At 37.6% G+C, this 144,179-nt stretch overlaps 5 protein-coding genes and 1 long non-coding RNA gene across 6 annotated transcripts in view; 1 reads left to right on the forward strand and 5 right to left on the reverse strand.

Moving 5' to 3' along the window:
* Positions 1 to 5,176: 5,176 nt before the first annotated feature.
* On the reverse strand, positions 5,177 to 7,206 carry LOC116538514 (olfactory receptor 10X1). The gene has a single exon (XM_032260957.1). The coding sequence runs from the start codon at positions 6,518 to 6,520 to the stop codon at positions 5,537 to 5,539; it is 984 nt and encodes a 327-aa protein (XP_032116848.1). The 5' UTR covers positions 6,521 to 7,206; the 3' UTR covers positions 5,177 to 5,536.
* Positions 7,207 to 17,946: 10,740 nt separating this feature from the next.
* Positions 17,947 to 18,900, forward strand: LOC116538427 (olfactory receptor 10Z1). Its single transcript, XM_032260815.1, has one exon. The coding sequence runs from the start codon at positions 17,947 to 17,949 to the stop codon at positions 18,898 to 18,900; it is 954 nt and encodes a 317-aa protein (XP_032116706.1).
* A 2,183-nt stretch (positions 18,901 to 21,083) lies between these two features.
* SPTA1 (spectrin alpha, erythrocytic 1) lies at positions 21,084 to 118,759 on the reverse strand. Its single transcript, XM_032260753.1, has 52 exons — positions 117,770 to 118,759; positions 116,368 to 116,607; positions 114,644 to 114,769; positions 112,819 to 112,959; positions 111,886 to 112,032; positions 109,543 to 109,676; positions 108,831 to 108,975; positions 107,295 to 107,449; positions 105,707 to 105,842; positions 105,503 to 105,604; positions 103,224 to 103,361; positions 102,503 to 102,613; positions 96,747 to 96,824; positions 96,445 to 96,600; positions 94,870 to 95,074; positions 93,316 to 93,497; positions 89,786 to 90,029; positions 88,385 to 88,507; positions 79,787 to 80,004; positions 78,569 to 78,661; positions 76,643 to 76,780; positions 75,327 to 75,478; positions 74,495 to 74,681; positions 73,298 to 73,399; positions 71,786 to 71,877; positions 70,461 to 70,605; positions 69,507 to 69,688; positions 67,466 to 67,565; positions 67,159 to 67,356; positions 66,227 to 66,370; positions 65,274 to 65,377; positions 64,774 to 64,936; positions 64,376 to 64,507; positions 63,723 to 63,860; positions 63,454 to 63,558; positions 62,166 to 62,374; positions 60,903 to 61,023; positions 60,213 to 60,334; positions 58,814 to 58,946; positions 46,830 to 46,928; positions 45,956 to 46,124; positions 45,265 to 45,341; positions 40,456 to 40,665; positions 38,327 to 38,623; positions 37,385 to 37,497; positions 36,212 to 36,229; positions 35,713 to 35,764; positions 33,226 to 33,413; positions 32,221 to 32,274; positions 24,748 to 24,894; positions 23,834 to 23,978; positions 21,084 to 23,309 (listed from the first exon to the last, which is right to left on the reverse strand). Exons 1-52 carry the CDS (start codon positions 117,791 to 117,793, stop codon positions 23,184 to 23,186), a joined length of 7,260 nt encoding a protein of 2,419 aa, XP_032116644.1. The 5' UTR covers positions 117,794 to 118,759; the 3' UTR covers positions 21,084 to 23,183.
* LOC116538382 lies at positions 77,996 to 78,562 on the reverse strand. Its single transcript, XR_004263627.1, has 2 exons — positions 78,113 to 78,562; positions 77,996 to 78,081 (listed from the first exon to the last, which is right to left on the reverse strand). It is a non-coding gene; the product is annotated as an uncharacterized LOC116538382 (long non-coding RNA).
* Positions 118,760 to 125,103: 6,344 nt separating the features above from the next.
* LOC116538384 (olfactory receptor 6K2) lies at positions 125,104 to 130,910 on the reverse strand. The gene has a single exon (XM_032260754.1). The coding sequence runs from the start codon at positions 128,887 to 128,889 to the stop codon at positions 127,939 to 127,941; it is 951 nt and encodes a 316-aa protein (XP_032116645.1). The 5' UTR covers positions 128,890 to 130,910; the 3' UTR covers positions 125,104 to 127,938.
* A 12,234-nt stretch (positions 130,911 to 143,144) lies between these two features.
* LOC116538385 (olfactory receptor 6K3) overlaps positions 143,145 to 144,179 on the reverse strand; it is a 1,319-nt gene continuing 284 nt past the window's right edge. Inside the window, exon 1 of the mRNA XM_032260755.1 lies at positions 143,145 to 144,179. This exon is cut by the window's right edge and continues 284 nt beyond it. Coding sequence (XP_032116646.1) covers positions 143,193 to 144,179 — 987 coding nt within the window. The 3' untranslated portion in view covers positions 143,145 to 143,192.

Here is a 144,179-nt window from a genome sequence, read left to right on the forward strand (position 1 = left end):
ATTATTACAGTGAAGGTACAGAACATGTCAATCACAAGTCCATACTGTGACTCTTCTATAGGGACATTCACTTTTCTCATACCCACATTCCATTCTTAACCCTTGGCAGCCTGGCAACCACTAATCTATTCTCAATTTTGATAATTGCTTCATTTGAAGAATACTATACACACACACACACACGTGTGTGTGTGTATACATATATGACAGAATCACAAACCTAGTATGTGACAAAGACTAAAATTAAGCTTAGATGTATATATTTATAAAAGTAGTATCTATTTATAAAAATCTATGTATACATATACATGTATATATTTATAAATATACATGTATACATTTATAAAGGTACATACATATATTGTTCAGTGCTCTTGTGAATTTTTCTCTTCAGCGATTATACTTTCAAATCCAGAGTTTTCATTTGGTTCTTATTTGTATTTATTTGTAGTATGTACCTTTAGTGATGTTTTTCATTTAGCATAATTTTCAAGAGATTGATTTAGAGTGTATGTTTCTATCAATGGTTTGTCCCTTTTCATTGTTGAGTAGTATTTCAAGTTATAGATATACTACAGTTTAAGTAGTCCCTTCTTGAAGGAAATTTTGGTGGTTTTGTGTTTGTGTATGTGTGTGTGACAAAGTTTCACTCCTGTTGCCCAGGCTGGAGTACACTGGTGTGATCCCAGCTCACTGCAACCTCTGTCTCCCAGGTTCAAGTGATTATCCTTCCTCGGCCTCCCGAGTAGCTGGGATTACAGATGTGTGCCACCATGCATGGCTAATTTTGTATTTTTAGTAGAGATGGGGTTTCATCATGTCAGGCTGGTCTTGAATACCTGACCTCTGGCGATCTGCCTGCCTCGGCCTCCCAAAGTGCTGCAATTACAGGCTTGAGCCACCATGCCTAGCCTCTAGTTTTTGATTATTTTAAATGAAGACAATTTAAAAATCTTTGAGATTGAATTCTTAGTTGACAAGATTTGTTTTGTTTTTTGAGCACTGGATGTGTTATCCCACCGCTTTTTAGTCTTCATTGTTTCCTTGAAAAGTCAGCTGTTAAACTTATTGGGGCTGACTTGTAAATAATGAGCCATTTTTTTCTTTTGATGCTTTCAAAATTTCTTCATTGTGTTTGACTTTCAGCATTTTTAGTATGTTGTGTCTTTTTATGCATCTCTTTGCATTTTTCCTACGTGAAATTCGTTGAGCTTCCTAGATATGTAGCTTTATGTTTTTCAGTAAATTTGGAAAGTATTCTGCCAGTATTTCCTCAAATATTTTTTGTTTGTTTATTTCCTTTCTCTTTGTTCTTTCTTCCTGGTACTCCCATTACACCAGTTTTGGCATGTTTAATTGTGCCTCACATTGCTCTGAGGCTCTATTTCTTTTCATTGTTTTTTCTTTTTTTCCTTTGAATTGCATAATCTTTATCACTCTAACTTCAAGTTCATTAGTTTTTTAATTCCTGTTATTTCAAATTTATTGTTGAGTGCTCTTGTAAATTTTTCTCATCAGTGATTATACTTTCAACTCCAAAGTTTTCATTTGGTTTTTATTTATCATTTTTCTCTCTCTGTTAGTATTCTGTATTTGATGTGATATTGTTATATATCTTCTTTTATTTCTTTAATGGTGATTTTCTTTAGATCTTCAAATATATTTACAATGGTTACTTTGAAGTCTGTATTTTAGATATGGCATTTAGTCACATTCTCACAGACAGTTTTTGTTGTCTTTTTTTTTTTTAATATGGGTCATAGTTTTCTGTTTCTTTGCATAATTTATATTTTACATTGGAAACTGAAATTTTGTATACTATATTGTAGAAACTCTGGTCACTGGTCTTTCTCCCCTCTCTCTTCATTAAGTCTTGTTTTAATTATTTGCTTGTTTACTTGTTCAGTGACTGGCTGGATTGTTTCAGTAAAGTCTATCCTCTCGTATACTTCCGCAGTATTAAGCCTTTAATGTTGCTTTTCAGAAGACACACATAGTGACAATAATTTTGGCAGAGCTTATGTTGTCCCCTTTCCTAAATACATCCAGCTTTTCATCTAATAATTGCCAGCTGATTGCTCCATTGTTTAAAAAATGTCCTAGAACATAAATTTCTCTACCGAATAATTCAATAAAATTCAGACTTCTTTGAAGGAATAGTTACTGACATCAGTGTTTGTGATTTGTTATTACCCCAAGAGGGCTACTCCTGGCTCGCTCTTTTTCCTGTTTAGAGGACATATTAAATGATCTTCAGGTAGAACAGTCTATTCTGAGGATGCCAGCCAAGAATATGGGTAAATCCTATAGTGATCTTATGTGGATACTGTATCTCCTGAGTGCTCCCATAAATCTGTATAAGCCTTCATTCATGTTTCATCATAATTTCTTAGCCTCCCCACCAGTAGAATATAAGTTTTTTGAGAGCAGAAAATATATCTTATGTGTTTTGTTTTCCCCATGGTTAGTGTAGTGTCTTGAATACAATGAATGACTCGTATATGTAGAAGAGACAAATGGACATTTTTTCCACAAAAAAAGCACTCCACATTTAGATGCAGAACAGAATTTACCTCTTATTTTGTTTCTTCATTAATGTCTTACTATATTGCTTATTGACACTAGAGAATATTTTCATTTCTTCCTATTAAAGAAATTTCTTGGTATAAAAATTTAGAAAACCCTAATGAGAAATTGGGTCAGAGACAAAGTCTTGAATTATATATATTAGATTATAGAAGAAAGATACGATATAAAAAGAAAAAAAGAGTTTCACATGCATGCTGAAGTATATAGCTATAGTTTATTCATTTTTATTACTGCCACTAAGAAATAATTATGGCATACATGAATATGCCATAATTTTTCTATCCATTCTGTAGTAATTAGCTGAATAATTTTCAGCTTTTGCCATTTTGCAAATTCTGTGTTTAAGGACATCTATGTATGTCTTAGGATGCACATGTGCATACTATTCTTTAGGGCATACACCTAAGAGTAGGAAAGTTTAACCACAGGTTACGAGTATCTCCAAAATAAGTTTATAATACCAGGCTGTTTTCTAAAATGACTGAACAATTATACACTCTTATTAAGAGCACTGAAGAGTTCTTGTTGCTTTATGTTTCTTTTTTCACACTCGTTAATACAGCCTTTTAATCTTAACCATTCAAGTGAGTTTGTGATAGTACTTCACTGGGGTTTTAATGTTCATTTTCATGCTTACTAATGAGATCAAGCACGTTTTAAGGTATTTACTGAACAGCTGAATATTCTCTTTTATAAAGGATCTATTTGCATCTCTTAGAAATTTTTCCTTTGTCTTTTTATTGAGGATTTTATTTCTTCTAGAAATTATTTATACAGTCATAAACTACACAATGATGTTTTGGTCAGTGACAGACCACACAGACCATGGTGGTTCCACAGATTATAATACCATATTTCTACTGTGCCTTTTCTATGCTTAGATATGTTTAGATACATAAACACCATTGTGTTAGAATTGCTTACAGTATTCAGTACAGTAACATACTGTACATGTTTGTAACCTAGGAGCATTAGGCTATATCATACAGTCTACCTGCGGAGTAGGTTTGTGTAAGTACATTCTGCGATGTTTACACAATGACAAAATCACAAAATTACATATTACTCAGAATATACTCTCATTGTTAAGTGACAGATGACCGTACACACCAAATGAGGGCCTTTGCCAGTTACATGTTACAGACTTTTTTCTCTTTCCGTGCATTGCTTTGTTTAATCCTTACATTATAAAATAAAGTGTAAACACAGAAAATTATCTAAACAAATACATAGCTTATTTAATCTCTCATAGGCAAAACCCCTTGCAATTACTACCTAGACCAAGGAAAAGCCCATCAGGAGCTGTTGCCATGTGCCTCCTGTCCTGCTCATCACAGACTCCTTCTAAAAGGAATCATCATTCTAAATTTCATACTTATCACTCTCTGAAATTTCTTTATAGCTATATTATTTGGCTTTCTTTTCCACTCTGTCAATAATGTCTTTTTGATGAATAAAATGTCCCAATTTTGATTTAATCAGCCTTTTTCCTTTTAGTTAAAAATTTTACACACAGTTTAAACAGTATTTTCTATCCCAAGTTAGTGAAAATATCTTCTTATATTATGTTTAAAAGTTTTACAGTTTCACTTTTCAAATTTAGTTTTTGATTTTTAGAAATTGATTATTTTTTCCAGATTTTGTTTTTCCCATATGGATATGCTATTTTCCTAGTACCAGTTATATTGAATGTGTATCATTTTCTCACTGTTCTGCAATGCTTTATTTGTCATAAAGCAAGTGCCCATATGTGCATGAGTCTTTAGGTATTTTCAGCTTCCATTTAGTTGCTTATTTCTGGCAACTAGCAATCCCCACCACAGTCACTATATCAGGCACAAGCAGGCTAATTGGTCCAAATTTAGGTTCAGGATCTTGAGTCTAGACTTGACGTAATATCCCCTGCATCCACCATAAGGGAGTAAATAGTATTTATTTTTGAGATGTTTAGCTTCCCTAGATTAAACAACCAATTGTCAGGAGTGGAACCAAAGTAAAAGAAGATTCTTGCTACTAAGTAATGGCTGCAGATTGAAGGTAGCAGAGATTTTTGTCTGTACATGCATCATGAAAATAATCCCAAAGAAAGAGAGTCATCGTCAGGGGTAAACTTAATCAGTTAATGTGCATAATAAGTTTATCCATTATTTCATTTATTCAATAGCATTCCCATAAGTAAAAGAACTCAAAATTACATCAATACGCTTATATATCTTGTCAGAAATCATTTGTCTTATGGAAGGTACATACCAGTGCTTCATAATTTTGCCTAAAAATTCCTTAACTTTTATTATTATTATTATTTGAAATTGAGTTTTGCTTTTGTCACCCAGGCTGGAGTGAAATGGCGCGGTCTCCATTCACTGTAACCTCTGCCTCCTGGGTTCAGGCGATTCTCCTGCCTCAGCCTCCCGAGTAGCTGGGACTACAGGCGCCCACCACCATGCCTGGTTAACTTTTGTATTTTTGGTAGAGACAAAGTTTTACCATGTTGGCCAGACTGGTCTCAAACTCCTGGCCTCAAGTGATCCTCCCATCTCGTCTTCCCAAAGTGCTGGAATTACAAGTATGAGCCACCAGGCATGGCTGACAGCTTTAGATATTTTAAAACATCTCTCAATGCAGTGGTTTTATATGCTTTTTTTTTCCTTCCACACTCTTTACCCAATTAATGAATATTCAGGACACATGGAAGTTGATTATTAGAATCCTATATCTGCAGGGGCATTCTTCTTCTGACACTGGATAGCAGAGGGTTGGACAACTTCTCTTAACAAGCTAGCTGCCTGTGATGACTTAGTTCCCAGTCTCTGTTACTTGCTGCTTATATCCCAACCTCTGGAACAAGGCAAGTGGTTTAGGCTTCCCCAGGTGTCATAGGATAAATGCCCTCATTGAATTCTGGGGACACTGAGCCATGCTTCAAACAAGCAGCAACAACCTAAGATTATTTTTTCAAGGCAACTGTGTTTCCCATCATTCTTCTGAAAGCATTTTTCATGTCCTTATTCCTCAGGCTGAATATGATGGGGCTGAGGAACGGGGTAATGACAGTATAAGGGACTGCTATGAGTGTGTCATCTCCTCCTGAGGCTTCTGGCTTCAAATAAACGATAGATGCAAAACCAAAGTGGATGATAACCACTGTGAGGTGGGAGGCACAGGTGGAGAAAGCCTTCTGCTTGCCTTCAGTGGAAGGGATCCTGAGGACAGTGGAAATAATGAAGACATAAGTCAGGATAATGAGCAGGAAGGTACCCAGCAAGCCGGACACTGAGATCAGTGTTACAATGAATTCCGTGAGGCTACTGTCTATGCAGGACAGCCTAACAACTGCCCGCATATGGCAGAAGAAGTGTTTGACAAGGCTGGGTCTGCAGAAAGAGTTCCTGAATATCAGTGCAGTCTCTGTAAGAGAGACAAAGAAGCCTCCAGTGCAAGCAGAGGCCACAAGTTTGCCACATACAATGTTGGTCATAAGCAGTGGATATCTTAGAGGGTTACAGATGGCCAGGAAACGGTCATATCCCATCAAAGTGAGGATGATACAGTTTGTGCCACCAAGACCCAAGAAGAAACACATCTGTAAGCTACAACCTATGACTGAAATGCTTCTGTCCTTGGCCAGTAGATCTTCCAGCATCTTGGGGATGATAGTCAGTGTGTAGCAGGTCTCAGAGAAGGACAGTGCACTAAGGAAGAGATACATAGGGGTGTGGAGGTACCTGTCCACCCAAGTTAGACCCATGATGGTCAGATTACCTGCAAGGGTGAGAAGGTAGAGACAAAAGAAGACCACAAAAAGAAATGTCTGTACATGTGGGTACACAGAAAAGCCAATAAGAATGAATTCCTTCAGGATTGTCTGGTTGCTCTTCATTGTTTGAATGTCTGAAATTTGAAAGAAACAACAACAAACATTCAACTCCATTATCTTTTGATATCATCAGATGAAAATTGTGATGACTAAGACAAATCATCAGAATTATAATTACCAACCGCTTTTTCATGCAGTTTAGCAAAACCATGTATATGTAGGTAATGTGTTTTTCCCATTTTCCAGTCACTCATTTATTTTCTTTATTCAAAAACTAATTAGTGACGGCTTAGTATATGACAAGAAGGCTTGCTCTGGCCAATTTTTAAAAGGATTTTTTTTTTTTAGGCAGGTGATATAATGTGGGAAGAAGCACTCTGGTTAATGCTCAGATGAAAGAGATTCAGATACATTAGGTGAGCCTTATTTGGATGAGCTTCTGAACACTGAGAAAACTTTTAAGTGGCTAATAGGCAGAGTCAGGGTCCAACATAGAAACTTCCACACAATGTGTGGTCTATAAATATTTACTATGCAAATATTGAGAATTGATTTCCAAATAATTTTAGGACAAAACTTGGACAATGACTTGCAATTGTTGGAGAAGCCCAAAGTCATTACCCCTTCTTGGAGAATATATTTAGGTCCTAGAATTTTAAAGGAAAGTAAAAAACATGTTTCATTCTTTCTATTTTGAGAAGAGGGAAAGAAGAAAGATAGGGCACCCTAGGATCCTTAGGATTGACAGTAATTAATTAGAATCTGTAAATGGTTTTGATAAACAGACTGTACAAGCATAGTGCAGGTGTCAATTGAGATTGTGTCTATTTTGCTCAGGCCAGGTGCGGTGGCTCACGCCTATAATCCCAGCACTTTGGAAGGCCAAGGAGGATGGATCACGAAGTCAAGAGATCAAGACCGTCCTGGTCAACATGGTGAAACCCCGTCTCTACTGAAAATACAAAAATTAGCTGGGCATGGTGGCGCATGCCTGTAGTCCCAGCTACTCGGGAGGCTAAGGCAGGAGAATTGCTTGAACCCAGGAGGCGGAGGTTGTGGTGAGCCGAGATCGCGCCATTGCACTCCAGCCTGGGTAACAAGAGCGAAACTCCGTCTAAAAAAAAAAAAAAAAGATTGTGTCTATTTTGTTGATTCCAAGCTCAGCCTTCAAAGAAAGTAAGTGCATTTACTAATTGTATAAATTTTCCAATAATGCTACATCTGATTTAATCTCATACTTCTCTGATTTCTATAACATGTTTTTTGTCCTTATATTTAATACATTGTTTCAGCCCTGTAGTATATTGAACTACTATTTTTCCTGCTCCATATGTCAATATATTTAATAACTAGCATTTATAGGGTTTATATTTTTCCAAATTCTTTCAAATATTTATTGATTTTACTCTTCACAGCATAAAGTGCATGGGACAGCTGTGAAATGGGTAGGACAAGTGTGATTACTTATTCTAGAAATAAAATTAAGTCTCAGATGTGGCCTATTTGTGACTAGAAGCAAACAGTTTTGACTTGAATTGTATGTTCCTTTCATTTATCAATGCTTATCAAGTCAGCATGAGTTTCTTTAGTTTCTAAATCTACTTCCAGATGATTGTTTCACTTTTCTCTATGCATTCTGCTGCATTTTCAATGATTTCAGAAGCTTATCCCTAAGCCACTGTGGAAAATTCCTCCCATCAGTAGAGCACTTCACACAGCAAGGCTCCCAAGCACTCTTGACCCTTCACAGTAACTCTGTAAGAAAGGCAATTATGTGTATTCTAGAACTAAAGGATTAAGTAGAGCAAAGAGAAAATGTGCAATATATTAGCAAAACAATAAGTTGTTTCAGTGCTTGATGTCCTCGATACAAAACTCAAGCTTTTTCTAACATACTACCAGAAAAAGAAGTCTGATTTTACACGTTCTACCTCTCCCAACACAGCTCTGGGAGTTGAGGCAGAAACTGGGGGACGGTGAGGGGCTTGGGGAAGGTTCTGTTTTTAAAGTCACCATTAAATTCATAAGCATTTTGAAAACGCAAATAATCAGCAATACAAATCCTAAGATAGATCTTTTCTTATCTAGTCCTTACTTGACTGTGTGCTAAATATTTCCTTGGTGAATCATCAGCAGTAGAGTATAAATGTCAGATTCTCTACTTGGGGTATATTCTAAATGTGTGCATGATTGTGTGTGTGTGTGTGTGTGTGTGTGTGTGTTGTGAGGGTATTACGTCCCACCCTACCTCACCTATCTCTGAAGTTGTCCCTAAATCCACCTTTGTTAAATTTAATTTGGGATATTAATCCACTGACCGAAATATTTATACATATACACACTTCCTAAAGAGAAATGGTAATATGGAAAAGGTATGCAATTTTATCCCAACGATCCTTTCTTTTTGTAGTGACAATTAGATACGAGGAGAAGAGAATAAAACCACCTAGAATAGTTTCCTACCTTGTGTATTTTATCAGGCTCCAAAGTGAATTCACTGTCAACGATTATGTTCCTCTGAAAGAAAATCTTCACAACATTGCTGGAAGCATACTTTGTTCACCACTCAAAAGAGACAGGGATTGATTTAGTCTGAAAAACTCTAAACATTGATTTAGTATGAGAGTCTGGATTCTTACTTTTATCACTGCTAGCTTAGTGACATTGGGAAAGCTGCTGCATCTTCTGGTTTTGAGTTTCCCCAGATGGGAAGTAAGAAAAAGGGTCCCAAGTTTATGCAAACTTTCATATTCTATGGCTTTCGAGTTTTGTGACATGAATTATGAAGTTAGTCCATACTTGATGTGATCAGCCCCCACTGCCCACTAAATTACAATGGTTTGGAGCCTTTTTTTCTACTGATTTAGAGGTATTGTTTGATTATTATAAGTGCTGGAGATTCCTCAGCTCTAGAGGTTTGGTTTTGGTTAGGAGATCCTAAGGGATTCCTCTCTCTTTCATCAGAGGCTTAAGATAACTTCCTCACCCAACTTTGTAATTTGCTCTCATTAGTTACAATGCTTTGTGTAACATGTAACTTGTAAAACTCTTCTGGGAGTCTCTTGAGATTTTAAACTTGCAGAGTTTATATCCTGCCCATAAACAATGCTTTCTGCTACTTTGTAAGTTTTGTTTTGGCAGAGAGGGTGAATAAAATTTGCAACCCTAACTGCTTATTCAATTCACTCTCTCACTGACAAAAATTCTCTCCTAGATCAGACTTTAGGCACACTCCTCTAAGCTCTCTTCTCCACTGGACTTCAAATTCAGGGTTCAGTGTCCATCGTTGTTGAGTCTGTACTACCTAATTGTAGCAAGGACCTTGCTAAGTGAGTTTGGAGAGAATCCCCTATCCTTGATATTCACTCACCCTCAATATCTAATCAAATTCCTCATCTTCTACCATCCTTTGGGTATTAGCTAATCACCCTGGCCTGTCTTCAGCAAGAGTCCCGTTAGAACAGTTTAGTGAGAATTTCCCTTTACTCCTGCTGTGGACTCCTATTCGCTGACTCTACTACCCATCCTTTGGCTATGGATCTCCACATTTCCATGCTGTATTCAAAATTGAGTCCAGTATTAAATGGAGGCCTGTTTCTCTCTATTGTAATAGTTCCTGAACAAAGTATATTTTGCTATCTTTACTGCATAGCTCTGGATTTCACTGACACCACTCACCACAAATATACTCATTATTTCCCTTTAATCACTGACTCCCTTTCTGGGTAGTTAAGAAAGACCTACAGTGTATTAAAAACTGCTCCAAGCATTGAAGGAGAACTCAGAAAAATACAAGAAATGATATCTTCTTACAAGGGGTTTATACTTCTTTGGAGGAAAGAAGGTCATGCCCATGAAAAGTGAATTGTAGGAAGCAGCACTGTAGGAAGCAGCACTGTAGTAAGCTGAGAACTACAACAATGATTAGATGAGGTAAGATTAAAAACAACTGGACCAGGTTGTCAGAAAGAGGTATAGAGGAGGGGTGTTGGAAAGACTTCTAAAAATAAGCACAAGTCAGTGGTGCTTGCTCATGGCTGTAATCCCATTGACTCAGGAGGCTGGGGGAGGGGGAGCATTGCCTTAGGGCAGGAGTTTAGACAAGCCTGGACAACATAGTGAGATCCCATCTCTAAAAATAAATAAAATAATAAACAAACAAATAAATAAATAAAATAGAGTGAAAACTGAGTTTCTGTTGTACTATAGGTTGTACTATCTTGTGGCAGTTCAGTACAAATACATCATTAGATGGAAAATAAGTATCTGAAAAGATATTCACCTGTATCACTTATTAGAAAATAAAAATTAAAAACAATATGATTCTACTATGTAAGTGTTCAAATACTTAAAATTAAGAAAAATATATTGACCATACCAGTGTTGGTGAGGATTTGAAAGAACTGTAACTCATACACTATTCTTAGAGATGTGTAAGTAATAAAATAGTCTCGAATTTTGAAAAATAATTTGTCAATCTCTTAAAAAGTTCAGTCTATTCAGGTTCCCAGGCATATAGTGAATAGTGAATAGTGAAAAATATTCACTACTTTTCCACCTTTCTTCTCTAAATACAACCAAATAACCTGTAAAGAATTAAATAGATCATCATAAAATGACTCTGAAGGGTAAAAAAGAAAGAGAAGGTGGACTGACCACAGGACTTGGAGAACACCACCATGGTAAGCTCCCTAGGATTTATTTTACCTCCCATAGATCCCAGACTGGGATGTGGAAAACCTTGAACTGTCAACAGGCATAGACAAAAACGAAGAAAGGAAAAGTAAAATTCATTGTCTTTGGTCAAAGGAAAAGGAAAAGAAAGCCAAACAGAGACTTAATAGGGAGACTCATCGCCAATGGCAATGAGAACTCTAATCTGTTCGTAGCTGCAATACTAAGGAAGCTTGAATCCTAATTCAATCCCTATCTCTCACCAGCCATTAAGACCTCATCTGCCCATAGTGACATGGTCAGCAGAGCCTAGAAGAGTAATCCATCCTCTGCCTCACACAACCTGACAGCAGCAGGATGATCATTGCCAGAAGAACCTGGGAAGCTCAGTTTGTCTCTTGGTCCAGTGTTGATTTGATAGGTGGTGAGCTCTTTGGTCCCAGAGTCTACGTCAACAAGGTCCAGGATGATTGCCAGAAACCTACTCACTAAGCCTAACAATGGAGACCTTAACATAATATGAAACATGCCAAGATACAATTGAAAATCACCCTTGATACCAAGAACCAAGAAAATATCAATTAAGTGAGAAAAGACAACCAACTGATGCCAGTACCAAGTGAACCAGAGGGTAGAACTGAAAATGATTTTAAAGTAGCCTCCATAAAATTGATTCAATAAGCAATTGCAAATTTCCTTGAAACATATAAAAAATAAAAAGTACAAAAGCAATAACAAAATGGGAATTACAGAAATGAAAAATATAATAAGTAATAGCTCAAGTTATTTCAGATCTGCTTGGGAAGTTCCCTTTATATTGGGGACTGCTAAATATTCATATATGGAGATAAATACCTAAATATTATGCATATTACTATTTTAAAATATTCCTGTTAGCTCATTTAAAAAATGTATTCAACAGAATTTAAATGCAACAGTAATCTTCTATTTTACATCTTCCATCAAAAACATATCTTATTTTTCTTTTGGAACATTTTTAATACACACACACACACACACAAATGTATATATATATTTGTGTGTGTGTGTATATATATATATGTATATATATATATGTATATATATATATACACATCTTTGGTTGACTGCCTTATACTTCCTATAACAAAATGTTTATTGGTTGATTGTAAATAAGTTTTTATTATATGTTATATAAAAGAGAGATTGTTAGTGTGAAAGTTAAAATTTTAAGGTAAAATTATCCCTGAATAAAAACACTGCTTTAAAATTACCTCATATATTCATAGCTAGTATTTATTTTTGTAAAAACAAAACAGATCAGAATCAGTTTTATTTTTACAGATAGAAACACTAGAAACTCTTATTTACAGTAGTAGGAAAAAAGTCATTAAAGGAACTTAAATGAATTTATTTTTTAATAGTAATGCTACTCAATTCTTTGAATTCCATCCAAGTTATGTAACATTCATAGGTTAATGATCTATCACTAAAAGTTAAATTCAATAATATAATTAGAGGATAAGTTTATCAGTTACTTTTTCTGCATTCCCCAAGTAATAAGGACTCTACTTAACCTGTAAAAAAAGGTGTTCACTGTTTATCATTAACATTCAATTTTTTTTCAGTTTCTAATTCATCATAAGTTTTTCAGTTATTATCAAATGACTGTCAAGTACGATTGTTTAGCTCTTTTTTCTAAACACTTTGCTTAATGTTTTATGTTCAGAAGCTTGGGAGAAATGAAAATACTATTGATTTCAATCACCTTGGTCCATAGATTCCTTTTTCGTTGTTGCTAAAATTCTTTTAGCCTATAATATGCATTAGCTATTTATGTACTCTTCTAGTCGCCTGACTTTGGAAAGGTTAAAGACATAGATTTCACTCATTCAATTTAGTAAACACTTTATGATAAAACTTATGTGACAGCAAGGACTTCCGCTTCCAGGTAGGGTCTTTGTGACCCAAAGAAAATATAGCGGTAGGTATCCTGAATTTTCTTGTTGCCTCATGTATCTCAGTCTTTGAGGTGGTAAAGTCAGCAACCCAGATACACAAATGAGCATAGTTTTTTGGTTTGTTTGTTTTTCAAGCCTAAGAAAAGCCTGCTTTCCAGTGCCAAAGACCAGGAGGGGACACCCTATTAAAAGTAATGCTAACTACATTCTAAAGAGTAACTGCTAACTACAGCTAAATACCACAGAAAGTACCATAACTCTATGTCACAAAAAGCCAGTGGGGAGTCTAGACTTCCACCTTCATGAGGCTGTAACAAGGTCCCTCAATGTCCTTGCTGGGGGGTGCTGTCAGAAAAGGCTTAGCAGGAAGCTAGGGTCTCTGCTATCTCTGCTGACTGATAACAAGCTCCCTCTTCCCCCCATCTCCCCCAGAGGTGTCTGTGAAGATCATGTAGGAAACTGGAATTTCCATCCTCACTTGGAAGAAGAAGTAAGACACCCCGTGGTATCAAAGACACTGCAGAGTCAGGATTTTCACCACTTCCTCAGTGATGCAGTGGAGGTTAAGGGAGCCCCACAGAGGCACTCCTTCAGAATGATCAATGTGGCGTAAGCAAAAGAGAGTAGGGAGCTGAAAATCCCACCCAGCCCAGCAGTAAGGAGGATGTTCTTACCATTCCTGAAGTCAATGGAGGCTGAGTGGAGAATCTGGACTTCTAGCCTAATTTAGTAGTAAACGTCAGGACTCCCACTTTCCCCTGTTGGAGCAGTGTTAGAAGCAGCCAGGTAAAACAGAAGGTTTAAATGAGATCCAAAGTCATAACATGATATCTAAAATACTCAGGTTCCAATAGAAAATACCTCATCATGCTAAGAACCAAGAAAATTTCCATTTACTTTTTCTTTCCAGTTTTTTTTGTTGTTGTCGTTGAGCAAATAGTAAACAGGATAAAACCAGATAATTCCATACCAAGACACATCATAGTCAAACTTCCAAAAAACTAAAGCCAAAAATATCTTAAAATTAGCAAGAAAAAGTGACATTTTACCTATAGGAAAAACGTATTTATCAAAGAATTGAACATTTTGGCAGTTGATGAGTGATATGTGTTTTCAGTATTCCATTAAAGCATGAGCCCTTAACAAAAAACCGAATTATCAGTTTAGCCAACAGCTCCAGCTTAATATCATTTAATTGTCTGAATATCAGATACAAATGATCTAACTCTGACAATCATCTCATTTCAAGCTTTTAGCATCAAAAAGAATACCAACTCATAGGTAAGACACACGAGGTATAGTTATAATGCAGTTTACTTGTCTCAAAGAACATATGTCTTTTTTAGGAACTAACATATGTAGTATTTTCTTTAACTCAAACACAAATTCACATATTTACTTTTAATGGAAATAAGTGCTAGGTTTATGACAGTCATAAAAACAGAGAGCTGACTCATCCAAAAGTGAACATCGCATTTCATTTAAAAAAGCATCATAAACCAAGGTTATTTTACAACGTATATTTTCTCTAAACTCCAAATATTTATTAATTCTCTCTTCAATGGGGAGAATTAAAACATCAAAACAGAACAGATGACTTGCAACTTTGCAGAGGAAAGGGAATGCTTATACTTTGCTGGAGGGAATGTAAATTAGTTCAGGTGCTGTGGAAGGCAGTTTGGAGATTTGTCAGGGACCTAGAGGCAGAAATTTGACCCAGCAATCCTATTACTGGGTATATACCCAATGAAATATAAATAATTCTACCATAGAGACACAGCACATGTATGTTCATTACCGTACTCTTCACAATACAAAAGACATGGAATCAACCCAGGTGCTCATCAATGGTAGAGTGGCTAGGGAAAATGTGGTACATGTATACCATGGAATACTACCCAGCCATAAAGGAGAATGAAATCATGTCCTTTGTAGCAATGTGGATGGAGCTGCAGGCCATTATTCTAAGCAAATTAACACAGTAACAGAAAACCAAATACTGAATGTTCTCATTTGTAAGTGGGAGCTAAATATTGAATACACATAGACACAAAGAAGGGAAAAATAGACACCAGGGCCTAATTGAGAGTCAAACGTGGGAGGAAAGTGACGACTGGAAAATTATCTATTATTATCCTGATTAACTAGGTTACAAAATTATCTGTATATCAGTGTCCTGTGAAATGCAATTTACTCATGTAAAACACATGCACATGTACCCCTTGAACCTAATAAAAGTTGGACTGTAAGCAAACAGCAAAAAACCCTAAAAAAATAGTGATAATACCACATGCTGACAAGGCTGTGGAGACAGGATCTCTCATAAACTGCTGGTAAGGATGCAAAATGGTGCAACTACTTTGGAAAATTGTTTGTCAGTTTCCTTTAAAACAAAACACATACTTACCATACCACCTTATAATTACTTTGGGCATTTCTCTCAGAGGGATCTTAATTTCCTTATAATAGCATATGTCTGTTCAAAAATTATGACAATGTGTTAGATTTACATATTTGGGACTAAGACATTGCAAATTTTCTACGTTTAACTGGAAAGACTTCAATGTTAAGTATGTACTTCAATGTAGAGTATGTTAAAAATACATACTGTAATTCCTAGACCAATAACTAAAACACCACTGCAAGAAAATAGTTATAAAATCAATTGTTATCTTTTGCCAACGTCTAACTCATCTTTTGGACCTTCCTAACCCCAAAGCATGTCCTGGGAATAATATGGTAAATAAAAGAAAGCCTTCTTAAATATACTTGCCACTGTATCACCAATTGGCTATGTTATCTTAGGTAAGTTATTTAATATTTTTCATGCCTCTGTTCTTATCAGAAAAATAGTAATAATAATCCTTAAATATTTTATTAAATTTATATAATGAAATTAGTTGATATCTGATGTTGAATACATGTTACCAATTACCATTGTTGTTTCTATGGAATCAGTGAATGAGTGAAGAGGTAGGTTAAAGGTGCAAATATTTACACCATTAGTATATCAGAGAAACATGCATTTTAAGAGCGACAAGTCAGATTAACCTAGTTCTAGGTGAACTTTTGGGACATTTTAAGGTTTCAAAACAATGTGAAGGTGGAAAATATATTACATGTCTGGGTGTAGATATTGCAGCTTTGTGGAAACTAAGGAAGAGAATGAAAATAAGGTAAAGTTGCTTTTAAAATGATGCATCTGAGAAAAAATGGAATAGACAAATGAGGATACAGGAAGAAGCTGACTCTGAAAAAGATCGGGATTTTCTTCAGAATGACAAACCAGATACATATCCAAAGTAGTTATATCAAGCTCTTGAGACAACAGTGGAGGAACAACTGAATTCTTGTTTATTTTTAAATTATACATCTTATGGTGTAAATTTATAAGCATAAATCCTTAGTTCTGTAATGTGATTAGACTCGGTTACACTTCTATAAAGTATAACTATTAACACTACCTCACTACACTGTTGTAAATTTTAAGAGATTTATCTTGTGAAAAAAATTAATGTACTATTTAGCACATGATACCATACCAATTATTTGAATCATGATCCTAGTCTCTTGTTCACATTCCCCTTTCTGCTTTCCCCAAAGGGATATTCCCAACTAATGACAAAAAACACAATTAGATGTGCTTCCTGAGACAGCACCCACTGGGACTAGAGAATCCTCCAAGAGAGAAGCTGTTTGGATGGAAGAAGATATGATTTACCACCTGGAGCTAGGGGTGTGGAAGAAGGTTTCTTGGTATCATTTGGAGACATCACACTGCTCAGAATAGGAGATTCCAAAATGCATCTCAAGTCTTTCTCCTGTGGGGCTAGCCTGCTGTGAGGCAGTCTAGTGTATGGGAGCTAAAAGGCAGGACTTGCTCTCTGAGCCTCCTCAGGTCAGTGTGAGCCTCTTCAGGTGAGTGGAGAACCTCCCTTGACTGATCTGTTATGCTTTGGTTTACAGTAGAGATTTTGGAGGCAGCAATACCTGATTTTTCGGCTGAGCGATACCTGCTGCACAACCTGCCTTGAGCCCTGACTTTTTCTTCAGTGTTCAATATAGATTTACAGGTAAAAGGAGCCTGCCCTACTCTGCCCAAGGAATTTGGAAGGGTAAAATGGTTTGGAAGAGGGGTTGTACAGATACAGTGATTATTGTTTAGCAAACTATTTCTTATTCTATATTCATATTAGTGAGTGCCCCATAGTCTCTAAAGAGGTTCATCATTGTATGGGGAAAATAACGACAGATTAAGACTCACCATACTTGCTTTCTAATCCTGGTTCTGTGTGACTTCAAGAAAGTCACTTCACCTCTCTTGGTCTTTGCCTGATCTATAAAACAAAATCCATCAAGATCAAGTCTCCCCACCTCCCTCTCAAGTTCTAACAAGCAATATGGGTGTGTCCATATGTGTATTCTTACGTGGCAGTGTATGTATAAAGATGATATAAATGTATATGTGGTATGCATATCTATGAATTTGCATGCTATCTAAATATATACATATTTGTAATGTATGTGCATGCCTGATATATTTGTGAATATGGCCATTAATAGTAAATGTATGTGTAGTTTTAAATGTGTAAAATATGCATAATTATGTGTGAATGCTATAAAGCATACATGCATCTGCATATATGTAGTCATATATATGTTTGCGTGCAAGTATGTGCAAATGAATATGTGCGGTTGTTTATCGATGTATATCTATATGCACAGTCATGTGAGAATGGATCCATACATTCGTATCTAATTCAACAAATATCTTTTTGAAGTTTGAGTCTAAATCAGACCTTCCTTTTTAAGTTACAAACACGAACAAGAAAAAAAGAATCCATATCATCCCACCTTTTAAAGAAGCTAGTCACCTACTGGCAAGGCAGAAAAAAATCAACAAATCTATCAGGGATATCTCTCAGAATGGGGCAGACCAATGTAACCTCCTGGAGAGATTTTGTCTTTCTGGGCTTCTCCAGTTTTGGGGAGTTACAACTCCTGCTCTTTGCCTTGTTCCTCTTTCTGTACCTCTTCACCCTGACCAGCAATGTCTTCATTATCATAGTCACCAGGCTGGATAGCCATCTGCACACACCCATGTACCTCTTCCTTTCCTTCCTATCCTTCTCCGAGACCTGCTACACTTTGGGCATCATCCCTAGGATGCTCTCTGGCCTGGCTATGGGGGACCAGGCTATCTCCTATGTGGGCTGTGCTGCCCAGATGTTCTTCTCCGCCTCATGGGCCTGTACTAACTGCTTCCTTCTGGCTGCCATGGGTTTTGACAGATATGTAGCCATCTGTGCCCCACTGTACTATGCCAGCCGAATGAATCCCACCCTCTGTGCCCAGCTAGTTGGCACCTCCTTCCTGAGTGGATACTTCTTTGGACTGGGAATGACACTGGTTATTTTCCACCTCTCATTCTGCAGCTCCCATGAGATCCAGCACTTTTTTTGTGACATGCCACCTGTGCTGAGCCTAGCCTGTGGGGATACAGGCCTGAGTGAGCTGGGAATCCTCATCCTCAGTCTTTTGGTCCTCTTGGTCTCCTTCTTCTTCATCACCGTCTCCTACACCTTCATCTTGGTGGCAATACTGAAGATCCCCTCTGCTGAGGGGCAGAAGAAGGCCTTCTCCACTTGTGCCTCACACCTCACAGTGGTCATTATTCACTATGGCTGTGCCTCCTTCATGTACTTACGGCCCAAAGCCAGCTACTCTCTTGAGAGGGACCAGCTTATTGCCGTGACCTATACTGTAGTGACCCCTCTCCTCAACCCTGTTGTTTATAGTCTAAGGAATAGGGCTGTACAGACAGCTCTGAGGAATGTTTTCAGAGGGAGATTGCTGGGTAAAGGATGTAGGTTACCCTGATAGGACACTTTCTTCCGAAGAAACCAAGCCAAAGGGTCAGATATTCAAGGCCTCAGGCCGAAGCTCTTTTACCGCCAATCCTCTGGAAGAGCCTCATCCTGCCTGCTGCCCTTCCTTCCACGCTTCCTGCTCTGCTCACTGCACGCAAGTCAAAATGAGCCTCAAATGTGAATTTTAACTTTCAGCCTCCTAGATGTCACCCCTAGTTACTGAAACCCATTGAGAATTAAAAATTTAATTAAGTTAATTAAGAATTGTTTAATTGAGCTGAACAAAATAAAGGAAGTTTGGAGTGGTCAAGTTCAAGGCAGGGCTGCCAGGAGCCTATCAGGGATACTGTAGAGATTTCTAAAATCATTACATAATTAGACTATTTGACCTGTAATGTTCTTCCAAGACTTGAAACCTGGTGAATATCAGCTTGACAGGTTAGGTTAATGCTTTGTTAAATGAATAGGTGGATTATTCTTACTCCTACTGGGTGTCTTTTTATGTTTTTATATTTTAAAAATTTCAACTTTTATTTTATATACAGTGGGGTACATGTGCTTATAGGCTCGTCATTGTGCTGTTGACAGTAGCAAAGACATGAAATCATATTTTTATATGGTTGCCCCACTATCTCTATTACTTTACCCTTTTTGTTTTAGTTGATTTTCCAAGCAGGGTAGTATATCTTTCTGAAAATACATTTATTTCCTTTTTTTTTGAGAATTTTTAATGCTTTCTGGTAGCTTCAGAATCTTGCATGTCAGAGACCCACCTCATTTAGGTCATTCACTAAACTAGATACTGTCCTTTTGAATTTATTGCAGAACTATTTGTTCTGCCTATTTTACTTTCTACAAACAGTGTGTTATATATAGTGGCAGACATTATTAGAGAAAATGTAGTGAACTCTCAAGACTGTCAGGCAGGGGTTTGAATGGAAGCTCTTCAACTTACTAGCTGTGTAACTCTACGTAAGTTCTTTATCATTTTTCAGCTTCAAAGTTCTTATCTGTAAATGGTTGTAACTTCAGTTTTGTGTTGGTGACTAAACAGGATCATGAATACAAAGAACTTAGCACAACCCTTGGATCATAGCGATCTTCTAATAAGTTCCAGTTGCTGTTACTAAAATGTGTGAAGGAAAAAGGTATTGGCTTTTAGTTTAGGGAGAATCTAGGTGGAGGATCAGAGAAGACTTCATGTTTTAAAGAGTACTTGAACTTGTTCCTAAAGGATGAGTGAGCTTTGAATGCACTGACTGGAGAGAAAGTACATTCTCAGAAGAGAGAACATAACAGCCAAAGGCTTGATGGTAAGACAATACAGGCCTGTTTTAGAGTGTGTGAGTTGTTTAGAGGGGCTGGAAATGCCTCACGAATAATGCAGACAAGTTAGTTTGAATCAAGACTTACTTGTTGAAAGAATTTGAATATCTTGCTTCAGACATGGTCCTTTTGTCCATAGGAGGTAAGGCACAGTAAAACTGTGAGCAGAGAGTGGCATCTGGGAAGGGATTTAGGAAGATTAATCCAGCAGCAGAGGGGATAATAGATTTCAGCAGAGAGAAGCCAGAGGCAAGGAGATCAGCAAGAAACCCATTGCTATCAGCTTAAAGAAAGGCAGAAAGGCTTGAATATGGTTAGTCACACCAGAGACAGAAGGAAACCACAAACATAAGATTTTGAGAAGGTAGGATTCACAGGGTTTGGCAGTGGGATAGAAGTGAGGCATGGCTTGAGAGACAAGGGAAGAATTTAGGTTGAGAAGGTGTTTTTCAGATAGAAATCCACATTTTTCCATTGTCTCAGGAAAGAAACACATCCTCTAATAGAAATTTGATGAAAAAGAAATTTGAGAGGAAGGAAGCTAGATCTCAGAGAGGAGAACCAGGACAAAGAGAAGTAGGTGAATTAGCCAGGCAGCCAAAAGGGCCTCGTCAGGGGAGAAAGACCATCTGCTCTAGGGGTCTTTTCACTATAGGGAAAAGTAATCCTTCATTGCACTGAGGCCACGTGAGCAAATTCATTTCACCAATTCATTCAGTCCACTCAGCATAACATTGGATAAATGCACACTGACCAATGGTTGGTAAAGATGTTTCAAGAATTGCTAAGCAATACTTAAAGGTCTAATTTCCACACGTAGTAGTCTTAAGTATGTAAGGGTATAAAATCAGTTCGAGGGATTTTTTCCAAACAGGTGTTTCTGGGATCTATCTCTACAGACCTTGAAATAATTGATCTGGGATAGGGACAACATAGTCTTCAAAATCTTTGGTGAATCAAATTTTCTCCCTTGATTAAGTATGTGACTATGTGCTTAAAAAGGGCAAAGTCTTATTTCAGGTACACATGAACAGTAAAACAAAGGTCCTTCTGCTATGAACATGACCACATATGCCCAACTCCTGGTCCTTTGAAAGAGCCAATTAATACCAGAAACTCTGGAGTCAGACTTGTTAGGTTTTAAATCTAATCCTGACTAACTAAGAAGATAATTAGAAAGATAGGGCAAGGATTTCAGTTTAAAGTTGGTAGAAGGTCAAGAAAAGATAAGAATTAGGAGGCACTTAACTCTGAGAGGAAGAGGGAAATTTGATGCAAATTCTAATTATAATATTATATGTCAAACATTTATAACCCCTGCTAAATTATTTATGCAGATTGCAATATTATTACTACTTTTTACTTGAGTGCATAGGTGGACAGATCTGATTTCGGAAAAAGCTATATACAGTTATGACAGTTTCATCTGATGTTATTTTTATTTTGGTTTTCTAGCCTTTATATTAACCAATCTCTTTTTTAGGGTGAAGCTAATTATTCTTTGTCTTTAAGAGCATGATTTGACCCACTAAATGACTAATAATACTATTTAGGCTTTGAAAAATTTTGGCAGGCTTAGCATTGGGGGAATGAAACCACATCTGCCTTTGCTTATGATTATTTTCAGCACAAATAGTTTTAGACTATCCATATGTGGTAAGGGTGATATTAAACAATACTAATTTTTGATGGCCTATAACTTTTCTAACTGTGCTATTTTTGGTAACTCATAATAAGACAATTTAGACATTTATGAACATTAATTTTGAAAATACTTTCTGCTTGTTACATTCTGTAATATTTGACTATTTAAGAAAAGAATCACTAAAACACCTGTATATGTTGTTAGCATTAGTGATAACTTTTTATCTTTAACCAATTTTTTAAAAGGCTCCTGTGACAGCATTTACCCAGGACAGATTAATTTCCATGCCAAAGGAAGGGACTGGTACTTAAGATGGTAATCAAGTGGCAACATTAATGAATTGGTGAGTGGGAACTATTTGTGCAGAATGCTAGGAGTTTTATAACAGCAAGTAAATGATCTCAGATTTCTCACCAGCAAATGACACCATTACTGTTCATAAATCAATTCAGAATGTCAGCATGTAAATCTGTTCAGAGTAAACCTGGCCTGAAAGTTTCTGAAGATAGCATTACCTCTTCCTTTTTAAATTAATTCTTTAAATTAATTTAAAAAATAATTGTATTAACTATTACTTTAATAGGATATGGAAGTATTATTTTTATTACATTAAAACTTAAGAGAAAATGCAGGAGCCTGGAGGACACTAGAAAACCCTGCTTTGCTGGAATTTTGTCATTCTGAAAATAACAACATATACTATAATTTTGAAGTATGGAAAAAATAAGTTAAAAATAAAGCAGGTGTTATGCGGATCTGTGTGTTGTTTCATTGTGCAAACTAAAATACTGATGTTCCCCGGGATATCAAATACCTTCATTTTCAAATTTAAATTTGAATATATTCCAAAGTTTAAAAAATAATTTGCAAATTGCCTTGGATTTTATTTATCTACTCTACCATGGCCTTTCTTTACGGTACAATTAGCTGCCCACCCTTATATGAGTACATTTCCCAGAAATACAGAAGTTCAACATTTTACTTAACTTTTCCCCAAAAATATTTTTAAAAAGAAGTACTTTATTCTATTATCAGAATAAAACAAAAAATAATGATATGCAAAACAGAACAAATAAAAATAGAAACCTTGACGCCCCTCAGCAGTGACTAGTTGCGTACAAAATAGCTTCCACTCCTCCAACTCTATTAACCTATCACCCACCCTTGAGATTATTTAAGATCCTGCAATAAGTGTAATACACACACACATACACACACACACACACACGGCCATCTTTATCTTCCACATTTGCCTGTACTCTTCACCTCCCAGTAAATTTCTCATGACACTAAGATTTTCTTGATCCACGAGGAGCTGCTTATTAGTTGCCAAAGTAGGAGTTGGTGAAGCCAACGTAGTCGTAGCCAGAGTGATGGCTTCGACCCCGTGGGTCCATATATTGCTGCATATGTGTGGCACAGAATGACACTTGCTCGGGGGTAAGGGCCTGGAAAGCATAAAAAGAAAAATACAGTTACAGGGATTTGAAATAGCTGGTTCCTTGGGGCTTCCTGTATTATGCCCTAAATGCAGGAGATGGAGAGTCTCTGGAAAAAGCAAGCCCTGTTTCTATTACACATAATTTTTTTCTCATAAATTTATAATTTCTAATGAGTAACTTAACTTTTAAACTCAGCCTTTTCTTGAAAAAGAGAGCTTACTCACTTTGACTATTCTATGAATTCCATTCCCTAAGGTTGTTTTATTAAACAGAAGGGATAAGAAATAGCCTTAAAAACTGAGTTGCAGATTTTGAATTGACTCACAGATTCAATAAAGAACCACAGTACGTTTTTGAGTTGGGTCAAGACAAAATGAAGTGGTGACCAAAGCAAATTACAACTTGTGCAAGGGAAGATCTAAAAAAAAAAAAAATGTGGGTGGGTTTTTTCGAAGTAGGCCACCAGGCCTGAGATGTCCAAAATTCAGATTAGGATGACAGTATAGTAGTAGAAGCAACCAAAATCGGACCTGCTTCATGTCTTCTTTGGTAATATATGCCTTGCCCTCCGCCAGCGCTTGGAAAGCATTCTCTATTTCATCGCTGGACTTGATGTTTTCTGACTCCTTGTCAATCAGGAATGAGGTATAGTCCTCCAGTGAGACATAGCCCTTCCTGTGGGAGAAATGAATCAGGAGCTGTGCCTTCACAAGGCAGAGAAGGAAGCTCCCCCCCCCCCCCCCCCCCACCTTAAAAATGTACTCAGTGTCTCAGAAACAGAGGGAAGCCAGATATGCCAAGTGCCTCTTCCAGCTAAGCTTTCTGAGATGAGATGGGTTATGCTCTCCATTTTGGCTCCCCTTCATCACCCTCTTACAGCCAAATATACGCTCTTTACTAAGCTCCAGACTCTGTTTCGACATGGGTCATTCAGCCTGACTCTCAGTGAATTTTGAAATTTCCCATCAGCACCAGTCCTTAGGTACCTCAAATAATTTCTGGTCTTATTTGGGTTTTAGTATTAGCAAGAAGTAGTTCCTAACAGTAGCTTGATCTCTCGATGATTCTAACACATTCTCGTAAGCACACAACAAACCCCACCCCATGTGTTGGTCTCTGACTCACTTATGTCTCCTTAAGATCTCACATACATGAAGAGATTCTTCTCTCCAGTCTCATTCTCAAAAGCAGCTGAAATTCATAGACTGAACATAAATCATGAATTGGGGAAATTGCAAAGTTAGTTCTTGAGTTGAAGTTAGCACCATTTACTGCTGAGCTAATCTTGAAAGGGCACCAAGAGCTGCCTAATTCACTTACGGTTGTCTATTTCTTTCTATTTTCAGATGAGTTAATTTTATGTTTTACGGATCATTTTACTCTCTGTGATTCTTCCTCCAAACCCCAATCCCTGCTGTGGTCCGAACCTTGGTCCTCTTCCTACCTCCCTGGATCCACGGCATCCAGGAACTTCTCAAACTTGGGCTCAGGTTCACCCTCCTCCACCATAGGCAAGTAGTAATTGAGTCCTCTTAGGCAGGACCGGAACTCTTTGTGAGTCAAGCGCCCTGTCAAATTCTCATCAAAGTGTCTAAAGAATAAAAAAAGAAAAAAAATTATCAAGCTCAATAGAACAGAAAGGAACATGTCTGATTGTGTCAGCTGGAAACTTTATTGACCTGTCATAAAGCTGTCAGAGGACTGAATAGAAAGGCTGTTTGTGAGAGATCCAAGATGGCCAAATAGGAACAGCTCTGGAGTGCAGTTCCCAGTGAGAAGAATGCAGAGGGTGAGTGATCACAGCATTTCCAAATGAGTTTTTACTGCCCACAGACCAGGAGATTCCCAGGCTGAAAAGTGCCACGAGTTTCCAGCACTGCTGTTTCAGCTGGCGCTGCCGGTCTCTGCACAAAAACTCACACAAATCCGGGTGGCTGTTTCAACAGGTACCTGGAACGCCTGGGATACAGAGCCACCCATTCAACTGAAAAAAAGGGGGCTGAAACAGGGATCCAGGTGATCTGGCTCAGTGGGTCCCACCCCCCACAAAGACCAGCAATCTGAAATGCTCTGGATAGAGAGTTTCGTAGCAAGCACAGCAGGACCAGGGCTACTCCAGCTCAGTGGGGGGAAGGGCGTCAGCCATTACTGAGGCAGTCTACCACTACCAAGGCAGTCCACCATTACCGAGGCAGTCCAACATTACTGAGGCAGTCTGCCATTACCGAGGCGATCTGCCATTACTGAGGCAGACCACCATTACCAAGGCAGTTCTAACAGGAAGTTCACACAACAGCTATAACAGCAGCTCAGTAACGCCTCTGCTGGCAGACTGTGACTAGGCTACCACCTTGCTGGGCAGGGCATCTCTGAAAAAAGGCAACAGCATATCAGGAACTTATAAATAAAGCCCCACCTTCCCAGGACAGAGCACCTGAGGAAAAAGGCATTTATGAGTTCCCCTGCAGCAGACTAAACGTACCTGCCCAGAAGCTCTGAATGGAACAACAGAGCTCCCAGCTCAGCACTTGAGCTCCTATAAGGTATAGACTGTCTCCTCAAGCAGCTCTGAGAAGCTGTATATCCCTGAACCCTGTATATCCAAAGAGACACCTTGTAAAGGAGAGCTCAGGCTGACATCTGGTGGATACACTTCTAGGATGAGGATAACAGAAGAAGAAACTGGTAGCAACCCTCACTGTTTTGCAGCCTCTGTGGGTGACCCCCAGGCAAGGAGGGTCTGGAGTGGACCTCCAGCAGGCCTACAGCAGAGGGGCCTGGTGGTTGGAAGAAAAACTAAAAAGCAGGAAGAAATAAGGTCAGCATCAACAAAAAGGATATCCACTCAGAGACCCCCATCTAAAAGTCACCAATGACAAAGACCACAGGTAGATAAATCCATAAAGATGGGAAGAAACCAGTGCAAAAAGGATAAAAACACCAAAAACCAGAATTCCTGTCCTCCTCCAAGGGATCATAACTCCACACCAGGAAGGGAACAAAGCTGGATGGAGAATGAGTCTGATGAATTGGCAGAAACAGTCTTCAGAAGGTGGATAACAACAAATATCTCTGAGCTAAAAGCACATGTTCTAACCCAAAGCAAAGAAACTAAGAACCTTGAAAACAGGTTAGAAGAAATGCTAACAAGAATAAACAGCTTCAAGAAGAATATAAATGACCTGATAGAGATGAAAAACACAAGAACTTCACGAAGCAAACACAAGTTTCAGTAGCCAAATCAACCAAGCAGAAGAAAGTGTATCAGAGATTGAAGATCAACTCAATGAAATAAAATGAGAAGGCAAGATTAGAGAAAAAAATAGTGAAAAGAAATGAACAATCATGGGATTATGTGAAAAGACCTAATCTACACTTGATCAGTGTACCAGAAGATGACGGAGAGAATGAATCCAAGCTGGAAAACACTCTTCAGGATACTATCCATGAGAACTTCCCAACCTAGCAAGGCAGGCCAACATTCAAGTTCAGGAAATACAGAGAACACCACGAAGATATTCCTCAAGCAGAGAAACCACAAGGCACATAATTATCAGATTCACCAGGGTTGAAATGAAGGAAAAAATGCTAAGGGCAGCCAGAAAGAAAGGTCGAGTTACCCACAAAGGGAAGCCCATAAGACTCACAGAGGATCTCTCAGCAGAAACCCTACAAGCCAAAAGAGAGTGGGGGCCAATATTAAACATCCTTAAAAAAAGGACCTTGCAACCTAGAATTTCATATCCAGCCAAACTAAGATTCATAAGTGAAGAAGAAATAAAATCCTTTAGGAACAAACAATTGCTGAGAGATTTCATCACCACCAGGCCTGCCTTACAAGAGCTCCTGAAAGGAGCACTAAACACAGAAAGGAAAAGCCGGTACCAGCCACTCCAAAAACATACCAAATGTAAAGACCATAGACACAATGAAGAAATTATGCCAACCAAAGGGCAAAACAACTAACCAGTAATAAAATGGCAGGATCAAATTCACACATAACAATATTAACATTAAATGTCAACGGACTAAATGCCCCAATAAAAAGACACAGACTGGCAAATTGGATAAAAAGCCAAGAACCATCGGTGTGCTGTATTCAGGAAACCCATCTCATGTGCAAAGACACACATAGACTCAAAATAAAGGAATGGGAGAAGATTAACTAAGTAAATGGAGAGAAAAAAAATGCTGGGGTGGCAATCCTAGTCTCTGATAAAATGGACTTTAAACTAACAAAAATCAAAAGAGACAAAGAAGGGCATTATATAATAGTAAAAGGATCAATACAACAAGAGGAGCTAATGATCTTAAGCATATACGCACCCAATATAGGAGCACCTAAATACATAATGCAAGTTCTTAATGACCTACAAAGAGACTTAGACTTCCACACAATAATGGTGGGAGACTTTAACACTCCACTGTCAGTATTAGACAGATCAACGAGACAGAAAATCAACAAGGAAATCCAGGACTTGAATGCAGATCTGGACCAAGTAAACTTAATAGACATTTACAGAACTCTTAACCCCAAATCCACAGAATATACATTCTTCTCAGCACCACATCGCAATTACTCTAAAATCAATCAAATAATTGGGAGTAAATCACTCCTCAGCAAATGCAATAGAATGGAAATCATAACAAACAGTCTCTCAGACCACAGTGCAATCAAATTAAAACTTAGGATTAAGAAACTAACTCAAAACTGCACAACTTCATGGAAAATGAACAACTGGCTCCTGAATGTAGACTGGATAAATAATGAAATGAAGGCAGAAATAAAGATGTTCTTCAAAACCAATGAGAATGAAGACACAACGTACCGGATCCTATAGAACATATTTAAAGCAGTGTCTAGAGGGAAATTTATAGCAATAAATGCCCACATGAGAAACAGGGAAAGATCTAAAATCAACACCCTATCATCAAAATTAAAAGAGCTAGAGGAGCGAGATCAAAAAAACTCAAAAGATAGCAGAAGACAAGAAATAACTAAGATCAGAGCAGAACTGAAGGAGATGGAGACACACAAAACCCTTCAAAAAATCAACAAATCCAGGAGCTGGTTTTTTGAAAAGATCAACAAAATAGACTGCTAGACAGACTAATAAAAAAATAAAAGAGAGAAGAATCAAATAGACATAATAAAAAATGATAAAGGGGACATCTCCACCAATTCCACAGAAATACAAACTACCATCAGAGATTACTACAAAGAATTCTAGACACACAAAACAGTAAACATGGAAAGAATGGATAAATTCCTGGACACTTGCGTTCTCCCAAGACTAAAACAGGAAGAAGCTGAATCCCTGAATAGACCAGTAACAAGGGCTGAAGTTGAGGCATAAATTAGCAGCATATCAACTAAAAAAAGCCCAGGTCCAGATGGGTTTACAGCCGAATTCTACCAGACTTACAAAGAGGAGCTGATACCATTCCTTCTGAAACTCTTCCAAACAATACAAAAAGAGAGAATCCTCCCCAACTAATTTTATGAGATCAATACCATCCTAATACCAAAACCGGGCAGAGACGCAACTGAAAAAGAAAACTTCAGGCCAATATCCATGATGAAGATCGATGCAAAAATCTTCAACAAAATACTGGCAAACAGAATGTAACAGCAAATCAAAAAGCTTATTCATCATCATTAAGTAGGCTTCATCCCAGGGATGCAAGGCTGGTTCAACATACGCAAGTCTATAAATGCAATCCATCACATAAACAGGACCAAAGACAAAAACCACATGATTATCTCAATAGATGCAGAAAAGGCCTTCAACAAAATTCAACAGCACTTTATGCTAAAAACCCTCAATAAACTAGGCATCGATGGTATGTATCACAAAATAATAAAAGCTATTTACGACAAATCCACAGCCAATATCATACTGAACAGGAAAAACTGGAAGCATTACCTTTGAAATCTGGCATAAGACAAGCATGCCCTCTTTCACCACTCCTATTCAATGTAATATTGGAAGTTCTAGCCAGGGCAATCAGGCAAGAGAAAGAAGTAAAGAGTATTCAAATAGGAAGAGAGAAAGTCAAATTGTCTCTGTTCGCAGATGACATGATTGTATATTTAGAAGACTCCATTGTCTCAGCCCAAAATCTCCTGAAACTGATAAACAACTTCACCAAAGTCTCAGGATACAAAATCAATGTGCAGCAATCACAAGCATTCCTATACACCAATAACATACTAACAGAGAGCCAAATAAAAAGTGAACTCCCATTCACAATTGCTACAAAGAGAATAAAATACCTAGGAATACAACTATTAAAGGATGTAAAGGACCTCTTCAAGGAGAACTACAAACCACTGCTCAGGGAAATAAGAGAGGACACAAACAGATGGAAAAACATCCCATGCTCATGGTTGGGAAGAATCAACATAGTGAAAATGGTCATACTGCCCAAAGTAATTTATAGATTCAATGCTATCCCCATCAAGCTAACAATGACCTTCTTCACAGAACTGAAAAAAAAATCACCTTAAACTTCAGATGGAACCAAAAGAGAGCCCTCATAGCCAAAACAATCCTAAGCAAAAATAACAAAGCCAGAGCCATCACACTGCCTGACTTCAAACTATATTACAAGGCCACAGTAATCAAAAGAGCATGGTACTGGTAGCAAAACAGAGACATAGACCGATGGAACAGAATAGAGACCTCAGAAGCAACACCACACATCTACCATCATCTGATCTTTGACAAACCTGAGAAAAACAAGCAATGGGGAAAGGATTCCCTGTTTAATAAATGGTGTTGGGAAAACTCGTTAGCCCTGTGCAGAAAGCAAAAACTGGACCCCTTCCCGACACCTCACACTAAAATTAACTCCAGATGGATTAAAGATTTAAACATAAGACCTAACACCATAAAAACCCTAGAAGAAAACCTAGGCAAAACCATTCAGGACATAGGCACAGGCAAGGGCTTCATGACTAAAACACCAAAAGCAATGGCAACAAAAGCCAAAATAGACAAATTGGATCTAATTAAAGTCCACAGCTCTGTACAGCAAAGAAAAGAATCATTAGAGTGAACCAGCAACCAAAAGAATGGGAAAAAATTTTTGCAATCTACCTACCTGACAAAGGGCTAATACCCAGAATCTAGAAAGAACTAAAACAGATTTACCAGAAAAAAACAAACAAACCCATTCAAAAGTGGGCAAAGGATATGAACAGACACTTTACAAAAGAAGACATCGATGAGGCTCACAAACATATGAAAAATGCTCATTATCACTGGTCATTAGAGAAATGTAAATCAAAACCACATTGAGATACCATCTTATGCCAGTTAGAATGGCAATCATTAAAAAATCTGGAGACAACAGATGCTGGAGAGGATGTGGAGAAATAGGAACACTTTTACACTGTTGGTGGGAGTGCAAATTAGTTCAACCATTGTAGAAGACAGTGTGATGCTTCCTCAAGGACCTAGAAGTAGAAATTCCATTTGACCCAGCAATTCCATTACCGGGTATATACCCAAAGAATTATAAATTGTTCTATTATAAAGACACATGCACACATATATTCACCACAGCACTGTTTACAATAGCAAAGACCTGGAACCAACCCAAATGTCCATCATTGATAGACTGGATAGAGAAAATGTGGCACATATACACCATGAAATACTACGTAACCATAAAAAATGATGAGTTCATGTCCTTCATAGGGACATGGATTAATCTAGAAATCATCATTCTCAGCAAACTGACACAAGAACAGAAAACCAAACACCATATGTTATCACTCATAGGCGGGTGTTGAACAGTTAGAACACATGAACACAGGGAGGGATGCATCACACACTGCGGTCAGTGGTGGGGGGATGGCTAAGGGAGGGACTGTGGGGGTGGGGAAGGTGGTGAGGGATAATGAGGGGAGACATACCAGATATAGGAGATGGGGGGATGAAGGCAGCAGACCACCTTGCCATGTATGTACCTATGCAACAATCCTGCATGAGCTGCACATGTACCCCAGAAACTAAATTACAATTAAAAAAAATGGCGATATTTAAAAATCTGGAGACAACAGGTGTTGGAGAGGATGTGGAGAAACAGGAACACTTTTACACTGTTGGTGGGAGTGTAAATTAGTTCAACCATTGTGGAAGACATTGTGGTGATTCCTCAAGGACCTAGAAATAGAAATTCCATTTGACCCAGCAATCCCATTACTGGGTATATAGTCAAAAGATTATAAATTGTTCTATTATAAAGAAACATGCACACATATGCCCATTTCCGCACTGTTTACAATAGCAAAGACCTGGGACCAACCCAAATGTCCATCATTGATAGACTGGACAAGGAAAATGTGGCACATATACACCATGGAATACTATCAGCCATAAAAAATGATGAGTTCGTGTCCTTTGTAGGGACATGGATGAATCTGGAAACCATCATTCTCAGCAAACAGTCACAAGAACAGAATCACACACAGGGGTCTCTTTGGGGGGACTAGGGGAGGGAAAGTGGGGGATAGGGAGGTTGGGGAGGGATAACATGGGGAGAAATGCCAGATATAGGTGACAGGGGGATGGATACAGCAAACCACTTTGCCATTTATGTACCTATGCAACATGTACTCCAGAATCTGAAGTACAATTATCTATATATATATATGAAAGCCTGTTTGTGTCCCTGTACATTTTTTTAACCTAATGGATAGAGACAAAAGCATAAAATGTTAAGAATAAAGAAATGTATTTCTTGAATTCCCAAAATCTCATAGAAAGCCATGACTGGAGCCATGAACATCACTAGATCTTCATTTAAGATCCTACCAAGCCTCATAGCGTGACAGAAACATTATTTGTAGACTCATTCTGAAGAGTCTGAAAAACAAAGAAGCAGTAAACTATGAAATTACACTCACTTATAGATTGTGCTAAACTCCTTTAGAGTCTCTTCACTCACACCAATGGTGTCCCTGAAAGAAAAAAAAAACACAAATTTACCCTGTATATAAAACACAGAGTAGCAGAACACAAGCCATGGGAGAGGAAGAGAGAGGAATTTTAATGGACAATTTGCTAATTGAATCATCTAGTTCAGGAGTTGGCAAACTATAGTCCATGGGCCAAATCTAGCTGCCACCTGGTTTTGTACTGTCCAGGAACCAAGAGTAGTTTTTGCATTTTCATATGGTTGAAGATAATCAAAAGAAGAAAATTTTTTGAAACATGAAAATTATATAAAATTTAAATTTCAATGTCCATAAATAAAGTTTTATTGGAACATGGCCATGGTCATTCACTTATCATAGCTGCTTTTTCACTACAACAGCAGAGTCGAAGAGTTACAGCAGAAAATATACATGCTTCACAAAGCTAAATTATGTATTATCAGGCCATTCACAGAAAAAGTTTGCCAATTCTAATCTAGATAAAAATGTTGTCAAAAGCCTACTGAGACCTAGAGCTGCTTAGATATAATGAATTTATCTAGAAAATAATGAGTTTCTACCCCTCTGCTCTATTTGGCCACACTTTAAATGTTTCTTTTATTCTAGACATTATATTTTAGATAAAATTCTATGAAAGTAAGTGGTTTCCTAAGGGATCACAATTGAGAATCTAATTAAAATGTCACATAAGAGATCACATAAGATGGTGAAGGGACTCTGAGAAACTGGGTATAAAAGTCAGTTTTTGTCCAAATGAGTGATGAGTAGGCTCAGGTAGATGGAGAGCACTAACTTTTTTTTTCATGATGGATTTCAGTATAAAGAGAAATAGTCATTCCATGGGGCAGTAAAGACACAGACCTGTTTCTCTGAAGCAGCCTTTTTATCTGATGCACCAAACTCTAGCTCTTAATTAAGGTCCTAAAGCTAACACCACCTGCACCCCTCCCTTCCCTGGCCTCATGCTCTCAATACTTGGCCTGGATCTGTTGCTCCAGGTTGTGTTGCATCCGCAACCCAAGCTGGTAGAGTTGGTCCCACTGCTGGGCCAATCCAATGGTGCTGTATTTGATATCAAGGATCAGAGCGTCTTCCAAGTTGTCCCCCAGGTCCTCAATCTTGGTTAGTTGACGCTTCATTGCCTGGATCTCCTTCTGTTTTCTCTGGAAAAATGACAGAGGAGAGAGGCAGTCAGTTGCCCAGGTTACCAGCTCAAAACCTATAGGTGGAAGAGTAGATAACAGGCTGATTTTATTTTCAGGGATCTTCTTGTTCTCTGAAAAAATGAACTACTCAGGAAAACCACGTCACTTCTATAGTCTTCATTTATAAAATAATGGGAAGTTTAGGTGAATAATACTTGTCATTCTGGTATTCTGCAATATATAAATCTAAAGTAGTTACACACATACACACACACACACACATCGATATCTATATCCTATCATCTATCTATCTATCTATCTATCTATCTATCTGTCTATCTATCATCTATCAAGAGAGCCAATAAACAAGAATAGAATTTCCAGGGTCCATGCATCATCATCGGCTCTCAGTGCTCTACACTGGGACTTATCTGCAACACTGATTGTGGCTAAGCTCTCAGGCTCACTTAAGCTCAACAGTGTTGTTCACTCCGAACTGTTGTTCACTCATCAACTTGGGATGATGTTCATGGGCTGCTCCTGCCATCTACTCATGTTATATGCCAAATTTCTGCATCTTACCCTTGCTTTTTCAATGAGGGAAACTTGCTCCCCACAGAGGGTAGGTGTGAATTGATTCTGATGAGCACAGTGAAAAAAAATCTGGGATACAGCAAAGATTGTAACCCTTCAAAGGTCTAATTTGCCTGATATCTTTTTAAAAAAGTTTTAATTATATATAATAGATGTACACATTTCAGGGCATACATGACAATTTAATATGTTCATATAATTTGTAAAGATCACATCAGTATACATTGGATGTCTATTGCCTTAAGTATGTCTTTTCTTTACGCTAGAAACAATCAAATTATTTTCTTCTATTTTGAAATATACAAGATATTATTGTAAACTATATAGTCACCCTACTGATCTATCAAATACTAGTCTTATTTATTCTATCAAACTGTGTATTGATACCCAATAATCAACCTCTCTTCATTCCCCTTTCTCCCCCTACTTTTCCTATCCTCTAGAAACCTCCAATGTACTCTCTATCTTTATGAGATCCATTTTTTTAGCTCCCACTTATGAGTGAAAACATACAATACTTGTCTTACTGTGCTTGGCTTCTTTCACTTAACATAATGACATTCATTTCCATCCATGTTGCTGCAATTGTCAGAATTTTATTTCTTTAATGGATAAATAATATTCCATTGTATATACCATGTTTTCTTTATCAGTTAATCCATTGATGGGCATTTAGGTTGATTCCATATTTTGGCTGTTGTAACTAGTGGTGTTATAAACATTGGAGTGCAGGTATTTCTCTGATATGTTAATTTCCTTTCTTTTAGATATATACCCCGTAATGGGACTCATGAATCACATGGTATTTCTCTTTTCAGTTTTTTTCCTTTGAGATGGAGTCTCGCTCTGTCACCAGGCTGGAGTGCAGTAGCAAGATTTCGGCTCACTGCAACCTGCGCCTTCTGTGTTCAAGCGATCCTCCTGCCTCAGCCTCCCAAGTAGCTGGGACTACAGATGTCCATCACCATACCCAGCCAATTTTTGTATTTTTCGTAGAGATGGGGTTTCACCATGCTGGCCAAGATGGTCTTGATCTCTGGACCTCATAATCTGCCCACCTCAGCCTCCCAAAGTGCAGGGATTACAGGTGCCCAGCCTCTCTTTTTAGTTTTTTGAGGAATTTCCATCCTGTTTTCCACAGTGGCTATACTATTTCTACTTTCTCTACATCCTCACCAGTATCCCCTATTCCTTGTCTTTTTGATAAAAGCCACTTTAACTCAGGTGAGATGACAGTCAAAACTACCTGACATCTTGCTCTTTAGTATTTCATTTTTTTGTTAGAAAATAATTAAATGTAATTACTTGATTTTTTTTTTTACATTTGCTCTTCTACTTCATCATTATGTTCCAAATCCTTTGCAGTCACAAAACATGAACCTGTCCTCCCACTGTTCCCGAAGCCTCTCCCACTCTGGGCAGCTCAGAGTCTTCCATAAAATTATTTCTTTAAGGAAAACAATGACTCTACAATGGGTATTAGCTCTAGTGTGTAGATTCAGAAATTGAATTTCAGATATTTAAGTAGAATGAGGTTTATATTCACAATGTGGTGGCCTATGGTTAAAATGCAAATTGATGGTAGAATCAGAACTACAGCCTTAGCTTTCTGACTTTAGGTGATATATACCTAAAAGTATTACCTGGGCTGCCCTTAACTGACTATTTTTGCATTCTTTATAATTTTAACAATATCTTCAGCTAATGAAAACACAACACTTACTTTATTTGCTTCCAGCTGGGATTCCAGAGTTCCTGTTTCTTTGAGCAATGATCTAGTTAAGAACCAAAGGAAAACATGATGCATCACATCACAGGTCAATATTTCATACATGCATACCAACTCAAAGCTCCTCTGCTTCAACTTCTCCAAGGTTATGTGGCTTCCATGACGCAACGTTTCATAGAGCCAAATTTTCACAACCTTGCCAGACTGACCAGAAGGGAAGACTTTCCCGAGTTCTCCGACTAGGAGAAGGGATTTACATATCCCTCTTAATTATTCTTTGTAAACACACACTTAAGCAATGTAGGCAAGATTCCATTTACTGAAGTGTAAGGGCAGAATAAAATATAATGAGCTTTTCTTTTTCACTCCACATTTTTATTTACATACTAACAGATTACAGTGGAATGAAAATGTCTCAGCACTAAGTCCTTCTTAATGAATTCTTACAGAAAAATATAATAAGACAAACTTGATGATAACATAAAATACTGACCCATCCAGAAAGTAAGCCCTGGACGTGGAGGTCCGGAACAGGAATCACATGAGAGAAAAGGGAGATATGTTAAAATTGATTACTTTAATGATCTCATTTCCTCAGATTTATGAAACATTTTAAATCTTTTATAGCCACAAAGCATGAACCTGACCACCCACTGGTTCCCAAGGCTTCCCCGACTCTGAGATCAGAGTTTCCCATAAAGCTCCTTGCTTCAGGACAAAGAGCACCAACGTCAAGCAAAATGCTTGGTGTTGGACACACACAGCCAGGATGTGATGAAGTCACCAAGAAAAGTGGAAGAGGAGGGTGTTCTGTGCCTTCTCTGCCTTCTGTCAGATGGCTTAGACATGGTACATGATTTCTTTTTGTTCATTTATCCTTGTCAGTGACAATGTAGGAAAGTATATATCATGAATTGTCTAAACCACTACATTAACCCTCAGAACACCACAGTTTTGACCCCCCACAGGTTACTATCTACCAACTGTGACCACGTATTCTAACATATTACATCTTCTAAGTCTCCTTTTTCTAGGTCATTTACCCCAGAAGATGTGACATATGTTATCTTCAGGTACAGAAGAATTTGTTGTTAATAAGCACAATTAACATATTATCTCACTTGATTCTTATTACAATTTTAGTAGGTACACAACAGAATAGCTTCATATGAGGTATTCATAGAAAGTTCTGCTTTTGGTTGTGGTAGTAAATACATATGTGACCTTGAGCAAGTAAATTTATCCACTTGAACTTTCCACACTTGGAAACAGATCTAATAAGATCTGCTTTGTATGCTTTTCAAGGTTGTTCTGACAGTTAGGCGAGGTAATGGATATGGAAGTACTCTGTAAAGTGCAATGTGGCATGCAGATATAATAAGTTATTTTGGACTGAAATTATAGGCAACAGAAAGTTGAGAGTATCAAGGAGAGAATACAGAAGTGTACATAATGAGCATCAGGATGAAATTGTCATTTCTTGGTTTTCTAAGGATTGATTCAGAAAACAGTCAACTCCAAATATAAAGCATAGGCAAGATACAGTGATTTGAGGGCAGAATACACACTGTAGGAATCTCTCCTCTTCCCTTCAAATGCGTATTTTATCCCTATGGCAAATGGTGTGTAGCGTAGGGGTGATGGTTTGGGATGTAGCATAGCACACCTGGTTTCCAGGATCCATTGAAGGAAGGCACTAGCATTCTGTTCAAACTCCTGACACATCTCAAAGTTCTTGACCTGTCTTGCCTCTTCCTTTTGCAGCTCCTGCTCCCGTTCCTAAAACACCAAATCACAGACAATGTGACTGACACTGAAGGCCTTTCTTTGCTGTTAGAGAACTTGCTGGTAGTCTCAGCTGCATATCTTCCCTCCCTCAAGTCTAACCTGGCTTCTGCAGGTGTGTGCCTAAGTGCTCATATTCCATGCAGTTCATCTCTCTCACCTCTAAAATGTAAAGATAGCTTATGTACTTCCCAAGAGTACTTGCAGCATTCTCTAAGACCAAGCTCTGTAACAAGTAAGTTAGTAATAAAGGCAAATCTCCCTTCTTTATAATTTTTTTTGGTGAAATTTAATTTAAATGAACATAAAAGCAGCCTTAAAGGGCTTGCTACCCTTAGAAACGATAGTTGTCATCTAAAAATGGTGACATTATAGTCTTTCATTACATTTTTTTATGTTTTATAGTTTCAGTAATGAGCATTATTATACACAGACAAAAATTAAAAATACATACATAGCAAGGCACTTTTGGAGGTGTATATAAAAAAGAAAATATCTTGAATGGGGGGTTATGTAGACTCTGAATACATGCACAAACCTCATGAGCTTCTCACAGCTCATCATTAGAACCATGTCTCAGGGCTTCTGTTTGCTTCTCAAAATTATTGTTCAACACTCAGAAGCAGGAAACTGCTCAAATTATGGGGCATAGAGTATACCTATTGTGAACATATTTTTCAATTTTTCTTAGTCATGTTTTATGACTACTGTCCCAGTATAATTATTAATAATGCTCTTTCTATCTCAAAAGTCTCTTAACTTGGATAATAAAGTGGTTATGTTCACTGTAGCCAAAGGAAGTTTCTGTCATGTTCCAGGTTACCTCGATGATGTCAGATAGGTGCTTCCAGATCCTCTCCAGCGCCTCCACTGTTAACCAGGTATAAGGGCTAGAAGGCACACCTAAGGCCTTAATCTGGTGGTCTAGCTCCAGCAAATATTTAAAGTCTGCTTGAGCCCCAGCCAAGGAGGCCAAGAAATCCTCATGGTCTTTCTGCAGCTGCCGAATTTCATTCAGAGAGACACAGTGCACAGGCTCTGACAAGTTTTCTTCTGCCTTTTCACACCAGTTGTTGAAAGCTGAAGCCTTATGTGCAAATTCCATGAACAGCTCCTCAGCCTGCAGAGACAGAGAGAAAAAAGACATTACCATCTTTCCTGATAGAGCCTCCTAGCAGAAGAGAAGATTGAGGATAAACACAATGCCTGTCTTTAAATATCTGCAGGCCAGGAATCTAAAAGGGCAGAACAAAAACCAATAGGGTCTATGTACTTTGATCGGTGAACATGTGAGTTAGAGGTACAAGCCCTGGTTCTGGCATTTCTCATTATGTGAAATTGTTTAAATCTTCTATCATTTACAAATGAGGGGGTCAAATGATTTCTGAAGTTATTTCAGTTTTAAAATTCCAAAAGTGGCAAAGGTCATTTTCAATTATACGGTTTCTTATTCTAAAGTCTATGCTCCAATTCTACCTGGTAGGTAGTAAATATTAAAAAAAAAAAGGCATTGGATGAATGGATGAAATAATAATAAATAAACCAAGAAAATCTGTTGTCTCCTTTATCCGACAAAATTCTGTAGACCACACCCAGCTGACTTCTCTTTGACAAGGCTAGATCATTTTCCTAACTTCCTTTTAAACCTTGTTCAGGCCCTATTTCATGGCGAAAGCTTTCCAAACCACTGCTTAAACTCACTTTCTACCCTCCAACCTGTATCCTTAGCACAAATATATGCATCATTGTATTACTGTCTGGAGTTATCCACGTGCTCTGAATAGCTCTGAATTTTCTGTATTACTGAATGACAGAAAAAAACTTTTTTTTTTTTCCAAACAGCAAGTGATTGAAAATACTTTTACACTTAAAATATAACACAGATTTTGGGATAGCAGATTGTACTTCTAAAGAGGTTTGTCTTGAGCAAACATGAAAATGAATTTTTCATTCTCAAATAAAAGAATTAAAAAGAAGAAAACTGCCCAAACTCCTTGCAGTTTGAAATTTTAAAAAAAGATTAAAAATATGATGGAGTGTCCCATGTAGAAGGCACATATATATGTAAAGTTTCCCACTTAACTGATTTAATTTTTCACCTAAGATTTATTTTTGTAGGTCCTATGTTTTTCAAAAGTGGAGAAATTAACTAAGAATCTAACCTGACTTTTACTCATGTGTTATTTCCTAAATTCTCTAACTCCTTGACTTAATTTGTTACCAAGTACAATGTTTCTTAGGGTCTAGGAGTGCTCAGTAATTCCACTGACCATTCTGAGTTCCTTTTATTATTGATATTTTTATGATCAATATCCAATGCCTTAGTAGCTGATATTTTTATGATCAATATCCAATGCCTTAGCAGCCAAGATTTGAAGGAAAATTTTAATCACATATTTATATGGAACTTAGGCGTTTATATTGCACTTTTAGATCCATTATCTTTTTTAATAGTAATAACACAGAAAGGCAGGATAGGATGGTGATATACTCTATTTTCTAAATGGGATACAAAGGTTTGGGATGTTAAGTGACTTTTACAAGGTCTTCAACCTAGGAAAGCTTGATATCAGTTGAGAACATGTTTTATGACAACTTGTCCAATGCTCCTTTTATTTGGGTTAGGAAAAACACAGGGACAACCTTGACTTTTGCCTGATAGTTTTAATTCTATCATATACAAAGACCTCCCACCCTCTTGTTCCATCCACCTCTCCTACTCTATTTGCCTGGCTTCCATCTCAAGTTAGTTATGTAGCTAATCAATCAATCTAAAAAATTTTCTTAAAGCTTCTTTTCAATCTACTTTTTGCTCAGTAAGAATATCTTCTCAACCTCTTTCAATGCAATAAAAGATTTGTGTATTATCCAGAGTTTCCAATATCAGTTTCTGAATTTCATGGCTAATATGCAGATGACAGAGAATCGATCATGCCTCATTTTTTTTTAAACCTTTTGTAGAGGCAGCTGTTTCTCCATCAATTTCTGTCTGTGGACTGCAGAGGCTTCTAGCAACTGTTCCCAGCGCTTCAGCAGGGCAGCATAACGCTCTTCAATGGCTTTAGACTGGCTGTGTTGAGCAGCAATCAGTTGATCCTTCAGGTCAGCGATCTCAGAAAGTCTCTCTTGCTGAAAACTCTGTAGACTGGCATCCAAAGTGTCCTGAGAAAGATCAGGAGAGGGGCTATGAACAGGAAAATGGTGCAGGGGTCATTCACATCTGGATTCCACCAGATTTTAATTATAGATAAGGCAAGAATTAAGATGATGATTAAGAAAAAGGAAACATAACTTAGAGATGTATGCAAACATTTGGGGCTGAAAGCTCCAGTTTATGTGTATTTTACTGTTAGATTTTATGTTATATATATGATTAACTGATATGGTTTGGCTGTGTCCCCACCCAAATCTCATCTTGAATTGTAGTTCCTGTAGTCCCTACATGTCGTGGGAGGGAGACAGTTGGAGGTAATTTAATAATGGGGGCAGCTACCCTCATGCTGTTCTTATGACAGTGAGTTTGTTCTCACAGATCTGATGGTTTTATAAGGGACTTTTCCTCCTTTTGCTCAACACTTCTTCCTGCTGCCATGTGAAGAAGGACATGTTTGCTTCCCCTTCTGCCGTGATTGTAAGTTTCCTGAGGCCTCCCCAGCCATGCTGAAATGTGTCAATTAAACCTCTATTTTTCATAAGTTACCCGGTGTTGGGTATGTCTTTATAAGCAGTGTGAGAACAGACTAATACAGTACACTGGTACAGCAGAGAATGGGGTGCTGCTATAAAGATACCTGAAAACGTGGAAGCGACTTTGAAACTGCCTAACAAGCAGAGCTTGGAACAGTGTGGCAGGCTCAGAGGAAGACAGAAATATGTATGAAGATTTGGAACTTCCTAGAGATGTGGAGGGCTCAGAAGACAGGAAGATGTGGTAAAATTTGGAATTTCCTAGACACTTGTCAAATGGCTTTGACCAAATTGCTGATAGTGATATGGACAATGAAGTACAGGGTGTGGTGCTCTCAGATGGAGATGAGGAACTTGTTGGGAGCTGAAATAAAGGTGTTTCCTGCTAGGCTTCAGCAAAGAGACTGGCAGCATTTTGCCCCTGCCCTAGAGATCTGTGGAACTTTGAACTTGAGAGAGATTATTTAGGGTATCTGGCAGGAGAAATTTCTAAGCAGCAAAGCATTCAATAGGAAGCAGAACGTAAGAGTTTGAAAAGTTTGTAGCCTGACAATGCAATAGAAAAGCAAAACCTATTTTCTGGGGAGAAACTCAAGCTAGCTGCAGAAATTTGCATAAGTAACAAGTAGCTGAAGGTTTATCACCAGGACAAGGGATGAGAGGAGAAATGCCTCCAGGGCATGTCAGAAAGCTCCATGGTAGCCCCTCCCATCACAGGCTGCAAGGCTTAGGAGGGGAAAATGGTTTCCTGGGATGGGTCCAGGGCCCTCTACTTTTTGCAGCCTAGTGACTTGGTGCTCTGCATTCAGCTGTTTTAGCCATAGCTAAAAGGGGCCAAGGTACAACTCAGGCCATGGCTTCAGAGGGTGCAAGCTTCAAGCCTTGGCAGCTTCCATGTGGTGTTGAGCCTTCAGGTGCACAGAAGTCAAGAATTGAGGTTTGGGACCCTCTTAGATTTCAGAGGATGTGTGGAAACACCTAGATGTTCAGGCAGAAGTCTGCTTCAGGGGCAGAGTCCTCATGGAGAATCTCTGTTAGGGCAGCACAGAAGGGAAACATGGGGTTGGAGCCCCCCACAGGGGTACTACCTAGTGGAGCTGTGAGAAAAGGGCCACTGTCCTCCGGACTGCAGAATGGTAGATCCACCAACACCTTGCACTATGCTCCTGGAAAAGCTGCAGACACTCAATGCCAGCCATTGAAAACAGCTGGGACGGGGACTGTACCCTGCAAAGCCACAGGGGTGGAGCTGTCCGAGGCTATGGGAGCCCACCTCTTGCATCATTGTGTCTGGATGTGGGACATGGAGTCAAAAGAGATCATTTTGGAACTTCAAAGTTTAATGATTGCCATATTGGATTTCAGACTTGCATGAGGCCTGTAGCCCCTTTGTTTTGGCCAATTTATCCCATTTGGAAATAGGGTATTTACCCAAAGCATGTACCTCCATTGTATTAAGGAAGTAACTAACTTGTTTTTGATTTTACAGAATCATGGACAGAGGGGATTTACCTTATCTCAGAAACTTTGAACCTAGACTTTTGAGTTAATGCTGGAATAAGTTAAGACTTTGGGAGACTGTTGGAAGGGCATAACTGTGTTTTGAAATGTGAGGAAATGAGATTTGGGAGGGACCAGTGGTGGAATAATATGGTTTGGCTGTCTCTCCACCCAAATCTCATCTTGAATTGTAGTTCTCATAGTCCCTACATGTCACAGGAGGGACTCAGTGTGAGATAATTTAATCATGAGGGCAGTTACCCTCGTGCTTTTCTTATGACTGTGAGTGAGTTCTCATGAGATCTGACGGTTTTATAATGGGCTTTTCCTCCTTTGGCTTGGCACTTCTCCTTCCTACCACCATGTGAAGAAGGATGTGTTTGTTTCCCCTTCTGCCATGATTGTTAAGTATCCTGAAGCCTCCCCAGCCATGCTGAACTGTGAGTCAATTAAACTTCTATTCTTTATAAATTACCCAGTCTTGGGATGTCTTCATTAGCAGAATGATAATGGACTAATACATTAATATTAAGGAAATACTGGAGTATGATATGACATTCTAAATTTTCACAATAAAAACCAAATATTTCCTACAGCACATACCTTTCCAAGATTCTCTTATATTACTTACTACATTCTTCATTCTAATTAGTAGCAGTGTACTACTAGGGATCTTGGAAGTACACAAACTAACAAAAGACCTCCTAGATGTGCCAATTATACCAACATATTTTTTTTTGCAGAAATGTTGGTATCAAAATCACACAATATTTGGGAAGCTCCGCTTTCAGTTTTGATAGAGTGGCTTGTATTTGAGGATAACTTTATTAACAGCTTGATAAAGGTACAAAAAGTCAGCTGTTTGAAATGGATCAGAATGAAACCCAGGTAGCTACAGCTCAAGGGACTAAAATTCCAGACAGAAGGGAACAGCACTGAAGTGAGAATAATAGCCTCTCCGAATTTCCCTTTGAAGTATAAGCTGTATAAGTTCTTATACATTGAAGTATTAGAGGCTGAGGAGTAAGCATTGCTCAGAGCATTTGACAATCTCATGGAGATAAAGAGATGTAAATTGGCATGATAGGGAACTGTGACAGCCAGGATTTGAGAAGCTATAACACGGAAACTGCAGAAAAATAGTGAATATCCTGTTGTCTTTTCCCCTCAAAGCATTGCAGATGCCAAAACTCTATAGGATACAAGTCCTAGAAGCCAAGCGGAAATGGCAGCTAAAAATGTAAGATCCTAACTAGAGTTTTCAGTAGTGACACAGTGCTGACTTCAGGACCCATCAAGCAGAAGCAGCCCTGGTTAAAGGGCTTCCATTGAAATGCCTGAAAGTCCATAGGGGCAAAGTGAAAAAGTGAGTACTCAAAGAAATCGAAACTATGTCCTGAATCATTTCAATCCCTGACCAAAAAGTAGGAGGTTGGATGGCAGAAGGTGTTTAGTTATAGCTTTAAACCAAAATTCATGAGTTAATTGTAATACTTTAAATATCAACAGACTCACCTTCCATAAATTTATCAAATTAGAGAAAGTAATACCCAACTACATAATATTTATAAAAGACACATACAAAACATAGACACAAAAATGTTTTTTAAAGCCCTAAAGGTGGAAGTAGTTATTTCTGCAGACACTAAAAAATGTTAGCACAGTATACTAGTATCTGAAAAAGTAGACTTTAACTCAAGAAATATAACTCAAGATAAAGAGGAACATTTTATAATTAAAAGTATCAATTCAATAAGATAATTTCACAATTCAAAATGTCAACACAACTTTTAGCCTAACCTCAAAATTTATAAAAAAGTATTTAAACAACATGATTAAAAATGAAAATCTGGTTGGCAATATAAAACACTGGAAAATACACATCCTTTTCAAATGTACATACAATATACAATGAAATAAACAATTGCTAGATATAGATCAAGTTTCTGAATAATATAGAATATGTTTTTAAAATATAGTGGAATTAAAAATAGATATAAATGTCAAACAGATAATGAGAAAAGCTCCAAATATTTGAAATTAAACAATTTACTATCAAATGATAAAGGGATAATAGAAAAAAAATCAAATACGAAATCTCAGAAAAAAATTTAACTAAATGATAAAAGAAATGACAAAATTTGTGGAATGCAGCTAAAGCTTTGCTATGGAAAAAAAATATTAAAATTGATATATTAGAAAAGATAAAAGGCTAAAATTTTGATAATCGAATTATCCATTTCAAGAAATTAAAAGAAAACATCAAAATAATCCCAAATAAAGCAAAAAAAATGATAATAATATAAAAAGCTATTAATGGAATAGAATACACAAAAAAGAGACAAATTAAAAGCTGAAAGTTGATTCTCTAAAAACAAAATGTTGAAAACCCAGTAGCAAGACTCATGAGAGGGAGAGGATAAAATAATAATGAGGAAATTATTAACATTAAGAAGGGACAATCTTACAGATGCTACACACAACAGAGTCCAAAAATTCAGAAATACATAATCATGGAGGATGAACTTCTATGCGAATCAGGTCTTGGCCTTACCCAACATCTATCAGTCTCACCTGTTTTGCCAGGAGTGTGAGGAAGTCACCAAGATCTGCACCATTGCCATTGGTCTTCAGGCTTGTTTCCTTATCAGCTAAAAGGCAAAAATAATTAAGAAGAGAAAGAAAGTTGGTCTTGTTTGAGTCATGGTAAGGAGAAAGAGAATATTTATAATGCACAAGAAAGCTTCTTGACTCTTAGAGTTAATGATTCATTAGAATATGTGAGCAGTGGGGACCAATGGATCGTTTTCTACTCAGGCGGGATAAAACTTAATGAAACAGAGCTAGGGTCATGAGAGTTTTTGAGTACTTCATAGAAAAAAAAGAGAGAAATCGTAAATTAGATATAAATTTTAAGTAAATCAAACAAACATTTTAGATTATTTCTTAGAACAATTTGCTATGGCTTTCCCTTTCTGAATATCACACACAAAATCTCCAATTCCCCAAAAATGTGTTCTCTGGAGTTACGGTACATAGTTACTGCATCAGCATAGTTCTCTCTCTCAGTGTGTGTGTGCGCGCACGTGTGTGTGTGCACACGCATGTGCGTGTGTGCGCATGCACACAAATGTAAGTGCAATTCTGGCCAGAAAGGATAGGAATGGGTAGTGATGGAAACACCTCTTTTCATATGGACCACTGTACACATGGGATTTATTAGGATCTCTCAAACCCAAGGGACCCTGGACCTGACACATTATACCTATCCAGGCCTCTACCACATCAGCCTTCCAGTTGAATTCCTGAAAGGCATAATCATCTTCCAATTGCAACTTCCAAGCAGCTATTGCCTTGGCTAGAGAAGGGGTCTTTTCATTGAGAGCCTCTATCTTGGAAGAAATCTCTTTGTTCTGACTTTCCTCCTGTAAAACCTGTGAGAAGGAGAGAGACAAATATATTTATGAATGTGCAGGGCTAGAAATGTGAATCCTTTAGTACCAATAGAAAGCACTCATCTCTCTCATTTCAATTATATAACCACAGTCCTCTGGTCTAATGTAATTATTTTATTATTCTTTCACGTCTAAGAAGGTTATTTCCATTCCAGCATTTAGATAATCTTCTCACGTATTTCTGTATAAGTGTGACCTTCTTAGCTGGTAAAAGTTTCTAGAAGGTAGGGAGTCATCTCTGTTCTGCTTAATGGTCTTAATAGCAGTTAGATCAATGAGGGTTTATTTAAAAAGCTACATTTAAACAAAGAAATAATTCTCAAATTTAAAAGAAGTTTCAGTGTGGTTTCCCTCCTAGAGGCTTAGAAAGAAATTTCTTCAAATTATTATAACATTCTATGACCAAAGCTAGTGACAAGACTTTTATAAACACCATGTTCTGTTTAAGACAAGAATGTCAACAAAGGATTTAAGGAAAACTAAAATGTGTATGCATACAAACTTGAAAAAAGACTTACAGCAATTGAGTAGGTAATTGTTTCCTAACCACCACCACAACAAAACGCAGTTTAGAAGAGACTGTTAAAGTTCTGCATATGACATTAGCACTGTTCATGTTTCTCTATTTGGGCCAGTCCCTTTTGGAAAATGGAAGTTTGCGTTGGAATTCCTTAACTAGCTCACCTTATTTAGGATGTCTTCTCCTTGTGCACACACATTTTGTACTCGGGTCTCATGGACAGCAAAGTCGTTTTCCAAAGCTTCATGCTTCTTTAGCAAGCTCTGCATAAATGAATCAGTGAGAATCAAGGTACCCAAAGCTAGAAAATCTATTTTCACCCATATTCAGAACAACTATACTCAATTGCTTTCTCAAATTCTCACTTATCAATGACTGCAACTTACCAGAAAAAAGAGTTAAAGGTATACAAGTGACACTCTAACTTAGTATGTGACTGTTATCTTATTTTGATTTTGGAATGAGCATTTTGACTGAAGTCATATATAGAGATTCCTTCATATTGACATTTATCTAATTCAATGAAACAATGTGTCTAGCAGAAAAAAAAATAGTAACAATAACATTGTAAACTAAGCCCCAATCCTAAAGAGAGGGAATGAGAACATGGAGCTGCCACTGACTATCACTCCAACTCTTCTCTGACTGCTTTCCGGAAACACGATGTCTATAAAGCTGGCAGAATGAAAAGAGAAGTGAGGCTGAAGCATGAAGAGTGGTACTTTGTCTTCTGTTGTACTTTCCAGAGAAATATCTATATAAGCCCAACATCACCATCACCATGAGCACCCATCACTGCCACTGCTCCCACTGCTGCTTTCATCTCCCTCTTAGCATAAAAGCACTCTGTCAGTTTTTTTCTGTACAACATAGTAACTCAGACTAAAGGAAGAAACAATTTCTATGACTATTATTATGCTTTTTCAAAATCCCTTTTGAAAATAAAAGAACTTTCAGCTCATGATGTTGAGGCACTAAAATAAGATGGTTACTCATTGTAAAATGAGATGAAGTACATTATATGTTATAACTGTATTATATTTCATAGTTTTGAAGAAACTGTAAATTAATATTGAAAAGGCAATTGACTTTGTATGACTGAATGCCTGAATGAATCACATTTTTATATATGTAGACCGCAAGAAATAAAGTATTTTTAACATCTTCACATTCACCTTCTATTTTCAAATAACAAATTAAAAAATAAAAGAAACAATAGAACCAATGTCAAAGAAATAAAAGGGATCACAAAAAACTATTACAAACAATTATATACCAATAAACTAGAAAATCTAGAGAAAATAGATAATTCCTAGAAACAGACAACTTACCAAGACTAAATCATGAAGAAAGTCCAAATAAATCTGTAACTAGTATGGAGACTGAATCAGAAATAAACCTTTCAACAAAGACCAGATGGCTTCACTGATTAATTAAATCAAACATTTAAATAATTAATACCAATTCTTCTCAAACTGTTTCAAAAAATTTAAGAGGAGGGAACATTTCTACACACCTTCGCAAAGCCAGCATTACCCTGATACCAAAGCCAGGCAATAATTCTAGATAGATGATAGATAGATAGATAGATAGATAGATATAGTTTGTCTCTCTTGACCTATTTATCTATGTGTATATAGAGCAGCTAATATTCTTATTTAACATAGATGCAAAACTCCTCAGCAAAATACTAGCATACAGAATGCAACAGCACATTTAAGTTATTATATACCACAAACAAGTGGAATTTATCCCTGGGATGCAAGGATGGTTCAACATAAGCAGATCACTATATGTGATACAACACATTGTCACAATAAAAGATAAAACTACATCATCATCTCAACAGATTCTGAAAAAAAAAAAAGACAGAATTCAGCACTCACTGATGATAAAAACCATCAACAAACTAAGAATAGAAGGATATTACTTCAATGTGATAAAGTACATGTATTAAATGCCCACAGCTAACATAACATTTAACGGTGAAACAAAGAGCTTTTCCTCTAAGATTATGAACAAGGCAAAGATGCTCACTCTATTTGTATTCAACATAGTACTGGAAGTCCTAGTAAAAGTCATCTAAATAAGAAAGGAAGAAGTAAAACTGTTTTTGTTTGCAAGTGATATAATCTTAAATACAGACAACTCTGAAGACTCCATAAAAAAAACTGTTAGAACTAGTAAACCAATCGGCAAAGTTACAGAACAAAACTCAAAACATAAAAGTCAGTTTAGAAATTATAAACTAACAATAAACTATCAGAAAAAGAAATTAAGAAAATAATTCCTTTTACAATAACATCAAAGAAAAAATATATGAAAATAAATGTAACTAAGGAGGTGAAAGCTCATACACTGAAAACCAGATAACATTGATAAAAGAAATTAAAGAAAGCATAAACAAATGGAAAAACATTATTTGTTCATGGATTAGAAGATTTAATATGTTTAAAATGTAAATACTACCCACAGTGATGTACAGAGGCAATGAAATACCTATTAAAATCACAATGGCATTTTTTGCAGTAATAGAAAAATCAATTCTAAATTTTTTTTTGGAAAAGATGACAAGTAATCAAATCAATCTTGACAAGGAAGAACAAAACTGAAGGTATTACACATCCTGACTTTAAAGTATGTTAAAAAGCTACAATAATTAGAAGTATGTTACTGGCATAAAAACACACATAGGTGAATAAAACAGAATAGAGATACAAAAAATAAACCCATGTACATGTAGTCAACTGATGTTTGATAGCAGTGCCAAAAATATACAATGGTCAATAGACAGTTTCTTTAACAAATAGTGCTAGGAAAACTGCTATTCACTTGCAGCGTAATGAAATAAAATTCTTATGCCATACCCAGGAATCAACTCAAAACTGACTAAAGATTTAAATGTAAGTCTTGAAACTGTAGAACTCCTGAAAGAAAACATAGAGTAAAAGCTTCGTGATATTGGTCTTGGCAATGAATAAATAGACATGACACTAAAAGCACAGGCAACAAAAAGAAAAAAGTAAACAAGTGGGAGTAAATAAAGCCAAAACTTCTGTGCAGCAAAGGAAACAATCAACAGAGTGAAAAGGAAACCCACAGAATGAGAGTTAATACTTATAAACTATTTCTCTAATAAGGGGTTAATAACTAAAATATATAAGGAACTAACATAACTCAATACTAAAAAGTAAATAAAAAATAAAATTTAAAAAAACACACTAATAACTTGATTTAAAAATGGGCTAAAAACAAATGAGACATCTCATATAGTATAGCTCTGGCTCACATCTGGTGTGTACCCTTCTGGGACGAAGCTACCAGGGGAAGGAACAAGTAGCAATCTTTGTTGTTCTGCAGCCCCCGTAGGTGATTCCCAGGCAAGCAGTGTCTGAAGTGGACCTCCAGAAGTTCTGTAGCAGAGAGGCCTGACTGTTGGAAGGAAGACTAAAAATCAGAAAGGGATAGCTTCAACATCAACAGAAAGGACGTCCACTCAGAGACACCATCTGAAAGTCACCAACTTCAAAGACCAAAGGGAGATAAATCCATGAAGATGGGAAGAAACCAGTGCAAAAACACTGAAATCACTAAAAACCAGAACGCCTCTTCTCCTCTAAGGGAGCACAACTCCTCACCAGCAAGGGAACAAAACTGGATGGAGAATGAGTTTGACGAATTGACAGAAGCAGGCTTCTGAAGGTAGGTGATAACAAATTTCTCTAAGCTGAAGGAGCATGTTCTAACCCAATACAAAGAAACTAAAAACCTTGAAAAAAAAAAAAAGGTTAGATGAAATGATAACTAGAATAAATAGCTTAGAGAAGAACATAGCTTGACGGAGCTGAAAAACACAGCACGAGAACTTCGCAAAGCATACACGTTTCAACAGCTGAATTGATCAGCAGAAGGAAGAATATCAGAGATTGAAGATCAATGAATGACATAAAATGAGAAGGCAAGATTACAGAAAAAAAGTGAAAAGAAATGAACAAAGCCTCCAAGAATATGGGGTTATGTGAAAAGACCAAATCTACGTTTGATGTACCTGAATGTGATGGGGAGAATGAAACCATGTTGGAAAACAATCTTCAGGATATTACTCAGGAGAACTTCCCCAACCTAGCAAGGCAGGGCAACATTCAAATTCAGGAAATAGAGAACACACAAAGATATTCCTCAAGATGAACAACCCCAAGGCACAAAGTCATCATATTTACCAGAGTTGAAATGAAGGAAAAATGCTAAGGGCAGCCAGAGAGAAAATTGGGTTACCCACAAAGCAAAGCCCATCAAACTCACAGAAGATCTCTCAGCAGAAAATACAAGCCAGAATAGAGTTGGGGCTAATATTCAACATGCTTAAAGAAAAGAACTTTCAACCTAGAATTTCATATCCAGTCAAACTAGGCTTTATAAGTGAAGGAGAAATAAAATACTTTACAGACAACCAATTGCTGAGAGATTTCGTCACCACCAGGCCTGCCTCTCAAGAGCTCCTGAAGGAAGCACTAAACATGGAAAGGAACAACCAGTACCAGTGACTGCAAAAAGATACCAAATGGTAAGGATCATTGACACAATGAAGAAACTGCATCAAGTAATGGGCAACCAACCAGCTAGTATCAAAATGGCAGGATCAAATTTACATATAATATTAACCTTAAATGTGAATGGGCTAAATGCCCCAATCAAAAGACACAGACTGGCAAACTGGATAAAGCGTCAAAATCCATCAGTGTGCTGTATTCAGGAGCCCCATCTCATGTGCAAAGACACAGGCTCAAAATAAAGGGATGGAGGAAGATTTACCAAGCAAATGGAGAGCAAAAAAAAAAAGCAGGGCTTGCAATCCTACTGTCTGATAAAACAGACTTTAAACCAACAAAGATCAAAAGAGACAAAGAAGGGCATTACATAACAGCAAAATGATCAATGCAACAAGAAGAGATAAAATATATATGCACCCAATACAGAGCACCCAGATACATAAAGCAAGTTCTTAATGATCCACAAAGAGAATTAGAGTCTCACACAATAATAGTGGGAGACTTAAAACACTCCACTGTCAACATTAGGAAGATAAATGAGACAGAAAATTAACAAGGATATCCAGGACTTGAACTCAGATCTGGACCAAGCATACCTAATGGACACCTACGAAACTCTCCACCCCAAATCCACAGAGTATACATTCTTCTCAGCGCCACATGGCACTTACTCTAAAACTGACCACATAATTGGAAGTAAAGCACTCCTCAGCAAATGCAAAAGAATGGAAATCATAACAGTCCCTCAGACCGCAGTGCAATCAAATTAGAACTCAAGATTAAGAAACTAACTCAGGACCACACAACTTCATGGAAACTGAACAACCTGCTCCTGAATGACAACTGGATAGATGATGAAGTGAAGGCAGAAATAAAGATGTTCTTTGAAGCCAATGAGAACAAAGACACAATGTACTGGAATCTCTGGGACACATTTAAAGCAGTGTCTAGAGGGAAATGTATAGCACTAAATGCCCACATGAGAAGTAAGGAAAGATCTAAAATTGACACCCTAACATCGCAAATAAATGAACTAGAGGAGCAAGATCAAACAAATTCAAAAGCTAGCAGAAGACAAGAAATAACTAAGATCAGAGTGAACTGAAGGAGATAGAGACACACACACAAAAAAAACCTTCAAAAAATAAATAAATCCAGGAGCTGGTTTTTTTAAAAGATAGATGAATAGCTATACTAATAAAAAAGAAAAGAGAGAAGAATCAAACAGATGCAATAAAAAATGATAAAGGGGATATCACCACTGATTCCATAGAAATACAAACTACCATGAGAGATTACTACAAACACCTCTATGTATATAAACCAGTAAATCTAGAAGAAATGAATAAATTCCTGGACACTTACACCCCACCCCAAGACTAAACCAGGAAGAACTTGAATCCCTGAATAGACCAATAACAAGGGCTGAGGTTGAGGCAACAATTAATAGCCTACCAACCAAAAAAAGTCCAGGTCCAGATGGGTTCACAGCTGAATTCTACCAGATGTACAAAGAGGAACTGGTACCACTCCTTCTGAAAGTATTCCAAACATTTACAAAAATAGGGAATCCTCCCAAACTCATTTTATGAGACAAACATCATCCTGATACCAAAACCTGGCAGAGAAGCAACTAAAAAAGAAAATTTCAGGCCAATATCCATGATGAACATTGACACAAAAATCTTCAAGAAAATACTGACAAACTGAACACATGAGCACATCAAAAAGCATATCCATCATAATCAAGTCAGCTTCATCCCTGGGATGCAAGGCTGGTTCAACATATGCAAATCTATAAACATAATCCATCACATAAACAGAACCAAAAACAAAAACCACAGGATTATTTTAATAGATGCAGAGAAGGCCCTCGACAAAATTAAACAGCACTTTATGCTAAAAACTCTCAATAAAGTAGATATTGATGGAATGTATCTCAAAATGATAAAAGCTATTTATGACACCCACAGCCAATATCATACTGAATGGGCAAAAACTGGAAGCATTCCCTTTGAAAACTGGCACTAGACAAGGGTCACCTCTCTCACTACTCCTATTCAACATAGTATTGGAAGTTCTGGCTAGAGCAATCAGGCAAGAAAAAGAATTAAGGGTATTCAACTAGGAAAGAGGAAGTTAAATTGTCTCTATTTGTAGATGACATGATTGTATATTTAGAAGACCCATCATCTCAACCCAAAATCTCCTTAAGATGATAAGCAACTTCAGCAAAGTCTCAGGATACAAAATTGATGTGCAAAAATCACAAGCATTCCTATATACCAATAACAGACAAACAGAGAGCAAAATCATGAGTGAACTCCCATTCGCAATTGTTACAAAGGGAATAAAACACCTAGGAATACAACTGACAAAGGACGTGAAGGATCTCTTCAAGGAGAACTACAAACCATTGTTCAAGGAAATAAGAGAGGACACAAACAGATGGAAAAACATTCCATGCTCATGGTTAGGAAGAATCAATATTGTGAAAACGGCCATACTATCCAAAGTAATTTATAGATTCAATGCTATCCCCATCAAGCTACCATTAACCTTCTTCACAGAACTGAAAAAAAATCACCTTAAACTTCATATGGAACCAAAAGAGAGACCTCATAGCCAAGAGAATCCTAATAAAAAAAATAAAGATGGAGGCATCACACTACCTGACTTCAAACTATACCTAAAACTACAGTAATCAAAAAGCATGGCACTAGTACCAAAACAGAGATATAGACCAATGGAACAGAACAGAGGCCTCAGAAGTAATGCCACACACCTACAACCATCTTATCTTTGACAAACCTGACAAAAACAATTAATGGGGAAAGGATTCCCTATTTAATAAATGGTGTTGGGAAAACTGGCTAGGTATATGCAGAAAGCTGATACTGGACCCCTTCCTTACACCTTATACAAAAATTAACTCCAGATGGATTAAAGATTTAAACATAAAACCTAACACCATAAAAATCCTAAAAGAAAATCTAGGCAATACCATTCAAGACATAGGCATAGGCAAGGACTTCATGACTAAAACACCAAAAGCAACGGAAACAAAAGCCAAAATACACAAAGGGGATCTAATTAAAAAGTGCTTCTGCACAGCAAGAGAAACAATCATTAGAGTGAACTGGCCACCAACAAAATGGAAAAAAAAATTATAATCTACCTATCTGACAAAGGGCTAATATTCAGAATCTATAAAGAACTTAAACAAATTTACAAGAAAAAGCAACCCCATCAAAAATGGGCAAAGGATGTGAACAGACACTTCTCAAGAGAAGACATTTGTGCAGCCAACAAACAAATGAAGAAATGCTCATCATCACTGGTCATTAGAGAAACACAAATCAAAACCACATTGGGATACCATCTCACACCAGTTAGAATGGCGATCATTAAAAAATCAGGAGACAACAGATGCTGGAGAGGATGTGGAGAAATAGGAATGCTTTTACACTGTTGGTAGGAGTATAAATTAGTTCAACCATTGTGGAAGACAGTGTGGCAATTCCTCAAGGAACTAGAACTAGAAATACCATTTGACCCAGCAATCCCATTACTGGGTATATACCTAAAGGATTATAAATTTTCATATTATAAAGACATATGCACATATATATTCATTGTGGCACTGTTTATAATAGCAAAAACTTGGGACCAACCCAAATGCCCATTAATAATAGACTGGATAAAGAAAATGTGGCCCATATACACCATGGAATACCATGCAGCCATAAAAATGGATGAGTTCATGTCCTTTGCAGGGAAATGGATTAAGCTGGAAACCATCATTCTCAGCAAACCAACACAAGAACAGAAAACCAAACACCACATGTTCGCCCTCATAAGTGGATGTTGACCAATGAGAACACATGGACACAGGGAGGGGAACATCACACACCAGGGCCTGTTGGGGGGTGGGATAGCTAGGAGAGGGACAGAAGGGAGTGGGGAGATTGGGGAGGGATAACATTAGGAGAAAGAACTAATGTAGATGACAGTGGGATGGATGCAGCAAACTACCATGGCATGCGTATACCTACATAACAAACCTGCACAATCTGCACATGCACCCTAGAACTTAAAGTATAATAATAAAAAAGAAAAAGAAAAAAACAAGTGTGTAAAATAGTTTGAGGCCAATTACGTTGTATGTTTGTGACTGTCTCTGTAGGTATTTCCATGTAAATGAAATAAAAAGCTCTATTATTGCTAAAAACAAACAAACAAACAAAAAACATGCGTGAAAAGAATGCTTAATATCACACTTAGCAGGGAAATGCAAATTAAAACCACAATGAAATATCACCTTACTCCTAAAAGAATGGCCATAATTCAAAAGTTAAAAAATAATAGATGGTGGTGTGGATGTGGTAAAAAGGGAACACTCTTACACTGCTGGTGAAAATGTAAACTAGTACAACCACTATAAAAAAATGTATGGAGATTTCTTAAAGAACTAAAAGTAGAACTACCATTCCATCCAGCAATCCCACTATTGGATATCTACCCAAAGGAAAAGAGTCATTCGTGAAAAAGACACACGCATACTTCTGTTTACAGCAGTACAATTCGCCATTGTAAAAATATGGAACTAACTTAAATGCTCAACTAACGAGTGGAAAAAGAAAATGTGGTAGATATACATCACAGAATAGTTCTCAGCCATAAAATGAAACAAAATAATGGCATTTTCAGTGACCTGCATAGAACTGGGGGCCACTCTAAGTGAAGTAACTCAGGAATGGAAAATCAAGTATCTTATGTTCTCATTTATAAGTAGGAGCTAAGCTTTGAGGATGAAAAGGCATAAAAATGATATAATGGACTTAGAGTACTTGAGGGAAAGCGTGGGAAAGGGGTGAGAGATAAAGACTACATATTAGATATGGTGTACACTGCTTGGGTGATAAGTGTACCAGAATTTTAGATATCACCACTCAAGAACTTATCCATGTAACCAAAACCACCTGTACCTCAAAAACTATTGAAATAAATAAATTTAAAAAATAAATAAAAATTAGCTAAGAATTTTAATAGAAAATTATCCAAAAAGGCATGTTAATGCCCCTCAGGTATATTAAAAGATGTTTCAGGTTACTAATCATTAGGAAAATGCAAATTAAACCACAATGAGATATCACCTCACACCTGTCAGGATGGCTATTAACAAAAAACAAAAGACCAGTGTTGGTGAGGATATGCAGAAATTGAAACCCTTTCACATTGTTAGTGAGAATGCAAAATGGCACAGCTGTTATGGAAAACAATACGACTATTCTTCAAAACATTTAAAATAAGACTACCTTATGATCCAGTAATTCTGTGTATTTATCCAAAAGTACCGAAATAAGAATCTCAATAAGATATTAGCATGCATATGTTCATTGCAGCATTATTAACAATAGCCAAGATATAAAAACAACCTAAATGTCCATCAACAGATGAATGGACAAAAAAAGTGTGGTATATATTCAGGCAATAAAATTCCATTTAGTCTTAAAAAAGAAGAAAGTTCTGCAATATATAACAACATAAATGAACCTCGAGGACATTACGCTAAGCAAAATAAACCAGTTATAAAAAGACACATGTCACATGATTCCACTAGACAAATTTATAAAATCAAAGACTGGAATAGTAATTACCAAGGTGGAGAAAAAATACTGAAGTTTTACTAATCATAAAGCGTAAATTACAGTCAAGCAAGATGAAGATGCTCTAGAGTTCTCCTGCACATCATACCTATAGTCAACAATAATAAGTTATACACGTACAAATATATTAAGACAGTAGATCTCATGTTAAGTGTTCTTGTCAGAATAAAACAAATCAAAGTGAACAAACTAACAATTCAATTAGAAAATGAACAAAGAGACGTTTCACTGAAAAAAATATACAGATGTCAAATAAACACATAAAAAATGTAAAACATCATTAGCCATTAAGAAAATGCATTTACAAACTACAATGAAGTATCATTTTACATCTATTTGAATGGCCAAAATAAAAGTAGTGACAACACAAAACGCTAGCAGGGATATAAGAGAAACTGCATCATTTATGCATTGCTGGTAAGAATGTAAAATGTTATAGTCATACAAATAGGAAAACAATTTGGCTTTTTTTTTCTTTTGGTCTAAAACTAAATAGGCAGTTACCATATGGTTCAGTGATTGGAGTCCTGAACATTTATCCCAGAGAAATAGATTAATGTTTGCATTAAAATCTGTGCATAATTATTTATAATAGCTTTCTCACAGTCATCAAAAAGTGGAAACAACCCACATGCCCCTCAACAGGTGATTGGTTCATCTGTGATATATCACGATACTGCTCAGGCATAAGAGGGATGAACTATCGTTACACACAATAGCCAGAATTAATCACTGGAGTTCAGTGCTGAGGGAAAAGGCCAATCTTCAAAAGTTACATACTATATGTATTCATTTGTATAGCAGCTGAAATGACAAACTTATGGAAATGTAGAACAGATTAGTGGCTGTCACAGATTAAAGAGGAAGGGAGAGGAAGTGGTTATAAAAAAAGCAACATCAGTGATTTTTGTGATGATGGTAGCCTTCTGAATCTTAACTGAATCTTGACAATGTCAATATCCCATTTATGATATACTGTTTTCCTTGATGTTTCCGTTAGAGAAAACTTGGTAAAGGACACATGAGATCTCTCTGTATTATTTCTTATACTGCATATAAATCTATAATTCTCAAAAAAAAAGTTATGTTTTAAAATAAGGGAAGCCTTTGAGAGCATTTGATAGGAAGCCTTAAAATGCTTGAACATGTGTGGCAAGGTGCCCACACATGATCCAAAAGACTCACAGATAAGAGGAGCAGATAATTTGAATTACATGCTGTATAGGCTTTAAGCTATATTTTTGCAAGTCTAAGCCTTTCCTTATGTCATTACATTAAAGTGAATAAATCTCTACAAAGAGTTCTTGGTAAATTCCCAATTTTTAGGGTTACTAGGCACAGTTCCCAAGGTCCTAATAACATTATTGTTTTGTAATCACTCTCTCAAAAGCTGTCAAAATTTACATTAACTCAAGATCACACTGATTACTTGTTCATTTCTTTATTGAGAAACCCAATCCTGCATTTAAGAGGATGTCTATAAACTGTGGAACTATTTTGTCCAGTAGGCCCTTCTTCCTACAATTATATTTTATTGAAACTTCAGCCAATGTCAAGACATAAGAAGAATTTTTTCAGATCAGTGTAACATGAGGATTTAAGGGAATCTTTACAAAATCTACAATCTGCAAGGAATCTAACTTGTAAGGAAAGGTCTTTAACCATGATATCTTTGACTCACAGACAGATCACAGATTATGGAATTAAGATCTGAGTCCTGCCTTCAGATCTGGTTGGTTCCATAATCTTGGACAAGTCACTTACATCCTTGGACTTTAATTTTTTATATGTAAAACTGTCAGGATTAGTTATTTTCCTTCATCTTCTTTCACTAGAAAAAGGTCTAATATTACAGATAGAAACACTGACTACCTAGGAAAATAATCAAATTGAAGAGAAGAAAATGAATCCATTCTGCCTGTTCCTCACCTGAGTAGCAGCTAATGTATCTCCAGAATCCCCTCGGGCAGCCATAGCATTCTTTTCATTGATCCAAGCCTCCTCTTCCTCAGCATTCTGCATGAATTGCAAGTATTCTAGGGATTCTTCCAACTGAAGTCCTCTATAATGGAGTGGCAAGCCCCAGTGAGGAGAAGAACAAACCGGTAAGCAGTGGGAGTACAACAGGGTGGCACAATCTCATTAAGACAAATCAGCTTATTCTCAAAAGGCAGCCACAGTTAAATTGGGCCTCGACACAGTATGATATGTGCCTACTGGTCAGTGGTAAAGATCTGCTGTAAAATGGAGGAGACTCCTGCCCTAGAAGTTCATTTTGTGGCACCATCTACTCTCCAGGAAACTTTGTTGGAGAGAGGAAACCCTGGCCAAAAACAAACAAACAAACAAACAACAACAACAACAAAAAAAACAAAAAAAGGAAATGGTGACTTCAGTGTTGAAGAGTATCAGCAGTGACACAATGTCTCTTTCTACTCTGAGCACTGCCTCCTTTCTTATATGATGAAGACACCACATAGCGCCAGAATCTCCCTTTTATCTCCCCAGGAAAAAAAAATGTCTTCCTATAAGCAAAAGACAATGGAATTACAGACAAAACTTATTATATTTGGCTATATGTGTGATATGGTTTGGCTCCATGTCCCCACCCAAATCTCATCTCGAACTGTAATCCCTATGTGTCAGGGGAGGGACCTGGTGGGAGGTGACTGGATCACAGGGGCAGATTAGTGAGTTCTCACAAGATCTGATGATTTAAAAGTGTTCGGCACCCACCGCCCACCTCAACCCTCTGTTTTGCCTTGGTAAGATGTGTTTGTTTCCACTTTGCCTTCTGCCATTACTGTAAGTTTCCAGAGGTTTCCCAGTCATGCCTCCTGTAGAGCCTATGAAACCGTGAGTGAATTAAAGCTCTTTTCTTCATAAATTACCCAGTCTCATTGTTCTTTATAGCAATGTGAAAACGAACTATACGTCGTGTATGTGGTTCAAACTGACTATATGGCTATAGGGAAAAATGATTCTTCGTCCAAGGGCTGCATATAATATAAAAACTGGGAGATAAAACAGATGTGTGGCTAATAACTTGATATGAAGGATAACACATGTAGGAAAACAATAATAAAAGACAGCTGCATGTAAATGCAGAAGGAGAGGTAGATTTAGAACAGACACAGTGATGATCACTGTTCCTGGAGTATATGGGGGAAAGCTTCATGGTAGACTTGGCATTTGAGAAGTGACTTAACGAGGTAGATGGGTAGCTGGGGAGGGTAGACAATGCTGAGCAGGCACTTAAGTATCCTCCCAACACCTGCCCAATATCCAAAATCCAGGAAGAGAACTGGGCCTTCTATACCCCACTCACCGGGCCTTGGCCAACTCTTTGAGCTTCTCCCAATGTTTAACAAACTGAGCCAGCCGCAACTGGATCTCCTCTTGCCCCACAGCAGCCTTGTCTTTCAGCTCCTCCGCCATATCCAGCACATTCTGAAGAACACCCCCCATTCATGTTGCATTACTCCACAATCTCTCCCCATTTAGCCACAGTTCCCTAGCAAAGAATCCAGCCCAACCTACCCCCAGATTATTTATAAACTCCACGTGACTTTGTGAGGGTTCTGAAAGTCCAGGGAGAATAATGAAAGCTGCAGCAAGATTTACTATGCTAACCTGTCCCAAGTATTTTGGTAAATACATCAGTACTTGTAGTAGGCTCCTCTCCATAATCTGCTTTTTGGTCTGTTCATGGTCACAGGGTAATCCTGTTGCCAAGTCAGACCCAGAGTTCCTTGCTCCCAGATGGCTCAAGTACAGTTTTCCCAGATGTCCCAACCTGCATCCCATTTGTCAATCACTGCCCAGGAGTGGTTAGAAATGCTCCTTTTATAGGATACTAAACGTGGAAGAGAAAAGAATATTTGTACACTCTTTGACCAACTCTCTCTGGCCTTGACATCTTACTTTCACATTTTATAGCACCCTCTTATTTATCTGTAACACGAGGGGTTGCTGTAAGATGATTTCTATATTTTCAGGTCTGGTATTCTATTCCTACCTGGATAGCAGGCTCATGTGCCACCAGCTCCCCCTCTAGGCGTTTGTGCTTCTTCAGCAAGTTCTGAACGCCCTGAAGATCTCTCCCATAGTCCTGGGAGCTCACTTGTATCAACTTCTCTCTGGAATCAAGAAAGAAAACAAAGTTTAGAGTCTAGACATCTAAGGTCACCCTACGGCAATGGCTTTCTAAGAGTATGTGTGTTGCTGGTAGTGAGGGTGGTTGTAAATTCTTTAATACTCTGTTGCCAATGACCAAAAATATAATTAGTAGAAGAGGCTTGCAGTAAAACTTCTGACTTAGCTAATACAAATTAAAATAACATACTGATCTCCACCATATGCACAACCGTAACAGCCTTTGCATTAGTCCTTTTGCCTGTCTACCTGTGTATCTTCTCTTTTTTGCTCAAGAATATACACTAATGTTTCCTTTTTTAAAAAAATGTGCAAATTATATATGACCTCTGTGGCTTTTGTTTTTTTTTTGTCTATTAATATCAATAATAAATTCAGATAGAATGGGTCTAAAGAGCTGATTTTATAGTAGTCACGGCAGTTGGGATGCTTCCAAGTGTAAAATGTTTGAGCGTCACCATGAAGCACAGTCAAAGACTACATGGACAAGATTATTCTGTCTTACGGTTTCCAAAAATATTTTTAAAACATATTATTTATTGCTCCATGCACTGTGCTTCCCTCTAATTTATTGATTACTCATAAGAATCAGCAGCTTTGTGGAAGAGAAGCATGATGAGGCAGGTTAAATAGGAAGTGGGCAAAATAATGTGATTTGCTAAGATTTTCTCAATCATATTTTACAACAAAAATAGAACAAGTAATGAAACCATGGCAGACACTTTGTAACATTCTCTATTGAGTGTCCAACTCAGTGTCATATAAGACACACTGGATATAAAAAGAATCATGACAAGGATCTGATCAGCTGTGTAAACACCCAGCTCTGTGAGTATTGCATATCATTCTATGAACTATCTAGAACAAACGCAGATGGCTTCTAGATAGATCCTGTCATGTATGTTAACTGCTCCTCACTTTTTCCACACCTGTCTTTCTCTGGCTTGAATACAGTAAGGACATTTGGGAAAAATGAAACTAATGTTAACTTTAAGCTGAGGCAAAAGTGAAGTAATACTAATTTCAAGAAACAATTACACATTTCCTTTCAGCACACATTGGAACAAGTTTGGTCAATTATCTACTCTCTTGAATTATCCACACATTTTGAGCTGGTGACACATACTGTATCCAGGACTCCTCATCATCTAGATCCTGGAAGAACTGGAACAAGGCATAGGCCTCTTTCAGTTTTTCATGGTGTGCAGTTGCCAAGTCTTGGACATTCAGAAAACGCTCGTTGACACTATCTCTTTTCTCTGTAATCTGGTCAACATTGAAAGTCCCGCTGGAGAGCAGATCTGCAGCCAATGTATTCAGGTCCTTGAGTGCATCCTAAAAGTCCCAGGATATTCAGTGAACAGTATAGTACAGGCATTACTCAGCTCTCACACATTAACAATGGTGGTCTGGGTCAAAGATTGGGTCAAATAGATTGGTTTTAAAGATATAGAATTTGATTATGTGTTATACGTGTTAACATATGCGCAGATTGGAGAAGGGCCATATGTGAGAGGAATAGAGATAGCATGGCCACATTATTCAAACTGTACATGTAGCCTCTGGGTCCTGTTTCTCTTTCTGATGTTTTCAGTATTTGCCTTCTCTTTCCAATTAAAAAAAGAAAATCCTGGTGGGCAATTGTTTGTCCCCATACAAAACTGTATTCCTTCACAGTACTGACTTTGACAGCCACAGTACTGACTTTGACAGATTGATTAAATATTCAACAAGAACTACTCTGTTGGTAACATTCTTAGCTGCCCATTGAACACAACTGTCTCTTCTGTGTCTACTCCTATTCTAATCCAGCCCCTCAGTGATGTCATAGGAAACATCACCAAGTCCCAAGACCTTTGACTTCTTCCTCTTCTGTGTGTATCTGTATTATCAAGTATAACTGATAATTATAAAATTCTTTAGTATAAAATTAACAACTGTCAGGATTTTTATCACTGCTGTTAGGACAAATTTTTGGTTGGTATTAGGATGCAACTGGAATCCTTGACAGGATTTCCAGGGTGTATGTGTAGCTCAACTTCATTTCACATGCCCCCATTTGACTTTTTGTTTGTCATTCTATAAACATCCACTTTCTTTCAAAGACCAGATTAAATACATAGTTTGAAAGATAATTGGTTTATATGTATGCATCAGTAAAAGATTAAAAAAATAGTTTTTAGGGTCTATTTCCTGGAATCTTAGAGTCTATAGTTTAGTGATAATTGATTATCAGTGACAGTTTTAATGGCTTCACAGGCCATTAATTTTACCCAATTAAAATGACTGCTGGTTGAGAACATTAAGAACAATTTTGCAAGACTGTGTTTTCAAATAGTCTCCTAAGACAGGAGGGAGAAAAGCCAGAAACATTTCTATTGTGCCCAGAAGAATGGGATGCCAGCACTACTTACCTCTCGAGCCATCATCTCTGTCTCCAATAGCTGATGCTTCTTGAGTAGGTTTCCTGCTGAAGCCAAGTCCCTGGCTTGATCTTTCATGGCCAGTAATGTCTCTGCCTGGAAAAACAGAAATAAGCAATAAAGCTGCCAGGTGAAACCACCTTTAAGGGGAATAAGATTAGCAGCTATGTCCCCAGACTTTCCTCAAGAAAGGTCAAGGAAATTGCCCATGTATAAATTCATTTGTCTGACAAGTACGTATTAACCTCTTGTGCAATTACCTCTGAGAGCCAGAACTCAAAGTCCCGGATGCTTGTGTTGAACCTCTGTTGACGACTGGCCTCATTGAGCTTCTGCCCTTTGTCATTTGTTCTCTCAAGCAGGTGATCCCAATGTTCCTTCAGCTCTTTCAGTTGCTCCTAACCCAAGCACAGTGAGGAGTCATTACAATCTGTAGGATCCTGGGTCCTGTGACTACTTGAGAGAATAATGTAGGAAGGCTGTGAAGGCAGGGACTAGCCAAAATTTACTGATACTTCAATATCATACATTTCAAACCAGTTATACTTAATCTGGGAAAATAATAGGGGTTGTTGGACAAAAGAGAAAGTTTGAAAAAAGGGTTCTGTGTTGAGTAAAGAGACTGACACCCAAATGCCAAAAGACTATTGGCAGAAGGGATAGAAAATGTAAAACAAGCATAAGCCTTTGGGATTAAGCCTAAAGCTTTCTTAGAGTTCCAGGTACTGAGTATGCCGGGAGTAATAAGGTCTAGGCATCACTGCTTTTCTCCTTCTTAGTGCAACCATCACAGGAAAGACTGTTCTTCTGTGACATGGTCACAGAACATATTTTATATCTCTACTCATGGAACATTGAAAGAGTATACGATTCCTCTTTGCCTTTGTAGCCCAAAACGCATCCTGAGCTTTACCTTCACGGCCTCTTCATTGCCATCACAAGCGCTCCGCTCAATCAGGGAGCTTCCCAGGTTGATAACGCCATCCACCTGGTCAGCTCGGCCATGGACTTCATTTGCAAAGGTCTGGTGTTTCAGGTATTTCCTCTGAAGGGAAAACAAAACAGAAATTATATTTTTATTTAGGGAGACAAGAAAAGGTAAATTATAGTTAAAAGGAAGGGGTGATATTTCTATCATAACCAAGGTGATGGTGACTTCTGAAGAACCTGCTCCACATCAGAGTCTTAAGTCTCTGAGAGTGGGCATGGTAGTCTCAAGAGTCAGAAAGTGTCAGAGTAACAAGGGTGATGACCATCCAACCAACAAGCTCGGAATGGTGAGATCTTGCAAGGTTTCTGTTTTGAACTTGCCTGAATGTTAGTGGGGTCTTTGTAGGATTCATCACAGGCTGTGGGCAGCATTTCACTGATCCATGCTTCCAGCTCTTCAAGGTCACGGTAGAATTGTTTTAGGTCAGCATAGTCTCCAAGCTTTGTCCGCTCAGCAATCAGTTGTGCTTTGAGAGCCTTCCATCTAGAGGAGGGGACCAGATCACTCTATGCCCTCCTCCATTATTCCCATGCTCTGATGCCACATCCATAAATCTTCCCATTGGCCAACATGCCTCTTTTCTTCTCACACAGTATTGTTATTATCAGACATAAAATGCAGTGGTAAAGCCAGTAATTTCTAAGCTATCTTTTATGTCTTCCATTCTATAAATCTAAGTCAGAAAGTCTGCATAGATGTCAAGATAGCTTTAGGCATCTGGAAATGACAGGAAGTCAGAGTACCTCCCAATTCAATGCTAGCAAAGAGGTTAGTTTGCTACCTCTTCCTGTAGCACATAAAACAATCACTCAGGCCTGACCTGTCTAGCACACGTTGGAGCCGAGTAGCAATCTCTTCCTTGGCATAGTGTTCATCAGCAATGAGGCGCTCAGCAAAATGTTCTAGGTCAGTGATCTTCCCTTCCTAAATAAAGGAAAAGGAAAGAGCCCAGATTCCTGGAGATTAGGCCCTTGGTGCAATCCCAGACTCCCTCCTAGAAAAGAACAGGGGTATCCTTTGTGGTCCAGGAGATACACTCAGGATCAAACAATAAATGACTTACAGGGAGGTGAATTTCAACTTAACAGAAGGAGAGACATATGACAATGGGCTACTTGTACTGAGTTCCCTAAAGAACAGACACTTCTTACGACCATTGTAGAGGGTGAATCCTGTATTGAGTGAGATGTCTGAATAGTATATAAAGTCATTTTCAATCCTAAAAGTCAGATTTTAGATTGCTGGATTTAAAGTAAGAAAGTCCACTTGCTGCCTGTGACTTGGGTGAATCAATGTCAAGTGTCAGGCTGCCCTGCCTGCCTCAGTTTTTCTTTAAGAAGCAAACAGGAATCAGAGCTGCGTGCAGTGGCCCACACCGGTAATCTTAGCACTTTGGGAGGCTGAGGTGGGTAGATCACTTGAGATCAGGAGCTTGAGATCAGCCTAGCTAACATGGTAAAACCCCATCTCTGCAAAAAGTACAAAAATCAGCTGGGCGTGGTGGCAGGTGTCTGTGATCCCAGCTACACAGGAGGCTAAGCCAGGAGAATCGCTTGAACCCCAGAAGCAGAGGTTGCAGTGAGCCGAGATTGTGCCACTGTACTGCAGCCTGAGCGACAGAACGAAACTCAACAAAAAAAAATGTGATTCAAAATGTTTACAAATTATAAAACCAGACAAATGTTTATAAATTATCAAACCAGACAGATGTGTAGAATTTCTGTTATTCTTACTACTGATTATTATTTTAATTTCTTTACCAGTTGTTATTACCTGGGCAGTGATTGCTTTGTCCAAATCGTCCCGTTTCTTCATCAGGGTCTCCAGACTATCTAAGAGACCTTTGTCCTCTGACCTCAGGGAATTCTCACGTGCCACCATCCAGCTCTCAATTTGATCACAGTTCCCTTGAAACATCTATGGGGAATTAAATGAGAGGCGTATGGTACAGTCCAGGTGGTATGGAGGATATGATGTTCCACCTCTTTCACAATTGTGACACAAAGGGTTTTGCAAGGAGTTCTTACCATCTTCCAAGAAACACTCATATGACAAATCTTACCTGTACTGGAACCTTTCCTCTTTCCCAAACACACGCTTGATGTTTATGTATAAGCTGCCTCCAATTTCTGGGGTGCTATTTCCTATTACTTAAACCTTGTTAATATTGGTTGGTCATTTCCTTAAGACTCTGTCAAATGTTATCCTTCAGGATAGGCTGTGACACAACCACTCATTTCCCCTAAAAACTGTAATCACTTATTTCTCTTTAGCTGGAAAGCACTCATACATTATGTTTTATTAATGATCATCTCACTGTAGTAGAAAAATATGTCTATATGTCTAATTTCACTATTTAAGAAATGGGACACCATCTTACTAATCTTTGTGGCACCCAGAGCCTCCACAGAGTAGTCTCAACAAAAATCAGCCAATCAATTCCTCAGTCAATCAACAAATGATAAGCAACCCAGCACATGTTCAGGACTGATCACCATCCTGTTTGGCTCTTCTAACAGGAAAGAGCAGAGAATATGACAACGATTCGTATAGAAAGCCTAGTACGATGCCAGATAATCAAGAGATGAGCTCCCTTTGTGTTTATAATGTGGAAAGTCTGGTGAGCTGAGCCTGTAATGACCACATAAAATGGCATAGAAGAAACAGACTACTCAACCTGCTTAACAACTGGGAATTTGCTGTACCTGCAAGTCCAGGCACTGGTCTAGGAACTTCTTGCGTTGTTCCCAAGCCTTCTCCAAATCATCTCTCTCTAGCCTGACAGCTTGAAGCTTTTTTTCAATTTCAGGGCTGGCACGGTGCCCACTGTCTATAAGTTCTGCACCAAAGTCCTCTAAGGCTTGGAAGGAGGGAGCCTCTGCCTCCATGTCAGCACGGTGCTCCTGTGGGAAAAAGGGGGAAGAAATCAGTGAGGCCAATTCCATTGGAGATTTTTAAATTAGTAGAGGTTTCAGGTCATATGATCAGTGGCTATGGCTTTTGTAGTTATACCCAATGTCTCTCCAGCAAGATCTCTGTGCCAGTTAAGTCTTCAGCCAGCTCCTGAGATGATACCATGCCACCAATGCTGCTGATCCAATTCTGCAGATCCCTAGATAAATAGACACATTGGGATTGACAAGAAAACCTTGCAACTTGCTACAGGGCTGTTTGTCCTACAGCTTTCCATTCTCTAGAAAACATTTCCAGCATAACATTTTTTATCTGGCTCTATATGCTTCACAAATCTTAGGTTTGCTTTTTTTATTCTATCACTTAATGACAACAACCCCTTGTGTTTGAAAGCCTCTTCACTTTTATTATCTTTTTCAATTCTTTTAGTAATCCTGCAGAGATTCTGGGATTTTTTTTGTGTTCATTATGGAGATAAAAAAAGTCAACTTAGAAAAGAGAATTAATTTGCCCATGTGATATAACTAAAAGCAGACATCTTGAATAGAACTCAGACCTCTAGAATCCTGGACTGTTACATATTTCATTACTTCTGTTGGTTCCTGTTCCTATAAATGGTTTCTAGGGCTTGAAGGTACATCTTACTACAGAGTCTCAAAGAAATCATGTCTTTCCTCTTACTTGTATTCTCAAGGGAATCTAGCACATATTTTGCCCAACACACACATACACGTATAGGCAGGTGTCCACACTGCTGATTAAATCAAGGCCTATGTCCCTGTCCTTTTAGTAGTCAGGAAGTTAGACAAGGAAAACTAATGCCTATCTTCCTAAAAGGCAAATTTTAACCATGCATTAACTTTAAAGCATACTTGATGGATAAATTAAGCATCTCATAAAGAATGTCATTACTCTTGTTTGCTCAATAGGAATCCTTAGCTCTAGAGAAGAGAGGTCTCTTCTTTTGCAAATTCATGTATTCAAGCCATTAAGTTTTACTGGGTGCTTACTAAGTACCAAATATTGTGAAAAAGACACATCTATGCTTTCTAGGAACTCACACTTTACATTAAAAATGGGAAAAAAATATAAAGGCAAACAGAGCATAGGCACTAATAGCAATTAAAAAAACCTGAAAGCAAAAGTATCATAAAGGGGTAAAATAAGATATTAATGTTGCTCAGGGCCTGGGAACACTACTTTGAAATACTGAGGAGTATAGCTTCATAAAGGGAAGGAGGAAGCATCGGAATGGGTGTGGGTGCTATTTATTTAAACTGCGTCAAAAACTATAGCTTTTCAGCGCTGAACTGGGGAAGGGATTTCTAAGAGTAACCACAGTCATTTGCCAAAATTTGCCTCTTTTTTTCTGGAAAAGCATTGAAAGCTACAACTTCCTGGATCCTCTAATGCTCCTCCCAGCGGACTGATGTGATGGAGCAGAATATGGGAAGTGTTGCACAAAGTATATGTTTGTGAGGTGAATTTTGGATTGTGATAACGTCTAGACTTTAGCAAGATATTGACAATTCTCTGGAATTTGTTCCCAATATTTCTTAGTTTATCTCTCACTACCTTCTCCTTACCACCCCTGCCCCTGAACATGTTCTTATTCCTATTCTTTTCTTATGATTGTGTCTTTGTTTGCCTAGTTCAGTCTACATGAATTGTTTTCTCTTCTGTTAAAATTTTGACTAATAAGATGTAATAAAAGACTATCTACAGTGCATCATCTATTCTACTCAACTCTGAATTCCCACTGCTGTTTGTTAGAATGTGTGATTTGGGCCTCATTATGTTCTATCATAGTTATTTGTATCCAGCAGAATATTGAATATAGTAGAAGACTGAATACTACTGTCTCTTCAGTAGAACAGAACTCCAATACCATACAACATAGTACCTTATATACAGTACACATTTACAGAAGCTTACTTAATTGGCTTAGATGGCTTCATATTCTTTCAAAGTTTGCATTTTATTGCTTCAGGTATCAAACCTGAAATTTTTATGCCTTGCAAGAGGTGAGACTTGAACATATTAGTGACCTCCAAACCCAGCAGTGAACATCATCTGTACCTAGATTGCTCTTAGACAGTCTACTTAGGTACCAGACATAGAATTACCCATCCCACTCTACCTGGCTTTGCTGAGGAACAGATAGAATTTCTGGGCTTCATTTAGGTTCTCCTTACGATCCTTTGTACGCCCCTGCAGATCATCCCAGGCCTCATTCAGCTCCATCCTCTGTCTCTGAAGGTCCTCACTGGCATCTGGATGGGACTCACAGAGCCGCTCTGCTGTCTCCCCCAATATGATCACCTGGGGAGGTGCAATAGCTCTGATAATCAGCCTACAGATGCACCCAAGTCTTAGCAAAAGGAGAGTCCTGAGTCCCAGTATTCAGTTCCCCAAATAGACATCAGTGATGTACAAGCATACCATAATAATTTATAAAATAATATCAACATTTTAGTCCACATAACTCCCCGAGGTAGTCACAATTGGCATTACCATGCTTCTTTTTAAGAATAAGAGGGATGTGGGGAATAGTGGTTAAGTGACTCTGCTGGTTAGTGGCATCCTCAGTTAGGAAACCCAAGAGTCTTGATTCTTCATGTGAGGAGATTCTTTTTGCTCTGCATAATAATGCCAAGCCTCTGAGTGTACCCAGCAAGCTCCAGAGTACACTTTTGTGTTAAAACAGAATTAAACTCATTCAATTCCCTGCTAAGAAAAACATGCACCATGCTCAGGCATTGGCCTGACGATCCTGGGTATGGACATTTGCTATTTCTCCTGGGCTACTGGCCTCCATCTAGCTGCCACAAGTTTGTAACCTACTAAAGATGCAAGGGGATATAGGGTGCTCACTCAGACAGCAGGAGTTTAATAGTTTCCCCATGTTAACAGTCATGGGGCGTAACCGTTTCACGGTCTCGCCTTAGTGAGAGAGTACAAGAACAAATATTGCACAAGACAAAGAGAAATATAAGAATAAGAGACTGGGGAAGAGAACCAAAGAAGGGGGCATGGGTATAGGGCTAAATGCAAAGTGGAAAGTGTTGGAAAAGCTTTGAAGGACATGTCTCACCTTATCTCCCAGGGGTGTGAGGTCCCTTTCAAAGCCCTTATGCTGTCGCTGAAGAGCCTGAACACTGAACAGATCTGAGCCAGGGTCTGCGGCACTGAGGGCCTGGCACTTCTTCTCAATCTGCTCCTTCGTATCACCTGCTTCTCTGGTATACAAGAGAGCAGAGAGTTTAAAAGTAAGGATATGTACCAGAGGCAGGCTAAAGGGGCTCACAAGAAAGTTATCATCACTACCACTCCCCACCTTCCCACCTCCACCTCCACCAATCACCATCATTCTTTTTTATGTGCTAGAAACTTAGCCTCATTTAATCTTCACAACTCCTAGAGTCATAGTTACTATTCCCATTCCCATTATACAAATCACAAAGCTGAGGACTGAAGAGGATATGTATTTTCTCAAGATTATATCACTGCTGAATGGTGGAGCCTAAGCTTGAACCAGGAGATCTGACGGTTGTCACATGCTTAACCATCACATTTCATAGCTTTCTATCTTAAGCGTTCTGAACACCCAGACCTGTTGGAGTCTCAGTTTTTCCTTCCCTGTATCATCAAAAATACATTTATACACAGTAAAGGTGTTTGATTTCTGTTTTCTTTGTTTGTTTACTTGTTTGTATGTGTCTTTGTGATTCTCAGTTTGAAAATCAAACAGGAAAAATATTGAATGAGCTGTTAGTCAATGTGATGTCTGTTGCCCTCTACTGTCGACTTCTAGTTCAGAAATGTAATTACTTAAACCTCTTGTTTCAAGTTTCTTTCTTTCTGTTTTGATTTTAAAGGCAGGGGTCTCACTCTGTTGCAATAGGCTGGAGTGCAATGGCGTGATCAAGGCTCACAGTAGCCTCAGCCACCTGGGCTCAAGTGATTCTCCCAGCTCAGCCTCCCAAGTATCTGGGACCACAGACCTGTGCCACCACATTGGGCTAATTTTTTTATTTTTAATTTTTTTGTAGAGATGATGTTTTGCTTTGTTGCCCAGGTTGGTCTCCAATTCCCGGCCTAAAGCAATTATCCTGCCTCGCTGGGATTATAGCTGTGAGCCACTGCACTCAGCCTGTTTTATTCATTCTCATGGAAATATATATAGACTTCTAATTATGTTCCAAGGCCCAAGCCTAGGCATTAGAAAATTGAAGTTCATTGTCTGAAAGTGTCCTGTTTGCAAAGTGAGAATTAAACTACTAAAAAACCTAATTTTCCATTGGCACATTGTCTCGATCTCAGGAAAAAAGATTATACTGATATCTATGGTTCCACTTAGAAGTTTTTTTTTTGAGTGGGTTTTAAGGCAGCACTGCTCTTTAGAGTTAAAATTCTTACCTGTGAAACATCTCAACAGCATAGGCACTGCCCAGCAGTTGCCGCTGTTCATCTGCAAGCCTCTGCAAGGAGCCCCAGCGGGCATTCAAATCCTAGAAGAGGCAAAAACACCAGACTTGAGACAGAGAACTAATGCGCATAGCTCAGTGGTGTCTGAAGACCAGGCGAGATTAAAACCATAGTTGCTCTTATGTTATTTTCTTCAGAAATTGCATAGCTTTGCTTCTTTCTTGGTCAGCTTGAGCCTGGGCCTCATTTTTGCCAGTGCAGCAGAGAAGGGGATTTCTTCCCAAACTGATGTTCCAGGGTGACAGCATCAACTCTGGGGCAGTAATCAATGCTTGCTATTACAGAGACTACACTGTAAACTCCAAAAGAATGAGTGGAAAGTGTTGCCTTGGTAATTAGAAATGATCACATTTCTCTAACACAAACAGTTCTGTATCCTGAACTGAATAAACTGAGTAGACTCATAAAGCCCTATTTTCTATAGGGGGTAAGTACATTGCTCCCCTCCACATTTCTTCTCCCTCTTATCCCACAACAACCACTACAACAAGAGGTAGAAAACTCATCCTCACTGGCTTATGGCAATCCAGAGAACTAGATTGAACATTTATTAATGTTCTTTAGATCTTTTATGGAATCATAGACCAGATCTGAATCAGGTCAAGAATGGCCTCTCCCACATTTCTACTGACCTGTATTCTCCTTCTTCAGTATGTTGATCAGAACCTGGGTCTTCCAGTAAACTTTATTAATCAACCTCTTCCCACTGCCATAGATTCCTTGTCTGCATGTTCTTTGCATTCATGTAATTGAGAATTTCTTGTGTGTGTCAGTGAGAGGGAGGTGAGTATGTGTTCTAATTTCAGAATTTTAGGTCAGTCCAAATGTATATATTCTAAAATTGCAATTCAAATTCAATTATATTATTGGGTTTAGATGTAAGGAAAAAAACATTATGTTTAATTTGGTATAGCCTGGTACAGAAGATTAAAAGGAAATTTGGATATTGTAATTTGGACATCACGCTATCAAATACTTGCTTTTCAGATGTGGAAACTGAGGTTTGTAGAAATGAAGAGACTTGTCTGAGGACACACAATCAGACAAGAATAGAGGTATGAACTTAAATCGAATTGACCTCATGTCCAGTGTAATATTATCTAAACTTCCTAATACTGCCTCTGAAAGCAACATATGAATTTCTGCTACCAATACTTTTGTCTCCTTTCCCACTCCATCCATGAAGGGACATATGTGAAGGCATGGAGAGCACTCAATATACGTTAACAAATGAGCCTGCTTGAATTAAGTTAATTTAGTCAACAAAAATATATGGACTATTTGGGCTATTGTCTTTGGCCTTTCCTGTGGCCAATTCCATACTGCTGTTACCTTCTGCATGTTCCAGTGGATATGCAGAATATAATGTTGCATGTTTTAGTGAAATGAGGACTCCCAAACCCCAACCTGGTAGGGAGGAGGAATGGACGGAGCCTTAGTTACCTGCTGAATTTGAGCTCCTTCCGGTGTTAGAAGTCCTTCAAATAGTAGATCATCAGCTACCTTGTTGATATCCCTTAGCCGAGGTTCATTGGTCTTCAAATCCTGAATGCGCAAATTCATCCAAAGAAGCATAAATACCCTCATCAAGAATCTGCCATACTTACCTGTCCACCTCTGCCCCTACTTGGCTAAATAGCAAAACATTGCTAACCTCACCTGTAATACACACCAAGCTCCCTTCCTCCAATCCACTACTGAGAAGAGTATCCTTAAAGGCCTTGACAACTAGTGGCTATCCAAAACTTGTCAAGAGAACTATTATTTATCTGCAGTATGAAGCATAGTTACTTTTCTAGGTTTCTTAAAATCTCTCCAGGATTAAGTTATACCACTAGAGGGATTGATACCTGAGCTGTGGAACATCCTTTTCTACCAGTACAAACTCCAGCTTTATATAATTTCATTAACTGAGTTATTATCTGCCTATATTATAAGATATTGTAAGAAACAGCTCTAAGGAGGGTTATCCCACTCTCTCCCCTCCACCCCACCCTCTCTATCTTTCTCTTTCTCTCTCTCTCTGTGTGTGTGTTTGTGTGTGTGCTTGTGTCTGTGTGTGTGTGTGTGTGTTGAATCCCATGTGGAAGATATCAACAGAAAAAGAAAGAAAAGAAGGAATGAACACTCATTGCTAGTTAAGATAATGGAAAAAGGATGTTGAAAGGGTTTTAGGTAGGCAAAAACTTAGAAACTCTTTGTCAAGTCAGGTTTTTGTCAAGTCCCTTTTCCACCCAAACTCTGCCCCATAATTAAACTGTGCACATGGTCCAACAACACCTCATCTTAACCTGGGCATTAGACACAAAGTATAGCACAGGGCAAGTTGTGAATAATTTAGGAAGACCAGCACTCCAGTCAAGATTTTGGAGTGGCAGGGACTGAAGGCTGCAGTTAGGGTAACTAGTTTTCTCTGCATTTCCCTTCCAGCTATTGACAACTACAATACCCAGAGGGAGCTCTGAGCCACGGAGCTGTCAATAGCTTTGGGGAGAACATTTAACAGTGTGAAATAAATTATTTTTATTTATTTATTTATTTTAATTTTATTTTTTTAAGATCACGTAGACTAAGCTTCGGGGTAAAAGGGAACAATGGCAACCTTCAAAAAGGTGTCTGGAGAAGGCTCCTCTTTCTCACCTTTTGGAACTCATCAAACTTTTTCTGCAGCTCCCAAACATCATCTAGTTCCACCCCAGTATTTTCTGCCTTTTTCTCTTGAATCCATTCCAACATATCTCCTGCCTCATAGGCCAAAAAAAATTCATTGTAACGTTGCAACAGACGACGTCTGCGGTCTTCTGCGCGATCCAAGAGGGAGCGGTACCTGGATGGAGAAGTCAAGAAAATGGGAAATGTGGAATAAAAGAAAGAAAAGTGGAACAAAAGAAGGAGGAAATATAGAAGAACAGAGGCTGAGGGAAAAACATAGAGAAAAAAGGGACAAAAATGAAAGGAAAAAACAAAAGCAAAAGAACGGTAGAAGAGAGGAGGAAAATGAAATAGAAGGGAAACAGCCTTCAGGGCAGAAAGATAAACACATAATATCATACTTAAAAATAATAAAAATGCCAGTGACCCAATAGTACGGCTGGCAACATTCCTTTCTCATTTCATCAAAGTGACATTTTTACATGAAAATTGACAATTAGATGTGAAAAGCCTGGTGTAGTAAATGAAGTTCATACAGATGTCAGGAGACTTTTTAATAACCTTGAAAGAATGAGGGGCAGGAATCAGAAAAGCCCTGTTCAGTGTCTGACGTCAGGAAATTGATGGAACAATTCTGGGGTTGCCTTTCCTCATAAAGAAGCCAAAATATTTAAGGGATTCTAAGTTTACTTTCAATTCTTAAAGTCTTTAAATTTTCCATGGCATCTCTAATCTAACAGACGCAGGGTCATGAGAAGAATGTTTTCGGCCACAAATGTCTGGCCACATGCTGTTCAGTTCTCCAGGCTCCAGAACTTACTGGTTCTCAATCTGCTCCTGGCGTTCAGTGATGTTGCCTGGCTCTTCTCGTCGCCGCTGTGGGAGCATTGGAAACTCATCATGGGCCAGTCTCTTGACATAAACCGCTGGGACAAAGCCCTGATGATCGTCAGCTTCCACCTTCCACCAGTCCTGAAGGGAGAGCAGATCCCCACTCCTTCATTAATTCTTGGAAAAGCCACAATGGGAAAGGCTTCAACACTAACTCTCTTGGCACAGGTACAGGTTAATGGCAAAGATAAGCTAACTGTCTAATGGGTGGCACATAATTTTCATATATGACCAAGAAATTCAATGAGAAATTGCACAGACAAGCCCCTAAAATCAAGAATTTGATACCTAATGTTAGGCCCTTAACTTTGGAGGGATTTTCAAACAACGAGGACAGCTCTTTTAATGACGGGGCAGTTTGTTCTCAGGAATTTACAAAAAAAACACATGGAGCCAGGCTCCAGCTGGACTTCTTGGCAGTGGAGCGTCTGTGTAGGAGGATATTGCTCAAAAATTTCTTCTCCTCTGTTCTTCTTCCACAGGTCTGAAAAATGTGAATTCCTCTGAAATTCATATACCTAAGTGTTGTTTTATTTTTTAACTGTTGCTAGATCTACTAATACTTGGAGGTTAATTTCCTCAAAAAATAATAAAGAGGACATATTATTTGATAATGAAAACTCTGCCTCTCCGAACTATTTTCTTTTCTTCTTAAAAATTTTGCCCAAACTTCCTAAAAAATAGCCCAAACTATTTTCTTTTCTTCTTAAAAATTTTTGTAGGTTAATTAGGTATTAGATATAAAAATTACTTGAGTTCTTATGAAAAATGTATTTTAAAATCCCAACCAATATTTTATCACTGTTCTCCCAGGCACAAGATCTAAAGAAAATCAATAAAAGACTCATCTTTTAGTAGGCTCCTTCTAACCCCAGACACTGTTGTTTTATCACCAGGAATACTGGCACAGAAGAGGAACAAGTAAAGAGAAAGAAAGAAAGGTACAGCTTAGTCCTTGAAATATATTATAGAATTTCCAGTCATACTTTCTATATCTTTGGGTTAATTATATAACTTCCATTCTTTATGATTTTAACTGCAACATCAGGATTATAATTCCTAAAGATATGTGTAGGGTCCTGCAAAATACATAGAGGAAAATTACTACTTAATCAGTCACAGTTATTTAGGAATTAAAGTAATCAAAAAAATGTTGGGTGGTGAAAATATGAATATCTGGCAGGACTGGGAGAGATGGTTCTGAAAGAGCCACTTTTTGATGGAAAGAGTAGAAGAAAAAGTCACCTTATTGATGGAACTGAGCAGTGTTAAGACATCACCTTTCTTCATGGTGACTTCTCGGGGGCTGCGGGCCTGGAAGTCATATAAAGCCATGACCCTTTGTTCTCCAGCAGCTCCCTCCACTGGTGCGGACTGTTGTTGCTGGACAAAATCAGGAAGCAGGTGTCAGTCACATTGGAAATATCTCCCTGTGCAGCCTACCAAGGGCATGCAGTCCCCTGTGCTTCCCAGAAGAAAAGAGCCTCTGGGTGGACCCTTTTACATGGTTGCAGAGATTAAAGTAGGTGGTCTTTTTCAGAGAGACTGCTCCATTCTGACACTTATCAAGGGGACAGGAAGGCTGGGAACTATAAACCCAGAACAAGGAAGCAAATACACAGTTTGTCAGAAACGTATTAATTAAATACTCTAAGCCATCAGTTCTTAAAATGGGAGGAGTGTATTTTAAGAAATGTACTCTTTTAAGAAGGTCTAAAAGGATTATACACATCAACATTTCAGAAAATTGTTTGAGAAAGTGAAAGACCCACTGTCTGTCATCGCCTTTCCCTGTGCCTCCACGGATAATTCTTCCCACTCCTTCTGGCCTTTAAGTTACTATATCAAGAGCTCTGGACCTTCTATTTGAGGGATGAGTGATTAAAAGCACAGGAAAAGCCACAGAATTTCAAAATTGAGAACAATAACTGAGATCATTAAAAATATTTTGTGCCTCTGTTTAGTAAGCAGCCTGCATTGGTAGAATTTTCTTTGACTTGGACTTTCTGCCAATATCACGTCGCTGAGAAATGAAGCAAAGCATAACCCCTCTTCCTAAGGAATGACCCGCCCCTTCCTCAGATTGGAGTTGAAGGTGCACTTCCCCCTCTGATGTCATATCCTTTAGGTAACGTGTTTCCTCATACCATACAATGTATGCATTCATCTGTTCTCGTTTAGGCACCCACTGTGCAGAGCCTGGTGAAGACACAGCATAGAGGCCTGTAAATGTACACTGACTTGACAGGTTGAGTCTGTGTCTCTTGTTTACTCCGGATGTGCAGATTAACAACCTTTCATTAGAAAGAATTCCTTCAAGGTAAGAATTATGTCTCTTTTTTTTAACCACTACATTCAGGAGACACTGTTATAACATTTATTTGATTCCAGTTCGATTAATCTTCATGACACCCCACTTCGCCTTATACCTGAGCCATTCTTATATTCTCAACCAATTGCATCTTCCATTCTCACGTTCTTACCCAACCGCATTTGCCACAAAACTAGTGCCTCGGTGCATTTGCTCTCACGGCTTATTGACTAGAAAAACCCTTCTCCTCTTTCCCTGTACGGTAAACCACCCATCTTTTTTTCTTTAATTCAGATAAGATGGTTTCCCTCAGCTATGAACATTTTCCTATTTTCCAGCACTGTTATTTCAAGAGAACACAAGAGTCCTTTCTCTGAGACTCTTTGTCCCGTTCATATATCTACAACATGCACTTACTGTTAAATCTCTGGGCTTCTAATAGACTGTAATTTTTCTTCAAATCAGGATTTCTTATTCATACTTGCATATAGTAGCCATTGAATAAGTGTTGACATGAAACGTTAAGAAACAAAGGAAGGGAATAAAGAAAAAGATAAGAAGAGATACAAATGAAGAAAAGAAAGAAAGAAAGAAGGGTAGAAATATAAAAGGAAGGAAAGAGGAAAGCCAAAAATACATCAATGAACCATGATACTATTTATCAAAAATTTCTTTTGGACAAAGTCACCTTTGGACTAAATTGCAGATGCTACAGTTCCTGCAATATAAACGTCACAGAACTTAGTGTTTTCTTTGTCACTGTTTTTGGGGTTGTGGAAAGTAAAATGTCAATAATAACGACAATTTCTTTTTCTCTGTGGTGGGAAGTGTGTATCCTGACATCAGTAAGTTAGTCTTACCTGGCACGCTTCTGCCTGATTTCGTAGAGCTTCCATACTGTTTCCGAATGCATTGAGATCCAATAGAAAGGCCTCATGCTTCTTTAGAAGAGCCTGGATTTATTGATGGAAGATCATCAGAATGAATATAGGAGGAACACTATTATTTTAACCACTATTATTTTGGGTTATGCTGTTTGTCTTCAATCCTGGTAAAAGCCACTTTCCATCTATTATAAAGTTCTTTTTAACCCTAAATTTGCAAGCCTTAAGAAAATGGGAGTTAATAAGTTGTAATTTCAATATGTTTACTAAAATCAAAATTAACTCAAATTTGCAAAAGTATTTTTATCAATAAGATTATAGCTGAAAAGCGGATGCTGTTGATATCGTTACTTTGATAAACATTAGCATAACTTAACTTAAAAAGTGTGTGCCAATTCTTTCTAGTGCCAAAGGTTTGGGAAGTACTATACCAGCTTCCTACAGGACAATGAGCAAAACAAATAAATAGATATAAAGTGTGATTATCACCTCTGAGGTTTTTCCTGCCTCAACATATCTGTCCAATTTTATTTTAATAAAGTAATTAAGGTGTCTATATCTTAAAACCACGATCGGATTATAAAAGCTCAAGGTTGGCCAGGCGCAGTGGCTCACACCTGTAATCCCAGCACTTTGGGAGGCCAAGGCGGGTGGATCACAAGGTCAAGAGATCGAGACCATCCTGGCCAACATGGTGAAACCTCGTCTCTACTAAAAATACAAAAATTAGCCAGGCGTTTGGCAGGCACCTGTAGTCTCAGCTACTTGGGAGGCTGAGGTGGAAGAATGGCTTGAACCCGGGAGGCAGAGGTTGCAGTGAGCCGAGACTGTGCCACTGTGCTCCAGCCTGGCAACAGAGCAAGACTCCATCTCAAAAAAAAAAAAAAAAAAAAAGGCCCAAGGTTTGCGAGGAATAGTATAGAACAACGACTTCTCTATGTTTCTGGTTTTTTTTTTTTTTTTTTTTTTTTTAGAATGTATGAATCTCTGTGGGATGAGAAAATGTGGTGTACCTTTCGGGATTCCTGTCAACTCCGAGGAAGTCTCAGCAGATGAAGGCCAAACGCGGTAACTCTGGAAACCGCAAATAATCTAGCAAAATCTGTAGCTGTCCCACCACCTAAGCAAACCCTAAATTGATAATGTGGTTGCATTTGTTGAGGATTCACGATGTTAAACCCACTCCCACCTTACCCCAACCGCTTCTTCATCAGCCCCATAGTTAGTATTGTCTACAATAGGCTCCTTCTCTCTGATCCATGTTTCTGCTTCATGCAGGTCAGCCAGGTACTGCTGGAACTGGACATTGGCTTCCAGATCATTTTGTCGCCTAGCAGCTCTAGCACGGAGAGACTCCATATTCTGGTTCAAACTCTCGACCCTAGAGGCCACATCTTCTGCAGCAAAGTGTCCTATGGAGTAGTTACAGAAAAGGTGAGAATGATCATCATGAATGTTTACTGTACTCTCATCCTTTTGGTATCTTGAAAAAGAGAAATGAAGTTATAAGGATGATACCTTATTTAGTCAACATTATATTTTTCTTGAGTTACCTGGGAATTTAAATATCCTAAGTGAGATTAAGTGGCAATACTTATGAATGGGAGATAGGCGTGTGGTGCTGAATAGGTTGGTATAGTCTGACAAATACAGACTTGAAAACAGAATACGAATGTGTGGGTGATGTTCAGAGTTCCAAAATCGTGTCTTCTTTAGATTAAGCAGAAAAATCAGCAGATTTCCATTTCTGCCGATAAAGAATTTATCATTATAATTGCTCTTCTACCCTAAACAACTAAAAAACAGTACAAACCTGGAAACCATCACTCTCAGCAAACTGACACAAGAGCAGAAGATCAAACACCGCATGTTCTCACTCATAGGCGGGTGTTGAACAATGAGAACACACGGACACAGGGAGAGGAGCACTACACACTGCGGTCTGTCAGGGGGAAATAGGGGAGGGACAGTGGGAGATGGGGAGTTGGTGAGAGAGAGCATGGGGAAAAATGCCGGATATAGGTGAAGGGGAGGGAGGCAGCAAATCACACTGCCATGTGTGTACCTATGCAACAATCTTACCTATTCTTCACATGTACCTCAAAACCTAAAATGCAAAAAAAAAAAAGACAGAAAAAGTAATAAAATAAATAAAAAACAGTACAAGCTGCAAGATAAAATGATTTTCAGACAATGGATAGAGGGCTGTGATTACTGCGAGAAGGGAAATAAATGAGATATGTTCTATAATGGCCAAGCTTATGCCTCTAGAGATTTCTGGGCTGTAGGGCTGGTGAACTAACCCAAATAGAGCTACCAGTCACACTGAATTGAGGAAACAGAGATCAACATTTGGGAAAAAGAACTAGAGCTTGTAAGGTACAGTATTAAAGAGAAGGGCGTTACAGACAGATAGAACATGTCAGAGAAGTTCCCTTGAGTATTTGTCTGATTACTTATATGCACATATGTGTAAAGAAATCCTGGAGGGTGAGAAAAGAGTGACTTAAAAGCAGTGGCCAAACAAGTTCTAGAGCTCAAATAAGAATGAAAATCGTTAACATTACCACCCACCAAAATGGAAAAATATTGTAATACATGAGATAGGGTCCTCAGAAGTCATATATCTTAATATTAGACTCATCTCTAAATCAGTCCCTGAATAAAGCCTGCCCCGGGAATACTATAACAAAACAGATCCAAGAAGCTCAACAATCACCAAGCTGAAGAAACAAGAAAAGTCCCATCAGGTTATAATCAAATTGTTTAATACCAGTGATAAAGAGAAAAGCTTTAAAACAGAGGGAATAAAAAAGACATATTACATACAGAGGAGCAAAGATCACAATGACAGCAGACTTCTTATCAAAAACGTGCAAAGTCAGAAGACAACTTAGTGCATCTTTAAAATGCTGGAAGAAAGAAATTCTCAACTGAGAATTTTTTTTTTTTTTTTTTTTGAGACGGAGTTGCGCTCTTGTTTTCCTGGCTGGGGTGCAATGGCGCGATCTCGGCTCACTGCAACCTCTGCCTCCTGGGTTCAGGCAATTCTCCTGCCTCAGCCTCTTGAGTAGCTGGGATTACAGGCACGCGCCACCAGGCCCAGCTGATTTTTTGTACTTTTAGTAGAGACGGGGTTTCACCATGTTGACCAGGATGGTCTCGATCTCTTGACCTCGTGATCCACCCGCCTCGGCCTCCCAAAGTGCTGGGATTACAGGCTTGAGCCACCGCGCCCGGCCCGAGAATTTTATATGTAGTGAAAATATACTTCAAAAAGGAAAGTAGAATAAAGACTTTTAGATGAACAAAAGTGTAGAGAATTTATGGATAGAAGACCTGCAGTGTAAGGAAAGTTAGATGAAGTTCTTCAAGCAAAAGAAAAATAATACAAATGAAAATATTAACCTAGCCTTAGAGGCGCCAAGATGGCCGTGAGAAGGCAACACCAGAATGCAGCTCCCAGAGAATGAGACGCCAGGGCTAGAGGACGTCACGATTCCAAACGAGGAGCTGTGTTCGTTTTGGTGGGACTGATACGGCACTGAAAATAGCCCAAGGAAGGAGCCACACGGCGAGAGCCGCCCAGGGGGGCAAATCAAGAACGCGCGGGGTGGGGGGGCAAGGGGGGGGCGTCCCCACTTGAAACACGCAGCCGGCTCAGAGGGTCAGGGACTTAACCCCTCAGTGCTCCGTTTCGTATCTTGTGCTTACCTCAACTCTCCTGCAACCCATGGTCCACCAGAGCCCAGCCAGACGGTGGGGCGCTGTGTGCAGTCCGTGCAAATCTGAGCAGTGGCTCCCGCCAGGTGGGAGTTGTCACAGGGACCTGGGCGGAAGTTTGCACTAACGCCAGCGGGACAGACCGTCCCACAGAGGGAGGCAGAGTTGGAAGCAAGGAAACAGACCACGAGGCCTGGCAGGCCCCACCTCCACAGAGCTCAAACTGAAGCCCTCGCTAGAGAGCTCGCCAGCAATTACACCAGTTTGACCCCAGCCAGGAAGATCGAGCTCTGGGAGAGACGCCATCGGGAAGGCGGTGCCAATGTCACCTGTGAACAAACTCAGGGAAAGGACCACCCACCCAGCAACCTGACTGAACCCGAGAGCCCAGCAACGCCCTCTACAGGCCAAAAAAGATACAGCTCCAACCTCAACAGAAAAAACATCCCTTCAGGGACTTCTCCTCAAATCACCAACTTCAGAGATCAAAGGGAGATAAATCCATGAAGATGGGAAAAAAAAAAAAACCAGCGCAGAAAGGATGAAACCGTCAAAGAACAGAACACCTCTTCTCCTCCCAGGGATCACAACTCCTCACCATCAAGCAAACAAAAAAAGATAAAGAATGAATCTGATGAATTGACAGAAGCGGGCTTCAGAAGGTGGGTAATAACAAACTTCTCTGAGCTAAAAGACCATCTTCTAACCCAATTCAAAGAAACTAAGAACCTTAAAAAAAGGTTAGATGAAATGCTAACTGGAATAACCAGCTTAGAGAAGAATATAAACAACTTGATGGAGCTGAAAAATACAGCACAGGAACTTCACGAGGCATACAGAAGTTTCAACAGCCAAATAAATAGATCAAGCAGAAGAAAGGGTATCAGAGATAGAAGATCAAATCCATGAAATAAAATGAGAAGGCAAGATTAGAGAAAAAAGAGTGAAAGAAAATGAACAAAGCCTCCAAGAACTATGGGATTATGTGAAAAGACCTAATCTACGCTTGACTGGCATACCTGAATGTGACGGGGAGAATGAATCTAAGTTGGAAAACACTCTTCAAGATATTATCCAAGAGAACTTTCCCAACCTAACAAGGCAGGTCTACATTCAAATCCAGGAAATACAGAGAACACCACAAAGATATTCCTCAAGAAGAGCAACTCCAAGGCACATAATTGTCAGATTCACTAGGGTTGAAATGAAGGAAAAAATGTTAAGGGCAGCCGGAGAGAAAGGTCGAGTCACCCACAAAGGAAAGGCCATCAGACTCAGCGGATCTCTCAGCAGAAACCCTACAAGCCAGAAGAGATTGGGGGCCAATATTCAATATCCATAAAGAAAAGAACTTTCAACCTATAATTTTGTATCTGGCCAAACTAAGCTTCATAATTGAAGGAGAAATAAAATCCTTTACAGAGAAGCAATTGCTGAGAGATTTTGTCGCTAGAAGACCTGCCTTACAAGAGCTACTAAAGGAAGTACTAAACAGGGAAAGGAACAACCAGCACCAGCCACTGCAAAAACATACCAAATGGTAATGGTTACAACACAATGAAGAAACCACATTAACTAACAGGAAAAATAACAGCCAGTAACAAAATGGCAGGATCAAATTCAAACGTAGCAATATTAATGTTGAATGTAAATGGCCTAAACACCCCAATCAAAAGACACAGACTGGCAAACTGGATAAAAAGTCAAGACGCATTGGTGTGCTGTATTCAGGAGACCATTTCACATCCAAAGACTCACATAGACTCAAAATAAAGGGATGGAAGAAGATTTACCAAGCAAATGAAGAGCAAAAAAAAGCAGGGGTAGCAATCCTAGTCTGTGAAAAAAATGGACTTTAAACCAACAAAGATCAAAAGAGACAAAGAAGGGCATTTCATAATGGTAAAAGGATCAATGCAACAAGAAGAGCTAACTAACCTAAATATATATGCACCCAATGCAGGAGCACCCAGATACATAAAGCAAGTTCTTAATAACCTACAAACTCACACACAATAACAGTAGGATACTTTAATACTCCACTGACAATATTGGACAGGTCAATGAGACAGAAAGTCAAAAAGGATATCCAGGACTTGAATGCAGATTTGGACCAAGTGGACCTAATAGACACTTGCAGGACACTCCACCCCAAATCCACAGAATACACATTCTTCTCAGCACTACATTGCACTTACTCCAAAATTGACCACACAATTGGAAGTAAATCACTCCTCAGCAAACACAAAAGAACAGAAATCAAAACAAACACTGTCTCAGACCACAGTGCAATCAAATTAGAACTCAGCATTAAGAAAAGCACTCAAAACCACACAATCACATGGAAACTGAACAACTTGCTCCAGAATGATGAATGGATAAACAATGAAACAAAGGAAGAAATAAAAATGTTCTTCAAAACCAATGAGAATGAAGACACAACGCAACAGATCGTATAGGACATATTTAAAGCAATGTCTAGAGAGAAATTTATAGCAATAAATGCCCACATGAGAAACAGGGAAAGATCTAAAATCAACACCCTATCATCAAAATTAAAAGAGCTAGAGGAGCGAGATAAAAAAAAAAACTCAAAAGCTAGCAGAAGACAAGAAATAACTAACATCAGAGCAGAACTGAAGGAGATAAAGACACAAAAAGCCCTTCAAAAATCAATAAATCCAGGAGCTGGCTTTTTTGAAAAGATCAACAAAATAGACCGCTAGCTAGACTAATAGAAAAGAAAAGAGAGAAGAATAAAATAGATGCAATAAAAAACAATAAAGGGGAGATCACCACCGATTCCATAGAAATACAAGCTATCATCAGAGATTACTATAAACAACTCTATGCACATAAACCAGTAAATCTGGAAGAAATGGATAAATTCCTGGACACTTGCACACTCCCAAGACTAAGCCAGGAAGAAGCTGAAACCCTGAATAGACCAATAAGAAGGTCTGAAGACAAGGCAGCAATTAATAGCCTACCAACCAAAAAAAGTCCAGGTCCAGACAGATTCACAGCTGAATTCTACCAGACACACAAAGAGGAGCTGGTACTATTCCTGTTGAAACTATTCCAAACAATACAAAAAGCGGAAATCCTCCCGAACTCTGTCTATGAGACCAACATCATCCTGATATGAAAACCTGGCAGAGACACAACTAAAAAAGAAAACTACAGGCCAATATCCATGAGGAACATTGATTCAAAAATCTTCAATAAAATACTGGCAAACCGATTGCAACAGCACTTCAAAAAGCTTATCCATCACAATCAAGTAGGCTTCATCCTGGGGATGCAAGTCTGGTTCAACATATGCAAGTCTATAAACATAATCTACCACATAAACAGAACCAAAGTCAAAAACCACATGATTATCTCAATAGATGCAGAGAAGGCCTTTGACAAAATTCAACAGCCCTTTAGGGTAAAAACTTTCAATAGACTAGGTACTGATGGAACATATCTCAAAATAATAAAAGCTGTTTACAATAAACCAACAGTCAACATCCTACTGAAGAGGCAAAAACTGGAAGCATTCCCTTTAAGAACTGGCACTAGACAAGAATGCCCTCTCTTACCACTCCTATTCAATATAGTATTGGAAGTTCTAGCCAGAGCAATTAGGGAAGAAAAAGAAATAAAGGGCATTCAATTAGGAAAAGAAAAAGTCAAATTGTCCCTATTTGCAGACAACATGATCGTATATTTAGAAGACCCCATCATCTCAGCACAAAACCTCCTTAAGCGTGAGGGTGAAAACAAATGGAAGTATACATATAAGAATCTTATATTAAACATAAAATGCATAATACTATTTGAAATTAGACTATGATAGATTAAAAATCTACATTTTAATTCCTGGAATAGTAACTCTCAAAATTTTGCTTTTGGGATTCTTTTACAATTTTTAAAATTATTGAGGATGCAAAAAAGCTTTTGCTTATATAGTTAGACTCATTAATAGTTCCCATATCAGAAATAAAAACAATAAGTTTTTTTATTTATTTCTACAAGGTTTATTTTTATAACGTTTTCTTTATTATTATTATTATTATTATTTTAATATGTATTTTATTGTGTTTTAGATTTTGGGGTACACGTGAAGAACATGCAAAATTGTTGCATAGGTACACATATGGTAATGTGGTTTGCTGCCTTCCTCCCCATCACCTATTTCTGGCATTTCTCCCCATGTTATCCCTCCCCAACTCCCCACCCCACACTGTCCCTCTCCTAGTTCCCCCCAACAGACCCCAGTGTGTGATGCTTCCCTCCCTATGTCCATGTGTTCTCATTGTTCAACACCCGCCTATGAGTGAGAACACGCAGTGTTTGATTTTCTGTTCTTGTGTCATTTTGCTGAGAATGATGTTTCCCAGGTTCATCCATGTCCCTACAAAGGATGCAAACTCATCAATTTTTATGGCTGCATAGTATTCCATGGTGTATATGTGCCACATTTTCCCTGTCCAGTCTATCATTGATGGGCATTTGGGTTGGTTCCAAGTCTTTGCTATTAAAACAAGAAGTTTTGAAAGAAAAGAATGTACAAGTACATACTCCATTAGACAGAACAGTGACATCATCACCGATCTGCAGGCTCTGGAAAACTCCACTCTATGCTTATGAAAGAATAAGTCTTTAAAAGAAAAATAATAGTCTTAGCACTATTATGAAAATATTTTAACTTTGGGAACCCACTAAATGTGTGTCAGAGGCCCCAAAAGGACTCCAAATCACAATGCCAAAATCATTGCACTATAATAAACACACACACACACACAAACACGAAACAGCAAATGTAGCTAATAGGCCAATTTGAAGATAAGATGGAATCACAGTAAATACAAAATTGATCTAAAGGAAACATAAAGTGATAGATAAAAAGAAAAAACATAGCAACATGCCAGATTTAAAATAAACCATATCGATAATTGCACTAAGTGTAAATTGTCTAAATATCACAATTTAAAAAGAAAAATTACCAGATTGAATATAATAAAAACAAGGCCTGATTATATGCTATTCATAAGAATCCCACTTGAAATATAAGAAACAGAGTATAAGCAAAAGGGTGGAGAAATACGCACCATGAAAAAACTAATTATAAGATAGCTCATGTGGCTTTTATTAAAGTCAAAGTAGGTAGACTTCAGAACAAAGAATTTCACCAGTGAAAAAGATTGATATTTTATAATCTGAAGATTTAACTTCATCGAAAAGACATAACTATCCTAAATGTATATGCACATAATAACAGAGCTTCAACACATATGAAACAAAAACTGATAGAACTGAAAAAAGAAGAAGACAAAATCCACAACTATAGTTGAAGATTTTTAAAATAGGCGAATTTCTATAGCAACATAGATATTCCAAGTAAACATTTGTTGGTTTGAATTACTGGGTTGGGATGTGCAGTTTTGCTCACAAAACTGAATTTTAACCTATACTTTTGAAAACTAGATGTTGGTTGCATCAATTGATTCTTCAATCAACAGAGGAAAAATCCCAATGTAATCTGCATTGTGTACACCATACCTAGCCTTATGATGTTCAGAACTGAACATCATACTTAAGCACTAGGAATTTCTTAATTGAATGAAAAGAATAAACAGAGGCACTGAAGCTATACAAAGTGAGAAGTTGAAGAAATGGAACAGTTTGCTATAAAATAGACATTGCATAACTAAGATCTGCCTTGACAGATCTGGAAGCTTGAACATGGAAAAGAGACCTGATTTAATTCATAGGGCTTTGTAAATTAGATTCTGAATTCTGAATTTCTACAAAGAAGCATGTTAATGATTAGGGTAAAGACGTTTTACTTTAATAATTTTTGTTTTACAAAAAATAGTGTTTCACAGGATTGGAATATTCCTATTACTGGAATATACAAACAAAGCCATATGCCCATTTGTCAGAAATGCTAAAAGAGAATTAAGTGGGAAAATGGGTCAGATATTTTTAAATTCCCTTGAAGCCCTAAGATAGTGCAAACTTCTTGCCAGAGGTATGGCCTGGTGATGTTTTGGCCAACTGAACCTCAATCATACATACCTTCCTCTACCATTTTTTCCCCTCTTTCTGTTATCGCTTGAATGCGTGGTTCATGGCTGGCAATGTTCTCCAGGATGACTTGGTGCCTATTCAGAAGATTTTTGGAGGCAATCAGGTCCTTTCCTGCAGAGGAAAGAAATTTCAAAGTTTGGGATTATCCTGGTGTATGGAAGTAGCATAACTCACTTTTTTAAAACTCTCGGACACACATGTTCTTCCTTTGAGTTCTAACCATTGAGTAAGATTCTTTAAATTTATATCATCTGTTGGAATCCACTTTACTTATCTTTGCTTTTTCTCTGGCTTCGTTTTATTCATAAATTTCAGTTCATTATTATATAACAGATAATGAAAACATCACTATTTTTGTTGAAAGATAGGTAGGAAGGTAAGTAACTTCTTAGTTCAAATGTCCAATATTATGCACACAATTGTCTTTCAGCATATTGTGATGTACAAGGAAGGAACTTCTACTCCCTAACTTCTATGGACTTCAGAAAGATTTTAAATCCTCTATGCATAAGTTTTCTCATCATGAAAAAGGCACAGTGTAACTGGTTTGAAGATCTATTTGTAATCATTAGAAATAACTTACAAAAAATGCCTCACTGATTGCCTACCATTAACAAACAAACAATAAAGACTACTTACTGTGAATTTCTATCTTATAAGATCCCCTCATCCTGCTGTCTGCTTCATCCTCCCTGCCTCTTAGCTGTGCTTTATCTCTTTGCCCTCTAAACTTTCTTTCTTACTACTTCCCATTCAAAACGTCTCTCCAGAAACTTTCTATGCCTTTCCAATAAGCCCCAGACTTTTTCCTTCAATAAAGTTTTCCCAGACTGACCCTTCCATTATCATAATTGTCCAGCCCTTCATAGATTTTTTCCAAAATATGCATGCCAACCTGCACTGTATTTGTGTACACCTTTTTCTGTACCTCAGTATAAATATACTGGCTTTGACACTGGTGAACTAGCAACTTCTGAAGGAAAGAACAATATGTGCTTTATCTGCTACTTCACCCCTGCTATTGTCAGAATAAATAGCTCATAGCCAACTACAACCTAAACACAAACACCTAGTATCTCAGACATTAACCATGACTGCTCAAAGACCTTCACAGTAACTTAAGTTTTAGAGCAAGCAACCAAATACTGAGTACTCTAGCTCTTCCCAGAGGCCCTAAATTCATGGCATTGCTCATGTTCAGTTTTAGGAGGTATATTTTTTAGCATAATTTAAAAACATCTTTTTATGAAGGACTAGACAAATTTTCTTGAGTCTGAGAAGAAATAGCTAAGAGCAAGCTTTCTACAATCCCACTGCTGTACCCCAGATCTCTCAATCTATAGACCCTGGTCCTTTCCTAATGTCTCAGCCTGCTCAGGCTGTACTAACCAAGGTAGGTGGAAGCAGCTGAGGGTTCAGTCTCTTGGATCCAGGCCTCCTCATCCTCTGTGTCTCTACAAATCAGCTGTAGTTGGAGTAAGTCAAAGAGCGTCTTCTTCCGGGTAGCCAGTGGCTCTTTCAGAGCTTCAAATCGGGATACCAAGGACTCCTGCCTTGCCCGTATGTCCTTAGAATCAGGAAGGCCTATTTCTTCAAAATATGCAGCCAGCTCTGTGAGGGTATCCACCTGATCCTAAGGAAGAAATAGAATGAATGTCAAGAAATCCCAACATTTAGTAGGAAGTCATAGGATTTTGGCATGGTGGAAAAGGGGGCAGGGAAAAATCAGCTCTTGTACATACTGTGTTATTATCTCTAATTAAATCAGCGAAATGGAGTTGGATGGATTGCTACATTGAGGACCACTACATCAGGTGAGTCTCTTTGTATGAAAGTAGTTCTCAGAACATGTTTTAGAAACATCAAAATATTTATAGAATGCTTCAAGGGAATCAGAAAAATTAGAACTGCAGAGTTTGATTGTTTAAGAGTATCGATAAATTGGGTCCCAAGAGAAAAAGCAGAAGTGTTTTTCTATCTCAGTTTACCTTCTATATTCTTTCTCTCTCTTTAAAAAGAGCTGTAACTGCAAATAAATGGAAAGCTCTTCAGGCTTAAATTTGTTGCATAGCAGAAACAATACCTATGAGATGAAATGTGATGTTATAAACAAATGTCAGAAGCCCAGAAAAAGAAATGTAAAGGAATGACATGCCACCAGATAGTTGTCCTCCTTTGAGACATATCTGAAAAAGGAGAGATACAGAAACAGGATTTTGAAGGCTCTCCCTAGAAATAAAATTTTAGTTGTATACCTATATGATGAAATAGATGTCATAGGTATAGTACATCAAATTTTTATTAGTGAGGTAAACTATACCTAGCCTGGCAGAAACACGGTACCCAGGCTTTTTATCTGCTTGTTGTCCTCATTTGTTTGTTGGGTATGAGAGTGGCACATAAGCAAGGAGGGAGGGCATTAGGACAAATACCTAATTCACGTGGGGCTTAAAACCTAGATGACGGGTTGATGGGTGCAGCAAACCACCATGGCTTATGTATAACTAAGTAACACACCTGCGCATTCTGCACGTGTATCCCAGAATTTAAAGTATAATTTTTAAAATGTTCTTCAAGAGACAGAGAAACATCAGGCATTTGGTTTTATTTTCGCTATTTTGCCATTCAGTGCTCAATCTATAAAGGATTTTATCTATGGCTCCTCCATTTGGAGAGAAGTTTAAAAACACTGACTACCAGTAACTTCTTAAAACACATACTCACTTTTCCATAAAAAATTAGAGGCCTTACACTTTTACACTCTTGGTGGGAGTGTAAATTAGTCCAACCATTATGGAAGACAGTGTGGTGATTCCTCAAGGATCTAGAACCAGAAATACCATTTGACCCAGCAATCCCATTACTGAGTATATACTCAAAGGATTATAAATCATTCTACTATAAAGACACATGCACACATATATTTATTACAGCACTATTTAACAATAGCAGAGACGTGGAACCAACCCAAATGCCCATCAATGATGGACTGGATAAAGAAAATGTGGCACATATACACCATGGAATATTATGCAGCCATGAAAAAGAATGAATTCCTGTCCTTTGCAGGGACATGGATGAAGCTGGAAGCCATCATTCTCAGCAAACTAACACAGGAACAGAAAACCAACACCATGTGTTCTCACTCATAAGTGGGAGTTGAACAATGAGAACACATGGACACAGGGAGGGGAATATCACACATCGGGGCCTGTCGAGGGCTAGAGGGGAGGGGAGGAAGAGCATTAGGACAAATATCTAATGAATGCAGGGCTTAAAACCTAGACAAGGGGTTGATAGGCACAGCAAACCACCGTGGTACATGTATCCCACGTAACAAACCTACACATTCTGCACATGTATCCCAGAACTTAAAGTAAAATAATTTTTTTTAATTAGAGAAATGATAAGAAAATAAAATTAAAATCCTTCAGTAGCCAACTCTTCTCATTTCTTAGGACATTTTTGTAAATCAGAACATAATAGAAGGATTTTCAAACATAATCATTATCATCATCACTATGGGTCCACTGTACTCTTTGAAAACCTCTAATGTAGTACAAGGTGCACCTGATGAGGGAGAGAGGCTATCTGGCTCATATCCTTGGCTGCCAGTCCATTGCTGTTTGATCTTGGGAAAGCTCTTTCACCTGTTTTGATCTTAGTTTCTTCAACTATATAATGAAAACGTTGGGCTAGAGAATATCGAAGATCTTTTTCAACTCTAACATTCTATATCTATAATTTCCCTCGCAAGCATCATTTCTTTGCCTCTACCTCCACTAGAGGTTCAAATTCCTAGTGATCAGCCACCCTAACTTTCCCAAATGGTGTGACACACTCCTATTTCTTAAGTTCTTACATATACAGTTTATCTTCTTCAAGATGTCCTTTTTTGTTTGCTTTTAAACAAAAAAATTAAACAAATTGTACCCCTCCATCCTTTGGAACTCTGTTCTCTTGGTAGATTTCAAAGCTATATTTCTATGATTTTAATACTACCATCTTTTACTTTATTTAAAGCCTCATTGAGCCATCTCTAAAGGTATAAGAATGACGTTTTTCCTATTTTCTGTAGATTCTTCGGTTTTATCCATTTAACTCAGAGTGACCATAGAGTAGGCATCATGAAAGTGTATTTTTGAAAGGCAGGTTAGTGTGATCTTCTAGGGAATGGTGGAATAATCTTTATATACAAGTTAGGATTCCTGGGATGAGAAACCGAGTTGGCTGGAAGTGGATTTCCACTGAATTCTCCAAAACCATAGGATATCCATGATCTAGGAACTTTGGGAATAAATTCATTTTAAATAATAGTCTGGTATGATGTTGGAGGAAATATCTCTGAAACTAGCAACCAGACATCTGTTTATTATAGTCCTGGCTCTGTTGTTAATTTTCGCTGTGACATTGGGAAAGTCACTTTACTTCCACGGATTTCAATTGTCTTTATTTAAAAAAAAAAAAAAAGGTAGAATTTAAAATATTTTTGCTCTTTGAATCACAGAATACCTGAACAGGAAAAAACAACTTTATCCCAAGCCCTTATTTTACAGATGAGGATAGTGAGGATACTGAGATGCAAAAAGCGAAATGACCTATCAAAGATCACACAACTAATTACCCATGAGAATGAACATACAACCCAGATTTCTAGACTGAGAGAGAGTTTATATTTTGAAAAGTCAACAGAGTCTTACATCAACCATGAGGTTCTGATCAAAGACACTGAGCACTCAACACCCCTGGCTAGACTGGAGGAAATCTGGGGAAAAGGCAGTTGGTTTACTAACAATTTTGAGTTTTTACCTTTGGTTCTTCACTCTTTTGCTCTCTGAATAATAATAATTACTTATTATGAGTGTGCTCAGAACATGTACAACCATTGCTTATAACTGGCCAAAGGGCTAACAACAAACCTGACGAGCAGTGACAGCTGACTCCAGGAGGCCATGTTTCCTGAGTCGATTCTGCACATCGGCCAGGCCTTTCCCATAATCCTCAGAGGTGACTTGCCACTCCACCTCCTCTAGCCAGTGCTGCAGATCTTCTGCATTATTTTCAAATTGCAGCTGCTGATTGGCCTCATACAACTGGGTCCCTGGGAGAAGACATTAGGTGGAAAACATTAGGTACCATAGCTATTCCTCTTTACACTATAATATACCTTCCTCCAATTTAAAGATCAATATAATATTTTAATATTGCAAAGAGGAAAATATAACTGTCTTATGTGTCTCACAAAAAGTCATCTTAATTTGTAGAATTCTGATAATATTTGTTTCTGAATCTAGTAATGTTCTCAAAGCAAAAATAAATAAGAAGTTACATTGCCTGATAAGGTATAGTTCTGCAGTGTCAGATTTTAACCATCTTGGGTGTCTACTTATGTGATTTTTACTCTCTGTCCGGACCTCTTTTTCAAGAAAATTCAAATCCAAACCCTCTATTTTCTAGGAGAAGCATAATGAGGTTGGTTCAGTTTGAAATTTATAAGTTTCTTTTTATAAAATTATTTTACTGAACTTTGATTTCCCCCTCTTAGTGCCTGCCTTTTATTACCAACTGTTCCCCACAGTTTTATCTTCTAGAAAATGTCTTTATTCACACTCTTCTCAAATTGATTCTGTACTATGATTTTATAGTAATTATTTGAATTATTTCTGCAAAGCAATTGCTGTGTCTCCTGATGGTGAAGAGTAGCAGTGAGATATTGTCATAGCCAAGTTGGATTTTGTTTTTCTAAACCAAAGATAAGGACATTATAAAAAAAAAAATCAGTATGATATATTTCTTCTGTAATCAGGGAAAAGTCATGTTTAAAGATGATATTTATAACAAGGGGCACACTAATAGGAAACACATTACTTGTGTTAATTACTAAAATTTGATTAATTTTCCAAAGTAAGGGGTAACATATAAGTGAAAACTCTCCAAGAACACATGTGGGATTGTTTTAAGAGCTTATAGTTGAACCTAAACATTTTCAAATAGGTTTAAAAAATCAACAAGACATCAGACTCTATAAGAATAAAATGTTGTAGGAAAATCACATGTGACATTAACAATCTTTTAATGTTTAATATAATAACCTGGTCATAGTATCTTGTCTAGTTTATAGAACCAAAATACAGAAAATTCATGGTTCAAGAATATTTGTTCAAGGGAAAGAAAAACAGCAAAGTGGGGAAAAAGCGAGGAAACCCAAAGTAATTTCAGCACATCTGCCCCTGCCAAAAAAATTTCTTAAGAAACCCTACACACCTGAAGAAAACATAAAATTGTGTTAATATATAGTGTTATCATTTCAGGCTGGATTTTTAAAACTTTACCAACAAAAGAAGGACACAGGGAAGCAAATGGGTAGTAGGCCTTCTCATAGAGGACACCAGATAAATTCACAGTACTAAAGATGAATGTAGTAGATTTCATAATTTAGAAAATGACCTTTCACCAAAACCTCTGCTTTTTACCTTTCTGTGCTGTCGCCTCCAGCAAGTCCTTCCAGAGGCTGTCAACTTCACTCAGACGAGTGGCCACGTGGTCAGAGGCATAGTGACCACCATCAATCATCTCTTGGCCAGTTTTCTGTATGTTTTTGAGCAGGGTCTCATTATCTGCCAATTCCTCTTCAAAGGCTTGCTGCTTTTGAACCCTGCTCTTCAAGTTCTGTGTGTCCTGAGATAAGATTAAAAAAAAAAAAAAAAAAAAACAACCATTACTTGAAGAATGAGGGACAGAAATTTTGAGAATAAGAGGTTATTTCTCAGTAGAAATCTGCCTATAATAAGAAGAGAATAAAAGGAAGAGCTTTCTTAGTCCAACATTTGAGAAACTCATGCAATTAATCCCTCTTTCTACATGTGGCAGACATGGCAAACTAATTCGGCTTTTTTTTTTCCACTGGCTTAGATATGGCTTGAAGATCATTTTGAATATGACACCCCATTCAAGCACTAACAATCAGAGCTGTCAATGAAAGGTAAACATTATTTTCCATTCCTCAGCTAGTACATGAATCTTCCATTCATTTGACCCATATATAGATCTGTTTGTTAAAAATATATTGGAGTTACAACTTATCTAGTGAATGCAAACACACACTAACAAGTTTTACAAAATGAAATGCAAGGATAAGATGTTCATAGCTCTATCAAGATATAAGAACAAAAGGATCAGGAGTATACAATTAAGACTAAATGATATCAGGAAAATAAACACTTTCAATAGATACTGGCCTAGAAATCAAAAGCCTAATTCTTGCCCTGACGGTAAATGTGAAAGTTTGTAAATATACATGTGTATACATGATAGTTCACATTACATAACATTTTCGAGCATAAAATATGTGTTAGTACAACCCTAAGGAAGAGGAATCTATGGCTCAGAGATAATTCTGCAATTTCCATTAACAAACTGAAGCGAAAATTCAAGCCCAGGTTTACCTGCTCTAGAGTTCATGCTTCTAACTTTTTGCTAAACCACTTCTAAATAACTGGATAACTTTGGGCAACTCACTTCCCAATGTAGATCCTGGCTTCCTTATCTATAAAATAAGGGGTTGTTTCCTTGAGCTGCAAAATTTGATAAGTTTATATTATACAAAATATTTAGGTTACTTTTGAGTTCCTAGTAGTTTTCAGAAACGTAAATGTATTGTTGGGATTAGACACAATATTTACCTAGTATAGGGATTCAGAGCGGAGCAGAAAATGTGAGAAAGGGGCAACAAGTAGCTCAATAAGGAATATTCACCACCTTCCCCCATTTGGCTAAGAATCACCAGAAATTGTGCCACAGGAAAGAGGTGAGGAACATCAGGGTTTAGGAAAACCAAAATCTAGATCCTTGATATTTAACTGGATAAATAGCCTTCAGGGAGTCATTGACTTTTTCTGAACTTCTGTTTTGTTGAACTTTTTTTGAACTTCTGTTTATCTATAAAATGAGGTCACCAGCTAAATGCTAAATTTCATTTTACTCCGAGACTGTGCTTCCATGAAATGAACTCCTGATACGTCTATCTAGCTCCTGAAAACTCTGCCTACCTTGTAGTCTTCATCATCTGCCAACTTTTTCTTCTTGTTGATCCAGTTCTTTAGGTCATCTGAGTCCTGATACAGTTGTTGCAGAAGCAATGAATCCTTTAGCAATCGACGTCTAGTGGCAGCCCTTTTACGTAGGGCATCCCGCCGGGCTAACAGCTGCAGAAACCATGAGTAAACTTATGGTCAGCAAAACCAGGTGTGAACATGTGAGATTCACTGACCACCCTGGTCACCATGCCCAAAACACTCTTCTTGATTCTGGTACACAGGCACACTCAGAAGCTCTAGGCCCTTGAACATACCCCATCACGGATAGCAGCAATGTTCTCTGAATCATAATGGTCATCATCAATCAGTTTGGTTGCAGTCTTGTCTACAGTCTGAAAAAAAAAATAAAAATGAATACTTTTCCCTCAGTGACTATTAAGTGGCCACAGTTTGGGTATCTATTTGAAGATGAAGCATAGCAATGTGGGAGGAGAAGTTTTAAGGCCAGCAGATGTAAGTCCTCATTCAGATTTCTGTTATAAATTGTATTTCAAAACATATACCTCAGGGCATATCAATCACCTTCTCTGTGTCACAATATTTTTAAAATACAGGTTACAATAAACAAATTCAGATGCCACAAGGAGGTGATTGGTTTACTCTGGTCTTCAAAAGGAAGCACTAATGACACAGCCATCTATCCGTCTATCTATTCACGTATTCATCTCTCTTCTCTCCTTCTCTCTTTCTCTCTCTCTCTCTCTCCAGTTACATGGGAGAAGAGTCAGAAATTGCAGAGGTAAGTTTTTACCCATGTTTAGCCAGAAATCTCCCAAATTACTAGAGCTCAGAATTAATGTGCTGAATACAAAAATGATCTAAAATAAATGACAACATTTTATAAACAATAAATTATTTTATACTGTTAGCTTTGACCGATGAGGATCAACAGAAAGAACAAACATATCAATTAATAAGGGACTTGATATTAATTGGACTTTCACTTCTTCACCATATTGATTTAATATTAACAGAGAAGACTGGGAATTTGCCTGTTATTTTTGTTGCTGCTGCTGCTGCTTCTGGTGGTGGTAGTGGTATGTGTGTGCATGTGGCAAGGGTGGCGTTAAAGTCAGCACAATCCTAGAAATAGCCAGAGGCATACAATGTGTTGTACCCATGAGGTCTTCCTGTGACTTCCCTGAGTCCTGCCTTTATATTCACCAGCTTTCTGGGCCATTGTAACTTAAGGTTCACAGGAAAACTCTGTAGTTGCATTTGATGAAAAACAGAAATATAAAGATATACTCTAAAGGAAAAATAGGCTATAAAGGAAAACAGAAGACAGCACTTAGATATCCAGATGTTACTAGGAAAGAGAAAATTATATTGATATTACTAGAGAGGAAGAAATTAAAAAATTAAAATTTTTAATTATGATTCTATATTGAATAACAATCAATTAATTTCTATTTACACTGCAGAAAATATAAAACATGGATCCAAGATAGCCAAATAGGAACAGCTCTGGAGTGTAGTTCCCAGTGGGAATGCAGAGGGTGAATGATCACCACATTTCCAAACAAGTTTTTGCTGCCCACAGACCAGGAGATTCCCGGGCGGAAAAGCACCACGAGTCTCCAGCATGGCTGTTTCAGCCGGTGCGGCGGGCCTCTGCACAAAAACTCACACAAATCTGGGTGATCATTTCAACTGGCACCTGGCATGCCTAGGAGACACAGTCGCCCATTCAAAGGAAAAAAGGGCTGAAACAGGGAGCCAGGTGATCTGGCTCAGTGGGTCCCACCCCGACAAAGACCAGCAATCTGAAAGGCTCTGGATTGAGGGTTTCACAGCAAGCACAGCTGGAGCCAAGATGGTCCAGCTCTGTGAGGGGAAGGATGTTCGCCATTACTGAGGCAGTCCTACACTACTGAGGCAGTCCACCATTACTGAGGCAGACCACCATTGTGGAGGCAGTTCTAACTATACCTCTATAAACAAAACCGCAAGGAAGTTCACACAGCAGCTGGGCAGAGCCCATGGCAGCTCAGCAACGCCTCTGTGGGCAGACTGTGAGCAGGCTACCTCCTTGCTGTGCAGGGCATCTCTGAAAAAAGGCAGCAGCATACAAGGAACTTATAAATAAAGCCCCACCTTCTCAGAACAGAGCACCTGGGAAAAAGAGGCGGTTATGAGTTCTGCTGCAGCAGACTTAAACGTACCTGCCCAGCAGCTCTGAATGGAACAACAGAGTGCATAGCTCAGCACCTGAGCTCCTATAAGGGACAAACTGTCTCCTCAAGCAGCTCCCCAAGCCCTGTATATCCAAAGAGACACCTCATAAAGGAAAGCTCAGACTGACATCTGGAGGGTATCCTTTGGGGACACAGATAACAGAAAAAGAAACAGGCAGCAACCCTTACTGTTCTGCAGCCACCACAGGTGTTCCTCAGCAAGCAGGTTCTGGAGTGGATCTCCAGCAGTCCTAAAACAGAGGAGCCTGACTGTTAGAAGTAAAACTAAAAAACAGAAAGAAATAACTTCATCATCAACAAACAGGACGACCACTCAGAGACTCCATCCGAAAGTCACCAACTACAAAGACCACAGGTAGATAAATCCACAGAGATGGGAAGAAACCAGTGCAAAAAGGATGAAAACACCCAAAACCAAAATGCCCCTCCTCCCATAAGGGATCACAACTCCTCAACAGCAAAAGGACAAGGCTGGATGGAGAATGAGTCTGATGAATTCATAGAAACAGGCTTCAGAAAGTGGATAATAACAAACTTCTCTGAGCTAAAAGTCCATCTTCTAACCCAATGCAAAGAAACTAAGAACCTTGAAAAAAGGTATGATGAAATGCTAATGAGAATAAGCAGCTTAGAAAAAAATATAAATGAATTGATGGAGCTGAAAAACACAACACGAGAACTTCGCGAAGCATACACAAGTTTCAATAGCTGAATCGACCAAGCAGAAGAAAGGATATCAGAGATTGAAGATCAACTCAATGAAATAAAACAAGAAGGCAAGATTAGAGAAAAAAAGTAAAAAGAAACTAACAAAGCCTCCAAGAAATATGGGATTTTGTGAAAAGACCTAATCTACATTTGATAGGTGTACCTGAATGTGATGGAGAGAATGAATCTAAGCTGGAAAACACTGTTCAGGATATTTTGCAGGAAAACTTCCCCAACCTAGCAAGGCAGGCCAATATTCAAGTCCAGGAAATACAGAGAACACCACAAAGATATTCCTCAACAAGAACAACCCCGAGGCACATAATCGTCAGATTCACCAGGTTTGAAATGAAGGAAAAAACGCTAAGGGCAGCCAGAGAGAAAGGTCGGGTTACCCACAAAGGGAAGTCCATCAGACTCACAGTGGACCTCTCAGCAGAAACCCAACAAGCCAGAAGAGAGTGGGGGCCAATATTCAACATCCTTAAAGAAAAGAACTTTCAATCTAGATTTCATATCCAGCCAAACTAAGCTTCATAAGTGAAGAAGAAATAAAATCCTTTATGAACAAGCAATTGCTCAGAGATTTCATCACCACCAGGCCTGCCTTACAAGAGCTCCTGAAAGAAGCACTAAACATAGAAAGGAACAACCAGTACCAGCCACTCCAAAAATGTACTAAATGGTAAAGACCATCTACACAATGAAGAAACTGCATCAGCTAATGGGCAAAACAACCAGCTAGCATCAAAATGGCAGAATCAAATTCACACATAATAATGTTAACCTTAAATGTAAATGGGCTAAATGCTCCAATCAAAAGACACAGACTGGCAAATTGGATAAAAAGTCAAAACCCATCAGTGTGCTGTATCCGGGAAACCCACCTCATGTGCAAGGATACACATAGGCTCAAAATAAAGGGATGGAGGAAGATTTACCAAGCAAATGGAGGGCAAAAAAAAGCAGGAGTTGCAATCCTAGTCTCTGATAAAATAGACATCACACAAACAAAGATCAAAAGAGACAAAGAAGGGTATTACATAACGGTAAAAGGATCAATGCATCAAGAAGAGCTAATGATCCTAAATATATATGTACCCAATACAGGAGCACCCAGATACATAAAGCAAGTTCCTAATGACCTACAAAGAGACTTAGACTCCCACATGATAATAGTGGGAGACTTTAACACTCCATTGTCAATATGAGACAGATCAACAAGACAGAAAATTAACAAGGATTTCCAAGACTTGAACTCAGATTTGGACCACGCAAACCTAATAGATATCTACAGAACTCTCCACACCAAATCCATGGAATATACATTCTTCTCAGTACCACATCACACCTACTCTAAAATTGACCACATAATTGGAAGTAAATCACTCCTCAGCAAATGCGAAAGAATGGAAATTGTAACAAACAGTCTAGCCATGTGCAGAAAGCAGAAACTGGACCCCTTCCTGACACCTTCCACTAAAATTAACTCCAGATGGATTAAAGACTTAAATGTAAGACCTAACACCATAAAAACTCTAGAAGAAAACCTAGGCAAAACCATTCAGGACATAGGCATAGACAAGGACTTCATGATTAAAACACCAAAAGCATTGGCAACCAAAGCCAAAATAGACAAATGGGATCTAATTAAATTCCAGAGCTTTTGCACAGCAAAAGAAACAATCATTAGAGTGAACTGGCAACCAACAGAATGGGAAAAAAATTTTGCAATCTACCCATCTGACAAAGGGCTAATATCCAGAATCCTTAAAGAACTAAAACAGATTTACAAGAACAAACAAACCCATTCAAAAGTGGGTGAAGGATATGAATAGATGATTTTCAAAAGGAGACATATATGAAGCCAACAAACATATGAAAAAATGCTCATCATCACCGGTCATTAGAGAAATGCAAATCAAAACCACATTGAGATACCATCTCATGCCAGTTAGAATGGCAATCATTAAAAATCTGGAAACAACAGATGCTGGAGAGGATGTGGAGAAATAGGAACACTTTTACACTGTTGGTGGGAGTGTAAATTAGTTCAACCAATGTGGAAGACAGTGTGGTGATTCCTCAAGGACCTAGAAATAGAAATTCCATTTGACCCAGCAATCCCATTACTGGATATATATCCAAAGGATTACAAGCAGTTCTGTTATAAAGACACATGCACACGTATGTTCATTGTGGCACTGTTTACAATAGCAAAGACCTGGAACCAACCCAAATGCCCATCAATGATAGACTGGATGTCTATCGATGATAGACTGGACAAGGGAAATGTGGCACATATACACCATGGAATACTATACAGCCATAAAAAATGATGAGTTCATGTCCTTTGTAGGGACATGGATGAATCTGGAAACCATCATTCTCAGCAAACTGACACAAGAACAGAAAATCAAACACCACATGTTCTCACTCATAGGTGGGTATTGAACAATGAGAACACATGGACACAGGGAGGGGAGCATCATACGCTGGTTCTGTTGGGGGGAACTAGGGGAGGGACAGTGGTGGGGAGCGGTAGGGAGGTCGGGGAGGGATAACATGGGGAGAAATGCCAGATATAGGTGATGGGGATGGAGGCAGCAAACCACATTGCCGTGTATGTACCTATGCAACAATCCTGCATGTTCTGTACATGTACTCCAGAACCTAAAGTGCAATAATATATATATATATATGTATATATATAAAAATAAAATATAAAACACAATCATACTCTTCATTAGAAAAAAAATGGCCCATTGTCTAGAAAACCTTTCTAAATATGACTTGTAGAATAAGAATTGTGTGATAAAAATTGAGTATTTTTCTGGCTCTTTTCACTTTTTTTTTCTAAAGGTATGTATTAAGCTTTGGCTTTCTCACTATATAAACATTGTATGTTTATAAAATTAAATCAAAGAGTTTGAAAAACACACAAATAAACACATCAACAACAAAAGAAGAGTTGTAACTTGATTATGGAAAATCCTCAGGTTACATCTAGGAGTTATAGGAGTAATGCTGTCTAGGGACAGGTGTTGTGTAAAATTACATATATGAAGAGGAAGCCAATGCCCAAACTAGGGCCCATTTCTTACTGTAATCTTCTCTTCCTGGGCAGTAAAGGCCTCCTCAAAGTCATCATGCTTCTGAAGAAGGGCTTCTGCACTGCCCAGTGAGTTTCCCAGATCCTCGTTTTCCAGGAAAGCCTGTAGAAGAAAGAAAGACACACCTAAACTGTGCCTCACTGGTAAGAAACATTCCTCTTGGCGTATCTCTGAAACAAGGACTAAGGCAGGAGGGAACAAGGTGGGAATTAGCACGGATTATGATAGTGGGTAGAGATTAACCTTAAACAGCAGGAGCTTCAGGCCTCCTTCCTGATACTCTCACACAATTTTCTCACCTATGTTTCTGTGTCTGTCTACATGGAATCCCCCGACCAATCTAGGCTTTGTTCTGAGCTCTCGAAAGTGCCTCAAGCGCCCTACTCACCTCCACTCTAATGTACCCTGCCTGACTTTTCAGTTTTCTCTTCCTGACCCTTTACCAATTTGATATTTATTTTGCCTTACATTTAATTGTAGTTAAAACCTCTCTGATAGGAATGTAAGCATTTTTATATGCAATTGTTGACGAGGGACCTGTAGGAGCCTTACGAAAAGGGCCCATCTTCTCTTCTCCTCATGGATCACTCTCTAGGTCCCAACACAAGCTTTGACTCACAGGAGTGGTTGTGAGGGAGCTCACAGTAGTCTTGCTGGCAAATGAAGGGTGAGAGAAATGACTTCTAGAGATGGTATGTACCCCTCCCATTACCTCTTGTCTGCTCATCCAACTGTCCACTTGCTCACTGTCTCGGTAGAAGAGGTGAAAGTCCAAACACTGCTCATACTGATGATGACGCTTGTCCCACAGTTCCAGCAGGGCAGCCCAGTTGTTGGCAAGTATTTCCATCTTTGGAAAGAAGGAGATGATGTACATGAAAGATATTTAATTTATTTTATTCTACATTTATTAAGCATGTAATAAATGCAAAGCCATTTGAAGGATACAAAATATAAACTGGGAATGGACTTTTAACATTCCAACATTTAAGCACATGATTGTACTATAAGAAACATGGGATGCATTCCATGAAAGAGATAAAACACTGTATGTATAAGGAAACGAAAAAAGACTAATTCTGATTAAGAGAGCCAGGAAGTAGAAGTATGGGAAATAATGGAAAATGTCATACCAAACAGATTTAAAAGATAGGAAATGGGTATCAGGACTTAATGCCATAAGCAAAGGAACTACAAATAATTGTTAGATAATGTAATGTGAGCTAGAGAAAAGTGCAGTGTCTAAAAAAGTATAGACAGTTGATGAAATCCAAGTTCACAGATCACATAAAACATCACACTGAGAAGTTTGCATTTTATTCTGAAAACACATAAAAACCATCATGAAAAGAGAAAAGAGACATTCTCAAACACATGAAAAGCCTTTGTTTCTGGTCAAGCTTATGCCCAATAATTTTCAGCTTATTACACCTGCTGCTATATTATCTCCATCAAAAAAGCAGAACAGGGCTGGGCGTGGTGATTCACGCCTGTAATCCCAGCACGTTTGGAGGCCAAGGTGGGTGGATCACTTGAGGCCAGGAGTTCAAGACCAGCTGGCCAACATGGTGAAACCCTGTTTCTATAACAGCAACAACAAACAAAACAACAACAACAACAAAAATTAGCTGGGCATGGTGGTGTACACCTGTAGTCCCAGCTACTTGAAAGGCTGAGGCAGGAGAATCACTTGAACCTGGAAGGCGGAGGCTGTAGAGAGCTGAGATTGGCCGCTGCACTCCAGCCTAGGTAAAAGAGAGATACTCCATCATCAACAACAAAAGCATAATAAATTATTAGAATCCCATAATTGTTGAGTTTTCAAGGACTTTGAGTTCTGCTCTTTCTTTGACAGAGCCTTGTTAAAAACAAAGCAAAACAAAACAAAAACAAAATTTATATTATAATGTTCCCACAGAGTTCTGGGAGAATTCGAAACGTGGTTATCTCAACCTCATCCACAGCACAGTGCTGGAGGCTGTGCTTAGTATCTAGTGAGATGCAAAGAGGCATGAAGCTCTTATTGTGACTATCATTCTAAGGAGCGTCCAGACTCTGCCACTGGCACAAAATCTCTCTGGGTCAGAGTGCAGAGGTGAAGCCCTGTGATGTAGAAGGTTTGAATGATGGCAATACTGATTTCTTCATTCAATGGAATGCTGGATGTTTAAGATTGTTCTGTTAGTTGATGTAAATTTGAAAATCACAGATACAGGAATGTCAGCTTAATCTGAGGTAGTATTGAGAAAAGAAGAACAAGTACAGATGTTAGCTACCACAGGCACTGTGCTAGGCACAGTAGGGGATCCAGAGGTGAACAAGGTGCAGTCCTCCTAGAGTTTACAGTCTAGATATGAGAACGAGAAGGTCACAAAGCCAGGCATATGTCAGGAGGCAAAATGGCATGAAGGTTTCAAATCAGGTAGAAGTTAGAGGATTGATGAAATAAAGGCTCAGAGATGAGGAAGCACACATTGTATCTTGAAAATTTCAAGGGACTCAATTTAGCTAACCAGTACAGTTAAATCTCTACATCTGTAGGTTCTACACCTGTAGATTCAACCAACCATGGATATATAAAATATTTTTTTAAATTCCATCTGCACTGAACATATACAGACTTTTTTGCCATTTTTCCCTAAACAATACAGTATAACAATCGTTTACATTGCATTTACATTGTATGAAGTATTATAAGTGATCTGAAGATGATTTAAAGTGTACAGGAGAATGTGCATGTGTTGTATGCAAATATTATGCTGTTTCTTGAGCATCTGCTGATTTTGGCACTTGAGTGAGGTCCTGGAACTGATACCCCATGGATAATATGTGACAATTTTATATGAAAGGAAACAGCGTAAAAGTTCATATTATTAACATGTTTAAAGGACTTATATCCTTTTCCCATTCAGAGATTATCATATTATTGTGAGATTATGTAATAACTAAATATATAATTGGAATTTCGCAAACTCTGTTAAACTAGATTACCTTTTCCCGAACTTCATCAGAGGCTTCATGACTGGCATCCAGGAGGGCTTGACCAGTCTCAGCAGCAGATTGAAATCGGTCATCGTAAGAGTCAATTTCATGCTGTGGCCACAAATCAAAATGTCTCAAAATGCAGCAAGAAACCTGGCATTCTGCCAAATCACCTGCCCCCCCTCCTCGTACTGGGGAGCCTTTCTTCTCTACCTTATGCTGCTGATGCCTGTCCAGCAGAACTTCTCCACCAGCCACATCTGTTGGCAGCTCATCAGCGTTGATTGCAGCAGTCTTCTCCTTCATCCAGCCTGAGAGTTCATCAAAGTCAGATGAGAACCGATGGTACCTGTGGGAAAAGTGAGGTAAAAGACAGCAAGGAGAAAACAGATATGAAAGGGCATTGAACAAAGAGTTAGGTTTGGGTTGAGCTACCGTGTGTGAGATGCTCCTTGCTCTAATCCTATTTTCCCCTTTTCTTGATGTATTTCCTGTTATTTACAGTCAGAGTTTAGTGGTGCAGGTTCTAAGTCCTTCGCTCCAGGTTGTATATTTCTAGGGTAGGTGTGTCACTGTAGGATGTGACCCATGGGCATTACATCTCCACCACCTCAAGGTCACACCTACCCCAGAGGTACTTAAAATGGAGTGAGATGCTCGCAATGCAGCCAATAAACAATACATGTTGTTATAGAAATAAGCATCTCATGGGAAGGAAGAACTGAGATTAGCATTAGGATTCCTCATGTTTCTATCTCATCTTTAACTCTATTAATGAGAAACAAGAACTGCAAAACACCCATTTTAAAAAGCTAAATGCTCATCATTTGTTTTTAAATCATAACCACAAGATAAGCACTGTCCTCTGGTTATTTAAGGACTACTGAATAATAAACCATAGGAAGGAATACTGAAATGAGGCCTGGTTATTAGGGGTTTTTGTAAGCTTGTAATCCACATTCAGGAAATAATACTGAAGTTATTTTGATGCTCTAAAGCTTGTATTTCATGTATTTCAGTTCCTTAGCTAGAGCCAGGTTTTGAAATGTTTCTTCAATTGGTTTTCCAGTTTTTTGAGCCACTTCATAGCATCTTACAGTAATACAAGCAGGGGAAGACGGAAATCCGCAGATGAGTGGAGGTGTGATGTTGATCACAGTAGTCTCCCTTTATATTCAGGAGATACATTTCAATATACCCAGCAGGTGCAGAGACTGCAGATAGTACTAAACACTATGTACACTACGTTTTTTCTTATACCTATATGCCTATAATAGAGTTTGATTTATAAATTAGGCACAGTAAGAGATTAACAACAACAATAATAAAATAGAATAATTAAATAAGAATTACTTAAACATAACCATTGTGATACTAGGACAATCAATCCATAACTTAGACTGCTACTAAGCGATTAGCAAGTGAGTAATATATAGCACGATATGCTGGACAAAGGATTCATCTTCCAGTGGGACAAAGCGGACCAGCCAGACATTTTATCATGCCTCTTAGAATGATAAGCAATTTAAAACTTATAAATTATTCATTTCTGGAATTTTCCATTCAACATTTTCAAACTGTGGTTGACTGCTGGTAATTGAAACCACAGATAAGAGGTATGACTATATTATATCAGTCTACAAAGGTCTTCCTTTGGCGAGTTAAATCTTTTGTCTCTACTGAGCAGGCAGGAGAGCCGATTCTCTCGCTATTTGACTCACTTTACTCTTATGTTTGCTCTTGCTATTACATCTGGGCCCTGTAGAGACAGGTAGAGAAATAAAGAAGAGGGATTTCCCACCAATAAGTAGCCTGTAGTTTTGCATATCTGCTGGTGGCCAGGGCACGAATATGCTCCCAGTTGGAGACCAGATCCTCTTTCATCTGCTGGATCTCAGGTGCATCTGAGGGATGGGAAACTGTCAGCTTCTCTGCTTTGGCACATAACTCCTTCACCTTTGGGATAAAAAGGAAACCTAGTAGGAAGCCCAGTTACTCTGACTCCCCTTGGCAAAGCTTCGTGAGAGAGGTATAAAAAAAATCATATGAATAATAATAACTTGTAAATAGACATATGAATATATTTCTATTAATATACAAATGTATTATATTGATAATTACAGCTCTCTACTTTTCCATCTCTCATTATGCTAAGTAATTGACAAAAATGTTCTCATTTTATATTATTCATTTAATAACACCATGAGGTGGCAATTTTTCTTAGTTTTCTTTTCTGTGAAAAGTGAAAGATTAAGTATTTTATTTGCTTAAGATCATTCAGCTAGAAAATGTCAGGAGCAAGGTTCTAACCTAAGTCTTTCCTTCCCCACTCCTCTCTTCCATTTCCCTAACTACTGCTGTGGGAGGTAGAAAGACATTTCTGTCCAAGAGGCCAAGAAAATTTCAGTAATGCTGGATGATTTTCACCACAACCTCTGAGGAGCAGGGTTACTAGGGAAAAATGTGGGTATTGGTGGCTTTTCACTTGTGATTAGCCCTTTCATTATATTCACCTATAATCAGATGATGTCTAGGGCTTGGAATTTCATTACCATTACTAATCAAATTATGGGCTCTATTATTCATTATTAGGGAAAAAGACTGAAAACAACAATAAAGAGGAAGAATGAAAGAAAAAGTAGAATGTTGGAAGTTTGCAGAAACTGGACACAGGGATAGGGCTAAAATTAAATCACAGCAGGCGCTGATCTTTCTGTAGGCTGACTGCCCCGTGGACCCTCAGAAGTAATTGGTTTACGTTCTGGTTACATTTGTGAGGGGAAGAAGGAAAGGATGTAAATCATTTAAGAAAATAAGCTTGTTCCAAGTTCTAGCGTGCCTGAGGTTTTCCAGGTTTCAAAAGGAAATCTAAAGGTAGGTTAAGCATTAAGGGTCTTGAAGTTTATTTTAAAAGGAGAAGAAAATGTTTTTCTGATCTTGAATACAAAAAGAATCAGGATTCAGTTACAACAGAACAAAATGTGGTTAGATGAAAGGATAGAGTCTGGCCAGGGTGTATTTCACTCATTGAGGTTAGGATTCATCCTTGGAGTTATATATATATATTTTAATTGTGAAATAAATTAGAAAAACACAAGAGAATATAAACATTTGTGTATTTGTAAATAATAATAATTCAAATGAAAATAAGGTATACCCAGTATCCACGTACGAGTTATGAACTAGAATGAGGAAATATATTCAAATGCCCCATAATTTTTTCTTCATTGAAAAGAGTGAACTTATTGTGCTTTCTGGAGGCATGGTATTAGGAAAGATAACCAACAATTGCCTCTTCTAGCTCGAGAGGCTAACCATTTCTCTGACAGCACCTTACCTTGTCACTCATGACTGCAAGATTTCTCTCAAGTCCCTTGTGACTGTGAAACAGTCCTTCAGAGGCAACAAGATCTTTTCCATAGTCCTCCGAGGTGAGTACAGGTTCCTTCTCCTTGATCCACTGGATGGCTTCAGTCACATCCCTGCAGACATTAACAAGAGCTCCAACCAAAGAAGATAGCATGCATTGCAGGGCAAATGGTCCAACAGAGCACACAGCAAAAACTACCCTAGTTTACCCAGGAGCAATTACCCTTTCTTCCTACATAGGAGCAAAAAGTAATATAAAGTGTTCTTGCTTAATGGTTATTTCCATTGAGATGTGAAGGCTCTGGGCTTCTTGACAGCTGAGCCTCTAGAGATATGTTCCATATCTGGGTCAGCTCTTTACAAATGCTTTGCTTCTTCCTAACTCCACCTTCCTTCTAATTATTAACCTGCTTCCCTTCCCTCTGCAGAGCTTCCGTTCCTAAATCACCAGTGCTATTTTTTAAATTATTTTGATCTCCAATCTCTACATCGTTGGCCATAGAGTGGGTCACAGATTTCTTTACCCTCTCCTTTGCTGTCTCAAAGGCAAGTACATGATCCACCTTAGTTTGAAGTGTTGACAACTAATTGCTAACAGAAGTAGAAAGAGCCTAATACAAATGACACAGCTTTTATAAAGCACTTCAGAGTTTTCTATAAAGCAGTGGCCAGATCTATACCTTTTGAATCGCTGGAGGTCTGCAGCACTGGACAGAGATTTCTGTCTTTGGAAAGCCAGACCATGAAGGCGCTCCCAGGCAGCATTCACCTCATCTTGCTTAAACTTAATTAAGGGTAGCTCAGGATGGTTTTTCTACCAAAAGAAAACAACACTGGAGTTAGACAGAGAAGAGATTGTATTTAAAAAATATTTAAATACTTTTCATTTTACGCTGGTTTATATGTTTTCAGAAGTGAAGACGCACCATTTTAGCCAGACACTGAACTGCATCATAGCCCTAGCCCCTAGCTCCTTGATGTACATTACCAAAACCTAGAAAAACGATCTCTTTTATGTAAGGGAAAGTGCTCTTTCGGGCAGTTCCTTAGCGAGATTGGGGCATTATTGCCAAGAGACCCTGAAAGTACCCTTTTATGTTTTGAAACATGAGAGATAAACTCATCCTGTTTCTACTCAATTCAACATACTCAGTATCCACGGAAGTATTTTATTAGCCTCCCAGGTGTTGCATCTGTGCCCACAGCAGTGGACCAGCCTATTAGCACAGGCTTTCCAGCCCTGTTGTTATTTTTAGAGTTCTACCTTGCCAATGCTTGAAATCTCCATGAAATCCTGGAAACCAAGGAAAAGAAGAGGAATTCCTGTTTATGAAATACAATTTAATTTTCTCAAATATTCATTCTGTGCGCCTTAACTTTTTTGTGGTCTTCACACCTTTGAGATCCAATAAAAGCCATTTTCCTCTTCCCAGAATTATAGAAACATGCTTTCACATATGCTTTTGCAGAACATTTCAGACATTTTTGTAAGCCATCCAAAGTAGTGAGATTTGTGAGTACTAGATTAGGATAGAAGCATCAGTCTGTTTTGATACTTTGCAGTTTTGAGGCATTTCCATATGCCTAAGTCTCCTTATTCTTCCTGTCCCTATTTCTCTCCATTTTCATTCCCATTCTCAAGTTTCTCCAGACAGAATTTTCTATTTTCTGCTTCTCAAGTACATGGTTCTTTCTATTACAGCAGTGTAGAGCAGACAGTATAATCTAACTGTCTTGAATTTATTCTTTCTGCAGTAGACTGGGAAAAAATGGCATGCTATTTTGCTGCTCATCCCTTCAATAAGTGGAGTATGTTTCTTCAAGTCTTAGATTTCGGATAGTCTTTAACTTGCTTGCTGATAGAATGTAGCAGAAGTAACTTTCTATGCACTCCAGCACCTAGGCCTCAAGAAAACTTTCATTTACAATTCTCGCCTTCTTGCAACACTGCATGGTCTACTGAATGATGACAGGTCACCCAGAGAAATCCCCCATCATCCTTACCAGGGTCCCAGATATAGGATTGAGGCCACTTTAGATTCTTCACCCCCGCTGAGCCACCCGACAACTCCAAACACTTAAAAACACCAGATGATATCAGGAAAACAGCCCAGCAGAGCAGCTCAACCATCTGACTCACAGAGTCATTAACAAAGAAGATGCTAAGTTGCGTGATTAGTTAGATAGTAATAGATAATTGAAAAACCCCACAGCAAGAGAAAATTTAGAAACTACTAGAAATATGGCCTGAAAAAAAAATAGGAAGACAGATTATTTTTCCTACGCCAGCACTCATTCATCCTGAAGTCTTCTTTTTATTAACGCAGGACAATCATCCTCACTATAGAGTTGCAATCATAATGAAACTATAAATGGAAAAGCAAAATATAGCCAACCATTGGGGTTTATTTATTTTATACACATATACTTACATATACATTTAAACTTACATATATACATGTATGTATATATATATGCATCACACACTTAGGTATTTTCTTAAGTAAATAGAAGTAAAACTACTTCCATTCCTTCCTCAATCCTCCCAAATAATCATGTATAATGATCGTATGTATACACATATGTGCATGTATATTATGTATACATATATATGTATATATAATGGCAGTTCAACATTATTTTATATGCCCTGAGACTTTATTTTTGTGCTTTTTTCATGAAGAAAGAGCGCCCTATTAACATGAGTAATTAGTGTACTGCATGGTACAGGAGCTGTTATAAATGGCAATAACTTCACTGCCCATTGTGTATTTAATTTCTCCAAATATACACAAACACACTCTTTCTCCCTCTCTCTCTCTCTCAACCCTCCATTTCAATAGACTTGTAAGGTGTAGGTCCAGAGGGGAGAGGAAACTGCTCAGAGTATGTGACTCCAGGGATATGCCAGCTTCTGTTTTCTCATAATGCCCTGTATCTGTCATATCCCATCTACTAACGGCTGGAAGTTATTCTTAAGGATCAAACCCTTTCCATGGAGCGAGTCTTTTGCTCCCACTCACCTCGGCACTCTCATTGGCATATTGATTCACTTCATCGACTCTCCCCTCTCTAGCTGCCAGATCCACTTGGAAGTCTTCAAATTTCTTATGCAGAAGTTCTGTGCGCTCCCAGTCTTCACCTAGCTCCACTGATGTCACTATAGCCTCCTGTAGACACAGATAAGTTTATTTAGTTGCCAGCAAACATTTAGGAGTTTCTGCACGTCAAAAGCTCAAAACCCTTGCTTGCATTCCCAGGACAACTCAAATGGAGATACTGGGGGAAATCGGGAGAAGCTCTCCTGGGAAAGGCCAGCAGCAGAAGTAGATTTGTTAAGGTAGCACCTTGGCCCAAAGGAAAGTGCTCTTCTGGGCAGTTCCTTAGCAAGAATGGAGCACTATTGGCAACAGACCCTGAAAGCTCCCTTTTGTGTTTTGAAACATGAGGGATAATGTTTCTACTCAATTCAACATACTCAGTATACACGAAAGTATTTTATTAGCCATTTGCTTATCTAAATCTTTAGTCCTAACTATTGAAGTATTCTTTAAGTATTTAGAAAAATAAAACCCTCCATCATTATAGGCACTGAGAGACAAAGGATTAGAGAAAGAGCTGTTCATACTCTCAGCCAGACCCCAGAGTAAGAGCAAAACATGGAGAGTTAAAAATCATGGAAGCAGAAGAGGGATGAGCCTAATTATCTTTCAATGCATGGTCTTTATATAAGTCTTGCCTCTTCCATATTCAGATCCATATATTCAGACTTACTCCATACAATGTCAACCTCCAGATACCCCTAGATTTTGGCCCCAAATTTCCTCTTCTTCCAAAGAACAAAGGCCGGGAACAGACATCCTGACTTCCTTGTGAAGAGCCTGTGGTAATTTGCTTGGGGTACCTAAGGCAGAGGAGTGGGAGGCCCTACGTGCTTGCTGTTTTCAGTTCTTTACCTTGTCTCCGATCCACTCTAAGATGTCAGCACACTTCTGTATGTACTGCTGGAACTGGAGGGCCTGCAGCAGCAGGGCACCCTTCTCCTGGGTCAGCTCCAACAGCAGGTCCCACAGACGGCGTAGTTCCTCTATATGGGCCTTTAGGAAAGAAGGGCAGAACCACTCAGCTGCAGAGGCTGTGATCAGGGAAACACTCAGAGACTTGTGCAAAAAGGGACCTGGATAAAAATTCTTTCTCGCAATTACTCATGCATTAGTTGCTCAACAAACACTTAAAGGAGGAAACAGAATATATATGGAAATAGCTAATAAGCACAGCCAAATGTGAACTTATATAAGATAACATTTTGTAAAAATGCTTTGCAGTTTTAAAGGATGGAAAAATTATAAACAATAAGACGGGAAGGAGGAAGAAAGTATGGAAAAGTGCTCATTTGAACTGAGCCTTACGGAGCAGAAAGATTTTTGACAGTTCAATAATAAGCATAGCATGTTCTAAGAACAGCAAGCAGCAAGGGCAAAGGCATAGGAGAAACTTAGCATAAATTGTCTGCCAGAAAGTGTGAGAGCTAAAATTTTTAGCTCTATAAGTTATAAGAAAATTATTGGCACCAAAACAGTAAGAGTGTTTTGGGACTACACAGTTTGAAACTCTATAGAGGGCTTTGAATGTCAGATTAACTCAGAACATTATGTACTACCTGTCTTATATAACTGAAATTGCCATCTATGTCATATCTTCAAGATTCTTATATTTTTTAACTACTCCATTGCTCTGGGTAGCATGTGGACCACATATGTCTTCAAACCCTGCAGTGGTACCATTTGCTGTAGCCCCAGTGATTCTGACAGAAATGAAGATGTTTCGAACATTTCTCAAATATTTTAATTAATGTAGATGTTGGTTATATGCAAAACTGTTCATAATACAAAAGTTAGTTCTATTTTATAGAAATAAACAAGTTTTGAGATTCTTCTTTAAAATAAGATGCTATTCTGGCTAAAAATCGGTGTTCCTTGATCATGTTTTGATGACAGAATGGGCTAGAATTGTTATGCTATGTATAGAAAGGCAGACCCAGTTTTAAGAGATAGAATGCAAGTTTGTTTTGACAATTAAAAACTACACAAATAGTAAAATGTTCACTCACACAAACTGAATATACAATGTTAGCACAACCATTTGAAAGAGTTCACTGATCAAGTCCAAAAAGAGCTGTTACATTAATAATGGTTTAGAGAGTATAAATGCTTATTGAAATAGCAATGATCTTCAGTTCTAGATGTTCAGAGAAGATTTTCTGAATACACAGAATTTTAGGAGTTTTTAGAAGTAATAAGAAGGGACAGTTTGGAGAGGTACAATAGTAGTTGTAGGATATGAGGTGTGAAAAGAAAGAGGCATCATAGACAAAGAAAAAAATATTTTGGAAACATTCAAATGAGAGAGCGTTCTTTGCTGGGAGAAGAGACGAGGACATTGAGCTTAGAGGGAATAATTAGAAAGAACACTTGGAAAAGCTAATTGAACTGGGACATGTGGAACAGGTTTAGGTGGGCTTGATCTTGAGCCAAATTATCCTGCAATGGTATAGGAGGAATGTTATACCATTTAATGATGGCTTTCATATCATCGTTCTCTTCACCCCAAGAAACACAAAGATATCCCATCATTTTTTCTGCCTCAGCCCCAGTGGAAGATAAGAGGCTGGAGTCCTGGTTCTCAAGCCAGCCACGTCAAGGTTTATATCTGATATAATCAATTAAAACCCTGATAACAGAATCAACAATTGGAAACTTCTTCAAGGACCCATACATATACCTTAGTTTCTTCATGGGCAGAATGACCCTCAGTAAATCGTTCTTCCCTGGTTTTTTCCAGTTCAGACATGACTCTTGATTTTGCTTGCACCTCTGTCTCAAAGGATTTATGCTTCTGGTATTTCCCCTAAAGTTTAGAAATCAGAGTTTTTGGCTAATTAAGCACAGTCTTCATGGGAAAAGTTCACTCTAGGTACAGCCACTCAATACAGGCTCTCAAAGAGTCCTAGGCTCAGTTAGAGGCCATAAAGAGTCTTTTCCTGTCCCCACAGGAAAAGAAACTTTAGGAAGTTTTCAGTAAATACTGAAACCTATGTTGAGCCTTATGACCTATGCTGAGCCTTATTTTAAAGGTTCAATAGACTGCCATAGGAATAAAAGAGCATAACACACAGTGTCCTTACTCATCAGAAAAGAGGAATAACTGAATTTTTTTGGAAGTAAAGCACAATGAGAAAGATGATAGTTATAATAATGGCTGTTTAGAAAACTCAAGAGGTGTTTTTTTTGTTTTGTTTTTCTGTGTGTGTACTGTGTCTGTTCTTGCGATATATAAATTGATCTACTTAATATAGCACATTATTTTGTTCTTTTTCTAGGTGTTTCATGTCCAAAATCAATTGCTTCTGATTATGACTATGTCACATGATATAATTTTAGGTGAACAGAAAGGGGTAGGAGTTTTCACCAAATTTCTTCTACTGAAACCTCCCATTTGAAGTTAAAAGCCATGAATAACAATTTAGGAAAATAAAACTCTGGTTCACTCATCTTTCTCTGAAGAGTGCCACATGCTTTAATTTTAGATGATCAGAAACGGGTAGGAGCTTTCACCAAACTTCTACTGAAACCTCTCATTAGAACTTAAGAGCCATGAACAGCAATTTAGGAAAAACGTAAGAGCCATGAATAGCAACTGAGTTAACCAGGTTAACTCTTATCTTTCTGAGAAGAGTGGAGAACAGCTGCTTCAGAAGCATTGATGACTCTTCACTCTATTTCCCTTCTTAACACCCCAAAATATCAAAATCACACGGTCAGAAATTTCTTGAATTTGCAGTTGATGGTTTGCTTGTAGATCAATTTCAGATGAATATTACAACCATCAAATTCTATATAGAACAAATTTCCTTTGCAAATAACACTCCGATGTTTAAGAAATTGAAGACATGGGCTATTTAGACAAAGAATTTCTGTTCCTAACGTGTAGTCTGATCTTTCTATTACATCACCCCCACTACAGTTAACCAGATATATACTTAAATTGCCATAATGTTTGTTTTGGATCTGAAAAAAATTGATGTGATTTTTTACTTTTGGCATTGATGAATGCTTGACCGTGAAAATATATAAAGTATCCTATGATTTTATCAATAAGCAATATCCTGGGTTAATGATTTAAAACAATACAGATTCTGAATGTAAATTCATTGTAAGAAACAGTTCTGTGCTTTCAATAACTGAAAAATTGAAAAATTTGAAAAATCACATTTTGTTTGGTGTTTATGTTCTCAGTCTCACCTCTCCAACTTCATAAGGGAAAATGCACTTGTAGATTTTCTCTTAATTCAATTCTTTAACTTTCCATCCCGCTGACTTATTTTTGTTTCTAAATGGAATCTAATTATACTCACACATACCCATTATCATTAACATAAAGAAAAACCTATTCCCTCTCTAGAGATCTTAGGGTTTGCTCTGGGGCAGTCAAGAGAACTGAGTGACCTGTATATTAGTTGGGTCTTCATAGCTCTTATCACTTAAAATCTTGACTTTCTCCATGATCCACTTCCCCAGATCATCTGCATCTCGCTTGAAAACTTGTAAGTGGTAGGACTCCTCAAGCTTCTGACCCCTCTCAGCGACCCGCTCCTTGAAACTTTGATACCGAGTCAACACCTCCTGACGCCTCTCCTGGATCTCTTCTGCTGTTTCCAAAACCTTTGGCCCGCTGCTCTCCACAACCTGCAAGTTAAAAAGATTCTGTTTGTTGCTAGTTCTCAAATATTTAATGTGTTGCCCCGTTTATCTATGTCAAGGCATTTACTCATGTCGGACCCATGTTCAGATATCCTGAAGCCTGTACGTGACTATTGTTAGAAGGGCTGGAGTATATTTATATAACTTTAACCACATAGAGCTACCGTTTGGGTAAAAAGTTCTTGATCATCCAGAAGACTCTCCCTACTTTTTACATAAATTTGTGCTAGGATTTAAGTTCTATAGATAGAATTAAATTGGACTGATCACGGAACAATTTTAATTAGCAAAATCACAGATTTCTGGATAGATAAAAAGAAGTATAATGTTATTGCTTTCAAGGGCTAAAAAGGTGTTGACAAGTGCTTATTATTTTGAACTTAATAAATAATTAAGAATGGCTTGTATTAATTTAGTTAATGATATATGCAACAGTTTGAAAATTTTGTTTTCTTCATACTTAAAGCTCATATACTGTTTACCCTTTATTTGCTTTCTCACAAAAACTATAAATCAAAAGTTCAGCCATCTTCTACCCAAATATCACACAAATTTCAAATTATTAGCATGTCTGCAATTGGTTTTTGAAATATAAAACCTTTTACTGTCAAACAGTATGTAAGTATCTTTTTCCCATAGAGGGAGCCAACCTGTTTGTGAAAATATCCAGCAAAATCACCATAGGGTTCACCTTCATTCTTCTGGATATGAACATCATTTTCCCTAGCTTACCTCAGCCAAAATGTTTAATATAGAGTTTAGATTTTAGTTTCCTGCTATTCCTCCTTAGTATAATTGCTACTCTGTGAATTGCTATTACTGGCATGGCTTTAGAATTAGATCATTCCATGGAGACTCACATTGTTAGTGGATATTACTTTGCTTCAAGTTACCTAGTTATTCTCTATGGGAACCGACTTAAGTTATTACTGAGCTTTGGTGCTGCACAGGCATAAGCTCAACGTTATTGTTCACAAAAACAAGTTGAAATTAAAATTATCTGCTTGTGAAAACCCAAAATAATTATTAATGTTCCTGGGAAAGATAGTATAGAAATTTTAAAGGAGACAGCTTTCATAATAACATTAGTGACAGCACAAAAGAGAAATATGTAAAACATTAGCACAAAAGAGAAATATGTACTCACGGTTTCCTTTGTAAATTGCTCCATTTTTCCTAAAGGTTTAGAACCTGGCAAAATAAAATATGTCAGAAAGAGAGAGGGAGTGAGAGAGAGAGAGAGAAATAATTCACATGGAACTGTCTAGTCCAATTCAAGTACAAATACAGAAACGTTAAGTATGTGGGGAAAAAAAAAAAAAAACTCTGTCTTGATCCTAGAATCCCACCAGTCACAGACAATCAACATTATCTTTAGAAGACATATTCAGCTGAAGCAACTGCTAACTTTTACAGATAGTGGGTGACTCAGCAGTTTTGGGAGGCTCTGGCTCTCAAAGTTACTCAATATGACTTCAAAAAATGAAAGTAAGGTTTTTGGATGAAAAATTAGGGGAAAAAAATCGCACATATATAAACTATTGAGTTCACAAAAAATTTGAAAATAGGGCTGACTTCTAATATATATGACACAAATTATCCTATTTTATGTATTAATTTTAATGGAGAACAAAAGGAGGTAGACTTTTTTTTCCATAGGCATAGTTGTATTAGACTAACTTACAAAAGTGAAGCAAATAAGCAAAAAGAAAAGAGTGGGGTGGTCTTAGACCTTTCTATAAGGCTTTGGGGCTATCCATGACAAACTTCATTCCCCTTTAATACAATTTGAATAATCTAATTTCCATGATATACCAGAGAAGACTTTGATTCTACATTTGTGGTTTCCCCTGTTCTTGGATGTCACAGAAAAACTGAGAGTCCTTTACATTCTCTTCCTGAAAGTCTGGATTACTTTACTTTTCCATATAGCTTTATTACATTCAATCAAATTTAGTAGTAAAGGCAGGAACATAATTTTAGAGCGTGGACTATAACACATACACACTGAGGAACATTTGTCTGAAGTTGGGATAAGGAGGGGATATTATTTTATCTTTAAAAGAACCAACATCTATCAAATATTTAGATGATATTAAGATGATCAATTTACATTAATTTCTAATCATTAAAATTTCTGTGAGGCATGTATTGAGAAAACAGTCTCTAAAAAAAAAGTTTTATTCTATGGTAATCTGGTTTGAAAATATTTAGATAGTCAAATCCGTATCAATATGACTATCGTGGCACTCTGCTACTCATTTTTTTAGTCAATCTCCTCTTAGTCCATCAACATTATTCATTCTGTTTTCCTGTTCCAGAATCATCTTACCAAGAATGCCAAACATGTGATAACCTTGTGACCAAAGAAATCATATGACCCACTGTGAATAGTGCTGCAATAAACATATGTGTGCATGTGTCGTTGTAGTAGAATGATTTATAATCCTTTGGGTATATACCCAGTAATGGGATTGCTGGGACAAATGATATTTCTGGTTCTAGATCCTTGAGGAATTGCCACCCTGTCTTCCACAATGGTTGAACTAATTAAAACTCCCACCAACAGTGTAAAATTGTTCCTATATCTTCACATCCTCTCCAGCATCTGTTGTTTCCTGACTTTTTAATGATCACCATTCTTATTGGCATGAAGTGATATCTCATTGTGGTTTGGATTTGCATTTCTCTAATGACCAGTGATAATGAGCTTTGTTCTTATGTTTGTTGGCCACATAAATGTCTTCTTTTGAGAAGTGTATATTCATATCTTTTGCCCACTTTTTGATGGGATTGTTTTTTTTTTTTTTTTCTTGTCAATTTGTTTAAGTTCCTTGTAGATTCTGGATGTTAGCCCTTTGGAACCAACCGAAATGCTCATCAGTGATAGACTGGATAAAGAAAATGTGGCACATATACACCATGGAACACTATGCAGCCATCATAAGGGATGAGTTCATGAGTTCATATCCTTTGCAGGGACATGGATGAAGTTGGAAACCATCATTCTCAGAAAACTAACACAGGAACAGAAAACCAAACACCACATGTTCTCATTTTTAAGTGGGAGTTGAACAGTGAGAACACATGGACACAGATAGGGAAACATCACACACTGGGGCCTGTCAAGGAGGGGGGGATTTAGGGGAGAGCTAGCATTAGGAGAAATACCTAACGTGGATGATGGATTGATGGGTGCAGGTGCAGTAAACCACCACGGCACACGTATACCTACGTAATAAACCTGCACTTTCTGCACATGTGTCCCAGCACTTAAAGTCTAATAATAAAAAAAGAAAAGAAAAATACTTACTAATTCTATAATGATTATAAGAAAAATAGTATGGCCCAATCAGCAGAACTGATCAAACAGAAATAAAAGTGTCTTTTCAACATATGTGTTGGGAAAATTGCATATTCACATGAAAAATAATGAAATTGGACTCATACTATGTAAAAAATCAGCTGAAATGGGATTAAATACTTAAATTACAACCTGAAACTGTAAAACTCCTTGAAGAAAACCAGGAAAAAAGCTTTATCACTTTTATAATACATAATGAAAATTATATATTTAGAATTATTTTATATAATTTTACAAAGGCGGGAGTAATTTGGAGGGCTGTTGTATTTGGCCATGGCTATCACCTCTGGGAGAGTCTGTACTTTACATGGTAGTTTAATCAGCACTGAACAGCTTGCCTCAGCCTCTGCTCAGGCATTAGAGCAAAGTGAGCTGTTTGGTCTTGCCAATTGCTTCTTGGATATGGTACCAGAAACAAAGGCAACAAAAGCAAAAATAGACAAATTGGACTACATCAAACTAAACATCTTCTGCACAGCAAAGAAAACAACAACAAAAAAGTTCACTTATGGTTTGGAAGAAAATATTTGCATATATCTAACAAGGAGGTAAAATCCAAAATATACAAGGAGCTTCTTCAAATCTAAAGCAAAAATGAAAATTAGAAAATGAGCAAAGAACTTAAACAGACATTTCTCCGAAGAAGGCATACAATTGGTTAACAGGAAGAAGAAAAGATGCTCAACATCACTAATTATCTGGGAAATGCAAATCAAAGCCATACTGATAGAATGGTTATTTTCAAAGAAAAAAAAATGATGAGTATTGCTGAAAATGTGGAGAAGTTGGAATAATTGTATGCTGTTGATAGAAATGTAAAATGGTACAGCCACTGTGGAAAACAGTGTAGCATTTCCTAAAAACTAAAAATAGAATTATCACATAATCTAGCAGTCCCGCTGCTGGGTAACATCCAAAAGAATTAAAATCAGGATTGTAAGGAGGTATTTGCACTTTTGTGCTTTTATGTTTATTGCAGCACTATTAACAAAAGCCAAGAAATGGAAACAACTGAAATGTCTACGATAGGTGAATAGATAAAAAAGTGACATCTACATACAATTGAAATTATTAGGTCGTAACAACAAAGGGAATCCTGTCGTATATGGCAACATGAGTGAACCTTGATGAAATTATGCTAAATTAAATGAGCCAGTCACAGAAGGACAAATACTGCATGATATCACTTTATATGAAGTATAGAAAATAGTCCAACTCACAGAATCAGAGTAAATGATGCTTGTCAAAGGCTGAGGGAAGGAAACATGGGCATTAAATAGGTATGAAGTTTTATCCATGAAAGATGATTGAGTTCTAGACCTATGCAGTACAACATTGTACCTTTACACAATACTGTATTAATGTTAACAATACAGTATTGTACACTTCAAAATGTATTAAGAGGATAGATCTCACGTTAAGTTTCTCACCACATTAGAAGAAAAAGTGCGTAAGAATCACCATAGTCTTTAGAGCAAAGTTGCAATATGAAAGTCCACAGGAGACATTCAGGGAAAAGTACAATACATAAAAACTGGTGAGTTACTTCAGTTTTCTGTCACTGCAGGCAGCAGAGATTCATGAGAAGTTGGAATAATTGTTAAGTTTGCTTGAACAGTACTCTGGCTGCTACTCTGACATTCGATGACTTAATATTCAGTCCCACCCTGGACTCAACGTCCCTTGAAACTAACATTGACTCTTCAGTCTCTAAGCATGGTTTATGATTATTAGTCTATGTAACAGGGCATGTCCCTGAAAAAGATGGAAAGGCATGATGAAAAAGTCCTATACCTTGATGGTTTAACACTTGGACCTTTCACTTTCTTCTTGTACTTCTACAATCTCCCAAGAATATTCATTGGCTCTGATCACACAGAGACTCTTATTTAAAAGGACTCAGAAAAACAAAATGCATGATAAAAACCACAGAAGTATAAAAGGAGGTACAATCTATAAAACTGCATGCTCCAAATTCCCATCAATGATAGACTGGATAAAGAATGTGGCACATATACACCATGAAATACTATGCAGCCATATAAAAGAATGAGTTCCTGACCTTGCAGGGACATGGATATAGCTGGAAACCATCATACTCAGCAAACTATCACAGGAATAGAAAACCAAACACTGCACATTCTCACTCATAAGTGGGAGTTAAACAATGAGAACACGTGGACACAGGGAGGAAAACATCACACACTGGGGCCCATCGTGGGGCAGGGGGCAAGGAGAGAGAGAACTTTAAGACAAATACCTCATGCATGTGGGGCTTAAAACCTAGATGATGGGTTGATAGGTGCAGCAAACCACCATGGCACATGTATACCTATGTAACAAACCTTCACATGAATTCAAAAACTTAAAGTAAAAATAAAACACAATAAATAACGGCATGCTATGTGTTATAAATTGGTGCTGAGAGGTTACAGGAGACACTGTAGTGTTGGTTGCAGACAAATTAATTAAAGAGAAAACAGAAAAAGAGTTTTATTTTTTGACTAGAGAACTGCAAACTTGAGTAATAAGTAAATTTTCAAATAAAGTTAAGGGGTAAATAATCTTAGAGGAACTGAAGTGGAGTTAAAGTGAACACAGTAGACTGCAAAAAAAAAAAAAAAGTAAATAAACTTTTTATTTTTTTGAATTGTATTACCTAAACGCTCTAACCCACATAGAAGTCAAAAATTAGAGAGATTTTAAAATGAGAATACATACTTAGCAGTATTTAATACAGTTTTACAAGGAATAATGTGGAGGGCTGTTGTAGTTGGCCATGGTTATCACTTCTGGGAGGGTCTGTATTTTACACAGTAGTTTAATCAACACTGAACAGCTTGCCTCATCCTCTGTTCAGGCATCAGAGCAAAGTGATCTGTTTCATCTTCTCCTGGACTCAGAAGCTTTAAGAGATGCATTATATCCCAAAATTCTAAAGTCTTCTCAAGTGGAATCACTAAAATCCATACCTATTTTCTGTGGATCTTTTAGAGTTCAGCTTTTTCTGCTGATTACCAATAATGACAAATATTTTAACTTAAATGTAAAACTAATTTTTCTCATAGAAGTATCATTTTATTATTATAAATATTTACTTTTTGATTCTCCAGCAATAGTTTTCGTTTTAAAACTTCTCCAGTTTTGATTTCTAAATGGGTTACAACAGTAGATACTGTCATTCAGATAATTTTATAAGGCTTTTTGCAGTTTACTGTGGCCACTTTGATTTATCACTTTAGGCTTTCTAAGATTATTTATCCTTGGACTCTTTGTTTACAGAATTGCAAACTTGAGCAATATATAAGTTATCAAATGTATATTTTGCTCAAGTTTGTAATTCTCTAATCAGAGAAATAGAACTATTTTCCTATCTTAATCATCTCTCACGTTCTTATTTTATTATTTTTCTGTTAACTTATTTTGTTTTACTGCTCTGAGTAAGGAAACCCTAAAACTATAGGTTTTTAATGCACTTAACTATGTAATTGAAATTGGAAGACCGCTTAGGCCAATAGAAAATACATTGCATTTGAAGTTAAACTATCTGGTTTAAGTTCTGGTTCCAGCATTTAATGATCGGATGATTATTGGAAATTTACTTAAAATGTATTAAGCATATAATAAGGATCGTAATGACTAATACCTAGTCCGGAAAATCATTATATGGCTCAATTTAGGTGGCAGACTAAAAAGCACTTCGCATGTAAGTCTACGTAGTAAAGTAATTATTATTGGAAACTGATTTGAATAATGACAACTGCATATATTTATGCACTTAAATTTATACATTGAATCATTCAATTTTGAAAATCAGAATGTAAATGACATGGATCTGATATGGGATAATTTCTCATAAAGCTAACCACTTATGTCTTAAAGTATAATTTTGCAATGTATCATTAGCATATCTTACATAAAATTGCTTCATGCTCCTGTCCACTAATAATCACCTCTGATTACAGCAACCCTGAAGAGTATTATCTCAGCCTAAATTATCAGAAGCTTTACACAACAAGCATATTTGGTGACATGGTCCCACTCAGGGAAATAAAAAGAGCTCAGTGAAAGAATATAATTTCTCATTTGAGTAGAGGCAAGCAGAAAACAAAGCCAAGTGTGGAACTAAACGTATCATTGCCTTCAAGGTCATGACTAAACTATGAAGTTTAATTACTATATTTATGGTACTAGATTCTCAATATATTAATGAAAGCCCTATTTAACATCTAGGTCCTGTCAGTCATAGAAATCTAAGTGGATTACTTGTTGTATAGCTTTATTTTACTATTACAAACCGTCTCCATGGCCATGTGCTGTGACTCATGCCTGTAATCCCAGCACTTTGGCAGGCTGAAGCAGGAGGATGACTTAAGGTCAGGAGTTCGAGACCAGCCTGGGCAGCATGGTGAAACTCCATCTCTACTAAAAAAAAAAAAAAAAAACATTAGCCAGGCAAAAGTTATGGTGGTGAACACCTGACCTGTAATCCCAGCTACTCAAGAGACTGAGGCATGAGGTTTGCTTGAACCCAGGGAGGCTGAGGTTGCAGTGAGCAGAGATCATGCCACTGCACTTCAGTCTGAGGGACAGGGCAAGATTCTGGTTTTTTTTTTTTTTTTTTTTTTTTTTTTTAACGTTTCTAAGTGCAAATATACTATACATGTTATCTTTAAGCATCCTCTCCCCAATGCTTGCCATTCTCTGTTGAATAATATGGGAATGGTCTGAGTTTCCCTTTCTATAATGTATAGCTTCGAGAGATAAAGACTGTCTATAATTATTCATTTACCCATCCAGAAAACTATTATAGAGAGTTTCTATGGACAAAGCATTCTAGTAAGCATTGGAAATGTGGAGATGAATAAGGTAAGATACCCTCTTTAAAGTAGTATACAGATTAGAGAGAGATAAGATACATAAACTGTGACATAATAAAGTATAAAAGTCATGCCAAATAGAGGGTCCAAACAATGTGTTATAGAAACAGAGAAATGTGTGTTTACTGCAGTATGAATAGGCTGTAGAGGACATCATGGGATAGACAATATTTTATGCCTCTTTCTGGATTAAAAAAATAATAAACCAAGGACCTGTGTATGGTTGTATCCTAAATCAACCTCTGAGGACATTGACTAAGTCCACAGAGATAATAAGAATGACTAAACATCATTTACTACCTCTACACCAAAAAAGGAAGCACAGCAGCAACAAACACACTGAAAAGGTTAATGTAAGTATTTCAGTAAATATTCTTTGCTAATGAAGAGGTGTGTATTTGGTCTTATCTGACATGACGTGTGAATATCATTGATTGGAGCATGTGCTTTTTTATTGCTTCCTTTATCTCTTTATTCTTCAGACTACAGCTAATTGTATTGAAGAATGGTGACAGCACTGCAAACATTAGGCTGATGTTTGTGTCCCAGAAAAAAGGAGTACTTGGCAGAGAAGAGCAGGTACCTCAGGGCTACACTTCCAGAAAAGATTAAGAAAACAGCAACATGGGAAGCACAGGTAGAAAATGCCTTTTGGCATCCATCAGCAGAGCAGTTTCTTAGGATTGCTGCAATAATCTGGACATAAGCCAAAGTCACCAGCATTATAGCTGTATGATCTCCACAGCATGTACAATGTCCACAAGCTTGATTAATACAACTGTGCCAGTGTCCACACATGTTAGATTCAGGTAAATGAGCAGGAGGATAAAAAACAAAAGCCCACCCTCCTGCAAGCAAGGAAAGCCAGTGAATACACATTCAATCACTGCTGTCTGATTCTTATTTATCATCTTCTCAGCTGTGAGGCAAAAAAGAATAAAAGAGGCTCTAGTTTAGAAAACTAATTGGATATGCAATTTATTACATTTTTGTTTGCTTATTCAAATATTTAGCAAGTGCTTACTATGTTCCATGTACTGTATAATATGCTAGAATAAAGAGTCACCATTTTAAAAGCCAATATTCCAAATACATAAATTGCTGCATTTGTCATAGCCAGCCACATCATGAGATGCACCTCTGGTAGAGGTGACAACTGGGTGAAACGGACTCCATGAGGGTTCTTACCTTTGGTGGTTTAATCCTCTAGTTTGTGCTAGTTGGCCTCCTGCCAGGAGGTGCCACTTTGCAGAGAACATCAGTTGTAAAAATTTGATTAGTAAGTGCAGTGCAATTTTAGGTAAAATAAGTATATTTAAAGTTATCAGGGAATAAGTTAGCAGCTTCTGTCCTCTGCAAGCCAGAAGGCACGTGTTTCCTTAATCCCATGTATTCACTAAGAGCAAATTTACAAGGTAAGAGGAACATCATCAACACACAATGAACTTTTTTTTTTCCATTTTATTTTCTCTTGTTTTTCCCTCAGCTTGGATTTTTTTTATTACATGCATGAACGCACACACACAGAACTAGTAAAATTACTTTAATGTTTATAATTTAAAATGAAGGTATGTTTAATCACAGAAGGATTTAAGGCAGGGTAATAAAGCAACCAGATTTAAGTTGTAAGAATAGCTCAGTTTGCAGTGGAGAAAGAAGCTTGAAGTTGAGAAAGTATGGCTGTAAGACAGGTAGTGTTAGCTATATTAATTTTTAGGGATATTGATAATATTTAGGAAACTATTATTTATTACAAAACTTAAAAGTAGAGAGGACAGAAAAAATGGTGTGACCCTTTCACATAACGGAGCTTTATGTGTATCAGCTCTGTAACAATATTGCACTTACAATAGCATAAATTAGTCAATCAATTAGAAAAATAATGACATTTTTCATGTCATTTGAAGAACATTAAAAATATGCGGCTTAAACTCAGTGATACTTCTTGCATTTCTTTTTCCCTCGTCCTCCTGTTCTTAAACTAAGAAGTATCCTCTGAAGCCTTTCTTTTACCCAAACCCCTGCACCCACGATCAACAGCTTTTCTCTGATTATTCTTCTCTTCTGTATCCCAGACTTTTATTTGATAGCATTAACCCTTTTTATATGATCTCTCCTTAACTTTTGCCTTTCTGTTTGATTTTAAAATATCATGAGATTTAGGGTTAAAAGTAATGAAAGTGCTGCGGCACAAAGCGGGGGAATTCACACTGACAGCTATAGGATTTGTCTTGGCAGGCTAGAGAAGGGTGAAAATTTATTAACATTTGCTCAGTAATAAGCTTTATCCTATTCTGACTGAATCGTGAGCCCTGGAGAAAAAAATCACTTTTTATGAAGCAGGTATGATATGAAGACTCAGCAAGAGAAAGAAGCATCGATGAGGTAGGATAAAAAAGAGTTCATAATCCTAAAAGCCAAAGGAGAGCACTTGAAAGAGCCATTGCCTAATACAATTGATCGATTGTCTAGAAAATCAGAATGCAGCATGGTGGTATGTTGGTTTATTCATTCAACAAATAATTTTTATGTTTATTAATATGTACAATGCATTTGATCACAGTGAATGCAACATCTGGGCTTTTTATTTATCATGAAAAACTGATTATTTAATAAGTAACTTAATTAAATTGCTTACTGATTAATACTTGGATAATCAATTTAAAAATTTGAGTCATTCTTCAACTGTAGAAGCTGGAGGCACCACGGATAAAACCTAGTCTTTTTAAAGGATACTTTTAAAATTATCATGTCTTACAGACAAATATTTTGATTGCTTTAAAATTAAAGTGAATGTTTATGCAGAACATTTCAACAAAATCAATTCACTTTAAATAACTTGAGTGGCAGAAAGTTTAATAAAGTCAGATTGAAAAATATGTCTAGTTGAATAAAGATTAAAGAGAAGCTATTGACTTTAGCTATTAGCGAAAATTTTTTTTGGTGAGCGTTGGGAAACCAGTTTCAATAAAAGGCTGACAGAAAAAGACAGACGGTTGATAGCTGAAGGTGAAGAGGATCCAGCAACTATACAGAATCTCAGCTAAGATATCTTACCTGAGGTCCCTGGTCTTACCAAAAAAAAAAAGTCTTAGCTTGACCTATGTGCTTTTTTAGAGCGTCTTTTATTTCTTTATTCCTCAGGCTATAGATAATGGGGTTGAAGAAGGGAGACAAAACTGCAAAGGCCAGGGCAATGGCTGTATCCCAGAACAAGGAGTAGGTGGCAGAGAAGCGCAGGTACATGAGAGCCACACTGCCAAAGAAGAGCAAAAAGACAATGAGGTGAGAGACACACGTGGAAAATGCTTTGCGGCGGCCTCCAGCTGAACGAATCCGTAAAATTACAGCCATGATACCAATGTAGGACATGAAGATGAGCATCACAGCTGTAATAATTTCCACTGCATGGATGACATCCACTACCTGAATCATGACGATGGCTCGTGTGTCTGTGCAGGCCAGGCGCAGCACTGGGAGGAAGTCACAGAAGATATGCTCAAGGTGATTCGAACCACAAAATGGCAGTGTAGAGATCCAGACAATCTCAGGAAGGGGTGTGGTAAAGCCACAAACACAGCAACTTAAAGTCAGTTGGGCACATAGCTTGGGGGTCATGATAGTGGGATAATGAAGAGGGCTGCAGATAGCCAGGTAGCGGTCAAAGGCCATAGCTGTCAAGAGACACACCTCACTGATGCCGGTAGAATGGAAGAAATACATCTGCAAGAGACAACCATTGAAGGAAATGCTCCTTCTCTCACTAAGCAGGCTAGAGAGCATCTTTGGGATTGTGGCTGTGGTATACCAAATCTCCAGGAAAGAAAGAGCACTGATAAAAACATACATGGGAGTGTGCAGGTGAATATTCAGATGGACCACTGTGAGGATGATCAGGTTTCCAACAACAATGAAAGCATAGATGAAGAGCAATGGAACAAAGCAGACAACGGACTTAATCCAGGAATAGGGGAAAGCAGAGAAGATAAACTCCTGAGCAATGGTTCGATTGGGGCTCTCCATCTCCAAGCTGGAAGTGAGAGTTTCAGTTTCCAGCGCACTCAAGGCTTCCAGGAGGCATCGACTATTGGTTAAAGAAATACACTTATAAGAAGTCAGCCTCTGGATAGAGTCCTGTAATGGGGATATAAAGGGAGACAAGGAAGAAGGATATGGTCCAAATTCCACAGTTACTTACAACTTAAGTTGTCGTGTGGAAAAAAAAAATCAGAAAACACAGTCAATATTTTGGATGTGAGATTCTCAAATATTAACATGCATCAAAATCACCAGGAGGACTTGTTAAAACTCAGATTGCTGGTCCTCATAATGAGAGTTTGTTCCTAATCTATAGTTCTGAGGTAGGGCCCAAGAATGTTCATTTCTAACAAATTGTCAGGCAATGGTGGTGCTGCTGGTCAGGGGACCATATTTTAAAACCATTGTGTTTAGGCAATCATAGAATTAGACAAGGCATTCAAGGAATCACAAATAATTAAGACGACATTCTTTCCCATATTTAAATCTTATCTTCCCACACTGTTCCAAAATTTTTTTTTCTCAAGCTCCCAGTTTATTGGATTCTTGGCATATGATTTGAATGGCATATTTTTTATAATAAAGACAAAGCCATTACTGGTGAATTCTTTCAACCCTCTTACTTTCTCTGATAACTCTCTCTCTCTTTGTATGTATATTCTTAATCATAATTCGGAGAATATTTGGAGAAGAAAAGCTATAGAAATAATCATAAGTTATTTTACCTTCTTTTAAAAGATGGTCCATTCTATCTCCTTTGCTTCCTTCTTTTCTACATCTTCTTGGTCAGGAGATCTTGAAGGGATTTTGTACCAGAAGGCTTTGGTCAAATGAAGTAATTCATAAAAACTAACTATATTAATAAACAAATGCTTAATATAGTTATACAACTGCTCTGGTACAACTGAATGGGGTAGTTGGAAGGGCAGAGCTGCAGTGCCCTGTAGAATACAATTTAAACTGCACACATTATAGGATATTGCCCTATTAATTTATTCTCCTTTCAGAATGATTTGTTTTACTCTCTATCTCTTCTGCAATTAAACATGCACATTTCTTCTTATCTTGGGACAAAATGCTGTTTCTATTCAGATTATTTCCCTCCTTTGTGACAACTGCATTATTTCTCTAATTTATAAAAGGTATTTATTCTATTCATTCTTCTTTGAATCTGTTTGAATAATTTATCCACCCTCAACTTCCCATATCTCTCTTTTAAGGTATACCAGCAACTTTCTGACTGAAATGTAATGGTCTCCCTCTGTCTTCATTACCACTAGCTTCCAAAGATCAATTGTCCAATGCGTGATCTCTCTCCTTTTTTCCCTATTTGATGTCGAACTATCCTGGTTTTCCTCATTGATTAATTTTTTTTATCCCAAGTATAAAGATAAACCCAAATTTTGTCATCATTTGATCTTTTCTCTATATTTCCTTTCATACAGAAGAATCTATTCTTTCAAGGTCTTATTTATTCAAGATTATTTATCAACTTGTATTGGCCTTCTATTCTCCATAATTATTATGACTCCAGAATTTCTTGTTTTTGATATCTCTCATAAGCTCCACATTTTTTTCAGGACTCTTACTTAGAAACCTCACTTTGACCCAAGCGTACATCCTTACCTATTATAGGCTGTTAAATTGTGTCCCCTGAACATTTATAGATTGAATTTGTAACCCCCAGTATCTCAGAATGTGACTGTACTTGGACATACAGTAAAGAGGTGACAAAGTTCAAATAAGGAAATTAGGATGGCCCTTAATTCAATAGAACTAGTGTCCTTATAATAAGAGGAAATTTAGACACAGTTTCGGAGGGAGAACCATATGAAGTCTCAGTGAGAAAACAGCCACCTACTCAAAGTCAAGAAGAAAGGAATCAAAAGAAAGCAACCCTGCTGAAAACTCAATCTCAGACTTCTAGTCTTCAGAATTGTGAGAAATTAAATTTCTGTTGTTTAAACCACCCACTCTGTAGTTCTTCTTATGGCAACCCTCGCAAACAAATACAACACCCTTACCCTCAGCACTAAACCAGATTCTCTCACTGACTTTTAAAGTTTTTGTCCACCTGGATAGCAACTGTACTCATTTTATGTCTATTATTCCTTATACTCTAAAACCAAATTAATCATCAAGGTCTGTCTCATTTATTTATTTTTTACTATATCTCTAGTATCTTTTACTCCACTCTCTTTATCCTAATTGAATGCCCAGTCATAGTGTGTACACTATTGCAATGAGTTTCCAGAAATTTCTGCATCCAGTCTTAGTTTTGGCTACCCAAGCCTCCATTCTCTAAAAGTCAGCTTTGTGAAGCATTAGTTTCCTCTTGTGACTCTCCTCTCAAATCTATACTTAAGTATCATTTTCTCATCATTTTCTTCATCCAAATTGGCCCTTCTTTGTAAGTGAAACAATCTCAAATCCTCTAGGGTAACTCTTTCCTAATCGCTGAATCAGGAAATAATAAATCCCTTTTAATGTCTGGCAATGATCGTCTTGCTTTCCATATGCTTTAGGAAATGGAAATTTATTAATAACTTCCTATTTATATTAGCTATGCATGCATTTATTACTTGATTATGTGACTACATTCCATCAAACTCCTATTTCTTTTTACACATAAAAGAGAGCATCATCTTCCTTTAACATGATCCTAAAATTGATTTGTTGTTATTTTCTGCAGAAAATAGAGAGACCTTGTCTCCTGTTGCTATGGAAACTTGCAAATTATCTATCCAGTTTAGCAAAACTGTTATTTCAAACATGTAACATATGTTTTTCTGGTCTCTGAACATTCCTAAAAGGAATCTCTCCTTCCTCTCCTTTCCTCTCTAATTTCTGAATTTCTGCCTCCATTTTTCTTAATTTCTACATGTTCTTTTCTAGTTTTAACAAGCGTGTGTTTGTGTGTGTGTGTGTGTGTGTGTGCGCGCATATAGAGATGAGTGTGTGTGTTATATAAATATTCCTATAAAAGTATTTTTCTTTTTAAGTGTTCTTGAATTTTTACATACTCGTGATTTTTCCATAAGTCTTGATGTCTCTAAAAGCAGTCACCACATCAAACTATGGCCCTCAGAATAGGGTTTACAAATTGAATCAGGCTATGAGTTCAAGAAGGTGGCTTCTGAGCAGACCAAGACCTATTCCCTAGTCTTTTGAAGAATTGCAATTATGACAAAGAAATAATGAGGAAGATTTAAAACAAAAAGAAATAGATTCAACTTTACCTGTTGAACACCATCTACATGCAAAACTGAGTAATAATAAGTCTAGCACAAATGTCAATGGTATTAAATGCCCAACATATAACTGGAAATCTCACCTGATTTCTGCAAAATTTATTTCTGAAATATTTCAGAAGTCAATCACAATGCTGATTTGTGGTTTTAAAGATATCCTTTGAGCTTTGACCCTATTTGAATCCCACCCATTTCCTAGGACATTTAGTAACTGAAATCTTTACACTTTGTATTAACGTGCCCTATAATACTCTTTCCTAAGACGTCCTCACTCAAAACCTTCCCAACAGCTATTCTCAACATCTGTAGGCCTATTTGGACATCCATTTTTACACAGTTGTGTTATTCTTCCTCTAATTATTTGTTAACAAACTTGCTGCCATTGGGTTATGGAATTAAAATAAACATAGATGAAGACTATCTTTTCTACCCTGATATGGGGTATATAAAGCTACTAAGACCAACTTTCTTTGCTCTTCTGCCATGTTTCTGCCCTGAGTCCCTCAAGATGAATTTCCTTTATTCAGTGATATATAGCTCTGATTCTTTCCGTAGAATTCTTCTCTCTCTTTCCTTCTCCTCTCTGTCTTTATCTCCTTCTATCTCTTTTTCCCTCTGCATGTGTGTATGTGGATATCCTTTCCTAAGCATAACTAGAATGAGAAAATAAACTCTCTTGGGAATTCTACACAGATGACTCAAGATGTAAGTAGGAAAACAACTATCCCTATAATGGCTCTAATTGGGTAAAGCAGTTTAGGCTGGTAATTAGGGAAACCCTAGTCCCAGGGAACTCCGATTTACAGAGCTGTAGACATCAGAATAAATATTCTTTTTAAAAACTTCTTTTTTCTGTGGTATTTTTTGTTGGCTTGAATTTTTTATTTTTTTTTATTTTTCTGAGACAGAGTTTCACTCTTGTTACCCAGGCTGGAGTGCAATGGCGCGATCTCGGCTCACCGCAACCTCCGCCTCCTGGGTTCAGGCAATTCTTCTGCCTCAGCCTTCTCAGTAGCTGGGGTTACAGGCACGTGCCACCATGCCCAGCTAATGTTTTGTATTTTTAGTAGAGACAGGGTTTCACCATGTTGACCAGGATGGTCTCGATCTCTTGACTTCATGATCCACCCGCCTCGGCCTCCCAAAGTGCTGGGATTACAGGCGTGAGCCACTGCGCCCGGCCAGCTTGAATTTTTAATGAATCAAAATGCTAAATAAAATCCGTGACCAGACCTGAAGGATGCTCATACAGTAGAGGGAAGGAGATAACGAAAGGAGGGAGCTAGACTTACACCCTGTTTGTTTCCAGTCCTTTCCCCCACCTTAGAAAAAACTGTTGGTCCTCCACATGTTCCATCTACTAGTTCCTATTGAAATTTGGGGCCAATATTTTATCTAATAGTGTTGGTTTTCTCTTGTTTTACCTTCTTTATGCACAGAGGTCAGAGACATTTCTAGGCAGAGAATGACAGGCAGGGAAGTCTCCCAAGACTAAAGCAAATTAACAGCATTGTGTGCCAGTCCCATCAAAATTGTTTTCACTTTCTTTCATTTATTCATTAACATTTTGAGAATAAAAAGATTAATATGATTTGATTCCCTTTTTTTTTTTTTTTGAGACAGAGTTTCACTCTTGTTACCCAGGCTGGAGTGCAATGGCACGATCTCGGCTCACCGCAACCTCCGCCTCCTGGGTTCAGGCAATTCTCCTGCCTCAGCCTCCTGAGTAGCTGGGATTACAGGCACACGCCACCATGCCCAGCTGAATTTTTGTATTTTTAGTAGAGACGGGGTTTCACCATGTTGACCAGGATGGTCTCGATCTCTTGACCTCTTGATCCACCCGCCTCGGCCTCCCAAAGTGCTGGGGTTACAGGCGTGAGCCACCGCGCCCGGCCTTGATTCCCTTTTAAATAAAATCAATATCTAATATAGAATATAGAAATGCTAACAAATTAGTATTTCACAAAATGTTACTCTCCCAAGTAGATTTCAAAACAAAGTCCTGGAAGGGGGCAATTAATTGTCCCTCATTAATTCAGAGGTAGCTTGATCAAAAATAACTACATCTGAAAGAACATAGCTTCCTAGGATCCCCGACCTGGAAATCGTGAGATGAAGATCCAATTTCAGCTCTGTTCAACTCCCGAAGAATATCCTTTTATGTGGGTAAGGATCAGAAGAATGAAAAGCAGAAGGCCTTCCTACAGGCGCTGGTGTCAGTAGGGTGTGTGCTCCCTTCCTGTGCTCTGCAGAGCTGTCTCTGAGCAGGTGCTGTCTTCGGAAATCAGAATCTGACAGATCTTACCTTTCATTTTAGGAACGAAGTTCCCTGTTTTCCTTTTCCAGCCCCTCTTTTCTCTCTCTACTGATTTTTAACACCGTTAACACGTTTCTTACATAAAATTCACAGTCGAGGTCCTAATGTGCGGGATGTGTTCATTTTTAATCAAAAATATCTGTTATTCAAACCAAACAAACACACACACAACTATGTTCAGGAATATGACTCTTCCTATGCTTTCCTCCTGTTAGTGTTTTTCATGTGTGCTTTGGATGGGAAAGGGAAAAGTAAATGGGTGAATTTCTGTGAAATTTTTGTACTTGAGATGAGGAGGGGGCCATCAACATAATGAAGACAGCTATGCAATGAATTAATCAAAAGGGTCTGGCAATCCACAGGTAATATGGATAAGAAGAGTTGAAGATCAAAGACCAGTGGTTACAGACACCTTCAGAAAACATTATTTGTTGACAAAAAGAAAACTAGGCATCAGGAAGAGAAGCATCACACACAGGGGGCAGTTGGGGGGGGTGTAGGTTAGAGACAGCAGAAGGTGGGGAGGGATAACATGGGGAGAAATGCCAGATATAGTATGCACCTAAAGTTAAATTAATCAATTAATTAAAGAAAACTAGGCAAACTAAGTCGTTATACAGATGACCTTAATAATAAAAGATAACATTTATTAAATACTTACTATGGGTCAGGAACTGTACATACTATGTAAACTCATTTAAGAACTATGATTACACCAATTTTGTAAATGAGAATACTGTGGTATAGAGAGGTTAAGAATCCTGCCCAGTGACACATAACTAGTAAGCATTAGAATTAGAGTTCAACTCTAGAAGTTTAATGTCATAGCCTCTGCTATTCTTTACTGCCCTTGCCTCTGTTATTTGAACCGTGTCTTTTTTTTTTTTTTTTTGACAGAAGAGTGGCTACTGGGCTAAAACTATTGCTTTAGCTGCGTGCTCCTAGTCACAGAGAATGTTTCAAGAAAACCTACTCTCTGTCCCATGAGGGAGAAATGATTAACTACTTTCTTCTACCTGAAGAACGGTAATAAGAAGTATTTTACTTTTTCTGGAATTTTAATAGCATTGGATAAAAAAGAATAAAATATGGGATGCTCAGTAATCTGGAAAACAGCGGCGTGGTCCTTTGAAAGTAGGCAAATGTGGATGCTCTTGTAGGCTTTACAGCTCTTTAATTGTAATTGCTGACATTGTTTAAAAGGTGTCTCTAGGGCCGGGCGCGGTGGCTCAAGCCTGTAATCCCAGCACTTTGGGAGGCCGAGGCGGGTGGATCACGAGGTCAAGAGATCGAGACCATCCTGGTCAACATGGTGAAACCCCGTCTCTACTAAAAATACAAAAAATTAGCTGGGCATGGTGGCGCGTGCCTGTAATCCCAGCTACTCAGGAGGCTGAGGCAGGAGAATTGCCTGAACCCGGGAGGCAGAGGTTGCGGTGAGCCGAGATCGCGCCATTGCACTCCAGCCTGGGTAACAAGAGCGAAACCCCATCCCAAAAAAAAAAAAAAAAAAAAAAAAAGGTGTCTCTAGAGGAAGCTTGACATGAATTTAACTCATAGGTTATAAAGAGAATACCATAGATTATTCTTATCGATTAAAAGGGCTTTTAACGTCTGTGAGTAAAACACATTAAAATGATTTTACATGTTTTGTTATAATCTACTTTTTCATTGTCTAATATATTAATCTCATATAAGCACATGGCTACTTAATAGAACAGACTTTTTCAGGGGTCTGTCCCAAGTGCCAATCTCATTCTAGCTTTTATGGAATGATATAGTAATTAAAGATGCAATTGCATATTGAAAGCCTTAAAATGTTTTTACAATGCTTTAAAGCCTAGAAGTAATGACATTTATTTAGTAAGTTATGTATTCCTGAGTATAAATGTGATTGAATAGACATTTGATAATATTTTTAAGGTTCACATAACTTATAAGAGTTTTTTTAATCAATTCAAATTATATGTATTAATTATTTGAAGAAAAAACATTTAAAAAGAATTCCTTCATTTTTTATGGACATATCAATTTTATAAGTTTATTTTTAATTGCAACATCTATGTTTCTATTGTCATTTATTATTTTATATTTTGTTCCAGAATTTTTTTAATGTAGCCATGCTTTGAGCCCTGAAGACAGTACCTTCTCTTAAATTTATCCTGCCCATGATATGGAGTAAGCTCTTTTTCAAAAAGCTCTAGTTTCCTGGGATAACATGGGGAGAAATGCCAGATATAGTATGCACCTAAAGTTAAATAAATAAATTTTTAAAAAAATAAAAAATAAATAAAATTTCAAGAAAAATAACTATTAGTAACTCAAATAAACTTTTTAGGAAAATAAATGACATTTTTTTGTCCTTTGAGTATTATTTATATGAGGATAGCTAGAAATGTATTTTTCCTAAATTATGCTTTACATTGACAATTTCAACTGCATGCTAACATTGTTTTTCAACATACAGTGTTTAGTAATTCTGTCATTAAACTATATTTTACACGTACATCAGTTAGGCACGATCTTAGCTTATTTAATTCCTGATTTAAAATACTATTCTCCTGGACTTTTCCTTATGGTTACAAAGTAAAACTCTAAGTTTCAGGCATCACTTCCACATTCAGGGCAGAATGTTGTATGTTTGGGAGGCAAGAGCAAAAGCTAGCCCCAAAACCCTAGTAGATTTCTGCCTGTATCATAATGGAAAGAACTCATTTACAAAGGTGAACAAAGAGTATTGGTTTGAATATGGTTTTTGGACCCTACAGTTGAACCCATTTTTAGATCTGGAATTTAAAGATTTGTGCAATTTTAAGTATTGGATTTGTTTTATGAGACTCTATAAAGAAATTTTAGTTTTTTTTACATAGTAACAAATTTATTTGAAAACACATGATTACATTTAATTCTGTTATTATTATAGATTACAAAATCAGATAATGATAGTCTTCAAGTTGTTTATAAAAGCATGTATAGGAAATTATGTAATTTCAACCATTTGAGATTTATTTTAAAAGTTCAATATTTTAGTAAATTATGTCACATAAATTTTAATTTTGTTTATTTTTATTTTATTTATTTAAAATTTTATAAAATTTTAATTTTATTTATTAAATTTTAATTATTTAATTATAATTTAATAATTAGAATGAAATATGTGGTTTTTTTGAATGTATTGAAATTCATAAAGAGCTCAGCAGAAAAAAATTGGCAACAAATAAATAAAGTAGTTAACAACAATGACAAGCTACAATTAGCCATTACATATATGTCAGTTTATTGTACTCCGGTAATTTTCAAATATATGCATATATGTATTTTTTGCCTAATTAAATTGGCAATGAATATAAGGAGTGATATACACTACGTGGGATAATGTGTTGAAACAGAAACTTCCAACGAATTCTGCTGGATATGCAGTGTTTTAAAATATTTGGAATGGTGTTTGTCATTAGATACTCAATTTTTAATCTTGAACACTATTGGATACTGTAGTTATACTTCTAAGACTTGATCTCCCAATAATATTGCAGTATTCAGATTTATATATAAGGTTTCACTGTAGCCCCATTTAAAATTAGAAGTATTTGAAAACAATCTAAATTTCCATCGATAGGAATGAAATAAATAACATAAGGTGCATGGAGACATAACACAGAATATTATACTACAGCTATTTTATACAGAAAATAATAGATCTGTATGCTGTGACTATAATAATAAAGTCATAAACAATCTTGGAAAGACATAAACATATTGTCAACTCAGAGAGCAAACATCAAAACATTAATTTCATGGGTTTTTTTGTAAAATATGTGTTTACATCTAAATCTACATTGAAATTTATTTTTATGTATTTCCCTTTAATTTTACTTATTCTTCTTTTTTCTATATACTGTTAATTTGACAAATATTTTCTCTATGTATTTTTATAAAACATGTACTTTTGTTTCATACACATGTACTTTTTATTTATGTAAACTGTGTTGATTTCATTGTATTGCTTATTTTTATCTTTTAGTATTATTTAAGGAATTATTTTTGTTTCTTCATGTTCAATAGCTCACAATATTTAGCACCTGCGTGATTCTCTGAACTATTCTCGACATAGGTTAAGTACCTGTTTTCCCCATAAGAAGCTCCAGATTGTCTCCAACTACCTAACGTTCTGAACAACATCTTCATGTATGTCAACTTACAAACGTGTAAAAATGTCTTTGAGAAATATTCCTAGGAGCAAGATTACTAAAACAGAGGATACACTTGAACTTCATTTCTACCAGATTTCTCTCCAAAATGGCTACACCAGTTTACTTTCTTATCAGCTGTGCATGTATTTCTTTGTCTCTTCACCTGCTCTAACACTTGGCCTTAATGAAGATTTTTAAGCATCTCTTCATGTAATTACTAGACTTTAGAGTTTATCCTCCTTTAAATTGTTTGTCTATATCATTCACCAATTTTCTTCTAAGTTTTCTCTGTTTTCTCACTCCTTTAAAGAAGTCATACATTTTTCATAAGAGGACAATAAATTTTCCACCCAAAACAAACTAAATAAATGTCTACTAAGAAGTGGTATTATGATTTCAGGCAAAGATACACTGACCGACTTACCTAACGCAGCCGTTTCTAGTTATAGAATATAAAATGTTCTGTAATTCTTCCATCTGTTGTACGTATTTCTTATTTCTACTGATATGAGGAGCTTTTGGATTTAGTTTTTATTTTATTTTAAAACTTTTTAAATGCCATAACTTTATTTTCAAGCACAGATAAAGATGATTACGAACGACAAAAATGATGAAGAAAATGTTATGAAAAGAAGAATGCAACTTTCAAAGATTGACTGCCTTGTATCTCTTCACCACCCAGCACTCAGTTTCAAATCTTCAGCACCTGTTCTATTTATAAATAACCTAAAATCTCTTTAATGGATAAAAACTCTTTAGCATATAAATGAGCAGGGAGTGTGGTTAAATAACAACACATTTGACACAGAAAATCTTTCTGAAAATGATAGAATTGTTTTAAAAATTAACTAACAATACAATTCTAAGTACATACAACTCAATAGACAATATTCAGATAAGTACTATATATTAAATTTATGCAATTTCAGAATGGTACATTGTCAAAGGAAGTACACACACAACCGAGTACAGTGACTTATGAAGCATTTTACACATGGGTACTAAAGCAACAATTATTTAGCTTTGTGCTAGTAAATCTGTAAGTCAGAGGCAACAATAAGATAGGCTAGACTTCAGGCTCTAGCCTCTGCCACCAGGCTTCAAGCAGGTTGGGTTCAGGTAAGCTTTACATGTTCTCCTTCTCTGAGCCAGTGGCTCTCTGGCATGGCTTCATATGGGTTTAGCGTTGAAAGGGAAGGAGCTACCTGCGGCAAGCACGATATGGTTTTGTTGTGTCCCCACCCAAAATCCTATCTTAAATTGTAATCCCCAGTGTCTAGAGGATTAAGTGCCTATAGTGTTGCTATCTGTCAAATTCCTCCAAGCAGTTTTTAATCTTGGTTTATTCAGTTTCCTTATTATTTTCAGTGAAAAGTTAGGTCTACTACAAGCTATTTTATTTTGGTTAGAATCATAAATAGTTGTCTGATTTAGTTTTAAGGCAATTTTTTTTTTATTGTTAGCTCTTGTAGCAACTTTATTTTCTTCTCAATCTGCTATGCTTTCTCTTTCTGGAATATCTATTTCATTAATACTACATTTCTAGGATTTAGTTTTCTTGTCATCAATCTTGATAGGGCACTTTATTATTTTTTGAGCTTTATGACACTTTCTGAAGTCAAAATTCTAAATCTCTAGTTTAGTTTTCTGGAATATTCCATTTTCTTCTTCTTCCGTTGCATTTTTATATTTTATAACTTTTTATTATCATTAACTTTGCCATCACAAACTAACATATTTCATGTATTAAAAGTTCTCTATGCTTTCATTATATATTTAAAATTATTTTTGTGACTCTTGTTTAGAGTGATTAATGGCTAAAGATTTGGTATTATTAACAGAAGATATTTATTTTAAAAATTACATTAGCCTGTGTCCAAAGCTGCATCACGTACCTGAAAATACACTCTTCAATGTAGTTTTCATACACACATACAGACACACACACACACACACACACACACACACCCCTCCAAATGACACATGCTAAATACACACACACACACACACACATACATATACAAAGCATTTGGGAAGGGGTTTAGGGGACATACCCTGAAAACAAGCAAAATGCAAGTACTTGTGAGTACAGTTCCTAAAGGTGTCCACTGGGGTAAAAGTTGTACTCTATTGTCTCTATGGATTCTCCAGAGCCCCTGGTCCATCCTCTTCCACAACTCATGTTGCCAGAAACCTAGTAATGCTAATATAGCAGGTTCGAATTCCCATGAGAAAAATAATACGTTTCCCGAGGACGCCATCATGAGGCTGTGAAGTGCAACCTTTAGTCAAGTACAGGTATTTTGGTGTAAGTTTTTGTTTTCTTTATTTATGATTAATATGAACCATATTTAAAATGATTAGGAAGGAAACAGGTTAAAATGTTATGTAGGATTGAAAGGTCATCTCCCCTTTCTTAGCGGCTTTTAATTTTAATGGTTTCCTTGTTAGATTAGAGCTCTAATTCATATAGAAAAAGGAATATAGTGAATGTATATTATGAAGAATCACCATTGTGCATTTTTTCCTTTGTTTTTATTTTTTTCCTTCAGTTTTTATTTTATTTTAAAAGACTTTTTAAATGCCATAACTTTATTCCAAGCACAGATCAAGTAAAGATGGCTATGGGAACTTAAACTAGAACTTCTGAAGTTAAGCTAGCCCTGCTTTATGTGGCATGCAATCCACCAGGTGAAGACTAGAGAACAAATATGTAGGTGAGCAACTTTCTCACCTAATGTGCTAGAAATATTTCAGATATTCATAAATTTCAACCTCCCCATCTCTAGTTGTTCTCAGTATGTAGAACATACTAGTTGTTCTCAGTATGTAGAACATACAAATATGTAGGTGAGCAACTTTCTCACCTAATGTGCTAGAAATATTTCAGATATTCATAAATTTCAACCTCCCCATTCAAGTTGTTCTCAGTATGGAATTTCCAACACTTAACTGAAAAGATTACTTCAAATTGTCTTCTAAATAGGCCCTTCCTTTGCCTCTATTGAATTTTTTTGAATTTTATTTTTTTCTTTACTATGTCTTCAAGAAACCATTTAGATTTTGTCTGTTGAAGTCACTCTTCTGTTTGTCAAGATTTATATAGGTTTTTAGGGTTTTCTTAGGGGAAGCAATGTGATATACGTTGGAAAGGGTTGTTTTATGTTTTGTGTGTTTGTGTTCACATGTTGACATGACCACTGGGGGACCACTCAATAAGAAATGAGAATCATTATTTATATTATTGGGCTTAAAGCCTTTAAGAAGTTAATATGATCTAGGCTTTGGTCATTTTATTGGACTTGTTAAAGAAGAAAATTTAAACGTGAGATACAATCACTATATTCATTTCAAAATTTTACTTGTATGTATTAAAGACAATTACAATAATTGTGCATAAATAATTATAGAAAATTAAATTAAGGCAATGTTAGATGATATGGAAGGAAGGGGAAAGTTTCTAAAATTATTTGTCAAAAAGTTAAATGAATCATATGTGTTTTTGAAACTACCATCCAATGAGTACACCAGAGATGTTTTTTACTGTAAATAAAGAAAGTGAAGATGCTTCACCCTGGAAAGGGCAAACCATAACTAAAATCGATATTTGTGGATGCCAAAGCATATCACTGTAAATAGTATCCTATATTGTAGTTTTCTTTTAAACATGTGTGGCAGTACTAATAATGTAATCTTACTAAACAGGTATGCCTATTATTCTAATGAACAGGTAACTACATAACTAAAAATAAAGATATAAATTAATTAAATATTGTTTTGGCTTTTTCTTAGATCTCTATTTTTGGAAATACCCAATCAGGTAATCCATGATTCATAATTAACCAAAAAAAAATCTTTTCTAAGATCTGTCACCTAAAGACATAATACCTCAGAGTACATTGTCAGCTTCTGAAGTGCAAACTCTATAATTCTAACCCTCTAAAGTGGCAAACAAATTTTCTTTAATCACAGCACTTCAGAAGAAAGAAACTACAGTTATTAAGCCACATAATGAGGTTCCTTATGATATGCACAGCAAGTTTTATAATGATAACACGGAGAGTATAAATATGTTTTTCTAGGTATAGGGAAAATAATTAGGATGGCAGTGTGACAAAGAACTAGGTATAGAGTAATCTCATATTCTAATCTGTTAGACAAACATTAACGCCACAGAAAGGGCTGGGTGCAGTGGCTCACACCTGTAATCCCAGCACTTTGGGAGGCTGAGGTGGGCAGATCACCTAAGATCAGGAATTCGAGACCAACCTGACCAGCATGGTGAAACTCATCTCTCCTAATAATACAAAAATTAGCTGGGTATGGGGGTGCATGCCTCCCAGCTACTAGGGAGGCTGAGGCAAGAGGATCGTTTGAATCCGGGAGATGGAGGGGTTGCAGTGAGCCGAAATCATGAGCCAAGATTGTGCCATTGCACTCCAGCCTGGTCAATAAGAGTGAAACTCCAACTCAAAAAAACAAAACAAAACAAAACAAAAACAATGGAAGAGAACCTGTGGCTCTGAATTAACCTCCAGACTTGGTCAACACTTTTTGAAGACAGAGCAGTTTTTTAATTGCACTCTTCATGTCCTTGTTTCTCAGGCTATAAATGATGGGATTGAAGAATGGAGCAAGTACAGTAAACATCAGTGCAATGGCTATGTCCAAAACCGGTGGATAAGTGTCACTGAAACGCAAGTACATGAGTGATACACTGCCAAAGAATATCAGGAAGACCATGAGGTGGCCTGCACAGCTAGAAAAAGCCTTTTGCCTCCCTTCAGCAGAGGGAATCCTCAGTATCACAGTGATAATTCTTATATAGGACAGGGCAATGATTAGACCAGTAATGATGATGGTCACAGCATGGATCACATCCTCAATCAGAATCATGGATGTGTCTGTACAGGCCAGGCTCAGCACAGGGACCAAGTCACAGAAGATCTGATGGATTTGGTTGGGCCCACAGAAAGGCAGAGTGGAAATTATCACAATCTCGGGAAGCAGAATAAGGAAACCAAAGATACAGGAAGCTGCAGAGAGCTGAGCACAGAGCCGGGGGGTCATGATCATATGATAGCGAAGAGGGCTGCAGATGGCAACATATCTGTCAATGGCCATGGTGGTCAGCAAGATCCCCTCTGAATTTCCAAGTGAGTGGAAGAAGTACATCTGCAAGAGGCAGCCAGTCATGGAGATGGCCTTCTTTTCACTGATGAGGTTGGAGAGCATCTTGGGAATGGTGGCCGTGGTGTACCAGATCTCCAGAAAGGAAAATATACTAATAAAATTATACATGGGGTTGTGGAGATGGGTGTTCAGCCTTACAGCAGAAAAAATTAATAAGTTACCAATGATAATAAAAGTGTAGATGAAAAGTAAAGGAAAGAAGTACAGGAGACTACCATCCTGAAGCTGAGGGAACCTAGTGAAGATAAATTCAGTCACTGTTGATTGGTTTCTGCTCTCCATATTTCTAGTAAAGGTGAACGAAGGAGATGGCATAGTCCA

The sequence above is a fragment of the Sapajus apella genome, unplaced genomic scaffold, assembly GCF_009761245.1.
Source record: "Sapajus apella isolate SASKATOON/1434 unplaced genomic scaffold, GSC_monkey_1.0 scaffold119, whole genome shotgun sequence".
Taxonomy (NCBI): domain Eukaryota; kingdom Metazoa; phylum Chordata; class Mammalia; order Primates; family Cebidae; genus Sapajus; species Sapajus apella.

Excerpts from the sequence above, each read along its gene's own strand:
- LOC116538514 (XM_032260957.1), bottom strand. The coding sequence starts at position 6,520 with ATGGAGTTGAATGTTTGTTGTTGTTTCTTTCAAATTTCAGACATTCAA.
- LOC116538427 (XM_032260815.1), top strand. The coding sequence starts at position 17,947 with ATGGGGCAGACCAATGTAACCTCCTGGAGAGATTTTGTCTTTCTGGGC.
- SPTA1 (XM_032260753.1), bottom strand. The coding sequence starts at position 117,793 with ATGGAGCAATTTACAAAGGAAACC. Across the intron at positions 80,005-88,384 it reads GGAAAAAATGGTAGAGGAAG|GACACTTTGCTGCAGAAGAT; the intron begins GTATGTATGATT and ends ACTACTCCATAG. Across the intron at positions 67,357-67,465 it reads TCTTGCTGGAGAGACATTGG|GAGCACCGTGCTGACATGGA; the intron begins GTATAACTACAA and ends TTTTTCCCACAG.
- LOC116538384 (XM_032260754.1), bottom strand. The coding sequence starts at position 128,889 with ATGGAGAGCCCCAATCGAACCATTGCTCAGGAGTTTATCTTCTCTGCT.